The sequence below is a fragment of the Tachyglossus aculeatus genome, chromosome Y4, assembly GCF_015852505.1.
Source record: "Tachyglossus aculeatus isolate mTacAcu1 chromosome Y4, mTacAcu1.pri, whole genome shotgun sequence".
Lineage (NCBI taxonomy): Eukaryota > Metazoa > Chordata > Mammalia > Monotremata > Tachyglossidae > Tachyglossus > Tachyglossus aculeatus.
Genome location: NC_052096.1, coordinates 1,491,532 through 1,607,976, shown reverse-complemented (window position 1 = coordinate 1,607,976; position 116,445 = coordinate 1,491,532). Strand labels below are relative to the sequence as shown.

General features: G+C 57.6%; 10 protein-coding genes across 13 annotated transcripts; 5 read left to right on the top strand and 5 right to left on the bottom strand.

Moving 5' to 3' along the window:
* Positions 1-284: 284 nt before the first annotated feature.
* LY6G6C (lymphocyte antigen 6 family member G6C) lies at positions 285-5,116 on the top strand. The gene is made up of 3 exons (XM_038768937.1): positions 285-461; positions 3,817-3,927; positions 4,676-5,116. Exons 1-3 carry the CDS (start codon positions 410-412, stop codon positions 4,888-4,890), a joined length of 378 nt encoding a protein of 125 aa, XP_038624865.1. The 5' UTR covers positions 285-409; the 3' UTR covers positions 4,891-5,116.
* A 10,588-nt stretch (positions 5,117-15,704) lies between these two features.
* On the bottom strand, positions 15,705-23,998 carry LOC119946757 (lymphocyte antigen 6 complex locus protein G6f-like). The gene is made up of 6 exons (XM_038768205.1): positions 23,977-23,998; positions 22,005-22,328; positions 20,494-20,757; positions 17,225-17,383; positions 16,346-16,412; positions 15,705-15,736 (listed from the first exon to the last, which is right to left on the bottom strand). Exons 1-6 carry the CDS (start codon positions 23,996-23,998, stop codon positions 15,712-15,714), a joined length of 861 nt encoding a protein of 286 aa, XP_038624133.1. The 3' UTR covers positions 15,705-15,711.
* A 1,959-nt stretch (positions 23,999-25,957) lies between these two features.
* ABHD16A (abhydrolase domain containing 16A, phospholipase) lies at positions 25,958-41,225 on the top strand. Its single transcript, XM_038768532.1, has 20 exons — positions 25,958-26,106; positions 29,022-29,078; positions 30,375-30,441; positions 31,421-31,507; positions 31,925-32,010; positions 33,452-33,525; positions 33,641-33,763; positions 34,873-34,987; positions 35,115-35,216; positions 35,890-35,953; positions 36,468-36,517; positions 37,182-37,305; positions 37,742-37,846; positions 38,180-38,243; positions 38,339-38,395; positions 38,500-38,562; positions 38,669-38,745; positions 40,000-40,098; positions 40,240-40,286; positions 40,969-41,225. The coding sequence occupies exons 1-20, from the start codon at positions 25,975-25,977 to the stop codon at positions 41,050-41,052; spliced, it is 1,677 nt and encodes a 558-aa protein (XP_038624460.1). The 5' UTR covers positions 25,958-25,974; the 3' UTR covers positions 41,053-41,225.
* A 9,096-nt stretch (positions 41,226-50,321) lies between these two features.
* CSNK2B (casein kinase 2 beta) lies at positions 50,322-56,203 on the bottom strand. Of its 3 annotated transcripts, none has more exons than XM_038768606.1 (7): positions 55,983-56,203; positions 52,780-52,862; positions 51,451-51,553; positions 51,229-51,344; positions 51,040-51,115; positions 50,718-50,907; positions 50,322-50,564 (listed from the first exon to the last, which is right to left on the bottom strand). In XM_038768606.1, exons 1-7 carry the CDS (start codon positions 56,029-56,031, stop codon positions 50,474-50,476), a joined length of 708 nt encoding a protein of 235 aa, XP_038624534.1. In that variant the 5' UTR covers positions 56,032-56,203; the 3' UTR covers positions 50,322-50,473. The 3 variants fall into 3 exon arrangements, with proteins under 3 accessions (XP_038624534.1, XP_038624536.1, XP_038624535.1); XM_038768608.1 differs by having other exon boundaries at positions 56,078-56,203; XM_038768607.1 differs by lacking the exon at positions 55,983-56,203 and adding an exon at positions 53,019-53,052.
* A 178-nt stretch (positions 56,204-56,381) lies between these two features.
* GPANK1 (G-patch domain and ankyrin repeats 1) lies at positions 56,382-59,619 on the top strand. 2 transcript variants are annotated; one of them, XM_038768754.1, is made up of 3 exons: positions 56,382-56,442; positions 57,423-58,227; positions 58,989-59,619. In XM_038768754.1, the coding sequence occupies exons 2-3, from the start codon at positions 57,659-57,661 to the stop codon at positions 59,431-59,433; spliced, it is 1,014 nt and encodes a 337-aa protein (XP_038624682.1). In that variant the 5' UTR covers positions 56,382-56,442; positions 57,423-57,658; the 3' UTR covers positions 59,434-59,619. The 2 variants fall into 2 exon arrangements, with proteins under 2 accessions (XP_038624682.1, XP_038624683.1); XM_038768755.1 differs by having other exon boundaries at positions 56,416-56,445.
* Positions 59,620-62,217: 2,598 nt separating this feature from the next.
* CY4H6orf47 (chromosome Y4 C6orf47 homolog) lies at positions 62,218-63,540 on the top strand. The gene has a single exon (XM_038768859.1). The coding sequence runs from the start codon at positions 62,613-62,615 to the stop codon at positions 63,273-63,275; it is 663 nt and encodes a 220-aa protein (XP_038624787.1). The 5' UTR covers positions 62,218-62,612; the 3' UTR covers positions 63,276-63,540.
* A 605-nt stretch (positions 63,541-64,145) lies between these two features.
* Positions 64,146-67,959, bottom strand: APOM (apolipoprotein M). The gene is made up of 6 exons (XM_038768816.1): positions 67,764-67,959; positions 67,215-67,369; positions 66,176-66,249; positions 65,696-65,794; positions 64,436-64,531; positions 64,146-64,264 (listed from the first exon to the last, which is right to left on the bottom strand). Exons 1-6 carry the CDS (start codon positions 67,875-67,877, stop codon positions 64,239-64,241), a joined length of 564 nt encoding a protein of 187 aa, XP_038624744.1. The 5' UTR covers positions 67,878-67,959; the 3' UTR covers positions 64,146-64,238.
* Positions 67,960-72,479: 4,520 nt separating this feature from the next.
* Positions 72,480-85,427, top strand: BAG6 (BAG cochaperone 6). Its single transcript, XM_038768640.1, is given in 27 exon segments — positions 72,480-72,539; positions 74,305-74,443; positions 77,448-77,565; positions 77,715-77,914; positions 78,058-78,111; positions 78,239-78,313; positions 78,558-78,787; positions 79,128-79,257; positions 80,053-80,250; positions 80,677-80,914; positions 81,148-81,219; positions 81,315-81,425; positions 81,551-81,666; positions 81,777-81,861; positions 82,089-82,231; positions 82,233-82,397; positions 82,706-82,994; positions 83,144-83,313; positions 83,413-83,466; positions 83,614-83,716; positions 83,801-83,925; positions 84,090-84,236; positions 84,337-84,393; positions 84,467-84,616; positions 84,696-84,803; positions 84,906-85,052; positions 85,244-85,427. Coding segments are annotated over 26 exon segments (3,510 nt in total). The 5' UTR covers positions 72,480-72,539; positions 74,305-74,314; the 3' UTR covers positions 85,340-85,427.
* A 176-nt stretch (positions 85,428-85,603) lies between these two features.
* On the bottom strand, positions 85,604-97,948 carry PRRC2A (proline rich coiled-coil 2A). Its single transcript, XM_038768566.1, is given in 32 exon segments — positions 85,604-85,885; positions 85,969-86,059; positions 86,145-86,233; positions 86,921-87,145; positions 87,285-87,383; positions 87,494-87,704; positions 87,857-87,939; positions 88,053-88,232; positions 88,362-88,436; positions 88,554-88,685; positions 88,776-88,796; positions 88,798-89,010; positions 89,112-89,197; positions 89,309-89,438; positions 89,600-89,721; positions 89,830-89,905; positions 89,907-90,084; positions 90,183-92,042; positions 92,168-92,378; positions 92,524-92,833; positions 92,981-93,177; positions 93,495-94,005; positions 94,177-94,402; positions 94,869-94,959; positions 95,282-95,424; positions 95,511-95,590; positions 95,712-95,845; positions 96,334-96,477; positions 96,605-96,677; positions 96,765-96,864; positions 97,237-97,414; positions 97,837-97,948. Coding segments are annotated over 32 exon segments (6,525 nt in total). The 3' UTR covers positions 85,604-85,741.
* Positions 97,949-105,430: 7,482 nt separating this feature from the next.
* AIF1 (allograft inflammatory factor 1) lies at positions 105,431-108,777 on the bottom strand. The gene is given in 7 exon segments (XM_038768874.1): positions 105,431-105,598; positions 106,728-106,804; positions 106,806-106,891; positions 107,703-107,744; positions 107,880-107,946; positions 108,111-108,172; positions 108,662-108,777. Coding segments are annotated over 7 exon segments (444 nt in total). The 5' UTR covers positions 108,687-108,777; the 3' UTR covers positions 105,431-105,513.
* Positions 108,778-116,445: the final 7,668 nt, after the last annotated feature.

Below are 116,445 nucleotides of genomic sequence, written 5' to 3'. Positions count from 1 at the left end.
ACTTGATAAATAGCATTATGACTACTCCCTGGGCCAACCGGGTCACTCCCTGGACCCGGTTTGCCTCCGTCCCCACCCCAATTTTTCCGCTCCCAGCGCACGGAGGTCTTGGCCCTCAGCCCTCTCCGGTTCTTCCCACCCTTGGGACCCAGGAATCCGGCCCCCCCAGACAACCCACCTCTCCCCCACCCACCCACCTCAATGCTTCCCCTTTCCACCCTCCGAGGCCTCCGGGGACACCGGGGCCCCGGGTCTGCCCTCCCTCCCGCCCCGTTTACCTAAGGAGGGAGGTCCTCGGTCCCGGGTGGGTGGGGCGAGCGGGACTATAAATCCCAGATCTCAATTTCCCCTGCCCGAAGCAGATCCCACTCCTTCCTCCCGCGTATCCACCGCCAGCATCCCTGCAGCCATGAATCCCCTGATGCTTCTCGCCCTATCTGCTCTGGTCTTCGGGGTCTCAGGTCAGTAGTACTCCCCTCACCTCCCCTTAACTAGCCCTTCTGCCTCTCAGAGCCCAGGTCCTTTCGGGGACCCAGAAAGCCCTGATTTCCCCACCCTGACCCCTGATTCTAGACTGTGAGCCCACTGTTGGGTAGGGACCGTCTCTATATGTTGCCAACTTGGACTTCCTAAGCGCTTAGTCCAGTGCTCTGCACACAGTAAGCGCTCAATAAATACGATTGAATGAATGATTCTCTGTCCCGGTCCCCAGGCATCCTGCCTCCCTCAACTTCCATTCCAGCGCTCAGCCCCCCACAAACATGCACTACTTTCCTTTGTATCATTTACCTGTCCCTGCTTCTTTTTCCCCTCCCCAGTTCCCCTGATCCCCTTCCTTGGCTCTGCCTAGTCTGCACCTCCAGGTTTTCCCACACATCTCTCCCTCCAACCTGTTCTCGGTTTGCTTGTTCCCCTAACCCCCTTCTTTGGCTCCTTCTATTTTGTTGGTATGTTCGGTTTTGTTCTCTGTCTCCCCCTTTTAGACTGTGAGCCCACTGTTGGGTAGGGACTGTCTCTATGTGTTGCCAATTTGTACTTCCCAAGCGCTTAGTACAGTGCTCTGCACATAGTAAGCGCTCAATAAATACGATTGATGATGATGATGATGCCCACCCCGCTTTCCTACACACCTTACCCCCATCTGGCCTTAGTTCTCTGGTAAGTGAGGCACAGAAAAGTTAAGTGGCTTGCCCAAGGTCTCACAGCAGACCAGTGGCAGAGGCAGGATTAGAACCCATGTCCTCTGACTCCCAAGCCTATGCTCTTTCCACTGAGCCACGCTGCCTCTCAAAAATCCCCTTCAAACCTCCTCCTCCTTTCAAGGGCTGGCAGGAGCAGGTCTCTGGCCCCTCTCACAGTTCCTCTCAACCCTTCCTTGTCTCCCCCAACTTTCTTACACATCTTACCCCCTCCCTCATCCCCTTTCTTGGCTCCCCCTAATCTGCCCCCAGCCCTGGCTTTCCTACACAATTTATCTTCAGCCCCTTTCTCGGTTCCCCCCGGCTTTCCTGCCCTTCTTGTCCCCTCTCCCAACCTGCTCCTGCCAGCCCTTGAAAGGAGGAGGAGGTTTGAAGGGGATTTTTGAGAGGCAGCGTGGCTCAGTGGAAAGAATGTGGGCTTGGGAGTTGGAGGACACGGGTTCTAATCCTACCTCTGCCACTTTGCTGCGAGACTTTGAGCAAGCCACTTAACTTTTCTGTGCCTCAGTTACCTCATCTGTAAAATGAGGATTAAGATGTGAGTCCCGTGTGGGACAACCTGATTACCTTGTTTCTACCCCAGCACTTAGAACAGTGCTCAGCAGGTAGTAAGTTCTTAACAAATACCATTATTATTATATCATTATTGAAGTCAGTCCTGCCTTCCTGAGCCACCTTGTCGAAAGCCCGTCAGAATCAGGTGGGGATGTCCCTGAGCTGAGACCTGTTCTCTGGGCAGGATGGGTTTCGGAGGTTGGCCGCACCCAAAATCTTTTCCAAAGAGTCTCTCAGCCCTGCCTTCTCCACTCTGGCCAGCCTGGAACTCAGGTGATCTAATCCCCAGCACCTGACTCTCCCTCCCCACTCAAACCCCAGTCGCCTCCCAGGTGCTGGAAATTTTTTTCCCCCCTCTGCCCTATCCCAATTCTCCCTTCCCTGGAGCCAGGAACCTTGAGTCTTTGGAGAACTATGAGGAAGTGGGTAGAACACAGTCCTGGGAGGAAGAAGTTCGTGAGTTCTAATCCCACCTCTGCCACTCGTCTGCCGTTGTGACCTTGGGCAAGTCTCTTCACTTCTCTGTGCCTCAGTTACCTCGCCTGCAAAAAGGGGATTGAGACTGGGAGCCCTTTGAGGAACTGGGACTGTATCCAACCCCATTTGCTTGCATCCACCCCAGCACTTAGTACAGTGCCTGGCATACAGTAAGCGCTTAACAAATACTATTATTATTATTACTGTATTAAGCACTTACTATGTACTTATTTATAATAACAATAATTATTATTATTTATCTACTTATATTAATGTCTGTCTCCCCCTCTAAACCATGAGCTTGTTGGGGGCAGGAATGTGTCTGTTGTTGTACTGTACTCTCCCAAGCAGTAAGTACAGTGCTTTGCACACAGTAAGCACTTAATAAATATGATTGAATGAATGTGCCAGGCACCGTACTAAGCGCTGGGGTAGATACAAGCTAATCAGGTTAGGCATGGTGCCTGTCCTATGTGGGGCTCACAGTCTTAATCCCCACTTTACAGATGAGAGAACTGAGGCACAGAAAAGTGAAATGACTTGCTCAAGACCACAGTAGCAGACAAGTGGTAGAGCAGGGATTCAAATCCAGGTCCTTCTGAGGCCTGGGCTCTACCCACTAGGTCACACCGCTTCTCAGTACCCCAGCTTCTTCCCCTAGGGTCCCCCACAATTTCCATTCAGCTCTTGGATGAGTCCCTTAGCTAATTCTGTGCTCTACCCAACCGGTTTCTCCCACCCACTTCCACAAAGGGCTTGGAATCTCTCCCCCCTCACCCAATAGTCCTTCTCTCCCACCTCTTTCCCATCCCCTCTTCCCAGTTCACTACTCATTACCTCTACCTCAGTAGGGGGTGAAGGATTAGCTGGGAGAGGGGCAGGGGAAGGACACACACACCCCCCCCGCAAAGAAAAATTGAATCAATCATATTTATGAGCACTTACTATGTACAGAGTACTGTACTAAGCACTTGGGCGCGTACAATACAACAGTTTGTAGACATGTTCCCTGCTCACAACAACCTTACAGTCTGGAGCCCTTTTTCATTCTCTATACATCCTCCAAAATATTCTTCCTATTTCCCCGCTCCATGACTTCTCGCCTGCCCTCCTGCTGTTTCCATACACACCCCTCTCTCGGGTCTCAGCTAACCACTCCCCATTTTCTCCATGGTCTTTCCTGCTCTCTCCATCTCCCCTCCTGCTCTGTTTTCCCTGTCACGCTCTCCCCTTCCCCCATGCTTTCCTTGGCCATTCTTCTCTTCCCCTGAACCAGCTGCCCAGACTGCTGGGGGGAATGTCTGTCTCCCCGTTTAGACGGTAAACTCGTTATGGGCAGGGAATGTCTGCTAATTCTGGTGAACTCTCCCGAGCGCTCAATAAATCTGATTGCTTGGAAGGGAGGGGATGCAGTTGGCAGCACAGGGGATTAAGAGCAACGGCCCCCCACTCCACCCTGACCTGGGGCTTCCCTCTGAAAACTCACCTGAACAGGATCCAGGGATCCTGTCACACTTTTCTCCCCCACATGAGTTTCGTCTCTGTTTCTGTCTCTCCCTCCTGACCTTTCCTCCCTCCTCTGCAGCTGACATCCGCTGTAACTCATGCGACAAAGTGCCCGTGATCGGCTGCCTGCATTGGAAATCTTGCCTCCTGAAAAGTGGTCAACAGTGCCTGACAACTAACGTGTACTTGGGTAATGGGAAAAGCGGGCAGGGGTCGGGGGGTGGGGAGAGCCGGGGACACGTCTGGTTCAGTCCATCTGTTGTATTTCCTGAGCACTCACTGTGTGCAGAGCACCTGTCCTAAGCGATGGGGAGCGTATGATATAACGGAGCTGGTAGGCACGGTTCCTGCCTGCAATAGACTTACAGTCTTGGGGACGGGGGAGACAGACAATAATATAAATTTACGGATACGTACGTAAGTGCTGTGTGGCTGAGGATGGGGTAAATATCAATAGATGGTATTTACTGAGCGCTTACTGGGTACAGACCACCGTACTAAGCTCTTGGGAGAGTCTAAAACATCAGAGTTGGTAAACACTTTCCCTGATCACAAGGAGCTTCCAGTCTAGAAGGGAAGACAGACATTAATATACATCAATAAATTACAGATATGTACGTAAGAGCTGAGGGTAGGGCGGATAAAGCGTGCAAATCCAAGTGACGCAGAAGGGATTGGGAGGAGAGGAAATGAGGGTTGTAGATAGGAAACGTGTCTACCAACTCTGCCGTCCCGGGCTCTCCCAAGCTCTTAGTAGTGCTCTGCCCACTGTAAGTACTCAATAAATACCATTGAGTCAACTGAACTGAAGCAGAGGACGGAGGTTTAAAAAAATAAACAGGGAGGGAGAGAAAGGAGTGGGGGCCCCCAGGTTGGGGGAGGGGCCGGGCTGGGGATCCCTCCCTCCACCTCCTTCGCCCTCCCCACCCTCTTCCCAGGTAAAATGTGGCTGTACTCCAGACTGCGCTGTGGGACAGAGGAGGAGCCGTGTGTGACGGCCGTCAACAAGACTGACCGCACCCTGGGCCTCAACTACAACACAACCTGTTGCAACTCAGATTCCTGCAACAGTGCGGCCCCTCCCCTGCGTCAGCCCCTGCCCCTGGCCTGGCTAGCAGCCGTTGGGGCCTTGGGCTTGTGGCTATTCCACTGAGGGACTCTCCCACTGGTCCCTTCCTCCCCCTTCAGCCCTGCAGGTTCCCCCCACGTAAACCCCTATGCCACGCGGCGGGGTCTGGACCTGGGCCTAATAAATGAAGACCCCGGAAGGGAGGTGACGACCCCCGCCTAGAGCAGGATCCGAGTCCCTGCCCCTCTCTCCCACTCCTCGTCAGGAAGCCCCCTGTTTCTTGGTTTCAAAAATAAATGTCAGTCCCCCACCCTGTGGTGTTCTTTCGTGACAGCCAGAAGGAAGGGGAGTTTGGATACTCAGCCTCATCCCTGGCAACCCTCCCCTCCCTCCTCCCCCGATCACCCCAGGTTTCCGGCCCCCTCAAAGCCGAGGTTTGGGTGGGGCCTGGGGCAGCCCCCGGGTGGGGAGGTGTTGGCATTGCCCAGGCCTCAGTGGTCCAGAGAAGTCGTGCGAGGGAGAACCACCGGTCTGAGAGGATGCCGTGGCTGCCCCGGTTTTCTCTTCCTGCCAGGGTTTCCCTGTGGGCACAGTGCTGGTCAGGACGTGACGCAGACGGTGGGACTCTGCTGCCACGTTCAGCTCCGGACTGCGGTCGACTGCTCCCCTCCTCCAGCCGGGCCCCCAAGCCTCCCGTCCGCCCGAATCCTCCCATCGGCCAGTCTCCCTGCTCAGGGCAAGGGAGAGGGGAGAGGCTGGAGTAACAGGCCGGACGGGACTGCCACAGGTTGATACAAAAAGCCTCAGTATTTGGGGAGCAAGCTGTACCACTCCCGGTTTGGGGACCACACCCCGGCCCCTCCCCGTCCTCCCCAAAGCACTCTGGGCATGAGCAGAGGCAGGCCTGAGCTTGCGCCAGGCCCATGCGGGGGGGTGCTGGGGCAGTGAGAAGCAGTTGGGGTGGGAGAATGGGCTAGAAGCTGGCCAATGGGACAACTCCTCCCCTCAGTCAGCCACCTTCTCCTAATAATAAAAATAACTGTGGTATTTTTTGAGTGCAACTCATCAGGCATCGTGCCAAGCACAAGGGTAGATAATCAATCAATGGTATTCACTGAGCATTTACTGTGGGCAGGGTACTGTACTAAGCACTTGGGAAAGGACAACACAACAATACAACAGATACGTTCCCTGCCCACAATGAGTTTACAGTCTAGAGCGGGAGATGGACAGTAATATAAATAAATTGGGGATATGTACATAAGTGCTTCAGGGCTGGGTGACACAGAAGGGAGTGAGTAAAGAGGAATTGAGGGCTGAATCAGGGAAGGTCTCTTGGAGGAGATGTCTCTTTAATAAGGTTTTAAAGGAGGGGAGAGTAATTGTCTGTTGGATTTCAAAAAGGAGGGCGTTCCAGGCCGGATGGCAGGACGTGGGTGAGAGGTTGGTGGTGAGATAGACGAGCACGAGGTACAGTGAGTAGGTTGGGATTAGAGGAACTAAGTATACAGGCTGGGTTGTGGTAGAAAAATGATGCGGCAGCAGAGTGATGTATGGTCTGGAGTGCGGAGAAACAGGAGGCAGGGAGGTCAGCAAGGAGGCTGATGCTGTAATCTGGGCAGGATTAGGATAAATGCTTGGATTAACCTGGTAGCAGTTTGGATGGAGAGAAAAGGAGGGATTTTAGCAATGTGGTGAAGGATGAATTGACAAGATTTAGTGATAGATTGAATATGTAGATTGAATGAGAGAGAGGAGTCAAGGAGAACGCCAAGGTAACGGGTTTGTGAGACAGGAAGGATGGTGGTGCCATCTACAGGGATGGGAAAATCAAGGGAAGGACAGGGTTTTGATGAGAAGATAATAAGGAGTTCCGTTTTGGACATGTTAAGTATGAGGTGACGGCAGGATATCCAAGTAGAGATGTCTTGAAGGCAGGAGGAAATGTGAGACTCCGGAGAGGGAAAAAGATCAAGGCTGGAGATGTAGATTTGGGAATCGTCCACATAGAGGTGGAGCCATGGGAGTGAATGAGGTCTCCAAGGGAGTGGGTGTAGATGGATCTTAGAGGGGGACCCAGAACTGAACCTTGAGGGACCCCCACATTTAGGGGGTGGGAAGCACCCACAAAAGTGACGGAGAATGAGTGGCCAGAGAAATGGGAGGAGAACCTGGAGAGGATAAATTTCAGTGAAGCTGAGGTTAGATAATGTTTCTAGGAGAAGGGAGTGGTCGACAGTGTCAAAGGCAGCAATCCGATCAAGGAGGATTAGGGTGAGTAGAGGTCATTGGATTTTACAGGAAGGAGATCACTGATGACTTTTGAGAGGGTGGTTTCTGTGATGTGAAGGGGACAGAAGCCAGATTGGAAGGGGTCAAGGAGAGGAATTTGAGACAGCAGGCGTAGACAACTGGCTTCAGGAGTTTGGAGAAGAATGGCAGGAGGGAGACAGGGCGATAGCTGGAGGGAGCCGGTGGGAGGGTTTTTTTTAGGCTAGGGGAGACATGAGCATGTTTGAAAGCAGAGAGCGAACAGTTGAAGATGGTGGTCAGGGAGGGAAGAAGGAAGGGGGCAAGTGTTTTGATAAGTTATGAAGGGATGGGGTCGGATGTGCAGGTGGAGAGAGTAGATTTTTGAGAGAAGGCAGGAGATCTCCTCTAGAGATACTGCCGAGAAAGATGGGAGAATTGAAGAAGGGACAGAAGGAGGGAGAGGGACTGGAGAGGACCAGGAGAGATTTTAGGGAGATCACGCCTCATAGTTTCAAGTTTTTCAATAGAGCAGATAGCCAGGTCATTAGAGGTGAGGGATAGAGGAGGTGGGGGGCTTAGAGAGCCCCTATCAATCAATCAATCAATCAATCAAGCATTCCTATCCCCACCACATCCTGCCGTGTGACCTTGGGCAAGTCATTTTACTTCTCTGTATCTCAGTTTCCTCAACAGCAAAATGGGGATTCAATACTTGTTCTCCCTCCCACTTAGAAGGCGAGTCCCCATGGGCCAGGGACTGTATCCAATCTGCTTAACTCGCATCTACCCTAGTATTTAGAACAGTGCTCGGCACATAGTAAGCGCTTAATAAATACTTTAAGAAAAAAATGTATTTATTGACTTTATCGTGCGCAGAGCACTGAATTAAGCATCTCTGACAAGAACTCAGAGCTTCCTGTTGGGGCTGAAGCGATCCATGATGGTGACTTTCTGGCCCGTTAGCTCTATGCGGTTTGTTTCCTCCCGTACCCCACGTCTTCTAAATTTTTCCCCCTTTCCGCCCCACCCCTCAAAACACAAAACTGGAACTGACCCGAGGGACTGACATCTCGCCTCGAAAAATTCCAGATCCTTGACCATGAAGTCTCGTCACCCTCCCACTCCCAAGGCCTCAGTATCTGGAAGTCCTGCACACCTTAGTGTTAGGTGATGATAAATGTTAATTTCTGCTGTGGGAGGTGAGGAGTGGTCCAGTAGAAAGAGCCCCAGGGCTGAGAGTTGGAAGGCTTGGGTTCTTCTCCCACTTCTGCCATTAGCCTGCTGTGGGACCTTAGGTAAGTCCTTTCACTTCTCTGGGCCTCAGCTTCCTCATCTATGAAACGGGGATAAATTACCTGTTGTCCCTTCCCATTAGACTGGGACCAGGACCAAGTCTGGGATCATTATCCTTTGGCTCGGGATTTGGCACACGGTAAGTTCTTAATCAATACCCTTATTACTGTTACTATCAGAAGTAGAAGTAGAAATAATAGTAGTCGCAGTGATAGCAATAATAATAGTAGCTGTAGTAAATGTAATAGTAATAGAAGCAGTAGCTGAAGTAATAGTATCAGTAGTAGTAGTGATAAGCAGCAGTAGTAACTCTATTTTATTTGTGCATATTTATTCTATTTATTTTATTTGGTTAATATGTTTTGTTTTGTTCTCTGTCTCCCCCTTCTAGACTGTGAGCCCACTGTTGGGTAGGGACCGTCTCTATATGTTGCCAACTTGTACTTCCCAAGAGTTTAGTACAGTGCTCTGCACACAGTAAGCGCTCAATAAATACGATTTAATGAATGAATGAATAGTAACAGTAGCAGTAATAACAATCCTACTACAAGTAGTAATAATAATAATTATTATGATGATATTAAGCGTTTACAATGTGCCACGCACTGTTCTAAGGGCTAGAGTAGATACAAGATATTCAGGTCATCCCAGGTGGGGCTCACAGTCTAAATCCCCATTTCACAGATGAGGTAACTGAGGCCCGGAGAAGTGAAGCGACTTGCCCAAGGTCTCACAGCAGACAAGTGGCAGCTCAGGGATTAGAACCCATGACCTTCTGACTCTCAGCCCCAAGCTCCACCCACTACGCCATGCTGCTTCTCTAGTAACAGTAGTAATGATAGCAGTAGTGGTTGTAGAAATAGTAGTGGCAGTAGCTATGGCGGTAGTAGTAGTATTAGCTTTATAGGGAATGGAAATCCTGTGTTTACTCTTTTTCAGACTTTGTGCCATTAGGTTCCTTTCAGTCACCTTAAATTTTCCCTATTTTCTGGGCCTCGGTTTCCTCATCTGTAAAATAGACTATATTCTCTCTCCCCTTTGGACGATGAACCCCCTGTGGAGCAGGGTCTGTGGGACCCGATTACCTTGTATCTATCCCAGCACTCAGTACAGCGATTTGTACGTAGTAAGAACTTAACAAATACTACCATTATTATTCATCCTCCCAGTTATCCGCCCAAAAAAGGGAGAAAATAGGGGGGATTTCCAGCAATCTACCCTTGTTTCTTGCATCTTAAGGAAGGTTTTCTTTTTTGCAGCCCTGGAGGTTACCTCTTAATTTTTTTTTATGGTATTAAGTACTTTCTACGTGTCAGGAACTGTACTAAACTCTGGGTAGAGACAAGCTAATCAGCTAGGTCACAGTCCTTGTTCCACACAGGGCTCACGATTTAAGCTTTTCTTTTTTGCTGCCCTGGAGGTTACCTCTGAATTTTTAAGGTATTTGTTAAGTACTTTCTACGTGTCAGGCACTGTACTAAGCTCTGGGTAGAGACAAGCTAATCAGCTAGGTCACAGTCCCTGTTCCACACGGGGCTCACGATTTAAGGTTTTCCTTTTTGCGGCCCTGGAGGTTACCTCTGAATTTTTTTTTAAGGTATTTGTTAAGTATTTTCTACGTGTCAGGCTCTGTACTAAACTCTGGGTAGAGACAAGCTAATCAGGTAGGTCACAGTCCCTGTTCCACACGGGGCTCACGATCTTAATCCCCATTTTACAGATGGAGTAACTGAGGCCCAGAGAAGTGAAGCTACTTACCCAAGGTCACCCCACAGATGAGTGGTGGAGCCGGGATTAGAACCCAGGATTTTCTGATTCTCAGGTTCTATCCACTACACCACACTGCTTCCCTACAATCTTTCTGCCTCTGATCAATCAATCAATCGTATTTATTGAGCACTTACCGTGTGCAGAGCACTGTACTAAGCGCTTGGGAAGTACAAGTTGGCAACATAAAGAGACAGTCCCTACCCAAAAGTGGGCTCTGATGTAGGCATTTTGTACAGGCGTTTCCGCCGCTCCCTGTTACCCACGAGACTGGTCGGCCTTGTGGCTAGCCCTCTTGACTTGTCCTGTGCCTTCTCACTTTGGACCGTTTTGGCGTTTGCTCGTAGTATTAAAGATAGACAAGTGATTTCCCAGGAAATTAGTCATTTCCCTCAATTTACACCACCCCCCACCCCCAACGCTTAGTCCCTCTCTCGCTGCGAGCTCGTTGCGGCTGGGGAACATGTCTACCGACTCTGTTAGGTCATCCTCTCCCAAGCGCTTAACACAGTGCTCTGCAATCAGTAAGAGCTCGATAAATGCCATTCATGATGACGATGATAACGATGATGACGGTCCCCAGAAAAGTGGAACAGGGGGTGATTTGCCCCGGTTCCTCTCCCGCTTCCCAGACGGACCCTGTGCCTGGGGCGTGGAGGGGCTGGATGGTCCCAGCAGGGGAGAGAGGGGAGAGGAGAGGAGGAGGAGGAAGGGGAAATGAAAGCTGAAGAAAGGGAAGTCCTTGACCGTCTGGGCCAAAGGCTGGGGAGGTGGGGGGGGGGACGGGACACAGGACCCCCTCCCCCAGATCAGTAGATGGAGGTGGGGCTTGGACTATAAACCTTATAACTTCCTTCCCACTCCACCATCTACCCCTCCCACAGTCCCTTGAAGATCCAGGCCAGGGCTAAGGCCCCAGTCAAGATAGCGGAGGGGGTCGCAGCGGTGGAGCCATTGCAGAGATGGCCGTGGCAACATGTGCTGAAAGTGGTATAGACCACCCCTGCTACCAGCTCTGTCTCCTCCCGGTCACAGTGCTGAGCGGCCACGCAGGCGGGACGGTGCTGGGTCAAGGTCACCGTGGCTACGGGAGAGAGGGGCACCGGGGTCAGGTGGAGGAGGCCGGGACCCCCGATCTCACGGGACGGGGACAGGAGTTGGGGTAGGGATCACTGGAAGCAGGGGCTGGGGACAGGATGGAGGGGGGCTGTGGGAGAGCAGAGGGTGGGGAAAGTTGGGACCAGGGCTGGATAAATAATGATGGCATTTATTAAGCGCTTACTATGTCCAAAGCACTGTTCTAAGCACTGGAGAGCTTACAAGGTGATCATGTTGTCCCACGGGGGGCTCACAGTCTTCATCCCCATTTTACAGATGAGGTAACCGAGGCCCAGAGAAGTGAAGTGACTTGCCCAAAGTCACACAGCTGACAATTGGTGGAGCCGGGATTTGACCCCCTGACCTCTGACTCCAGAGCCCGGGCTCTTTGGTTCCCGACGCCGGAGCTGGGGGCTGGAGCTGTGGTCTTGGGGGATGGGAGATGAGGGCAGGTGGGACAGGGCAGTGGGGTAAGATGGGAACAGGGGTGGTTGGTGGGGGGCTCCAGAAGCAGGAGCTGGGGGCTGGAGCCATAGACTAGGGGAAAGGGGAGATGAGGGCAGGACAGGGGGCTGTGGGAGAATAAGGGGTGAGGGGAGGATGGTAGGGGGCTCCGAGAGCAGGGTCTGGGGTCCGGAGCGGGAGAGAGCGGGCCCGCAGATACTCACAGTGCTGGTAGTGTCCGGGGAAGCTGACCGGATCCTGGGGGTGGTCCGGGGGCCACCGGTCCACCAGGCCGCAGTACTCCCCTTCGTTGCACATCCTCTCCGACTGCAGGCAGGAGCCCTCCGGGCTGCAGTAGTAGCACCACACCTGGTGCCCTGCTGCCACAAAGACCCCGTCACTTGGGGTCCCCAGGACGGGGGACACTCCGGAGGGCCAGGGGCTCAGGGGCTCGAGAGTCCAGCAGCAACCGAGGGCCGAGCCGGAGGCAGGGTTGGGGTGAGGAGACCCCCAGAATTGGGGCTGAACACGGGCCGGAGGACGGAGGGAGGGATGCACGGGATCCTAGGAGGAAGAGGGATCTGGGGAGAGGGCAAGGGGCTGGGGACGGGACCCCCCGGGGGCTCTCCTCACCTGTGGCAGCATCCAGTAAGATGAAGAGTACAGTTGCGATGTGAAGAGGAGCCATGGCACCTCACTCCGGCTCTTCTTCTCTGACTGAAGCCCCCAAGGCAGGGCCCTGGCCCATCTTATATCCCCCACGCGCTGGACTTTATGGGGTTATTAACTAGGGTTGGGGTGGGGTGGGGGAGCCGTGTCTCACCCTCCAGGCGCCTGGGGTGGGAGGTGGGGCGGGGCGGCTACTGGAGCCATGCCACCCCCCAGCCCCGGGACTGATTCCTCTCACCCCTCAGGGTACTGGGTTCTGATGCTGGCTCCGCCGTTTGCCCTCTGTGTGATCTAGGGCAAGTCACTGAATAGCTCTGGGCCTCGGTTTCCCCAACCATAAAATGGGGATTCACTCCCCCTTAGACTGTTTGGGACAGGGGCTGTGTCAGACTTGATCATTCTTGATCTACTCCAGCACGTAGTACAGCGCTTGGCACATAGTAAGTGCTTAATAAATACCACAAATAGTGTTTATTATTATTATTATTATCACGGGCTGGGGTTTAGAGGCTCTTCTTCAGCTAACCCACTCACCCCCCTCCAGCCTCCCTGAAGCACAGTCCAGGAATCTACTTTCCTATTTCCCCCATCCCTATTCTATTTTCTTTTTATGGTATTTGATCAGTGCTTACTGTGTGCCCGACACTGTTCTAAGCACTGGGGTAGCTACAAGGTGATCAGATTGAATACAGTCCACATCTCACATGGGGCTCACAATCTTAATCTCCATTTTACAGATGAGGGAACCGAGGACCAGAGACGTGGAGTAACTTGCGAAGGTCACACAGCAGACAAATGGCAGAGCCGATATTAGAACCTAGATCCTTCTGACTCCCAAGCTGGTGATCTATCCACTAGGCCATGGTGCTTCTCTAATTTCTCTCTCCTACTTAGAATGTGAGCCCCACCTGGGACCTTATGATCTTTTATGTCATTCAATCATATTCATTGAGCGCTTACTGTGTGCAGAGCACTGTACTAAGCGCTTAATAGCGCTAGTATCCACCCCAACGCTTAGCACAGAGCTTGGCACTTAGTAAGTGCTTAACAAATACCACTTTAATGTCTGTCTTCCCCTGTAGACTCGTAGACAGGAATTGCATCTACCAATTCTGTTGGATTTTACTTGCCCAAGTGCTTAGTACAGTGCTCTGCATAAAGTAAGTGCTCAGTGCATACAGGTAATTGATTGATTGATTGATCTGTCCCTTCTCCTCTTAGCTTAATCAATCAATTGTATTTATTGGGTGCTTACTGTGTGCAGAGCACTGTATTAAGCATGTGGGAAAGTACAGAGTTGGGTGGCACATTCCCTGCCCACAGTAGGCTTACAGTCTAGACGGGGAGACAGGTAAATGAATTAATTAAATTACAGATATATACACAAGTGCTGTGGAGCTGAGGCGCTTTCTGACCAGGGGGGCCTAGTGAGCCTTTTTTTAAAAAATGGGTTTGTTAAGCGCTTATTATGTGCCAGGCACTGTATTAAGCACTGAGGTCAATAAAAGCAAATCAAGTTGGACTCAGTCCCTAACCCACAGTCTTAATCCCCATTTTATAGATGAGGAGATTGAGGCCCAGAGAAGTGAAGTGCCCAGGGCAAGTGACTCACCCAAGGTCACACAGCCGACAAGTGGCAGAGCCTGGCTGAGCCCCCAGGTCCTTCTGATTCCCAGGGTCGGACTGTATCCACTAGGCCACACTGCTTTAAGACAGGTCCTCCCTGTCCACCTGGTCCAGGGTCCCACCCCTTTATCTCCCGCCCCAGGCCTCCCCACCCTTCCTTGGGTGAGACCGGGTGCCTGTCTGGTGATGAGCCCCCCACACTCCATCTTTGGTGATGCTTTAAACATTTATTTAGGGCGCGGTGCGGGACCATAAACCCCAGAGCGATAATTACCTGGGGATGGATGACAATTATTGCTGGTGACTTGGTGGCTGCCCATGAATCAAAGGGAGCTTCAGGGAGGGTGGAGAGGGGGGCCGTGGCCCCCTCTGACCTCTGCCTGCCTCGGTTCCCCCAGCCCAGACAGCCTGGGTCTCAGCTTCAGCTCCCCGGGGCTGCAAGAGCCAAAAAGCGGCAGAGGAAGAACCACAGAAGAGGAGGTTTGAAGGGACAAAGAGTGATGGAGATTCTATTTATTTTATTTTGTTAGTATGTTTGGTTTTGTTTTCTGTCTCCCCCTTCTAGACTGTGAGCCTAGACAGTCCCTAGTTGGGTAGGGACTGTCTCTATATGTTGCCAGCTTGTACTTCCCAAGCGCTTAGTACAGTGCTCTGCACACAGTAAGCACTCAATAAATACGATTGATTGATTGATTGATTGATCAATCAATCATATTTATTGAGCGCTTACTGTGTGCAGAGCCCTGTACTAATCGCTTGGGAAAGTACAATGTAACCCAGTTAGTAGACACATTTCCTGCCCACGATAAGCTTACGGTTCAGAGGAGCGACGTGGCCTAGTGAAAAGAGCCTGGGTCTGGGACTTAGAGGACCTGGGTTCTAATCCTGGCTCCACCATTTGTCTGCAGGGTGACATGGGGCGTGTCACTTCACTTCTCTGAGCCTGTTTCCTCTTCTGTAAAATGGGAATTCAATATCTGTTCTCCCTCCCCCTTAGACTGGAAGCCCCTTGTGGGACAGGGATTGTGTCTTATACCACTTACCCAGATACTGTACTAAGCACTGGGGTAGATACAAGATCATCTTGTATCTTGTATGGTCAGACACAGGCCAGATCCAGTCCCTGTCCCACAAGGGGCTTCCAGTCTAAGGGGAGGGAGAACAGATATTGAATCCCCATTTTACAGATGAGGAGACTGTGGGCAGGAAACAGCCAACTCTTTTATTGTATTATTGTACTCTTCCAAGTGCTTAGCACAGTGCTCCACACACAGTTAGCGCTCAATAAATACGATTGATTGATTGAGGCCCAGAGAAGTGAAGTGATTTGCCCCAAGTCACAGAGCAGACAAGTGGTGGAGCCAGAACTAAAACGCAGGGCCTCTGATTCCCAGACCCGGGTTCTTTTCACTGGGGGGTATGAATGTGAGTGAGTGGGTGTGTACGTGCGTGCGTGTTTACCACCTGAAGTGGGGGGGTGTCAGGGAGAAGTGGACATTGCCAGGGGACCCTCACAATCGTCGCAGTGGCACCGGCCAGGGCAGGCCACCGCACATTGCTAGGAGGGGTGAAATCATTGATGCCATCACTGAATGGACAATTCCCCACCTCTACACACACATATACACACTGTTGCTAGGAGGCCAGGGGGCAACAACATCAATGAAGCTGGGCTCCCGATGGCATCACAGGACCTGAAACTGGCTTTGCCAGGAAACCGGAGCCCTTCAGTCCCTGCTGATGGCATCAGAGAGGTCACATGGCCTTGGCAGCTGAGGGGCTGTGGAGGACAAAGAGTACAAAAGACCCTCTAGACTAGAAGCGCCTGGTGGGCGGGGAACGAGTCTATCAACTCGGTTGTATTAGACTCCCTCAAGCGCTTAGTCCAGTGCTCTGCATCATCGTCATCAATCGTATTTATTGAGCACTTACTGTGTGCAGAGCACTGTATTAAGCGCTTGGGAAGTACAAATTGGCAACATATAGAGACAGTCCCTACCCAACATGCAGTAAGTGCTCAATAAACTTCGTGTGGTTACAGAACGTGTCCACCAACGCTGTTATACTGTCCTCTCCCAGTCCAGTGCTCTGCACACAGGAAGTACTCAATACATATATATGATTGATTGATTAATAAATACGATTCATTGATTCTGACCTCTGGGGAAGCAGCGGAGATGAAGGGTATCTTGACTTCCTCCCTTCCCGGTCTTCCCCCCCCCCCCCCCACCCCGCCTCTCTCCCTCTCTCTCTCTCTCCCTCTCCATTTGGGCTCTCCGTTGGAACCACTAAACCACTGTCCTCACTGGTACCCTGCCCCACCCAGCCCCAGCCCCCCTACCCCCACCCTCTCCCCACCTGGGACCCCAAAATCCCAGTCCCTCCTCACCAGGCCATAGAGGAATGGATGTTTTCATAGACCTGAATCTCGGGTTTGAATTCAGAAGTTGAGGTGCCTACAAGAAATATATCCAGAGAAGTGGGACGTGAGAAATCTGTCACGTCCCTCCCTTACCCTACTGTCTCCATCCCCCTGAAGGAGTTTAGGGTTCAAGGCAGATCAATTTGGGAGCTTCCTTCTTGTGGAAATGAAGTTCTGCCCTGACCCCTGAGTTCAAGAGCCTGTTTTTTTCTTAATAATGATAATAACGATGGTATTTGTTAAGTGCTTACTATGTGTCAAGTAGTGTTCATTCATTCATTCAATCGTATTTATTGAGCGCTTACTGTGTGCAGAGCACTGTACTAAGCGCTTGGGAAGTACAAGTTGGCAACATGTAGAGGATTCAAGGTAATTAGGTTGTCCCACGTGGGGCTCACAGTCTTCATCCCCATTTTACAGATGAGGGAACTGAGGCATAGAGAAGTTAAGTGACTTGCCCAATGTCACACAGCTGACAAGTGGCGGAGCCGGGATTAGAACCCATGACCTCTGGCTCCCAAGCCCTTGCTCTTTCCATTGATCCACGCTGTTCAGCGCTTACTATCTGCCGAGCATTGTAGTAAGCGCGGGGGTGGATCCAAGCTAATCAGGTTGGACACAGTCCATGTCCCACGTGGGGCTCGCCGTCTTTTAATCCCCGTTTTGCAGATGGGGCCCAGAGAAGTTAAGCGACTCACCCATGGTCACACAGAAAGACAAGCGGCGGAGGCGGAATTAGAACCCAGATCCTCTGGCTCCCAGGCTGGGGCTCTATCCACTAGAGAGCTCTGCTTCAGCAGAGGCTTCTCCACTGTTTGGTCCAAGCCTCCGGGGGTGGCACCTTACCTCCCCGCTGGGCCGCCCGGTCTCTGCGCTTCCAGACCATAACGCCCAGGACCAGGATGGCCAGGACTTGGCTCAGCACACACAACAGCAGCAGGATCCGGGTGAAATCCCAACCCTTGGTAGAGTCACAGTGGGTGAAACTGGAAACTCCAGAAGTGGCTGGAAGGGAGGATGGAGAGGAAGAAGGGTAGGCAGTGGGGTGGATTCTCCTCCCCTTGTTGGCTAATAATGATAAATAATGAGAATAAAAAATGGGATTGAGCACTTCCTAGGTGCCGAGAACTGGAGTAAGCATTTCATTCATTCATTCATTTGTATTTATTGAGCGCTTACTGGGTGCGAAGCACTGTGCTAAGCGCTTGGGAAGTACAAGTTGGCAACATCTAGAGACGGTCCCTACCCAACAGCGGGCTCACAGGCTAGGAGGGGGAGACAGACAATGAAACAAAACATATTAACTAAATAAAATAAATAGAATAAATATGTACAAGTAAAATAGATAGAGTAATAAATATGTACAAATATATATACATACATATATACACAGGTGCTGTGGGCAGGGGAAGGAGGTAAGGCGGGGGGACCAGCACTTAGAACAGTGCCCGGAGAGTCCACTACAACCGTGTTGGTAGGCACATTCCCTGCCCACAATGAGCTTACAGTCTAGAAGGGGAGATGGGCAATAATATGAATAATTTACAGATATGGACATAAGTGCTGTGGGGTTGAGGGTGGGATGAATACCAATCAATCAAAGGTATTTATTGAACGCTTACTGTGTGCAGAGCACTACACTAAGTCTTGGGAGAACCCAATACAACAGAGTTGGTAAACATGTCCCCTGCCCACAGCGAGTTTAGGGGGAGACTAACATTAGTATAAATAAATTACGGATATGGACATAAAAGTGTTGTGGGGCTGAGGATGGGACAAATACTAAGTGTCCAAAGGGAGCAGACTGTAGCAATAATAATAACGATAATTCTTGTTAAGCGCCTACTATGTGCCAAACATTGTACTAAGCACTGGGGTAGATACAAGATAATCACATGGGGCTCACAGTAGGAGGGAGCACAGGGACTGAATCCCCCATTTAGCAGATGAAGGAATTGAGGCACTGAGAACTTAAGTGACTTGCCCAAGGTCACACAGCAGACTCAGGTCCCCTGACTCCTAAACCCATACCATCCACTGGGCTTCAATGCTTAATCCAATGATCCCTCCCAAATCTGACAGAAGAATTCCAATTGCAGCCCAAATTCTCCCAACTTCTTCCTGCAGCTTCTAAAAATGGAATACCGTGATCTCACCACCGACCCCTCGCCCACGTCCTGCCTCTGGCCAGGAACACCCTCCCTCTTCATATCCAACAGATCACCCACGTTCATATCCATCCTAAAATCCCATCTCTTCCTAGAGGCCTTCCCCAGCTAAGCCCTCATCTCCCATTCTCCCATTCCCTTCTGTGTCACCCTTGCATTTGGATTCACACCCTTTATTCACCCCTCCCTAAGCCCCACAGCATTATGTCCGTACCCATCATTAGAGGGCTTAGTCAGGGAAAGCCTCTTGGAGGAGATGTGTCTTCAATAAGGCTTTGAACAGGGGATAGAATTTCCTGTCGGGTATTAAGAGGGAGGGCGAGAAGTCGGCGGAGAGATAGATGAGATCAAGGTATAATGAGTAGGTTGGCATTAGAAGAGCGAAGTGTGTGGGCTGGATTGTAGTAAAAAGTCAGAGACGTAAAGCAGGAGGGTGATGGAGTACTTTAAAGCTGATGGTAAGGAGTTTTTGTTTGAGGTGGAGGTGGATGAGCAAACCACTGAAGGTTCCTGAGGAGTGGAGAAATATGGCCTGAGTATTTTTGTAGAAGAATGATCCGGGCAGCAGAGTGAAATATGGACTGGAGTGAGGAGAGACAGGAGGCAGGGAGGTCAGCAAGGAGGCTGTAGCAGTAATCAAGGAGAGGATAAATGCTTGGATTAACGTGACAGCAGTTTGAATAGAGGGGAAAGGATAGATTTTAGCTATATTGCAAAGGTTGGACCGAGAGGATTTAGTGATAGGTTGAATATGTGGGTTGAATGAGAGAGAGGAGTCAAGGATAACGCCAAGGCTAGTGAGACAGGAAGGATGGTGCTGCCGTCTGCAGTGATGGGAAAGTCAGGGGAAAGACAGGGTTTGGGTGGGAAGATAAGGAGCTCTGTTTTTGGACATGTTAAGTCTGAGGTGACGCGCGGACATCCAAGTATAGATGTCTTGAAGGCAGGAGGAAATGCAAGACTCCAGAGGGGGAAAGAGATCAAGGTTGGAGGTGTAGATTTGGAAATCATCCGCATGGAGGTGGAGCCATGGGAGTGAATGAGTTCTCCAAGGGAGTGGGTGTAGATGGAGACTAAAAGGGGACCCAGAACTGAACCTTGAGGGACCCCCACAAACTGGGGGTGGGAGGCACCCACAAAAGTGACTGAGACTGAGCGGCCAGAAAGATAGGAGAAGAACCAGGAGAGGATAAATTTCAGTGAAGCTGAGAAGGAGAAGGGGGTGGTCGACAGGGTTGAAAGCAGCTGAGAGGTGGAGGAGGATTAGGATGGAGTAGAGGCCGTTGGATTTGGCAAGAAGGAGATCATTGGCGTCCTTTGAGAGGGCAGTTTCTGTGGAGTGAAAAGGACGGAAGCCAGTTTGAAGGGGGATCCAGGAGAGAATTGGAGGAGAGGAACTTGAGACACATTCCCTCCTACAACGAACTTACACTCTAGAGGAAAGTGCTTATTATGTGCCAGGCACTGTACTAAATGCTGGGGTAGATGCAAAATAATCAGATTGGACACAATCCCTGTCCCACGCGGGGCTCCGTGTCTCAATCTCCATTTTCAGATGAGGAAACTGAGGCCCAGGGATGTGAAATGACTTACCCAAGGTCCCACAACAGACAAGTGCCGGAGCTGGGAGTGGAACCCAGGCCTCCTGACCCCCAGGGCCGGCTATTTCCACTAACGGGTGCTGCTTTACCCTCTTTTCCTTGTCTTCCCCTCTCTTCTGCACCCCCTTGACTTGCTCCCTTTATTCATCCCCCCTCCCAGTCCCACAGCACTTATGTACATATCGGTCATTTCATTTATTTCTATTAATGTCTGCCTCTGCCCCACAGCGCTTACATGCATATCTGTCACTTATTTATTTATATTAATGTCTGTCTCCCCTTTGGAAAGAGCTACCCCACCCTCCTCTGTGCAGTCGCCGCCCCCCCCCGGGATACAGTCCCTCACCTGGCAGGGTGAAGTTGATCCCCTGGTCCTTATTCAGAGAGCATCGGATGTTCCTTGGCTTCTTGGATCGGCCTTCTCCGGGCCCCTCCCGGGGGCAGAGGAACAGCAGGGTGGCATTGACCTGGCTGAAGACCTGAGTCCGGCCCTTGACTCGGCCAGAACCCTCATGCCAGGACATGGAGTCCAGGGGCAGAGCCGAGGCCACCGAGCAGATAAAGATGGAGCAGGGGGCCCCGGCCCCGGTGTGGACCGTCATTTGGGTGCCTATGGGAGAATAAATCATAATAATAATTATGGTATTTGCGAAGCGCTTACTATGTGGCAGGCACGGTTCTAAGCACTGGGGTAGATACAGGGTAATCAGGTTGGGCCACATGGGGCTCACGCTTTTAATCCCCATTTTACGGATGAGGTAACTGAGGCACAGAGAAGGTCACACAGCAGACAAGGGGCAGAGTGGGGTTAGAACCCATGTCCTCTGACTCCCAAGCCCGTTTCCTGAGCGCTTAGCACAGTTCTCTAATGGTATTTGTTAAGCTCTTCCTATGTGCCAAGCATTGTTCTAAAGTCTGGGGTAGATGTTAGCTAAACAGATTGGACATGGTCCATGTCCCATGTGGGGCTCACGGTCAATCAATCCGTCATATTTATTGAGCACCGGCTGTGTGCAGAGCACTGTACTAAGAGTTCGGGAAAGAACAATTTCACAGAGTTGGTAGACACGTTCCCTGCCCTCAGTGAGCTTACAGTCCTCATTTTACAGATGAGGAGACTGAGGCCCAGAGAAGTGAAGTGGCTTGCCCAAGGTTGCACAGCCCTGGGAGCATGGGCCCAGGAGTCAGAAGATTGTGGGTTCTAATTCTGCCTCTGCACTTGTCTGCTTTGTGACCCTGGGCAAGTCACTTCTCTTCTCTGGGCCTCAGTTTCCTCATCTGTAAAACGGCGATTGAGAGCCCCACTGAGACCGGGACTGTGTCCAGCTCGATTTGTTTGTATCCACTCCAGCGTTTAGTACAGTGCCCGGCACATAGTAAGCGCTTAACAAATACCATCACCATCATCATCATCATAACGGTAATAATAGCATTTATTAAGCACTTACTACGTGCAAAGCACTGTTCTAAGCGCTGGGGAGGTTACAAGGTGATCAGGTTGTCCCACGTGGGGCTCAGAGTCTTAATCCCCATTTTACAGACGAGGTCAGTGAAGTGACTTGCCCAAAGTCGGGCAGCTGACAATTGGCAGAGCCGGGTTTTGAACCCATGACCTCTGACTCCAAAGCCCGGGCTCCTTCCACTGAGCCACGCTGCTTCTCTGTTGTTATCATTATTATTCAGGTCACCCAGAAGACGAGTGGCAGAGGCAGAATTAGAACCCGGGTCCTCTGGTTCCCAGACCCGGGATCTTTTCACGAGGCCACATTGCTTCCCTCCTACTGGGGGCACCTCCCCACCCTGAAATCTCCGGGATGACCTCTCCCCGTCGCGGCCCCCCGGGCCGCCCCCCGTCACCTTTCAGCACGGTGACGTCGTACATCTTCCAGTTCTGGTAGTCCCAGGCCGAGCCCCTCACGGAGCACCAGTATCGTCCGGCGTCTCCCTCCCGGACCCCGTCCAGCCTGAGCGAGTGGTTCCTCTGCAGCCTCAGCCTGGTGCCCACACCCTCGCCCATCACCGGGGCCCCCCCGGCCACGGGCACCCGGACCACCGTCCGCGTGGTGCGGTTGGCGAGGAGGTTGTGGAACCAGGACAGCTGCTCGTCTCCGTCCAGCGGGTCCGGCGCGGGGCAGGCCAGCTCGGCGGAGTCCCCCTGGATGATGTAAATCCTCTGGATTTCTTTTTTGGGGGGGTCGGAGGAGAGCGGATGCGGGGGAGAGATAGGTTATTTTAGGGGTTGGGCGGTGCGGGGTAAGACTTGTACTTAGTACGAGTCAGCGTAAGGCAGGTAAGACTTGTAAGACTTGAGAAGCAGCGTGGCTCAGCAGAAAGAGCACAGGTTTTGGAGTCAGAGGTCAAGGGTTCAAATCCCGGCTCCGCCAATTGTCAGCTGTGTGACTTTGGGCAAGTCACTTCACTTCTCTGGGCCTCAGTTCCCTCATCTGTAAAATGGGGATTAGGACTATGAGCCCTACGTGGGACAATCTGATCACCTTGTATCCCCCCAGTGCTTAGAACAGTGCTTTGCACATAGTAAGCGCTTAACAAATGCCAGCATTGTACTGCAGACTGTAAACTCATCCTCTGGTCTGTAAGCTCACTGTGGGCAGGGAGAGTGTCCATTATATTGTTGTATTGTACTCTCCCAAGCACTTAGTACAGTGCTCTGCGCACAGTAAGTGCTCAATAAATACGAGTGACTGACTGACTGACTCCCTCCCTACAGCCAGCTACACCGTTAAAAGAAAGGTGGAATGGTTAGGCATGTATCCCCTCTTTTCTGCAAAAGGAATCATTCATTCATTCATTCAGTCGTATTTACTGAGCGCTTACGGTGTGCAGAGCACTGTACTAAGCGCTTGGGAAGTCCAAGTTGGCAACATCTAGAGACGGTCCCCACCCAACGGTGGGCTCACAGTCTAGAAGGGGGAGACAGACAACAAGACAAAACATATTAACAAAATAAAATGAATAGAATAAATATGTACAAATAAAATAGAGTAATAAATACGTATAAACATATATACATATATATAGGTGCTGTGGGGAAGGGAAGGAGATAAGAATCCTTCCAAATGCTTCAAAGCGGCAACGGGAAGACGGCCAGATCCATTTCCAGAGAGGGAAAGGGGCGAAAAGGGAATCATTCATTCATTCAATCGTATTTATTGAGCGCTTACTGTGTGCAGAGCACTGTAGCGTGGCTCAGTGGAAAGAGCCCAGGCTTTGGAGTCAGAGGTCATGGGTTTGAATCCCGGCTCCGCCACATGTCTGCTGTGTGACCTTGGGCAAGCCACTTGGAGCCTCAGTTACCTCATCTGTAAAATGGGGATGATGACTGTGAGCCCCACGCGGGACAACCTAATCACCTCGTATCCCCGCCAGTGCTTAGAACAGTGCTTTGCAAATAGTAAACGCTTAAGAAATCATTATTATTATTATTACTAAGCGCTTGGGAAGTCCAAGTCGGCAACATATAGACAAGACGGTCCGTGTCTACCAACTCTTTTGTACTGTTCTCTTCCAAGTGCTTAGGGTTCAAATCCCGGCTCCACCAATTGTCAGCTGTGTGACTTTGGGCAAGTCACTTCACTTCTCTGGGCCTCAGTTCCCTCATCTGTAAAATGGGGATTAGGACTGTGAGCCCTACGTGGGACAATCTGATCACCTTGTATCCCCCCCGGTGCTTAGAACAGTGCTTTGCACATAGTAAGCACTTAACAAATACCAGCATTGTACTGCGGACTGTAAACTCTTTCAGATCACAGGAAGTGCTCAATAAATAGTACAGATGGAGTGACCAATAGATCCTGTCCCCCCAACCCACGGTCCGGCCCATTCACAGACATAGACAGGCTTACCTGATGCAAATCCCAGGGTTAGGAGAAGCAGGAAGATTTGGGAAGAGAGGAGCGGAGTTGCCATGGGGGGCCCCTGGGAGGGAGTGAAGCTAGACTGGGGACTGAATGACAGTGATGTGGGGGACAGTGCGCTGACAGATAAACCCCCCAGTGTCGTCTTTCACAACCCCAACGGGCCTGCTTTCCGGAGATAAGGAGGAAGCCGTCTCCTCTCTCCTAAAACTCGGAGGGCTCAAAGCCCAAATGCAGAAAATGTCAATCAGTGGTATTTATTGAGCGCTTCCTGTGGGCAGAGCGTTGTAGTGAGGGCTTAGGAGAGTAGTCATTCGATCGTATTTATTGAGTACTTACTGTGTGCCAAGAGTATGACATAATAAAGATGGTAGACGTGTTCCTTGACCTCAAGGAGCTTATCAATCAATGGTATTTATTGAATGCCTTCTATGTGCAGAGCACTGTACTAAGCACTTGGGAGAGTACAAAATGGGGATTAAGACTGTGAGCCCCCCGTGGGACAACCTAGTAACATAGTAACCCTTAATAAGTGCCATTATTATTATTATTATTATTATTAATAATAAATACGATTGAATGAATGAATGAATGAATGATGGAGGCATCCAACTCTCCCGATGTTGTCCAGGGCAACATCCTCCTTCCCCTCCCCACAGCACCTGTATATATGTATATACGTATTTATTACTCTATTTATTTATTTTAGTTGTACATATTTATTCTATTCATTTTATAAATATAATTAATTATATTTATTATTTAAATTGATTGATTACATTAATTAAATAATTAAATTAAATTAATTAAAAAACAAATTAATTAATTTGTTAATATGTCTTGTTTTGTTGTCTGTCTCCCCCTTCTAGACTGTGAGCCCGCTGTTGGGTAGGGACCGTCTCTATGTGTTGCCAACTTGGACCTTCCAAGCGCCTAGTCCAGTGCTTTGCACACAGTAAGCGCTCAATAAATACGATTGAATGAATGAATAATGGCATTTGTTAAGCGTTTACTATGTGTTAAGCACCGTTCTAAGGGTTGGATCGGGTAGAGACCGTCTCTATATGTTGCCGATTTGTAATTCCCAAGCGCTTAGCACAGTGCCGTGCACACAGAAAGCGCTCTATTTATTGATTGATTTTACTTGTACATATCTATTCTATTTATTTTATTTTGTTAATACGTTTTGTTTTGTTCTCTGTCTCCCCCTTCTAGACTGCGAGCCCACTGTTGGGTAGGGACCGTCTCTATGTGTTTCCAACTTGGACTTCCCAAGCGCTTAGCACAGTGCTCTGCACACAGTAAGCGCTCAATAAATACGATTGATTGATTGATTGATTGAATGAATGAATAATGGCATTTGTTAAGCGCTTACTATGCGTGAAGCACCGTTCTAAGCGCTGGATCATCATCATCAATCGTATTTATTGAGCGCTTACTATGTGCAGAGCACTGTACTAAGCGCTTGGGAAGTACAAATTGGCGACATATAGAGACAGTCCCTACCCAACAGTGGGCTCACAGTCTAAAAGGGGGAGACAGAGAACAAAACCAAACACACTAACAAAATAAAATAAATAGAATAGATATGTACAAGTAAAATAAATAAATAGAGTAATAAATATGTACAAACATATATACATATATACAGGTGCATCGGGTAGGGACCGTCTCTGTTGCCGATTTGTACTTCCCAAGCGCTTAGTACAGTGCCCCGCACACAGTAAGCGCTCAATAAACTGAACGAATGGATGGTCCCTCGGAACGCACTAATATTGACCTGTTAGGGAGCCCGTACCCAGCCGCGCTGGGACGTTTTTCCCGCCGCGGCCGAGGCGCCAAAGAAGTCGCGGGGGACGGGGCGTGCGCGGTGACGTCACGCGCCCCGCCCCTCCCAATCGGGAGGGAGGGAGGGAACGGCTGCCGGAGCCGCAGCAGCAGCAGCCGGGGAGATGGCCAAGCTGCTGAGCTGCGTCCTGGGGCCCCGGCTCTATCGGGTCTACCGGGAACGGGATCCCGCCAGGCCTCCCAACACCGGGCCCGGAGGCCCACCTCCCCTCCCCACCGCCCGGGCCGGCTCCTGGGTGAGTCTTTCCCCTTCCCTCCCCCCCCCCGGGCGAGTTACATGGTATGGCCCAGCCCCCTCTCTGCAGCCTCAGCCCACCCGTCCCGGGAAGAGTCCATTCCCGGAAAGGGGGGGGAGGCCAGCCCGGGCCGGCTCCTGGGTGAGTCTTTCCCCTTCCCTCCCCCCCCGGGCGAGTTACATGGTATGGCCCAGCCCCCTCTCCGCAGCCTCAGCCCACCCGTCCCCGGAAGAGTCCATTCCCGGAAAGGGGGGGGGGGAGGTCCTGGATAACTCCTCACCTGCTTCCTCCAAATACCGCTCTCTCTGCCCCGATTTAACAGAGTTTTGTCGTAACCTTTTTTTTTTTATTGGCTCCACGACTCGCCTGCTTGCCTCCGATATACCTGTATATCTGTTTGTATTTATTACCCTGTTTTATTTGTACAGATTTAGTCTATTCATTTTATTTTGTTAATATGCTTTGTTTTGTCGCCTGTCTCCTCCTCTTAGACTGTGAGCCCGCCGTTGGGTAGGGACCGTCTCTATGTGTTGCCGACTTGGACTTCCCAATGATAATGATGGCATTTATTAAGCGCTTACTATGTGCAAAGCACTGTTCTAAGCGCTGGGGAGTTTACAGGGTGATCAGGTTGTCCCACGGGGGGATCACAGTCTTAATCCCCATTTTACAGATGAGGGAACTGGGGCCCAGAGAATAATGATAATAATAATGATGGCATTTATTAAGCGCTTACTATGTGCAAAGCACTGTTCTAAGCGCTGGGGAGTTTTCAAGGTGATCAGGTTGTCCCACGGGGGGAGCACAGTCTTAATCCCCATTATATAGATGAGGTCACTGAGGCCCAGAGAATAATAATAATAATAACGATGGCATTTAGTAAACGCTTACTATGTGCAAAGCACTGTTCTAAGCGCTGGGGAAGTTACACGGTGATCAGGTTGTCCCACGGGGGGATCACAGTCTTAATCCCCATTTTATAGATGAGGTCACTGAGGCCCAGAGAGTAATAATAATAATAATGATGGCATTTATTAAGCGCTATGTGCAAAGCACTGTTCTTAGCGCTGGAGAGGTTACAAGGTGATCAGGTTGCCCCACGGAGGACTTACAATCTTAATCCCCATTTTTACAGGTGAGGGAACTGAGGCCCAGAGAAGTCAAGTGACTTGCCCAAAGTCACACAGCTGACAAGTGGCGGAGCTGGGATTTGAACCCATGACCTCTGACTCCAAAGCCCGGGCTCTTTCCACTGAGCCATGCTGTTTCCTTTCCAAGCGCTTAGTACAGTGCTCTGCACACAGTAAACGCTCAATAAATACAATTGAATGAATGAATGATTCCCTTTTCCCCCCTTCCCTCGCTGGAAATGGATTGGGCCGTCTTCCCGTTGCCGCTTTGAAGCGTTTGGAAGGATCCTTACCTCCTTCCCCTCCCCACAGCACCTGTATATATGTATATATGTTTATTCATGTTTATTACTCTATTTTATTTGTACATATTTATTCTATTTATTTTATTTTGTTAATATGTTTTGTTTTGTTGTCCGTCTCCCCCTTCTAGACTGTGAGCCCGCTGTTGGGTAGGGACCGTCTCTATACTTTGCCAACTTGGACTTCCCAAGCGCTTAGTACAGTGCTCTGCACACAGTAAGAGCTCAATAAATACGATTGAATGAATGAATGAATGATCCATTCGTGGAGCCGGTGTTCAATGAGTGACATTTCTGCCAAGGCCCGCTGTGGTCCCCTGCTTTTCCCGCGGCCTCTCCACCCTGGGCTTCACTTCCACCGCCCCTTTCCCCCCCAGTATCCAGTTCTGCTTCTCCCTTTCCCAGCCGTTTGTCGAGATCCCAGTTTGAGGCTCCAGGCCTTCGGGTGACCCCGTTCTTGGAAAGAGACGGGGAAAAACTTCCCCGTAAATGCCCTCTTCCTCCTCTAGCAACGCTTGCCCCGAGTCTGTTTGCCATGTCTTCCTGTCCAGGTTTATAATTCAACAGCAGCGTGGCCTAGTGACAAGGGTCCGGGCCTGGAATGAGGAAGGACCTGGGCTCCAATCCCGGCTCTGCCGCTTGTCTGCTCCGTGACCCAGGGCAAATCCCTGCTCTGGGCCTCAGTTAAAATGGGAACTAAATTCCTGTTCTCCCTCCTACTCAGGCTTTGAACCCTGTGTGGGAAAGGAACTGTAGCCTGCACCTACCCCAGCGCTTGGAACAGTGTTTGGCACATCGTAAGCGCTGAACAGATAGCATCAAAAGCAAAACCAAACTGCCGTCGTTTCCCAAAGCAAACCCTCCACCTCCCCCATCATATTCTCGTCCGATCCCCTTGTAGCCAGAATCCTCTGAGCGAGGCTATTCCGGGGGTGGAGGGGATGGAAGAGAAGCTAATAATATTGTTGGCCACTGTCTCACTACCAACGTACTCCGTAGGTTTCAACCAATCAATCGTATTTATTGAGCGCTTACTGTGTGCAGTGCACTGTACTAAGCGCTTGGGAAGTACAAGTTGGCAACATATAGAGACAGTCCCTACCCAACAGTGGGCTCACAGTCTATAAGGGGGAGACAGAGAACAAAACCAAACATACTAACAAAATAAAATAAATAGAATAGATATGTACAAGTAAAATAAATAAATAGAGTAATAAATATGTACAAACATATATACATATATTCAGGTGCTGTGGGGAAGGGATTTGAATGATTTGAATTTCCACTGGAGGATTTGAATGCTCAGGGCCTGGTCCTCTGGAGAAATACTGGGGGTGGGGGTCCCCATGAGGAGCTGCCCGAGGGTCAGGGAAGAGTTGGGAGGAAGGTGCTGTAGTCTGGTTCAGTGGGAACGGGTCGAGGGCAGACTTGGCTGGAAGCTGGGGGAGAGGGGACAGGGGTCTGATCTCTTGGCCTTTCCCAGGAATCCTACTACCAGCCCCGGGCCCTAGAGAAACATGCGGACAGTATCCTGGCACTGGTAAGCGCGTTGCCCGTGACGGGGATGCGACGCTCCACCCCAGACCCAGCTGCATGCTCTGCCCCACCCCGGGTCCCCCATCCCTCCAGCCACCACGGTTTGGGTTCCGGGGTGGGCTGGTGGCCCTACGGGGTCAGGAGGCAAACATGTTTACCTTCTGCCTGAGACCGGCACGTGGCCCTCCCCAGGGACCCTACCTCCCAGGCAGCCCGGCCCTGGTTGTCATGCCAACCGCCTGTCCCTCCAGCCGGCGGTCCACGTGTCAGCACTTGCGTCATCGCGGGGAGAGCGGCCCAGGACTGTGAGCCCCACATGGGACGTGGGCTGTGAACAACCTCATTAGCTTGACTGTAACCCGGGGCTTAGTACGATGCTTAGCACATAGTGAGCGCTTAACAAATACCATTTAAAAAACAAAAAAACCCCGGCTCCTTGAAGGAATCCAGGGGTCTGGGGTGGCAATGGGGCACTGACCCTTTGAAAGGTGAAGCTAAGCAGATGGCCAACTCACCTGCCAGTGCTTCCCCCCCCTTCAGGTGTTGGTCCCCAGGCCCATCTGTTCACTGCAGGGAAGACAGGGAGGTGATTAAGCGCTTAGTACAGTGCTCTGCACACAGTAAGCGCACAATAAATACGACCGAATGAATGACTCTGGAAGTAAACTTAAAGCCAGAGCAGCAGTGTGCCTAGTGGATAGAACACAGGGGCCTGGGAATCAGAAGGACCTGAGTTCTAATCCCCGCTCCACCACTCATCTGCCGTGTGACCTTGGGGAAGACACTTCACTTTTCTGTGTCTCAGTTACCTCATCTGCAAAATGGGGATTAAAACTGTGAGCCCCACATGGGACAGGGACTTTGTCCAACTTGATTAGCTTATATCTGCCCCGGTCCCCTTTGTGCCTGGCACACAGTAAGTGCTTAACAAATGCCATAAAATAAAAAATTTTTAAAAGCCTCCCCACTTCCCGATTCTGTTCCAACATGGGCCCTTCCAACCCTCCCTCTCTCCCGGCCACACCAAGATGATCGCTCATGGAAAAGCCCATTTGTGAGAATGTGGGCAAAGTTTCCATTACCTTTGTCCTGGCACCAGGGTGGGTCCTCTGGAACGTGCCTGATGTCAACATGGTCTTCCCTCCTCCTCCTCCTCCTCCTCCACGCACGTCTCTTGGATCGGCCCAATCCTGGGGGGCAGGGGTCACTTTGGGAAAAGGGAAATTGGCTTTGGACATCATCGGCGGCTCCCGGGGCTGGTGTGGATGGGCCCCTCACCGTCCGTGTCTCTCCTCCGCAGGCCTCGGTCCTCTGGTCCATCTCATATTACTCCTCGCCTTTGGCATTCTTCTATCTGTACCGAAAAGGTGGGTTTCGGTCGGGGTTGGTGGGCAGATGGGTAGGGAAGTGTCTGGTTCTTGGCGCTGTGGAAAGTAATGGGGGAAAGTAAGGAGCATGAATCCTGCCCTCAGGGAGCTGACAGTCCCTGTATATATGTATATATGTCTGTACATATGTATTACTCTATTTATTTATTTTACTTGTGCATATCTATTCTATTTATTTTATTTTGTTAGTATGTTTGGTTTTGTTCCCTGTCTCCCCATTTTAGACTGTGAGCCCACTGTTGGGTAGGGACCATCTCTATATGTTGCCAACTTGGACTTCCCAAGCGCTTAGTACAGTGCTCTGCACACAGTAAGCGCTCAATAAATACAATTGATTGATTGATTGACAGTCACCTAACTCAGGCCTATATTAAGTGCTATCCTTAGCGCATTGGAGCAAATGCTAGCAGTTTGGCCTAGCGGATTGAGCCCGGGCCCGGGAGTCAGAAGAACCTGGGTTCTAATCCCGGCTCCGTTACTTGTCTGCTGTGTGGCCTTGGGCAAGTCACTTCGCTTCTCTGGGCCTCAGTTCCCTCATTTATAAAATGGGGATTAAGACCGTGAGCCCCACGTGGGATGTGGACTGTGTCCAGCCAGACGATCTTGTATCTACCCCTGGCACAAAGTAAGCGTTTAGCAAGTGCCATTTAAAAAAAATCCCACAAGAAACGGCATGGGGGGGGTCTGGTGGCCCGGAGGCCGGAGCATCATGGAGGGAGGGGGGATGTTGAGCCAGTGAAAGGGCTCAGGCCTGGGATGTCGGGGGGCAAGGGCTGGTGGGTGAGGGGGCAGTTGGGTGGCTTGGATTCAGAGCCCATCTTCCAGTCCACCCCCCAACAGGTTAGGGGCGGTTGGGTAGCTTGGACACAGTTCCTGCCCTCTGTTTAGGTTGGGGCACATCTGGGCAGCTCGCACTCAGCACCCGCCCTTTGGACCCCGCCATCTCCTTCCCCCACAGGTTACCTGAGCATGTCGAAAGTGGTTCCGTTCTCCCACTATGCTGGGACGCTGCTGCTGCTGCTGGCGGGGGTGGCCTGCCTCCGGGGTGAGTCCGACCACCCGCATTCCGGGGCGCGCTATTCCTCGCTTCCCTGGAACTCCGTTCTAACCCGCCTCCTCAGCCCAGCTCCCCCCAGGTCCACAGCTGTGGGACCTCGTACAAGTCATTTCACTCCTCCGTCCCTCCATCCCTCATCTCTTAAATGGGGATTAAGACCGTGAGCCCCATGTGGGACACGGGCTGCGTCCAACCTGATTAGCTTGTACCTACCCCAGCGCTTGGCACCGTAAATGCTTGATAAACTCCATTACAAAATAAAAGCAAAATCGGGGACCCCATCTCTCCAGCTTGAGAGCCCTGCTCAGCCCTGGACCTCCCATTCCCCCGTCCCCGCAACACTCTTGCCCAGAATCTGCTCTTCCCCCCTTCCATCCGCAACCAAGCTTCCTCTCCCCTCCCCAGGCATCGGCCGTTGGACCAACCCCCATTATATCCAGTTCATCACAGTCCTAGAGGATGCCCACAGGACTGGCACCCCAGAAAGCAAGGTGAGGTCTCCGGGGAGATGCCAACTAAGAGCAGCGTGGGGTTGGCATGTGATCTTCCAGAGAGGGGGAAGCCTGAGGGTGGGGGCTCCCCCCAACCCAGTCAGGTCTGGTTTTCCTCCCCAACCCCAAAATACTGGGAATAGCCAATGACGGGATGCCCTGCCTCCTCCCCTCTTGCTCTGCCACCATCATCAGTGGTATTTATTGAGTGCTTCCTGTGTGTGGAGCACTGTATTAAGCGCTTGGGAGAGAACAATAAAACAGAGTTGGTAGGCACGTTCCATGCCCACAAAGAGCCACATCTCCCGAGAGAGAGAGAGAGAGAGAGAGAGAGAGAGAGAAAGAGAGAGTGTGAGTGTGTTTTCCTCCCCCAACCCATGACTTTAATGGGATTTGTACTTCCCAACCGCTTAATACAGTGCTCTGCACACAGTAAGCGCTCAATAAATACGATTGATTGATTGATTGATTTTTGATTTGGAAATTTCCCCTATTTTCTAACAGTGGAGTGGTCCACAGAGGCCCCGGCCACGGTCCAAGCTCACACTCCCTCCGTGGTCTGTTTGCGGTCTATTCCACCATGAGTTGCGGGCGTGGGGAGGGTTTCCATCCACGCCCTGCATCCCTTCCACCCTGTGCCCTCCTCCCACCCCTTCAGAAATAAAAATTATCCCCAAGGGGAAGGGAATTCCCTGGCATGTTCCATTCTGAATCGGGGTGGGGGCCATCTCTCCCCGTCTTGCTTTCCACTAGGCCAGAGGAAGCAGCGTGGCCGGAGAACCAGAGGCCCTGGGTTCTAATTCTGGCCCTGCCACTATTCTAGAGAAGCAGTGTGGCTTAGTGGGAAGAGCATGGGCTTGGGAGTGAGAGGACATGGGTTCTAATCCCAGCTCTGTCGCTTGTCTGCCGTGTGACCTCGGTCAAGTCACTTGACTTCTCTGTGCCTGAGTTATCTCATCTGTAAGTGGGGATTGACTCTAAGCCCCACGTGGGACAACCTGATTACCTTGTAACTGCCCCAGCACTTAGAACACTGCTTGACACAGAGTAAGTGCTTAACAAATACCGTAGTTATTATTAATTATTATTATTAGCCTGCTGGGCAAATCACTTCTTGATCGCAGTTTTCCCCTCTGCAAAATGGGGTTTAGTCCCTGTTGTCCCTTCTACTTGGACCGTGAGCCCTTTGAAGGACCTGGATTGTGTCCGACCTGATGATCTAGTCTCTCCCTCAGCTCTTAGTACAGTGCTTGTGGCACCCAGTAAGTGGTTAACAGATCTTAGTCCCTGTTGTCCCTTCTACGTGGACCGTGAGCCCTTTGAAGGACCTGGATTGTGTCTGACCTGATGATCTAGTCTCTCAGCGCTTAGTACAGTGCTGGTGGAACCCAGTAAGTGGTTAACAGATCACCCCCGTTATTATTCCTGTCTCTGTCACCAGAAGCGGCTCTCCAGCTACAACTTTGACTTCAGGAGCTGGCCCATTGACTTCCACTGGCAGGAGCCCGGCACCCGGTGAGGCCCCCCGCCTCCCGGGGTCTGCTCCATACAACCCCGGCCCCCTCCTTCTCTGAGACCTCTGGCCCCCGTTGCCCCGCCACCCCGGCTCACTCCACTCTCCCGCTCACAGGAAGGATGCACAAAGCGGCCCCTCCCGTCAAGGGGTGGCCCTCCTACGTCCTGAGCCCCTTCACCGGGGGGCAGCCGACGGAGTCCTGGACCGCATCAAGAAGCTGCCCTGCCAGGTGGCCAGGTGGGGAGGGGCCCGGGCCGGGTGAAAGGGGCAAGGCCAGAAGCCGGGCGGGGACCGGGCTGGGGGATGGCGGGAGCCGGGCCTTGACCGGGAGGGGGCTTGGCAGGGGGTAAGGGACGGGGGTAGAGACCGGACGGGGCCAGAGACCAGCTGGCGGGTCAGAGGAGGGGGTGGCAAGGCAGCAGCCGTTAGCTCTTCCACCTCCAGCCTTGCGGGAAGAGATACGTAGCCAACAAGTAGCTCCGGGCAAGGCCAGTAGACAGGCCCCGAGCGGCCAGGGCATCACTGGGGGCCGGACTTCTCACGGTGGAGGGACTAGAGGAAGGACACGCCGGTTGGTCAAAAGCAGGCAGGCCTGAAAATGCAGTGTGGCTCAGTGGTAAAGAGCACGGACTTCGGAGTCAGAGGTCATGGGTTCGAATCCCGGCTCCGCCGCACGTCTGCTGTGTGACCTTGGGCAAGTCACTTCACTTCTCTGAGCCTCAGTTACCTCATCTGTAAAAATGGGGATTAAGACTGTGAACCCCACATGGGACAACCTGATCACTTTGTAACCCCCCCCCCAGCGCTTAGAACAGTGCTTTGCACATAGTAAGCGCTTAACAAATGCCAACATTATTATTATTATTATTATTATTATTATTATTATTATTATTATTATTATTATTATTATTATTATTATTATTTAGTGGTAAGTGCTTATTATGTGCCAGGGGGTACTGAGCGCTGGGGTAGATAGAACATAATCCGATTGGACCCAATCCCTGTTCTACCTGGAGCTCCCAGTCTACCTGTATATATGGTTGTACATATTTATTACTCTATTTATTTATTTTACTTGTACATATCTATCCTATTTATTTTATTTTGTTAGTATGTTTGGTTTTGTTCTCTGTCTCCCCCTTTTAGACTGTGAGCCCACTGTTGGGTAGGGACTGTCTCTATATGTTGCCAATTTGTACTTCCCAAGTGCTTAGTACAGCGCTCTGCACATAGTAAGCGCTCAATAAATACGATTGATGATGATGATGATGATGGAGTGAGCCCCGGCAGCCTATTGGCCAGCGGCCAGGCGCCTCGACCCCGCTGACCAGGGTATCTCTGCGCAGTTACCTGGTGGCCCACTCCCTGGGGCGGAGGATGCTGTACCCCGGCTCCGTCTACCTGCTCCAGAAGGCCCTGATGCCCGCCCTGCTGCAAGGCCAGGCCCACCTGGTAGAGGAGGTGAGACCCCCACCCCCGGCCCGCCCCGGCTGCTCACCTTCCGGCTCGGTCCGCTCGCCCACCTACCTCCCAAGTCTGCAGGCTCCCGAGCTAACCCTCCCCACCCCTCCTCCTGCCCCCCTCCCAGTGTAACGGCCAACGGGCCAAGCTGGTGGCTTGCGACGGCAACGAGATCGACACCATGTTTGTGGACCGGAGAGGCCCCCTGGAAGCCCGAGGCCAGAAGCTGGTGAGCCGGACGGTGGGGCGGGGGCCCAGTGGGAGGGTCCCAGGTGCGACGGCCCGGGGAGGGCGGCCTGGGAGACGGTCAGGGCGATCATCATCATCAATCGTATTTATTGAGCGCTTACTATGTGCAGAGCGCTGTACCAACCGCTTGGGAAGTACAAATTGGCAACATATAGAGACAGTCCCTACCCAACAGTGGGCTCACAGTCTAAAAGGCCAGTGGAATCAGAACCCGGCCTCAGGGGGACGGGTCGCCCGGGAGGGTCACGGAGGAGGAGCCGGAAAGCGTTCCAGCCTGGGGGAAACCGTGCGCTTCCTCTAGACTGCAAGCTTTTTGTGGGCAGGGAGCGTGTCTCCCAACTCTGTTGGATTGTCCTCTCCCAGCGCTTAGCCCAGTGGTCTACACACAGTAAGCACCTTTGATTCGTGAATTAATGATTCACTGATTCATCCCTTCTAGACTGTAAGGTTCTTCCCCCTGAGCTGCAAACTCATTGTGGGCAGGGAATGTGACTGTTATATTTTTGTATGGTATTCTCCCAAATGCTTAGTACAGTGCTCTGCACGCAATAAGCACTCAATAAATACGATTGACTGACTGGCTCAATACAGTGCTGTGCATACAGTACGCCTTCAATAAATACCATTGATTGATGGATTGTCCCTCTCCTCAGGTGATATGCTGTGAAGGGAACGCCGGCTTCTACGAAGTGGGCTGTGTCTGTACTCCACTGGAAGGTATGCGCCCCGCCCCACCTCGGTCCCCCAGCTCCCCCGATAGCAACCTGGTCCCCCCCATCCTCCGTCAGTGGTAATTATTGAGTACTTACCACGGCCAGGTCACCACGCTAAGCACTTGGGAGAGGACAGTAGAGGTAATAGACACATACCCTGCCCCTCAATCATCAGCATCTGAGTGCCTCCTGAAGGCGAGGCACTGTGCTAAGCACCTGGGGGAGTGTGACAGATGCTCCCATGTTCGCCGCCCTCCTCCAACGGGGGAGACAAGCGGAGCCCGAGGGACCCGCCCGTTAGGCTAGCCCACCCGGGATCCCTCAGTGTGTCCCGGGGTCCGTTCCCCGCGCCCCAAGAGCTCGGAAGGTTCCAGCTCCCCTGGAGCGGCCGGGTGACCGGCTGGAAGTCTTCCCCGACCCTCGGGAAGTTCCATTCCTCCATCCCGGTACGGCGGGAGCGGGGCGGGGCGTGGTGGGAGCTAAAAGAGCTCAGCCATCTTGCGCCTCGTGTGTTGCAGCGGGTTACTCCGTCCTGGGCTGGAACCACCCCGGCTTCGCTGGCAGCACGGTGAGACCAACCACCTCCTCCCTGTGTGGGGCGAGACCTCTGGCCAGACTTAGCTGGGTGGGGAGCCATTTCTTCACCTCTTTCCTCCTCCCCGCTTCTTTCCTCCTTCCGCTGATGCCCATCCCTCTACTCTGTAGAGAGTTCCCGTCCTTGGAGAAGGAGGAAAGAGGGGCACTTAGTTCGCTTTCTGTCTCTTCCCCTGCATTTGGCCTCGGTTCAGTCCACGCTCTCTATGTGTCTCTCTCTGTCCGCCTGCATGAGGCCTTGGGTCAGCCCGCTCTCTGTGACGCTCTGTCTCTCTCACCCTCCCGCTGCCATTCTTGGCTCAGGCCACCTTTCTGACCGTGGGTCCTGGAAGAATCCGATCCCATGGGGGAGAAATCTCCTCCAAGAGCCGTCCCTCTCACCTCCCGGATTGGGCAGATCCGTCCGTCTTATGATGAAGGGGGTGAAGGGGAGGCAGGGAGCGTCAGGGCGGAAGGGAGGCCGGACAGTCCCCGCTGCCTGCCACCCCCGTTCCCAACCTCTCCTTCGATGATTTCAGCCTACCTCTGTCATTGTTCCGTTTGGTTCGGATGGGAGGGAAAGGATCCATCCGTGGGAGAGGGAGCGGGGCATCGAGGTGCCGACTGAACCCCCCGATTCCCTCCTGTTTCCCCTGCAGGGTGTCCCCTTCCCCCAGAATGAAGCCAACGCCATGGATGTGGTCCTGCAGTACGCCATCCATCGGCTTGGCTTCCAGCCCAAGGACATCATCCTGTATGCATGGTCTATCGGGGGCTTCACAGGTAGGGGAGGGTGAGCAAACAGCCCCTCCCGTCAATCTACACACACAGGTGCATGCGCACGCACCCCCCACCCCCAGATATTCTCATCCCTGCACGGGCTCCTCAGCCCAGCCCACCCTCTTTTGAGGCTGGGGCTCTTCTGCTCCTTGGACCCTCCCACCAAGGTGGGGTGGGGAAGACCCTTCCTGGACAGGGGGAGGGGGACCACCATCCCGGTGGTGCCGGGGGTCAGGATGTTGGGAAAGCCTCCCCTCGGTTCTAGGAAAATGAGTCGCTCCTCCGGTCTCCTGTCTAACACTGGGATGTCCTGGGACAGTTCCATTCTGAAGGAGGGGAGAGCGGGAGGGGTTAAGTGGCCAGAATCCCGGGGATAGGTGGGCTCGGCCTGGATGGGGATGGGGAACTCCGGTCTCCAATCGCCCCGTCTTCCCCGCAGCCACCTGGGCCTCCATGTCGTACCCGGAGCTCAGTGCCCTGGTCCTGGATGCCTCCTTTGATGACCTGGTGCCCCTCGCCCTCAAGGTCATGCCCAACAGCTGGAGTGAGTGAGGGCCCACGTACCCACCTGCCTGGGACGGGCCGTTCCATCCCCGAGGGGTGGGGGGAGGTGCTCGCCGATCAGTCCATTATCGTAGGTGAGGTGGAGGTGGGAAGAATGTGTTTTTCCGTTCTTGGGAGGAAGGTGGCCGGGATGATGCTCCCCCGTTGGGCGACGTCCTTAAGGAATGGACCTTTCCGTTACTCGTGTGAATGTGGAGGGGGACAGCGGGCTGCACCATTTCCCCTTTTGGGTGGGCAGTGGGGTGCCCCCATTTTGCCCACGGGATAGACGGCTTCTAACCCCTTCCTCCTTCCCGGACCATCTCCCCTTCAGGGGGCCTGGTGACGCGGACGGTGAGGCAGCACCTGAACCTGAACAACGCCGAGCAGCTCTGCAGGTTGTAGGAGGGGTGGGAGGACGGGGGCGGGGGCGACCCCCCGGGACGGACCGTCGGATTAACCTCTCCAGGTCTGAAAACCTCTTCTCCCCCAGGTACCAGGGGCCGGTGCTGTTGATCCGTAGGACCAAGGATGAGATCATCACCACCACGTGAGTCGTGCCGAACTCCCGCCTCCCCCTCCGCAGCCATCTCCTCTCCTGGGGTTCTGCTACCCCGGCTCACCCTACCTCCCCACCCCTCTGGTCGTTTCCAGGGTCCCCGACGATATCGCCTCCAATCGAGGCAACAATCTGCTGCTCAGACTCCTTCAGCACCGGTGAGAAGCGGGCGTAAGGAACGGGGTCGCTGAGCATTGGCGGGGAGGGGGCGGCGGGGTGGGCCAAGCAGCGGCCTCAATCTCCTCTCCCCCCCAACCTTTTCAGGTACCCCCGGGTGATGGGGGAGGACGGACTGCACGCCGTGCATCAGTGGCTGGATGCGGGGTCGGTCTTGGAGGAAGGTGAGAGGGTCTGCGAGGAGGCTTGGGCGGTCCGTTGGTGGCATGTACTGAGGACCCCCTGGGTGAAGAGCACCGTACTAAGCGCTGAGGGGGGGCACAGGAGAGCTACTGGCCCCGGTCCCCACCCTTGAGGAGCCTACAGTGTAGTAGTTGTTGATCTGTTTTACGGTCTTTAAGTGCTTACTATGTGCCAGGCACATACTAAGCCTCAGTTCCCTCGTCTGTAGATTTTGAGCCCCCTGTGGGACAACCTGATCACCTTGTAACCTCCCCTGCGCTTTAGAACAGTGCTTTGCACTTAGTAAGCGCTTAATAAATGCTGTTATTATTATCACTAAGCGCTGGGGTAGATGCAGGATTGTCAGGTTGGACACAGTCTCCCTGTCCCAGATAGGGCGCATTGTCTTAATCTCCATTTTACAGATGAGGTAACTGAAACACAAAGAAGTGAAGTTCGTTCTTTCATTCAGTCATATTTGAGTGCTTACTGTGTGCAGAGCGCTGTACTAAGCGTTTGGGAAAGTACAGTACAATAAACAGCGATATTTCCTGCCCACAATAAGCTTACAGTGTAGAGGCGGGGAAACAGACATGAATACAAATAAATCCAGTTTTAGATATGTACATAACTCTGGGGCTGGGACGGGGGAGAGAGCAAAGGAAGCAAGTCAGGGCGATGCAGAAGGGAGTGGGAAATGAGGGAAAGTGGGGCTTATTCGGGGAAGGCGTCCTGGAGGAGATGTCCCTTCAATAAGGCTTTGAAGGGGGGGAGAGTCATTGTCAGATTAGAGGAGGGAGGGCGGACCAGGCCAGAGGCAGGACGTGGGTTAGGGGTCGGCGGCAAGATGGAGGCCCAGTGAGAAGGTTAGCACTAGAGGAGTGAAGTGCATGGACTGGGTAGCAGTGACTTCCCCAAAGTCACCCAGCAGACCAGTGGCGGAGCTGTGTTTAGAACCCAGGTCCACAAGGCAGAGTTGGGCTGATGCATTTATAGCTATTGCGAACAGGAGGAAGAAGACGGGTATATTGAGCGTCCACTGGGTGAGGTGTAGTGTGCTAGGTGCTTGGGGGATGTACAGAATAAGGATGCGGCCCATGGCCCACCCACGAGGAGCTTCCACTCGAAGGTGGCAGCACGAAAATGACAGGATGAGAGAGAGCCGAATAGGTTATCGCCTGCCTGGGGATGTTGGGGGTGGGGGGGTGGTACCTGAATGGCCCCCTCCCTGCCCTCCTCTCCGTCCTCTCCTGCAGCCTCAGTGTACAGCCAGGCCGAGGTGGATGAGGAGTGGTGCCTGTCCGTACTTCGCTCCTACCAGGCCGAGCACGGCAGCGATTTCCCCTGGACCGTGGGTGAGGCTGGGGCTGGTGGTCCTCGGGGGGACGGTCCCCAGGGCCTGGTGACGGGCCTCTCGGGTCCTGGGAGGGGAGATGGATGGTGGTGGGGGTGGGGGGGGTTGCGGGCTTGTGACCTTGACACCACCCCATCCCCAGGAGATGACTTAAGTTCTGATGGGCGTCGGCAGCTGGCACTGTTCCTGGTGAGTGTCTGTCCCCGTCGGGGCACGGGGGGCCCACGGTGACCCGGGAAGGGCCGGAGGGGGACGCATCCATTCCCAGGCCATCACAGTTCATGGGGGTGAATGGGGTGTGGAGGAGACCCTCAGCTGGTCAGAGCCGCCGCCATCGACGGGCAGGGAAATTGGGAGCCGTGCCCAGGGGGGTGGAGTGGCAGGTCAGGTGTGGAGGTGACCCTCGCTGGGGCTGGACTCGATCGAGTTCCGACTCCTGCCCCGAGGGCAGAAGGGCACATCCCTCTGTCCCCCGGTCCCGCGTTTTCCTTTTCTGTGCCTCCAGTGGCCCGCCGTCGTCCCTGGGCCCTTCCTCTGACACCCAGGACGCGGCCGTCCCTGACCCCGGGCTCCAGAGAGGCCGCGCGGGGGGAGGAGGCCGGGCCAGCGTTGGTGCCCGGTCTCGGCAGACCTGGGGCACAGCGGGGCAGGCAGGTGGGCACGGCGGCAGGGGAGTCCCCAGGCTAACACCTGCCGCTCAGTCGGAGGATGAACCAGGCGGTGCCCTTCTGGGGGTTTAAGTCCGGGACAATCTTGTACTGTGTCCCACCCTTGGTCACCAAGGGCTAGATTTGGGGGGGCGGGGGGCGGTGCCCCCATGTTTACCTACTTCCCCATCCTCTCTCCCTCTCCCTGCCACCTCTCCCTGTAGGCCCGAAAGCATCTGCACAACTTTGAAGCCACACACTGCACCCCGCTGCCCTCCCATGAATTCCAACTCCCCTGGCACCTGTAGTCCCCGGTCGGGAGGGGAGCGGGCTGGGGGCCCAGTCCTACGGCTGCATCATTTCTCTGTGTGCGTGTTCCTGTTTGCTGTTCTCTCTCCCACACACCCGGCCCCTTGGAAACACTCCCGGGGCCCCTCGTCGAGTACCCACAGATTATTAATAAAATAATTAATAAAAGGTATTTTTTCTACTCGGCTGGCCGTGTTAATGAGCAACGGGCCAGGACGAGGTGTGGGTGGGAGTTGGGGGGTGTTGGTTCCATTGGGTCTTGGGTTGGGGGGCATCTGGGGCCTGGAGGAGAGGAGGCAGGCTGCCAGAGTCTGGTCAGTCCTATTTATTGAGCACGTGCTGTGTGCCAAGCACTGTGCTGAGTGCTTGGGAGAGTCCAGTAGAACAATAAACAGTAAACAGACCTATTCCCTGCCCACAATGAGCTTACAGCCTGGAGAGGAGAGAGGAGCTGAGGCTGAGCGGAGAGAAGGTTGGGGGGTGGGGGGGAGCAGGGCTGGGGGCACGAGAAGCAGCGTGGCTCGGTAGGAAAGAGCCCGGGCTTTGGAGTCAGAGGTCGTGGGTTCAAATCCCAGCTCCGCCAGTTGTCAGCTGTGTGACTTTGGGCAAGTCACTTCACTTCTCTGGGCCTCAGTTACCTCATCTGTAAAATGGGGATTAAGACTGGGAGCCCCACGAGGGACAACCTGATCACCTGGTAACCTCCCCAGTGCTTAGAACAGTGCTTTGCATGTAGTAAGCGCTTAATAAATGCCATTATTATTATTATTGATGCCCATTGCCCTCGCCTGTTGTTCCAGATCTTCCAAAAGTCACCCCTGCCCCCCCTCAGTCCCTTCCCCTTCTGGCCCCCTCTTCAACTTTTCCATAATTCCCAGCAGTATCCTTGGTGTTCTCCTTGACTTCTCTCTCTCATTCAACCTACATATCCCACCTTCACAACATCGCTAAAATCCGCCCTTTCCTCTCCATCCAACCTGCTACCACGTTAATACAACCCCTCATCCTTACCTGCCTAGATTACTGCACCGGCCTCCTTGCTGACCTCCCAACCTCCTGTCTCTCCCCACTCCAGTCCATACTTCCCGCCGCTGCCCGGATCATCTTTCTACAAAAACCTTCAGGACATGTCACCCCTCTCCTCAAAAATCTCCACCTCGGAATCAAACAAAAAGTCCTCACCAATGGCTTTAAGGCACTCCATCACCTTGCCCCCTCCTACCTCATCTCGTTTCTCTCTTTCGACACCCAGCCCACACATTTCGTTTAAATATATTGGTGTCTGTGTCCCCCACTAGACTGTGAGCTCTTCGTGGGCAGGGATTGTCACTGTTTATTGTTGTATTGTTCTTTCCCAAGCGCTTAATAAATATGATTGAATAATAATTATGGTATTTGTTGAGCGCTTACTATGTGCTAAGTACTGTACTAAGCGCTGGAGTGGATACAAGCAAATTGGGTTGACACAGTCCCCCCGTCCCATGTGGGGTTCCCAGTCTAAATCCCCATTTTCTAGATGAGGGAACCGAGGCCCAGAGAAGCAAAGTGACTTATCCAAGGTCACACAGCAAACAAGTGGTGAAGCCGGGAATGGAACCCATGACCTTCTGATTCCTAGGCTTGTGCTCTATCCAATACGTCATACTGCTTCTAAGTGACAGATATTCATTCAATCAGTCGTATTTATTAAGTGCTTACTGTATGCACAGCACTGCACTAAGCGCTTGGGAAAGTACAGTTGGGCGAGTAACAGCCTCAGTTACCTCATCTGTGAAATGGGGATTAAGACTGTGAGCCCCACGTGGGACAAGTTGATCACCTTGTATCCTCCCCAGCGCTTAGAACAGTGCTTTCGCACATAGTAAGCACTTAACAAATGCCATTATTATTATTATTATTATTATTATTATTATAGTACAACAATAACCAGTGACATTCCCTGCCCAGAATGAGCTCACCGTCTAGAAGGTGGGAGACAGAAGCAGCGTGGCTCTGTGGAAAGAGCACAGGCTTTGGAATCATCATCAATCGTATTTATTGAGTGCTTACTATGTGCAGAGCACTGTACTAAGCGCTTGGCACTGTACTAAGCGCTTAGGCATGGGTTCGAAGCCCGGCTCTGCCAATCGTGACTTTGGGCAAGTCACTTCTCTGTGCCTCAGTTCCCTCATCTGTAAAGTGGGGATTAAGACTGTGAGGCCCCCGTGGGACAACCTGATCTCCTTGTAACCTCCCCAGCGCTTAGAACAGTGCTTTGCACATAGTAAGCGCTTAACAAATGCCATCATTATTATTATTATACAAATCAAGTGACAGATATGGGGAGGGGGCTCACCTTGATGAGGGCGGCCTAGTCATAGCACGTCCGGGAGGCCCCGGCAGACCCCCTGGGCGTCCTGCAACCCCCAGCGCTGCACCTTGGAGCGGTGAAACATCTTGTGGGTCTCCACCTGCCCGCTTCTGAAGAGGGCTTGAGTGGATCAGCAGGAGTCAGGAGAAGGAATTGGAGGAGGAGGAAGAAGGGGAAAAGAGGGAGGAGGGAGAGGAGGAGGAGGGAAAGAAAAGGAAGGAGGGGGAGCTAGGGGAGGAGGAGAAAGGCGGAAGGAAAAAAGGAGGAGAAAGAGGGAGAGGAGGAAGGAAAGAAAAGGGAGGTGGGAGAAGAGGACATGGAGAAGGAGGAGCAGGTGGGAGGCCTGCTGGAGACAGCGCAGCCCTGCCTCCTCCGGGCCTGCTCCGAGCGGGACCCCCGGGTGGCCAAGCAATCAGTCAGTAAATCAATCAGTGGTATTTATTGAGCGCTTGCTATGTGCACAGGACTGTATTAGTCGCCTAGAAGGGAGGCAGACATTAAAATAAATTGTAGGTGAGAACCTAAGTGTAGTGGGGCTGAGGGAGGGGTGATAAAAAGTGAACAAGTGCGAGAAGGGAATGGGAGGAGAGGAAAGCAGGAGGGCTCAGTCAGGGAAGACCTCATGGAGGAGACGTGCCTTCATTAAGACTTTGAAAGGGGGGAGGATTGGTGGTCTGTCAGATGTGGAGAGGGAGGGCGTTCCAGGCCAGAGGCAGGATGTGGGCAAGACGGGCGAGAGTGATATCCAGGGAGTAGGTTGGCCTTGGAGGCTGGATCAGGGTGGGGGCTCGGGAGCGGGAACGGGCCCGGAGGTGCGGGAGGGGGGTCAGGCCTGGTCCACGCTGTAGGTGACGTTGAGGAGATGGAGGAGGCGGTGGAAGGCCGGGCCGGGGCCGGGGTCCCGGGGGCGGTGGGTCGCACGGAGCTGGGCGCTGGTCCACGAGTTGCAGTAGTCGTATCGGCAGCACTGGGCTTGGTACCAGTAGCCCGTGGCTTTGAGGGCGCGGGTCTCCCCGCAGCGGAAGCCGCTCTGCCGGCCGCAGCCCCGCACCAGGTACTGCAGCTCGTTTTCTGCGGGACCCGCCGGCGAGCCTCACTCCCTTGACCCCCCCCCCCCCCAACCCTCGCCTTCCCACGGAGGGAGAGGCTGGCCCAGGGAGGGGGTTTTGAGGGGGTTAATGGTATTTGTTAAGCGCTTACTATGGGCCAGACCCTGTACTAAGCGCTGGGGTGGAAACAAGCTAATCGGTTTGGACACCGGCCCTTGCCTTCGTAGGCCTCACAGTCTTAACTCCCATTCTTCAGTTGAGGCGACTGAGGCCCGGAGAAGTGACTTGCCCAAGGTCACACAACAGGCGGGATTAGAATCCAGTCGTATTTATTGAGCGTCTGCCATCATCATCATCATCAATCGTATTTATTGAGCGCTTACTGTGTGCAGAGCACTGTACTAAGCGCTTGGGAAGTACAAGTTGGCAACATATAGAGACAGTCCCTATCCAACAGTGGTACTAAACGTGTAATCCAGGTCTTTTTGACTCCCAGAGCAGGGCTGTATACTACTCTAGTAAGACTGTGAGCCCCATGTGGGAGCTGAACGCTTGGAACGGTGCTCAGCGCTTTTAGAACAGTGCTTGGCCCAAGTAAGCGGTTATCAAATACGATCATTATTATTATTATTATTATTATTATTATTATCTCATATTGAAAAAAATGGAGGGGGTCTCCAAGGCGGCGGGTGGGTGGGGGCAGTCCGAAGCCATAGTGGATGGGGTCGGCCGTGGAGGGGCTCACCGTGGTGGATGGAAAGGGTCACGCAGGCTCGCCCGATGTCCGCGTTGCAGAAATTGGAGCCGTCCAGGCAGCCCTGGTTGGGGGTTTCCAGCAGACAGTGGTTACAGCGCAGGGCGGGAGCTGCGGGGGGAAGAAGTGGGGCCAGGACGGAGCCTCGGTCTCCCCTAGGCTGCCCCGTGCCCAAGCACACTTACCCCCGGCCCAGCAGAGCAGGGCCCAGAGCCCCATCACAATCCGGGCCTTCATTTTGGGGGTCCAGTAATCCTGGATAGGGAATCCCCCCAAACAGAGGGTCCCGGAACTCGGGAGGGAGGATGGGGGGCTAGTGGGGCCAGGCCGCTAGGCGCTCCGGGGTTATAACCTCCCTCCCTGGGGTGGGGACCCTGCCCCACCTCTACCCCCGCTCGGAGCCCCAAGGCCGGATCCGAGGCAGGAAAAGACAGTGTGTTCCCACCCACGGGTGGCTGGGAAGTTCACATGGGGCGGGGGCCCTCCTGGGAATCCAATTTAGTGACTGGCCTACTCCGTGTCCATTCCCTGAGACCCAGGTGTCCCGGCCCCCAGCCCCCGCTGCATGAGTCATTTTCGATGTCCTGATTTCTCGCCCACAAGCAGCACAGCCTGTCCTGTCTCTAAACTCTCTCCCTCGCTTTACCTGCTCCAGAAGTTCCCTCACTTCAAAAAGGGCAGAAGGGAAACTCCTCCTGAGTCGCCCCCCACTTCGCCTTCTCTAAACGTCAGATTTGAACCCAAGCTGGGGCTAGGAGGGGTATATGTTTGTACGTATTTATTACTCTTCACTTGTACATATTTATTTTATTCTGTTAATACGGTTTGTTTTGTTCTCTGTCTCCCACTTCTAGACTGTGAGTCCACTGTTGGGTAGGGACCATCTCTATGGGTTGCCAACTTGGACTTCCCAAGCGCTTAGTACAGTGCTCTGCACCCAGTAAGCACTCAATAAATACAATTGAATGAGTGAATGAATATAGGGTGCAGGTATAGGGGAAGCAGCGTGGCTCAGTGGAAAAAGCACGGCATTTAGCAGAGTTTTGAAGCAGCGTGGCTCAGTGGAAAGAGCGCGGGCTTGGGAGTCGCAGGTCATGGGTTCGAATCCCGCCTCCCCCACATGTCTGCTGTGACCTTGGGCAAGTCACTTCACTTCTCCGTGCCTCAGTTCCCTCATCTGTAAAATGGGGATTAAGACTGTGATCCCCACATGGGACAACCTCATCTCCTTGCATTCCCCCCAGCGCTTAGAACAGTGCTTTGCACGTAGTAAGCGCTTGACAAATACCTGCTCTCCTCCTCCTCGATGGTATTTATTGAGCACTTACTGTGTGCAGAGCACTGTTGGGAGCGCTTGGGAGAGTCCAATGCAATCGAGGTGGTAGAGAGGTTCCCTGCTCAAAACAAATGTAGAGTGCCGTCCCTCCTCCCCGCAGGGACCCAGGCGTCCCTCCCCGTGTGGGCGGGAAGGCTCTGTCCGTCCCGTCCCGGGCCTCCGGAGCCGCCCCACGGCGGGGAGGCTATAAATCGGTAGCTCAAGGCTCTGCCCTGGCACGCTCCCCCCAATTCCTCCGGTTGGGGTCGGCTGCGTTTGGCACTTGGGGGCTCCCGGGCCCCTGCGATGGAGCCCTCGGGGCTGCTGGGTCTCTGGGCCCTGCTGTGCTGGTCGGTGGGTGAGTCGGGGGGACTGGAGGGACGTTGGTAGGGGGTGCAGGGAGAGCGGAGGTGGTCAGCGCTGCCCGGGGGTCCGTCACCCCCAGGCTCCGCTCTGACCTGTTACCAGTGCCTGCTGGAGTTGGCCAACAGCACCTGCCTGCTGGACGCCGGGACCTGCAGCCTAAGGGGCCGCGCTGCCTGCATCATTGTCAGCATCCATCGACGTGAGGGATCCCAACCCCAGAACCACCCCCCTCCCATCCCATCCCATCCCGTCACCTCCTCTCTCCTGGTCCCGTGCTTCCCCGCCGGCCTTAAACGGGGCCTCTCCAACCCCACAGCCCGGCGGGTCCGAAGGGAGGGGCCTTCGGGGCCTGTACGGACCCTCCGGTTGTTCTTGCCTCCCCACTGTGGGTGGGAAAGAAGGGGACTGGGAGGAGAGGAGGAAAGGGAGAGGAGGAGGGAGAGAAGAGGGGAAAACTGGGGGTGGGGGGACAGGGAGGATGAAGGAAGTTAAGGTGAAGGAAAAGCCGCCACCCGGGTCAAGGCCGAGAGCCGGGGGCAGAGGAAAACCGAGGTCCTGGTGCGGCCCAGTGCCGAAGGGTGAGGCCTGGCGGCGGTGGGGCTGGGCCGGAGGCTGAGGCGTCCCCCGCCCCACTTGCCTCTGCAGCCCAGGACCCCCCGCACCTCATCAGCGACTGCCGGGCCGGTAACCAGCTACTGGACTGCGCCCTGACCCAGGCCTCGCCCATCCCGGGCCACTGGGTGTCCAGCCGCTGCTGCCTGGAGAACATGTGCAACCACCCCGACCACCGTAACCTCACCCGCCCCCGCTACACCGTCCACCGCCCGGCTCTCACCGACCAGCTCATGTTCCCACCCACCGCCCCGCCCGCCACCTCCCCGCCGCCGCCCCCCCACCCACGCCAAGAAACCCCCACCCCGCAGGAGACCCCATCGCAGAAAGCCGCCACGGAGGCCCACGGCCGGCTTCAGCTTCTGGGAGGTGAGGGCAGACTGACCGCCCCCCACCCGCGGGCTTCCCCAGCCCCCCCTAACTGCCACCTGCACCCTCACCCACTCCTGGACCCCCCGCTCAATCAACGGATGGCATTTATTGAGCACTTACTAGGTGCAGAGCACTGCGCTAAGCACTCGGAAGAGCCCAATCCGATGCAGTCGAGACACGATCCCTGCCCTGGAGGAGTTTACAGTCTAGCGGATCCTACCCAGCTGCTGACCCTCTCCAGGCTGGCCTTCTCCGGGCCCTCTCCCCTTCCCACCCATTCCTGCCTCCTCTCTGTCCCTCTACCCGTCCACCCCACCCTTGAGGGTCTCACGGGGTGGGGTTGACCCCGCAATAAACCAGCAGTCCAAGGTGTCTCTTCCCAGGTGCGTTGTCTGGAGTGGGAATGGAGTCTGTCTCTGGGGATCCCCCTGTCCCCCACCCCCCGGATCCCCTTCTCCCAGATGGCCCACTTTCTCCTTGCCCCAGTCTGCGCCAGGGGTAACGAGGACCGGCCTTTCTTATTTGGATTAAATTTTTATTGAAAGGTCTAGGGATTTCAGTTTGGGCCATCAGGGGTGGTTGGGGTGAGGGGAAGGTGGGGTTTGGATCTGCTGGAGATCACACCACCAGCTGCTGAAATTATGGGGGCTCCAGGGTCTTGAACCTGGGGATGGGGGGAGAGAGGGAAAGGGGGAGAGACAGAGATACGGTGAGACAGAGACAAGAGAGACTCAGAGAATTTGGGAAGGGGAAGCCAAAATCCAGAAATAAGGAAACAAAACGAGCAGCAATGATCTCAGATGCCCGGGGCTCCCCAGTGGCCCCTTAGGGATCGAGTGTCCTCCGGAGCCATAAGATCCAGATTCTGATCCTGGCCCTGCTACTTGCCTGCAGTGTGACCTTGGGCAGGTCACTCCAGTTTTCTGCGCCGCAGGTATCTCATCTGTAAAACGGGGATTAAAAACCCATCCCCTCCGATTTAGACTGGGAGCCCAGTGTGGGACAGGGACCGTGCTTGATCTCATTACCTTGTACCTACCCCAGTGCTCGGCACAGCACTAGAGACAAAGGTTTGATAGATGCCCCAACGATTATGATTGTCATTAAGGACACTCCTGGGTATTGGTACTTAGAATCTCCCCGGGGAGCATGCTGAGCCCTCCCGGTAACCCCTGGTGACCATCCTGCCGTGGGTGAGGGGATGGGGATGTTGCAGGGCGCATCCTCCCTTCTGGACTAGGAGGGGTTGGCCATCCCCTTGGTGGTGGGCGTGAAAGGCTGGGGGCTGGTCCTGGGTGGTGACTCCACGGCTCCAGAGGAAGCAGGGGGCGAAGGGGGCCGGGGATCGGAACTGTAGATCCGTCATCGACTTTCAACTGCCCCCTCCTGAGCTCAACCTTCTGGGGAGAAGGGGGGCCGCCTACTGACTCCATAGGCTCCAGACTCACTCTTAATCTGGCCATTCCCACCCCCCAACCCGGGTCGGGGGTCTGAGCTCAGCCCTTGTCCCCTGCTACGTCCCCACAAAACGGAGGCCCGGGTGCTCATGAGCTACTGGCCTGCTGTGCTCTGGGGGAAGCCCAGGGGCCACAGCACAAGTCGTTCCCCCTGCACCCATTCTGTCTCAACCTCCTCCAGCCCACCCTGACCCCAATTCCTTCTCCGCCCCCTGACCTCGTGGCTCACCAACTGGCCCTTAGGAGCCCACCTGCTGCCTCTAGACTGTACGTTCGCTGTGGGCGGGAAATGCATCTGTTATACTGTCCTCTCCCCAGCATTTATTACAGCGGCCTGCACACAGTTAAGTGCTCGGTAAATGTGACCGACATACTGCTGCCATCCTCTACCACCACCCTTTGTGCCCGAACTCCCAATGGCGCATCACTGTCTAAGGCCCCCCTGAAGCCCCGCCACCTTGAGCCCCCTGAATCCGAGGGCCAGGACAGGGCTGAGGCCGGCTATCCATGTTACTGTCCAGCCACGGCCGCCAGATCGGACCTTCCCTCTCCCAGTGCCCCACAGGCCGGCCTGCCCCGGGCCCTCCACCTTGGGCAAGCTGCCCGGGACTCCGGGAGTTCCTGGGATGAGAACTTGGCCCCGGCCCACTCTGGTGCCGCCCCCAGAAGCGGGCGTAGATGGACCTGGCCAGGGCGGGAGCCTGGGGGTATCGTGGCACCTCGCTCCCCGGCCTGGGCCCGAGCTCAGGGCTTGGGCCAGGGAGAGCAGACCCGCCACTTCTGCTGCTGGGGTGAGTGACCGGGGATGGGGCACTGCAGACCCCAAGATCAGGGAGGGAGCCCGAGGCCAGGGCCCGGGAGAGGACGTTTCCCTTGCCCTTTTGTGGGGTGCGGTCCCCCCTCCCCCAGCTCACCTCCACATCCTCGTCTCCGGGATCAGAAGACTCGGGGCCCCTGGCTCTCTCCCCCATCAGCACCAGCCTGACGCTGGGGAACCTTTTTTGCCATTTTATTCCATAGTTTCTGGACACAATAATGACTTCTCTTTTAACTTAAACTAAAAACCAGGGCTGGGGGTGAGGGATGTGGGGAGAAAAGCACGCACAACCCAGGGTGGGGGCCGCGGGGGGAGGGGGCGGAAGGGCTCAGCGGATGGTCTTGACGGGGCTCTTGAAGTTGCTGGCGGCCTGGAGCTGAAGCTGATAGGCCATGGGGTGGATTTTGAACCCGTAGAGCCTGTGGGGGGAACACGGGGAAGGTGGGTGGAGGGGTTCGGGGGCCGGGGGAGCGGAACTGAGATCCGAGCCCTGGGGCGGACTCCCCCTCCTCCCCCGGCATCCTAAGGCCGGGCCCTCCTCCCCACTCCAAGCTCCCGGCCGCCGGGCGCACCTGGGCACGAACTGGTTGGCGGGCCGCTTGGGCCGGTATTCGGGGTGCACCATGAAGAGCATGTGGGGGAAACCTGTGCCGAAGTAGGCCCCGTCCGTGTGGTGGTGCCGGGAGGACTTGGGCGTGTACACGTCCATGCACTTGGGACAGTAGAGCTTCACCATGGCTTCGCCGGGAATGTCCGACAGGCCTGGGGGAAGCCAGGACGGGAGTTCAGGTCAGGCTTTGTGTGTGTGTGAGTCTTGGGGGTGGGGAGGGAGCCTGCCGCCGGCTCCCTCCCCACCCACCCCGGGGCTCCCCGCCCGCCTCTGCCAGCACTTACCGATGGGTAGCATGGGCTGGTTCTCGCAGTACACCCGGGGGCAGTACCCAAAATCTCCTTGTTGGTATTTCTCCAGCTGGCGGGGGGGTGGAGAGGGGAAGAGGGAAGAGGGTTGGGGGGCCGCCCGGCTCTCCCGGGGGCTGCCCAGTTTGGGGGACGGAGCCCGCCCCGCGCCCGCCCGCCTCTCACCATCTGGGCGATGCCGCGGTTTGTGAGGATGTAACGGGCGTGGATCAGGCCGTACAACATCTCGGCCGCCTGCTCGATCAGGTCGCTCTGGTTTGGATTGTCCTCCAGCTCCTCGTCTGGAACGCAGGCCCTGCCTGTGAGCGCCCGCCCCGGCCCCCCGGGCTCTCCCCCGCCAGCCCAGACCCCGGGGAGCGGAGAATGGGGACGGGGCTGGGGACTGACCGGGCTCCAGGTCCAGGATCATGTCCAGCGCCTGGCGATAGTGCGGCACCTGCTCGTTGAGGCCGGTCAGGTTGAACTTGTCTTGGATGTAATCTTCATCCACCTGCCGGGGGGTCGCTAGGGTCAGGGAGGAGATGGTGGGAAGCCCCTCCCCGCCACCTGATCCCCCTGAATCCACCCCCGTGGGCCCCTGCAGGCCAGGGCCCCCGGGCTCCGAGGGGTCTTTGGCGCACGAGATGCCAACCTCTCCCTGACCACGGCTGCTCAGCTCCTTTCTCCTGGGGGCACTCCCGCGGGTCACCCCCAGCCTGAAGCCCCGCTCCCCTCGCCCCGGGAAGAACCGTGCCACATCAGCTGGGGCTTCCAGTCGGGAGTCCCTACGGGCTCAGGTGTGGCCACCTCTGCCCAACTGCTCCATCCGGGGGTGGCCAGACCCTGAGTCCCAGCAGTCCTGGGGACGACCCCGATGCCCTGGAGTGACCCTGATGTCAGGGAAGGAGTGACCCCGATGCTTGGGAGGGCACGCTCCTTGGCCCAAGCCCCTTTCTGGTTTGATTCTGGGACCCACTCAGGCTGGTGGAAGACGTCCACCCCTCAGGGTTGCTAGCCCCCACACCTCTCTGAGCTCCTAAACAGTGGCTCTCTCATGGCCCACCATGCTCCTCGCAATGAGAAGCTGGCAAAGCCCAACTTTACCCTCAAAGCCCAAGGGCCCAAAGTGGCTCCCTGTAGCCTCCTGGGAGAGTCCCGCTGGGCCGGGCCGGGCCGGGCAAGGAGGAGCGGGGACCTGGCCAGGACCTCCTTCGGGGGGTGGAAAGTGGGGCTGAAAACACGACATGGAGAGTCCCGGGCCGGACAGGAGGAAGCCCGAGTCGGGGTGGGAGGGGCTAAATCAATCGTATTTACTGAGCGCTTACTGTGTGCAGGGCACTGTACAAAGGGCTTGGGAAGTCCAAGTTGGCAACATATAGAGACAGTCATCATCATCAGGAATCGTATTTACTGAGCGCTTACTATGTGCAGAGCACCGTACCAAGCGCTTGGGAAGTACAAATTGGCAACATATAGAAACAGTCCCTACCCAACAGTGGGCTCCCAGTCTAAAAGGGGCAGGATGCCAGGGTGCCCAAGGGGATCGGGGACAAGGGGGAGGAAAGTGTTCTGGGGCAGGGGTTCTGAACCTCCCGATAAGAAGTGTGTGTGTGGGGGCGGGGGGGGGGAGGAGTTAGAGGTCAGGGCGATGGTGAGCCAAGGCTGAAGTGGTGGCAGAGGAAGTGAGCGGGGGGTGGGGGGTGTCTGGAGAACAAGGGGGCTTTGGGGAGACCTCACCTCACAAAAGAACTCGTTGCCACGGAGACCACAGAACCAGGAAATCCAGGACACCTCCTCCGAGCTGCTCATCTTCCCGTCTCCTGGGGGCGGGGGCGGGGGTTTACGAGGGCAGCCCGGCCTCCCCCCACCAGCTTGTCCCCTTCCCCTCCTCCCCGGATCCCGACCCCTTCCCCCGGGGCCAGGGGACCCCGTGTCCCGCCCGGTCCTCGACTCTCGGCCCCCCTACCCTTACTCACCTCCCGGGGAAGGGGTGGGGAAGGGGAAGGGGAGGCTCTCGGCCCCGGCGGGCGGGCGGACGGGCGGGCGGACGGACCGACGGACCGACGGGCTCGGCGGGGGTGGGGGGGGGGAGAGGAGGGGGGAAGCGGCGGGAGTGGAAATGGGGTCCGGGCCGGGCCGGGTCGGGGGGCGGGGGCCGCAGCGCGCAGCCGCCGGGCGCCGCGGTGCACGGCGGGAGTTGTAGTCCGGGGCGCGGCGGGCGGGCCGGGAGCCCCCGGGGCCTCCGGGGCGCCGGGACTCGGACTCCCGGCGGCCCCCGCGCGCCCGGGCACCGGGGGACCAACGCCGGAAGGGAACGGCCGAGCGGGAAGGTCAGGGGTGGGGGGGAAACTGAGGCCGGACGGTGACACACGCAGTCCATAGGCGCCTGCCCTGGACGAGCTTGCGGGGTATAGAGACGTTGTTAGCCGTCAGTCGCTCCACCACTGCTGTTTACTGACTGATGATGATGATGGTGGCGTTTATTAAGCGCTTACTCTGTGCAAAGCGCTGGGGAGGTGACAAGGTGATCAGGTTGTCCCACAAAACAGCCTTCATCCCCGTTTTCCAGAGGAGGGAACTGAGGCCCACAGAGAAGGGAAGTCACTTGCCCAAAGTCACACGGCTGACAAGTGGTGGGGCCGGGATTTGAACCCGTGACCTCTGACTCCAAAGCCCCGGCTCTTTCCAGTGAGCCACGCTGCTTCCCACGCTGCTCACTAAGCGCTCAACAGAGTTGGGATCTGGGATCCCCTGCCCGCATGGACCTTACAGTCGACGCGGGGGGACTCGCCATTGCCTCCCATTCGGATTTGAGGCCCGCCCACGTGAAGACTCTGCACTTGGGAGAGCCCGACTTTTTTCTTTGTGGGGTCATTTAAGGGCTTACTATGTGCCAGACAATCAATTAATCAGTCAATCAGTCGTATTTATTGAGCGCTTACTGTGTGCAGAGCACTGGACTAAGCGCTTGGGAAGTCCAAGTTGGCAACATCTAGAGGCAGTCCCTACCCAACAGTGGGCTCACAGTCTAAAAGAGCACTGGGGAGGTTACAAGGGGCTCACGGTCTTCATCCCCATTTTCCAGATGAGATCACTGAGGCCCAGAGAAGCGAAATGACTTCCCCAAAGTCACACAGCTGACAAGCGGTGGAGCTGGGATTTGAACCCATGACCTCTCACTCCAAAGCCCGGGCTCTTTCCACTGAGCCACGCTGCTTCCACTGAGAAGTGAAATGACACTGTAGACACTGTACCTACCAAGCACTGGGGTAAATGCAGACGGATCGAGTTAGACACAGTCCCACGTGTCCCACGGGGGGCTCACAGTCTTAATCCCCGTTTTACAAACGAGGGAACTGAGGCCCAGAGGAGTGCAGGGACTTGCTCAAGGTCACGCAGCAGATGCGTGATGGAGCTGGGATTAAAACTCGGAGCCTTCTGATTCCCGGGCCCGTGACCTTTGCTGCTTCTCTTTATTGTGTACCGACTCTGTCCTGTGCCTGGGCGCACACAACAGTCAGTGGACACGATCCCTGCCCCCCAAGGGGTTTACAGTTCAGCGGGGGAGACAGACCCTAAAAGAAATTCAGCTCATGGCGGGCAGGGAACATGTCTCCCCAACTCTGTAACATTGTAGAGAAGCATAATGGCCTAGTGGAAAGAGCACGGGCCGGGGATCATTAGGTCATGGGTTCTAATCCCGATTCTGCCACTTTGCTGTGTGACCTTGAGCAAGTCAGTTCACTTCTCTGTGCTTTGGTTCCCTCATCTGCAAAATGGGGATTAAGACTGCGAGCCCTAGGTGGGACGGGGACTGTGTCCCACCCTATTATCCTGTATTTGCCCCAGCACTTAGAACAGTGCCTGGCACATAATAAATGCTTAACAAATACCACCATCATTATTATTATTATTATTACTCTCGTAAATGCTCACCCCTCTGCACACTGTAAGCACTCAATGAATACCACTGATTGATTGAGGCGGCAATAGAGTTTTTAAATTACAGATTTAAGTGTTATGATGCGGGGGGATGGGGATTAAGAGTATAAGACCGGGGAGGGGAACAAGTTTACCAACTCTCCCTAGTGCTTAGTACGTAGTAAGTACTCAATAAACCAATCAATCACATTTATTGTTTACTATGTGCTAAGCACTTGGGAGAGTACACTATAACAGCAGACATTCCTCCCCACAACGAGGACTAGAAGATGAGCATACCATTGACGGGTTAAATGCTTAAGTGGGGCATAAATTGGGTAGGGACCTTCTCTATATGTTGGCAACTTGTACTTCCCAAGCGCTTAGTCCAGTGCTCCGCACACAGTAAGCGCTCAATAAATCATCATCATCAATCGTATTTATTGAGCGCTTACTGTGTGCAGCGCACTGGACAGAGCGCTTGGGAAGTACAAGTTGGCAACATCTAGAGACAGTCCCTACCCAACAGTGGGCTCACAGTCTAAAAGGGGGAGACAGAGAACAAAACCAAACACACTAACACAATAAAATAAATAGAATAGATATGTACAAGTAAAATAGAGTAACAAATATGTACAATTTTGTATGTACAATAATGCATTTGTATGTACAAATAAAAAAATTTGTATTTTATATGTACCAAAATGTACAATAAATGCGATTGATTGATTGACCTCTGTTTTGTTCTGTCTCCCCCTTTTACACTGTGGGTAGGGCCTGTCTATGTTGCCAACTTGGACTTCCCAAGCGCTTAGTCCAGTGCTCTGCACCCAGTAAGCGCTCGATAAATACGATTGATTGATTGATTGATTGATCTCCACGGCCCCACCTGCTCCCCAAGATTTGCCACCCCGCCGTCCCCGGGCCCTCCCATCCTCTGCCCACCCCGCCGCCCCTCAGGCTGGGAGGGGGAGCGGTTAGGCCCGGATGCTCCCTGTTTGGCCCACGAGAGAGACTACCTGTCGACGGGCCAACTAGCCTGGTGCTTGCCCCTCTCCCCTTCTCCATCTCCCCGCGCTTGACGCCCCGGCCTTTTGCGGGGGTCTCTATGTACCCGATCGACGTCGATTACGGTGAAGGTGAGGGGTGGGCTCGCCTTCATTCGCTTAACTGAGGGGGACACTGGGCCGGGTTAGGGCCTTCCGTTGGCATGGAAACCCTGGTCCGGGGGGCGAAGGGCATTGTGGGAGTTCGGCCAACAACCCCGCGCAACGGCCAGGGCCCTCGCGCCATCGGGGCACGTGCCCCAGCCGCGCAGGCGCGCCGGGCCGCCGACTCCCGACGCGCTGACGTCACCGAGATGGCGCGCCCCTGGTGGGGGCCGTGCCCCTCGCCGCTTTGCCGTACGCTTGGGCCACTTCCGCTTCCGGTGGGCTTCGGGGCGCAGGCGCGTCGGGGCCAGCCCCGAGCTCCTCGGAGGTAGTAAGTGCTCCCCGCGCGCGGGGTCGGGGGATTTAAAGGGCCAGGCCGCCGCTGTATTTGCAGGCTCGCCTGGGGCAAGGGGAAAGGGGTGTTTTTGTTGTGAACGTGTGTGTGTGTGTGTCTGTACGTGTTGTGGTGGCTCTTCTTATAAAACCTTATTAAAATCCCCCCCCTCCACTGAGCTGTGGGGTCGGTACGAGCCAATCAGGTTCGTGGCCTATTTGGGGCTCACGGTCTTAATGCCCTACTGGGACAACCTGATAATAATCATGATAAATTCTTTTTTCTGATTTGTCCCTCACGAGCCCCAGTGTGTCATCTGCTCTCATGTTTTGATGCTATTGATGCCTGTCTACTTGTTTTGTTTTGTTGTCTGTCTGCTGTGAGCCCATTGTTGGGTAGGGATTGTCTCTGTTGCCAAATTGTACTTTCCAAGCGCTTAGTACAGTGCTTTGCACACAGTAAGCGCTCAATAAATACGACTGAATGAATGAATGAACAATATAATGTTAGACACATTTCTTGCCCACAACGATCTTAGGCCTTCCCTGACTAAGCCCTCCTTTCCTCTTCTCCCACTTTCTTCTGCGTTGCCCTGACTTACTCCCTTTATTCATCCCTCTTCCCAGCCTCACACCACTTACGTCCATAGCCCTCATTTATATATATATATATATTAATGTCTGTCTCCCCCTCCTCACTGTAAGGTCACTGTGGGCAGGGAACGTATGTCTGTTGTGTTGTTACTCTCCCAAGCACTTAGTACAGTGCTCTGCACGCAATTAATGCTCAGTAAATACGTTTGATTGATTGATGAGCATTTTAATAAGGCTTTGAAGGTGGGGAGGGAGGGGGTCTGTTGGAAGTGAAGGGGGAGGGGATTTGCAGGCAGAAGGGAAGATGGGAGCAAGAGGTCAGTGATGGGAGAGACGAGGCTATTTGGATACGAGGGAAATGAAGACTCTTTGTCCCGTTAGGCGATCTACCCAACGGAGCCCATTTCCCAAAGACAGCAGTCTGCCCCAAGGCTCAAATCTTCGGATCATCTGCGCAGGCTCCAGGACGGAGGTTCGCCGCTCATCGCCCAAAGGAGGCTTGGCCGTTTCCCCGAGGCTTCCCCGGGGTCCGGGGGGCAGGAGGCCATCCTCACGGCGTCTCCCAGAGGGGCGGCTGGGCCACTGAAGAGCCCGGCGCTTTCCTCTCCCCCACGGCCATGGCCCACCCCGCTCTGATCGCCTTCACCCCGGCGCAGGACCCCGGCGACCTGTGGAAAGACGGGGAGCAGCGGCCCCAGCAGCCCCCCGAGCAGAGCCGGGGGTCCCCCCTGGATGGGGAGGCGGTGCGCAGCTTCTACGAAGACCTGGTGGGCGCGGGGAGCCCCCGGCGGACCCCCGTGGGGCGGACCGATGAGCGGAAGGAGAGGAGGAGGGGTGGCGGACGGGACCGCGGGGGGCCAGGGACTCGGCCCCCCGTGGGCCGGACCATCCCGAGGCTCCTGAAGGCGGCCCAGGATGGGGACGTCGAGGCCCTGCGGGGGCTGCTAGGGCCGGGCGGGGACGGGGACGTGAACGCCCACGATGCCTTCTGGTGGACCCCGTTGATGTGTGCGGCCCGGGCGGGGAGGGCCGACGCCGTGCGCTTCCTGCTGAGCCGCGGGGCCGCCTGGGTGGGGGTCTGCGAGCCCGGCGGCCGGGACGCGGCCCAGCTGGCCGAGGAGGCGGGCTTCCCCGAGGTGGCCAGGCTGGTGAGGGACAGCGGCCGACCGCGGCCTCCGGAGACCAGGTGAGCCCCCGTCGTGACGCTCGCGGAATCCGCGGCGCGCCTACTATGAGCCAAGCGCTGGGGTGGGCAGGATGGTCTCCCGCCAGATCGGACTGATCTGATCTCTCCGATCTCTGGACTATAAGCTTGTCTCTAGACCGCAAGCTCATTGTGGGCAGGGAATATTTCTCCTTACTGTCATAATGTACTCTGTCGAGCGCATAGTACAGTGCCCTGCACGCAGTAAGCGCTCGATAAATACGATTGATTGAATGAAAGAATGAACTAATGTGTCGGACACAGTCCCAGTCCCACGAGGGGCTCGCGGGCTAAGAGGGAGGGAGAACACGTATTTGAGCCCGGACGCTTGGATGGGGAAACTGAGACACAGAGCCATTCAGTGCCCCAGGCCTCACAGCAGGCAGCTTTTTTTGTTTTTTGTTTTTAGTGGCATCTGTCAAGCGCTTACTAGGTGCCAGGCACTGTACCGAGGACTGGGGTAGATCCAACTTCTTCATCAGGTTGGTCACAGTCCCTGTCCCACAGGGACCTCCCAGTCTTAATCCCCATTTTACAGAGAAGGGAACTGAGGCCCAGAGAAATGAAGCGACTTGCCCGAGGGCTCACGGCAGACCCGTGGCGGAGCCGGCATTAGAACTCAGGTCCTCTTTCCATTAAGTTGTGCTGCTTCTCGATTGGAAGGTAGTCCTGCCTCTCCCATTCTCCACCGCCCCCCGTCCCCAGATTCCGGCCCCCGCTAACCCTGCCTCCTCTCCCTCCAGGTCGCCCTCGCCCGAACCCCGCTACTGTGACGTCTGCCAGACCTGCTACCGAGATGCCAACCACGCCAGCTCCACCGCCCACCTGCTGGCCCTGCCCCGCGGGCCCCGCACCCCGCACCCGCCGCCGGGGTTCCCCGCGTCCAGTCCGGGCTTCCGGCTGCTGCTGCGGGGGGGCTGGGAGCCGGGGACGGGGCTGGGGCCCCACGGCCAGGGCCGGGCGGAGCCCGTGGCCACCGTCCTCAAACGGGACCTGGAGGGGCTGGGCTACGGGCAGCCCCCCCGCCCCCGCGTCACCCACTTCCCCGCCGGGGACCCTCGGGCAGTGAGGGGGCCGGCTCGGGCCCCCAAGGCCGCCACGCTGGGCAAGAGGAAGGAGAAACAGCGGGAAGAGAAGAGTCGGGCCTGGGAGCGCAACCTGAGAACCTACATGAACCTCGATTTCTGATCTCTGGCCCCGTGGCCCTCAACCCTCAACTCCCCGAGGTTGAGGAAAGCTTTGATTTCCAGCTCCTGCCGACGTGGACCCTGCTCCCTCCGGCCTCCGCGGGCTGTGACCCCTGACTTTCTTAGGCCGGATTCTCACCTTTGAACTGTGGCCTAGGTGGAATAAACTCTTCCTCTTTCCTGTTTATTAGTGTGGGCTAGGGATGGTAGGCTGGGGAAGGATGAGAGCGGTTAGGGGGTGGTCAGCGGGGGACGGCCCCCTCCTCCCTGCCCAGCAGGAGAAGAGGGTGCAATTCTGGAGGGAGCAGAGCCCAGGGACTGGGCTCTGTACTGAACGTTGTCGCCTTCCTCCTGGAAGGACTGAGGGGTGGGCTGGGGAGAAATGGGAGAAGAGAAAGATATTATTATTATGCGCCAGGCACTGCATTAAATGCCGGGCTCATTACCAGTAATCATGTTGGACACAGTCACTTCTCTCCATGTCTCCCTTTCCCTCTGCTCTCTCCCCCTCCCTCTGCCTTTCCCCCTCTCTTCTCTCTGCCTTTCCCCATCTCTTTTTTCTTCTTCCCTCTCTCTGCTTACCTTTCTCTCTCCTTCCCCATGTCTCTCCTTTGTAGGCTGAGTTGCCAAACTTGCAAGTGATTTTTCTGTCTGGCCCAACCCCACCCTCCAGCTGCTCCAGAAGTGCCCTCCAAGGATTCTGTTGGATCAATCGATGATGTTTATTGGGCGCTTACTGTGTGCAGAGCTCTGTGCCGAGCGCTGGGGAGAGGACAATACAATAGTTGGAAGACACCATCACCGTCCCCCGAAGTCCCTCCCCAGGGGCTCTGGGCCAGTCTCCTTCCTCTTTGTTCACCTCTAGATGCTTTGGTGCTGCTGCTGTGGCAGTTTTTTTTTTTAAATAGCATTTATTAGGCGCTTACTATGTGCCAAGGTGAACAGGTTGTCCCACATAGGGCTCACAGTGTTAATCCACATAGGGCTCACAGTGTTAATCCCCATTTTACAGATGAGGTAACTGAAGCACAGAGAAGTTGTGACGTGCCCAAAATCACACAGCTGGCAAGTGGCGGGGGGATTTGAACCCATGACCTCTGACTCCAAAGCCCAGGCTCTTTCCACTGAGCCACGCTGCTTCTCTAGTTGAGACGCTGGCCAGGTCAGAGGCCTCCCCGCCTGTCTGGTTTGAAAAGAAGATCCTTAATAATGATAATTAATAATGGCATTTATTGAGCGCTTACTATGTGCAAAGCACTGGGGAGGTTACAAAGTGATCAGCTTGTCCCATGGTGGGGCTCACAGTCTTAACCCCCATTTTACAGATGAGGTAACTGAGGCCCAGAGAAGTTAAGTGACTTGCCCAAAGTCACACAGCTGGCAAGTGGCGGGGGGCATTTGAACCCATGATCTTTGACTCCAAAGCCCGGGCTCTTTCCACTGAGCCACACTGCTTCTCTAGTTGAGACACTGGCCAGATAAGAGGCCTTCCCTGCCCGTCTGGCTTGAAAAGATCTTTCTCATTCATTCAATCGTATTGAGTGCTTACTGCGTGTGGAGCACTGTACTAGGCGCTTGGAAAGTACAATTCGGCAACAGATGGAGACGGTCCCTACCCGATAACGGGCTCACCGTCTATAAGGGGGAGACGGGCAACACAACTCCACAGGCAGCCCGACTCCACCAATTGTCAGCTGTGTGACTTTGGGTAAGTGACTTCACTTCTCTGTGCCTCAGTTCCCTCATCTGTAAAATGGGGATTAAGACTGTGAGCCCCACGTGGGACAACCCGATCACCTTGTAACCTCCTCAGCACTTAGAACAGTGCTTTGCACATAGTAAGTGCTTAACAAATACCATTATTATTATTACTACGACAAGATAGGCGTCAAATATCGTCAGAATAAATAGAATTCTAGCCATATACCCAGACGGACCCTTGGCCTGGCCTCAGAGGTCCCCTGCCCGGCCCTTCTCGACTGTGAGCCCACTGTTAGGTAGGGACCGTCTCTCTATGTTGCCACTTGGACTTCCCAAGCGCTTAGTCCAGTGCTCTGCACACAGTAAGCGCTCAATAAATACGATTGAATGAGTGAGGGAAGCCCCCCTCTCACAGCTTGTTTGGGCCGAGGGAATCCCTGCCCACCCCACCCCGGTCTTTGGGCTGAGAGGCCTCCATTTTGGGCCGGGAAAAGCCCCCGCCCCGCCTTGGCTCTGGGGGCGGGCGGGGGCGTGGGGCTTGACTCCTCCGTTCCCCCGTCAAAGCATCCCAGTCCTGCCGACGCTTCCGGCCTAGGCGGGCCCGGCTCCCTGCAGGCCCCGGTCCCCGGTGGGCCCGGCTCCCCTCAGGCCGGGCTCCCCTCAGGCCGCGCTCCCCTCAGGCCGCGCTCCCCACAGGCCCGGCTTCCCTCAGGCCGCGATTCCCCTTAGACCCGACTCCCCTCAGGCCCGGCTCGCCACAGGCCGCGCCTCTCAGGCCGGGCTCCCCACAGGCCACGCCTCTCAGGCCGGGCTCCCCGCAGGCCCTGCTCCCCTCAGACCGCGCTCCCCACAGGCCCGTATCCCCTCAGGCCGCGCTCCCCACAGGCCCGTATCCCCTCAGGCCGCGATTCCTCATAGGCCTTGCTCCCCTCAGACCCGACTCCCCTCAGGCCCTGCTCCCCTCAGACCGCGCTCCCCTAAGGCCTTGCTCCCCTCAGGCCCTGCAGGCTCCCCTCAGGCCTTGTCTCCCCTCAGGCTTGTCTCCCCCCAGGCCTGGCTCCCCTCCTCAGCCCCGGCTCCCCTCAGGCCTTGCTCCCCTCAGGCCCGGCTCCCCTCCTCAGGCCCGGCCCTCCGGAGGAGGAGGAGGAGGAGGAGCCGCTCTTGGGTCCCTGCCTTGGCCTGCCCTGCCGGCTCGCCCCCGGGCCCCGGGGTTGACCTCGGGGTTCCCCTTCTGCTGCGGGCACAGGACCGGCCGCATCAGCGGAGGCGCGGGGATCGGGGGGGCCCGGCCCTGAGCCGCCCTCCCCCCCGTCCACCGTCGACGGGGGCGGAGGAGAATTCGGGGAGCCGCCACTCCAGCCCCGACCTTCGGAGCCGCCGACCGGACTGCCCGGGAAGGGGGAGCCGCCGCCGTCAACACCCTGACGCCCCCCGCGACCGGAGAGAAGGTCCCGGGGCGGGGCGGGCGGGCCTGCCCCCATGTTCCTGAGGCGCCTGCCCGCCTGGCCGTCCCGGCCCTGGGGCCGCCAGAGAGCGGGGCCCGGCCCCCCGAGCTCCCCGGAGAACTCCGGGAGCGAGTGGGACAGCGCCCCGGAGCCGCCGGGCGACGGGGAGGGCGGGCGGGCTGAGCCGCCCTCCCCGTCCCGGGCCGCCGAGGAGCCGGGCCGCCGGCGGGGCCTGCTGGGGTGGCTGCGGGCCCGCCGGGCCGGGGAGCTGGGGACCGGGCCGCAGTTCTCGGGGGGCCTGAGCCCCGCCGAGCGGCTCCGCATCTGCCCCAACCTGACCCGCCACCTCCTGGACCTGCTGCTGTCGGCCGTGCTGGCCCTCAGCTCGCCGCCCCTGCGGCTGCTGCTGGAGGCCCTGGGCTTGCGCGGGCCCGCCGGCCTCTGGCTGCACGGCCTGCTCTCCTTCCTGCTGGCCCTGCACGCCCTCCACGCCCTGCTGGCCCTGCTCACCGCCTACCCCCTCCACTTCGCCTGCCTCTTCGGACTCCTGCAGGGCCTGGTCCTGGCCGTCAGCCTCAGGGAGGAGGAGGAGGAGGAGGAGGAGGAGGAAGCTTGGAGGGAGGCCGGGGATGGGAGCCCAGAGGCCTGGCCCGATGGGCAGGACGAGGATGGGCGGGAGGGGACCCCGACCCTCTGACCCCAGAGACCCCGGAGTGGCCACGGTGGACGGGGACGGATGGAGACCCGAGCTCGACGGGGTGGGAGGGCTCGGCCCCCGAGTTCACCGGCCGCTGTTCCACCTTCGCTTTCCTTTTTCCTCTTTTGTAAAAACCAAAAAAGGCCCCCGTGAGGGAGGCGTCGGGGTGGGCCCCCGGGGAGGCCCTCCCGTTGTTGGCCCAGCACCAGCCGCGACGCCCCGCCGTCTCCCTCCCCGAGGAACCACTATAAAGGGAACTTGCCACCTCTCGGTCTCCTTCCTGCGGTCGCGGAGCTGCGGGGGGCGGGATGGGGAGAGGAGGTGAGACGCCCGGATACCCGGGGGACAGTGGGGAGTGGGATCAAGGTCAGGGGTGGGGTGGGAGGGAGAGCTGGGGGACCTGGGCCCGGTGGAGGAGGAGGTGGAGGCAGCCCCGAGGACTGGATGTTGGAGGTTAGGGGAACCGGAGGCCCAAGAGCCATCCAGATCCTTGCGTTGGAGGAAGGGGACAATGGGGACAGGCTTCGCTTTTGGCCCTCTCCTCCCTGTCCCTTGCCCTCAGTGCAGGTCCAGCGCTTAATACAGCGCCTGGCGCATAGCACTTAAAAATACTATTTTCTTAAAAAATGATCAGCGCGGTCCAGTGGAAAGAGCCCGGGTTACAGGACCCCGCTCACCTGCTGGGTATCTCGGGCGAATCACTTCTCTGTGCCTCAGTTTCCGCAACTGCAGAATGGGGGTCGGATACCTGTTCTTGACTGTGAGCCCCACGTGGGACGGGGACTGTGTGCGACCCGATGAACTTGTCATTACCACAGTGCTTGACACACAGTAAGCACTTAATACCAGAAAAAAGGAGGAAAAAAATGATCCAGAAAATCCTTTTTATTGTTCCTTGAGGGAAGTTAGGTCTTCTCGGGCCTGATGGATCACACCCCCGCCCCCCCATCCAGGAGAGGCTGCTCAACTGCTGGTCAACACGCAGGCACCTGCGGAGAAGAAAGGAGGTGTGCAAGACCAGTCCTCACCCTCTTCCTGGACTGGCCGAGACCCCCGAAGACCCACCCCTTGGTGATGCCACAGTTGGGTAAAGCCCCACCCCCTTTGCTGCCAATCCATGCCATCCTGAGTCCCCGCACAGCCGCCCCCCGCCACCTCACCTTGCTGGCGGGGGGTCTGCAGGAGGGTGAAGTTCCAGCAGGAGACTAGGGCCTGGAAATCATTCACGCAGCGGGCCGGGGGAGCCGGGGACCGGGCTGCGTGAGGCGAGAGGGCGGGCGGGTCCGCTGAACCTCATCCCCCCCCGGAAGGCCCGGCCCGCTCCCCGACTGGCATCACTCACCTCCCAAGACGATGTCATCTGGGTGATGTCATCCGGGTGACATCACAGCGGACCCCGGAGGGTCTTACCTTTATCCCCTCTACTTTCCCCCACACCCAGCCCTGCCTCCCCACGTCCCGCCCTTCCGGGAAGAGCCACAGAATTTATTTATTGAGCGTGTGCTGAGGGCACATGAGCAGTAGTTAATGCGGAGAGGGTAGAATAAGCCGTAATAATGGTGCCATTTGGAAAGCAGCGTGTCTGGGGGTCAGAGGACCTGGACCTGGGTTGATTTGGGTTTTTTTTTTTTAAGGTGTTAAGCGCCTAATATGTGCCAGGTATTAATCAGGTTGGACGCAGTCCAAGGGTTCTGATCCTGGCTCCACCACTGGCCTGCTGTGTGACCTTGGGCAAGTCACTTTTGCTTCTTTGTGCTAGTTACCTCATCTGGAAAATAGGGATTCAGATTGTGAGGACCATTTGGGATGGAGACTGTGTTGAACCTGATTATCTTGTTTCTACCCCGGTGCTTCGTACAGGGCCTGGCGCACAGTAAGCCCTTAACAAATCCCATTATAAAAGAAAAAAGTGTTCAGCGCTTGCTATGTGCCAAGCACCATATCTGACGAGCAGGTCCCACATGGAGCTCGCAGTCTAAATAGGAGGGAGAACAGGGGTCGAATCCCCATTTTGCAGATGAGGGAACTGAGGTCCAAGAGAAGTGAAGCGGCTTGCCTAATGTTACACAGCAGACAAGCGGCAGAGCCATTTGTTTCATTCATTCAGTTGTATTTATTGAGTGCTTACTGTGTGCACGGCACTGCTACTATGCGCTTGGGAGAGTACAATATAACAATAAACAGACACATTTCCTGCCGAAAATGAGTGTACAATGTACAGGGGGAGTCGGGATGAGAACCCAGGTCCTCTGACTCTTAGTAGTGCTCTATCCATTAGGCCGCACTATTTCTCACTGCTTTCCTCGTTGCCTTGCTGTTGTTTCTCCCCGGTTCTGCCTCCCTCCAGAAGCCCCCCGTACTTTCTTCCATCCCTCCCCAACCTCCCCTTTCCGACAGCCTCCCTTCCCTCTCCCACTCACAGTACATGAGGAACCGCTCGAAATCCTGCCCCGTCTCCTTCAGGATGATGCTCTCGGCACAGGGGGCGGAGAACAGCTCTGTCTTCATATCCGGACGGCCTGAAGAGGGTACACAGAGGTGTGAATTGGGGGCCCCGGGAGGGCCCAGGAATCAATCAATCCATCAGTCGTGTTTATTGAGCGCTTACTGTAGACCCCCTCTAGGTCATAAGCTCAGTGTGGGCAGGGAACGTTCGATCAACTCCGTCTCCCCCTCTCCCATTACGGGCAGGGAATGTGCCCGCTAATTCTGTTGTATTGTCCTCTCCCGAGTGCTTAGGACCGTGCTCTGCGCATAGTAAGCGCACACTAAATATCACTGATTGATATTGTCCTCTCCCGAGTGCTTAGGTCCAGTGCTCTGCACACAGTAAGCGCTCAATAAATACCATTGACTGATTGATTGATGGAGGTAGGGGCAGATGGAGGAAGGGAACTGACCTTGAATCCTGAGATTGGTGGTTCCCTTGGCCAGGAGGTAGGTCCACTCTCGGGGGACGCAGAGTCCACTCTTCCTGGAGAAATGTAGGACGGGGAGGGGGACGTTGGCTTCGGGCCCCCCTGACTGAAAGCTTGTAATGGGCAGGGATCGGGTCTCTTAACTTTGTCATGTCGGACTCTCCGAATCAGTACAATGTTCTGCACGCAGTTAAGTGCTCAATAATAATAAACGTGGTATGTTAAGGGCTTACTATGCGCTAAGCACTGTACTAAGATAATCAGGTTCCCTACTCAGAGTCTAAGTAGGAGATATTGAATGGGCACTGAAACCCCATTTTGCAGATGAGAGAACTCAGGCTCAGAGAAATGACTTTTTTTTTTTAAGTATTTGTTAAGCGCTTAACTAGGTGCCGGGTGCTGTACTAAGCGCTGGGGCAGATAAAAGCTGATCAGGTTGGACCAAATCCACGTCCCATACGGGGCTCACAGTCTCAGATGAGGGAACCGAGGCACAGAGAAGCGAAGTGACTAGGCCACGTTGCTTCTCGACTTGACCAAGGATCATATAATAAATAAAACTGATTGATTTGATCAATCACAACTGACCATACGGAGTGGTCTGTGGTCTTGACAGGAGTAGGCAGAGAAGCAGAGTGTCCTAGTGGAGAGAGCCCGGGCCTGGGAATCAGAAGGACCTGGGCTGTAATCCCCGCTCTGCCACTTGTCTGCTGTGTGACCTTGGGGAAGTCACTTCACTTCTCTGGGCCTCGGTTTGCTCTTCTCTAAAATGGGGATTAAGACTGTGAGCCCCATGTGGGACATGGACCGAGTCCAAACTGATTACCTTGTATCTACCCCAGTGCTTAGCACAGTTCCCGGCACAAAGTAAGTGCTTACTAGCACCAAAAAAAAGGGGGGCAGTCAGGACCCCGGTGGTTTCTGAGGCAGCCGACAGGCCAATTGACAGAGGGCTCTGCTGAAGGTTTTGGGAGGCAGAAAGCAGGAGGAGGAGGAGAGGTCGGGCGTGGTCCCCACTCACATGCGAATGGCGGCACGGAGGTACAGCTCTAGGGGTGTGGAGCCGGGGACCAGGTGGAAGAGGATATTGTCCACGGGGTCGAAGGTCGCCAGCTGGTCCGGGGTGGGCGCCGACCCGGCGATGAAGTGCCAGTATCCCAAATAGGTCCTTGGAAACTGGAAGGGCCGGAGTTGGGCGGGGCGGGCAGTCATCCACACACCCCTCCCGCTCCACTCACCGAGCCCTGGCCCCAAGAAACCCCAAACCTCTCACCTCCCCCTTATTCTCCCACCAACATCCCTTTCCCTTCTCCCCTTTTTAACTCCCTGAGAGAACTTCATCTCTGTCAATCAATCAATCGTATTTATTGAGCGCTTACTGTGTGCAGAGCACCGTTCTAAGGGCTTGGGAAGTACAAGTTGGCAACATATGTCCCTCAGGTCGGTCCCTTGGGCGCCCCATCAGTGAGGGCTAATTGGAGCATTCCCCGTGACCCTTCCCCAGCTTTCTTTCTCCGACTGTTGGGCCCTCATCCCCTTTTCTCCCTCCCCCCAACTCTCCCCGTCATACCTCTTCTCCATGTGGGCCAGGGATGACCAGCGGGGTGGGTCCCGGACACCTGGAAATGCTGTTTTGGAGGGTCCAGTACAGGTAAAGGAGATGGGCCCAGAACTGGTGGATCATCGCGGGGAATTGATGGGAGCCCAGAGCAAGATGTTATCCTGCCTCTTCTCTTGGGTCAGTTTCCACTCCCCTTGCCTTGACTCTTGACCCCGAGCCCACTAATGAGTAACTCCAATGGTGTTTTCCAACCTAACTCCTGATGTTTGCCGAGCCAAATCCATCCCCCTTCCCCTCCCAGTCTCCGCTCTACCTCTGCCCCCTCACCCCCTGGGCTGAGCAGTGTGGCCGTTTTCCCAGATTTAATCCGGACGGTCCAGTTCCAGCCGGTCCGTCCCATGTCTCGCACTGGTACGGCAGCAGATGCCCGCCTTCCGTGTCCGATGCCTTTAGCTTCATCCTCTGCTGTGGCCTCCGTGGCTTGGGAGTGGCATTCCTGTTCAGAGGGACCCGGGAAGGAAATCGGAAGGCTTTGGAGCGAGGGTTGGTGGGTCGGCGGCCCACCCCTGGAGAGACGGAGCACTCCAGGTCGAGGGGAACGTCACATACTTCCTCCAAATGGCGGTTGTGGCGTCATTACGTGACGCTCGTGTATGTCTGTGAACGGTAATCCTGTGTGGCGGCAGCAGCGGTCACCTCAGCCCCGGGACTGGAGGGATCCAAGCTAGCCCGGTTCGGTTATCATTTGGTTCCATACAGATATGGGGAAGGGGAAAATGAAGGCTCAGGAGTGTTTGGGAGGGAGGGTCAGGCAGGAGCCCAGAAAAGCAACATTTGGGTGGCGTCGTGCCACCCACGGTGTCCACAGAAGGCATGTGACATCAGGGGTGGAGTGTGGAGAATCGTTTGGGTGTGTGATTTGGCTCCACGGAACCAGCTAAGAGCAGCAGAAACGGTTCCGGCACTCGGACCCGATGTTCGCCCACCCTGAGGGAGGCTTTCCCCACCCAGTTCCTTGTTGATCTTCGTCCTCAACAGCGCGTTCTCATCTGTACCATTCCGACTTCACCGTTTGCCCGGTTCCTCCTTTCTGGAACGTGTCTACTGACTCTGTTGTTTAGGACTCTCCCAAGAGAAGCAGGGTGGTCTAATGGGTAGAGCACAGGCCTAAGAATCAGGAGGACCTAGGTTCTAATCCCCGCTCTGCCACTTGCATTCACTGATTCAATCGTACTTATTAGCAGTTTGTGCAAAGCACTGTACTAAGTGCTTGGGAGAGTAAACTATAACAACAGACAGATTCCCTGCCCACAACAAGCTCATAGTCTGGTGTGTGTGTGTGGGGGGACAGACATTAATATAAATAAAGATATACACATATATATACACAAACGTGCTGTGGGGATGCGAGGAATGAAGGAGCAAGTCAGAGCGACACAGAAGGCAGGGTGAGGAGAGGAGGGCTTAGTCAGGGAAGGCTTCTTGGAGGAGTCGAACGAGTGGAACGAGCCTGGGCTTTGGAGTCAGAAGTCATGGGTTCAAATCCCAGCTCTACCGATTGTCAGCTGTGTGACTTTGGGCAAGTCACTTAACTTCTCTGTGCCTCAGTTACCTCATCTGTAAAATGGGGATTGACTGTGATTCCCCCCCCCCCCCCCCCCGTGGGACAACCTGATCACCTTGTAACCGCCCCAGCGCTTAGTAAGTGCTTAATAAATGCTATCATTATTATGTGACTTGTCTGCCGTGTGACCTTGGGTGAGTCACTTCATTTTCTGGGCCTCAGTTACCTCACCTGTAAAACGGGGATTGACTGTGAGCTCTATTTAGGACGGGGACTGTATCCACCCTGATTAGCTTGTGTCCACTCCATTCATTAATTCATTCAATCATATTTATTGAGCGCTTACTGTGTGCAGAGAATAATGATAGTATTTAAGCGCTTACTATGTGCCAAGCACTGTTCCAAGCTCTATATAGGACGCGGACTGTATCCACCCTGATTAGCTTGTATCCACTCCATTCATTCATTCAATCATATTTATTGAGCGCTGTGTGCAGAGAATAATAATAATGATGGTATTTAAGCGCTTACTATGTGCCAAGCAGTGTTCTAAGCTCTATATAGGACGGGGACTGTATTCACCCTGATTAGCTTGTATCTACTCCATTCATTCAATCATATTTATTGAGCACTGTGTGCAGAGAATAATAATAATGATGGTATTTAAGCGCTTACTATGTGCCAAGCACTGTTCTAAGCGCTGGGGTAGATACAAGGTTATCAGACTGTCCCACGTGGGGCTCACAATCTTAGTATAGTGTCTGGTACACAGCGCTTAATAAATGCCGTTAAAGGCGCTTTAGTACAGTGCTTTTAACACAGTAAGGGCTCAGTCAATACTATCAATCAATCGATTGTTCATTCCTTCAATCGTATTTATTGAGTGTTTACTGTGTACAGAGCGCTTGGGAAGTCCAAGTTGGCAACATATAGAGACGGTCGATCGATTGTTCATTCCTTCGATCGTATTTATTGAGCACTTATTGTGTACAGAGCGCTTGGGAAGTCCAAGTTGGCAACATATAGAGACAGTTGATCGAGAGTTCATTCATTCACTCATATTTACTGAGCGCCTACTGTGTGCAAAGCGCTTGGGAAGTCCAGGTTGGCAACATATAGAGACGGTTGGTGGATTGTTCATTCCTCCAATCGTAGTTATTGGGCACTTATTGTGTACAGAGCGCTTGGGAAGTCCAAGTTGGCAACATATAGAGACGGTTGATCGATTGTTCATTCCTTCAATCATATTTATTGAGTGCTTATTGTGTACAGAGTGCTTGGGAAGTCCAAGCTGGCAACATATAGAGACGGTCGATCGATTGCTCATTCATTCAATCGTATTTATCGAGTGCCTACTGTATGCAGAGTGCTTGGGAAGTCCAAGTTGGCAGCCTAGAGAGACGGTCCCTACCCAACAGTGGGCTCACAGACTAGAATCAATCAATCAATCGTATTTATTGAGCGCTTACTGCGTGCAGAGCACTGGACTAAGCGCTTGGGGAGTCCAAACTGGCAACATATAGAGATGGTCCCGACCCAACAGTGGGCTCACAGTCTAGAAGGGGGAGACATTCATTCATTTATTCAATCGTATTTATTGAGTGCTTACTGCATTCATTCATTTATTCATTCAATCGTATTTATTGAGCGCTTACTGTGTGCAGAGCACTGGACTAAGCGCTTGGGGAGTCCAAACTGGCAACATATAGAGATGGTCCCGACCCAACAGTGGGCTCACAGTCTAGAAGGGGGAGACATTCATTCATTTATTCAATCGTATTTATTGAGTGCTTACTGCATTCATTCATTTATTCATTCAATCGTATTTATTGAGCGCTTACTGTGTGCAGAGCACTGGACTAAGCGCTTGGGGAGTACAAGCTGGCAACATATAGAGACGGTCCTGACCCAACAGTGGGCTCACAGTCTAGAAGGGGGAGACATTCATTCATTCATTCATATTTATTGAGTGCTTACTGCATTCATTCATTCAATCGTATTTATTGAGCGCTTACTGTGTGCAGAGCACTGGACTAAGAGCTTGGGGAGTACAAGTTGACAACATACGGAGACGGTCCCTACCCAACAGTGGGCTCACAGTCTAGAAGGGGGAGACATTCATTCATTCATTCATTCGTATTTATTGAGCGCTTACTGCATTCATTCATTCATCCGTATTTATTGAGCACTTACTGTGTGCAGAGCACTGCACTAAACGCTTGGGAAGTCCAAGTTGGCAACATCTAGAGACGGTCCCTACCCAACAGTGGGCTCACAGTCTAGAAGGGGGAGACACTCATTCGTTCATTCGCATTTATTGAGTGCTTCCTGCATTCATTCATTCATTCAATCGTATTGATTGAGCGCTTACTGTGTGCAGAGCACTGGACTAAGCGCTTGGGAAGTACAAGTTGGCAACATAGAGAGACGGTCCCTACCCAACGGCGGGCTCACAGTCTAGAAGGGGGGGGGGGAGACTAGATTGTTGACCCTCAGGGGGTCTCCATTTCGCCTCCCCTCCCCCCCCCCCCTTCCCCAAGCGCTACAAAATGGCCGCCCCCTCGCCCTCAACCCCGATGGCGCCGCCCCCTCCATTTCCCTGAGGCCCCGGGCCCGCCATCATTTCGACTTCAAGAAAGATGGCGGCGGCGGCGGCGGGGGCGCGCCTCCCCGCCCGCACCCAAGATGGCGGCCCCCCGGGCACCGCCTCGCCTCCCCGCCCGCACCCAAGATGGCGGCCCCCCGGGCACCGCCTCGCCTCCCCGCCCGCACCCAAGATGGCGGCCCCCCGGGCGCCGCCTCGCCCGCACCCAAGATGGCGCCGCCCCCCTCAGGCCGGCCCTTAGGTGTCCGCGTCACCGCCTGTCGGGGACGACGACGGGCGCGGCGGCGGCGGCGGCCCCAGAAGGGGGCGGGGCCCCGGCCGGCCGCGCGTGCGCAGAGGGGCCCCGGCGACGGCGGTGAGCGACGGCGGCGGCGCCTCCTCCTCCTCCTCCAGCTCCTCCAGCAGCTCCAGCGGGCCGGGCCGGGCCCCCGTCCTCCGCCCGCCGCCCTCCGCCCGCCGTCCTCCGCCCGCCGCCCGCCGCCCCGGGGAGTCCGGGAAGTCTCGCCTCGCGTCCCCGCCCGGCCCCCTCCGCCTCTCGGGGCGGGCCCGGGCGCGCCGGAAGTGAGGCGGCCGGGGGGCGGAGCCGCGGGCCCGGTGGGGGGCTGCCCGCCGCCCGGTGAGTGCCTCACACCGTCGGCATCATCATCGTCAATCGTATTTATCGAGCGCTTACTATGTGCAGAGCACTGCACTAAGCGCTTGGGAGGTACAAGCTGGGAGTACGATTACAAATTGCCTCACGACACCCGCCGAACCCCCGACCTCACCCGGGGCAACCGACGGGTCAGCTCCGAGCGGGGACGGGATTGGGGGGGGGGGAGCCCAATCAATCAATCAATCAATCAGATTTATTGAGCGCTTACTATGTGCAGAGCACTGTACTAAGCGCTTGGGAAGTACAAATTGGCAACATAGAGAGACAGTCCCTACCCAACAGTGGGCTCACAGTCCTCTCCCCCTCGTCCCCCTCTCCATCCCCCCCATCTCACCTCCTTCCCTTCCCCACAGCACCTGTATATATGTATGTACAGATTTATTACTCTGTTTTACTTGTACATATCTATTCTATTTATTTTGTTAGTATGTTTGGTTTTGTTCTCTGTCTCCCCCTTTTAGACTGTGAGCCCACCGCTGGGTAGGGACTGTCTCTATATGTTACCAACTTGTACTTCCCAAGCGCTTGGTACAGTGCTCTGCACACAGTAAGCGCTCAATAAATACGATTGATGATGATGATGATGATGATGGAACCGCCCTTCCTATTACCCCTCATGGGGCCGGCGCGGGGGAACCCCCTGCCCACCGCCCCTCTTCTCCAACAGCCCCAAAGATAGAGGCTCCATCTCCCCCACCAGCCCCCTCCTCCTCCTCTTCCCAACCTGTGCCCCCCCAGGGAGAGGGGCTGGGGGGCGGGCCTGGCTCCCCCGATGTCTGTCAATCAATCAATCAGTCAGTCGTATTTATTGAGCGCTTACTGTGTGCAGAGCGTCTGGGAAGTCCAAGTTGGCAACACGGAGAGACGGTCCCTACCCAACGACCGGCTCACAGCCTAGAAATCAATCAATCGTATTTATTGAGCGCTTGCTGTGTGCAGAGCGCCTGGGAAGGCCAAGTTGGCAACATGCGGAGACGGTCCCTGTCCAACAACGGGCTCACCGCCTAGAAATCAATCAATCAACCGGATTTATTGAGCGCTTACTGTGTGCAGAGCACTGTGCTAAGCGCTTGGGAAGGCCAAGTTGGCCACATGTAGAGACAGTCCCAACCCAACGACGGGCTCACCGCCTAGAAATCAATCAATCGTATTTAGTGAACGCTTACTGTGTGCAGAGCACTGGACTAAGCACTTGGGAAGTCCAAGTTGGCAACCTGTGGAGACGGCCCCTGTCCCTGAAATCAACCGTATTTATTGAGCGCTTACTGTGTGCAGAGCACTGGACTAAGCGCTTGGGAAGTCCAAGTTGGCAACCTGTAGAGAAGGTCCCTACCCACTGACGGGCTCACAGCCTAGAAATCAATCAATCAATCAATCGTATTTATCGAGCGCTAACTGTGTGCAGAGCACTGGACTAAGCGCTTGGGAAGTCCAAGTTGGCAACATCTAGAGACGGTCCCTACCCAACAGTGGGCTCACAGTCAAGAAGGAGACAGTGAAATCCCTCAGGGTCACAATTTTAGGGGTTGGTAAGTTTAAGATGGGGGAGAGGTCCCCAGCCCCTGAAACCAGGCAGCTCACCTCTCCAGCAACGCCAAGATGCTGGGCGACATTTCCTCATTCTGGGCTCCAAACTTGGCCAGAGCACTTACAGCACCTGCACGGACCTCCTCCCGGGTTGACAGGCCGGCCCGGGCCCCTCTCTCCTCCCGCCCCCCAACCCCAGACGGTCGGCTATGGACCCCGGCGACGGCGGCAGCGGCGGCGGCGGCGGCCACAGCAACGACATGGAAGAGCCAGCCGACCTGGAGGTCTTAGTGAAGACCCTGGATTCCCAGACCCGCACCTTCACCGTGGGGGCTGAGGTGAGAGCCCGGCACAGCCCCACACCTCACTTTTCTCTTATCAATAGGGTGCACTTCTGTGTTGACCCCCAACTCCTGTGTTGACCCCAACTCTTGACTCCGCGGCACTTCAGTCTATCGTGTGTAGTGAGCGTTTGCTATGTGCCGAACGCTGTAATGCTCCAGAAGGCCTCTCTAAGAAGGCTTCCCTCCTTTCCTCTTCTCCCACTCCCCTGTGTCACCTTGACTTGCTCCCTTTATTCAGCACTCCTCCAGCCCCACGACACTTCTGTACGTAACTGTCATTTTGCCTATTTCTATTTATGTCAGTTTCAGCCGTGTGACTTTGGGCAAGTCACTTCTCTGTGCCTCGGTTACTCAGCTGTAAAATGGAGATTGACTGTGAGCCCCACGTGGGACAACCTGATAACCTTGTATCTACCCCGGCGCTTGATACATAGACCGTAAGCTAGTTGTGGGCAGGGAGTGCGTCCATTATTTCTTGTCGTGCTCTCTCAAGTGCTTAGTACAGTGCTCTGCATATAGTAAGCGCGCTGTAAATATGACTGACTACTGAGTACTTGGGAAAGCACAGTATAACAGAGTTGGCAGATGTTCCCTGCCCACAATAAGATTACAGCCTAGAGAGGGGGAGGCAGACAGTAATATTTGAGTAAATAACCAGTCAGCCAAGTAGTGATATTGGGAGAAGCAGGGTGGCTCGGTGGAAAGAGCGTGGGCTTTGGAGTCAGAGGTCATGGGTTCGAATCCCAGATCTGCCACGTCTGCTGTGTGATCTTGGGCAAGTCACTTGACTTCTGTGAGCCCATCTGTAAAACTGGGGATTAAGACTGTGAGCCCCACGTGGGACAACCTGATCACCTTGTATCCCCCCCCCCCCCCAGCGCTTAGAACAGTGCTGTGCACATAGTGAGCGCTTAACAAATGCTATCATTATTCTTATTATTTATTGAGCGCCTGCTGTGTGCAGATCACCGTACTGGATGCATGGAAAGGGTTCAGTACAATGGAGTTATTAGCTGTGTTCCCTGCGCTTAATGAACGTAGTCTAGAGGAGGAGACAGTTGTTAATATAAATGAATGACAGACATGGACAAAGTTGTTATGGGGCCGAGTGTGGAGTGAATAAAGGGTGCAAATCCAAGTACAAGGACAGCGCAGAAGGGAGAGAGAAGAGGAAACAAGGTTCCAAGTGCCCGCAAAGATACAAGTTGTTCAGGTCGGGCAGAGTCCCTGTCCCCCAAAGGGCTCGCAGTCTGAGTAGGAGGAAGAAGGGTTATTGAATCCCCACTTTGCAGTTGAGGGAATTGAGGCCCAGGGAAGTGCAGCGACTTGCCCGAGGTCACCCAGCAGACAAGTTGGCGGAGCCGGGGTTAGAACTCAGGTCTCCTGGTTCCCAGGCCCAGGCTCCTTCCACTAGGCCACACTAGTGTTTCACCCCTGAGTGCTTGGGAGAGGACAGTAGAATGGGTAGGTACGGTTCCTGTCCCTCAGTAGTAGCGGTAGCAGAAGTGGTGGCGCTTGTTTAGCATTTAAGGGGACCAGAGCACCGTACTAAGCAGTGTACTATACTCAGGTGGAAGTTAGGCTGGATTAGAACCCAGGTCCAGACCCGGGCTTTGTCCACTAAGCCACACTGCTTCTCGGAGTGGGGGAGAGCGGCACTCGGAAATACAGAAAGGAGGAAGAACAGGGAACGGTGGCCAGGCGGAGGAGTGTGCGGTTCAGGAGCAGGGTGTTCGAGTCGGTCAGGACAACCGGGCGGCGGGAGGTTGGGGTGGGGGGAGCCTGAGGGCAGAGCCGGCACGGGAGGCCTCTGTGCTCACTGCCTGAACTTGAATAGCAGCGTGGTCTAGTTGAAAGAGCTTGGGCCCATGAGTCAGAGGACCTGGGTTCTAATCGAGCCTAACTTCCACCTGAGTGTAGCACAGTGCTTAATACGGTGCTCTGGTCCCCTTAAATGCTAAACAAACGCTACCGCTTCTGCCACCGCTACTACCGAGGGGCAGGATGGCAGCTCTGCCATTTGTCTGCTGGGTGACCTTGGGCAAGTCACTTCGCTTTTCCAGGCCTCAGTTCCCTCATCTGTAAAATGGGGATTAAGACTGGGAGCCCCATGTGGGTTAGGGACCGCGTCTCGCCGGATTAGTTTGGATCTGCCCCAGAGCTCAGTACCGGCCTGGCGCGTAGAAAGTACCTAACAAATACCTTGTTTAGAAAAGGAACGATGAAAGGGTCACTTAATTATAATAATAATGATAATGATAGTATTTGTTAAGCGCTTCCTATGTGCAAAGCACTGTTTTAAGCTCTGGGGAGGTTACAAGGTAATCAGGTTGTCCCACGGGGGGCTCACAGTTTTAATCCCCATTTTACAGATGAGGGAACTGAGGCCGAGAGAAGTTAAGCGACTTGCCCAAAGTCACACAGCTGACAGTTGGCGGAGCCAGAATTTGAACCCCTGACTTGATTTCTCTGTACCTTTTTCTTTATCTGGGAAATGGGAGTGGTGATACCTGTTCTCCCTCCTGCTTGGACCGTGAGTCCCATGTGGGAAGGGGACCGTGTCCCACCTGATCATCTCGTATCTACCTCGGCGCTTATTACATATGTGCTTAACAGACACCGCTTGAAAAATATATAAATAAAAAGACTTGAGGCGGGAGCTGGCAGGAAATGACCTGGGGAGAAGAAAACTTAATCAGGGCAGGCCTCCTGGAGGAGGTGGGGCTTCAGGAGGGTCTAGAAAGCGGGAAGGGCTGGGGGGTGGCCACCTGAAATCTTGGTGGCCCAGGACTGGGCCCATCCGCGGGAGACGGGAGGGTCTCAGTCGATTCCGACCCAATCCCCCCCAAGCCGGCTCCTCATCCGTCCCAGGCCTCCCCTCGCCGCCCCGTGGGGATGGAGCTGAGGCCGTTTTGGTCCCGAGGCCCGTGAGCGGGAGCCCCTCCTTCCCCCCCGGGCCAGCCCCCGCATCCCCGGCCTCCGCTCCCGCCCGCCACAGATGACGGTGAAAGAGTTCAAAGAGCACATCGCCGCCGCGGTCAGCATCCCACCTGACAAGCAGCGGCTCATCTACCAGGGCCGCGTCCTGCAGGACGACAAGAAGCTGCAAGAATACAGTGAGGCCGGGTGGGATCGCCGGTGGGGACCGGAGGGCTTGTCGGGGGCCGGGGGCGGGGGCTGGCTGTCCCTTATGGCCCCAAGGGCGGGACTGGGGTTCGATCCTCCCTGCTTTCTCCATCTCCCCCAACGCACCTCCTCCTTGCAGACGTCGGGGGGAAGGTGATCCATCTGGTCGAGCGGGCCCCGCCGCAGACCCAGGGCCCGTCCTCGGGAGGTGCCTCCCGGGCGGGGTCCCCCTCGGCTCCCCACGCCGGGGCTCCCCCCGCCGGCCCCCGGGGCCCCGGTGCTCCCGTGCACGACCGGAACGCCAACAGCTACGTCATGGTCGGCACCTTCAACCTCCCGGTGAGAGGGCGGTCCCCTCGGGGTCCGGCTGGTGGGGGCGGGGAGGAGAGAGGGGCCCCTCACCCTTGTGTTTGCGGTGAGCCGCCCCTCCCCTCCCACCCCCCCTGTGCTCACTCCTCCTCCGCCTTCTCCCCTCTTCCCAGAGCGATGGCTCAGCCGTGGACGTCCACATTAACATGGAGCAAGCCCCGATTCAGGTGTGGGGGGAGATGGGGTGGGGCTGGAGAGGGGCCGGACCCCATCAGGGCCGGTGGGGCGTTGGGGACCGGGGCGGGGTGGGGGCTGGCGGCGGTCAGCCAGTCCCACCGTCCTCCTTTTCCGCAGAGCGAACCCCGCGTGCGGCTGGTCATGGCTCAGCACATGCTGCGGGACATCCAGGCCCTGCTTGCCCGGCTCGAGGTGAGCGTGAGTCCCAGGGCAGCGGGGCGGGGGGCATCCAGCCCATTCCCCGGTGCTCCCCACCCACCCCCTGCCTCCGGCCCGAGCCCCGCCTCAGCCAGTCCAGCCGGGCCCGAAGTCTGCCGGTGGCGGGGATCCCGTCCCGCGTGTCCCCCCACTCCCTTCGCCCTGCCTCTGGGGCCGGAGGGGCCTCGACTGAGCTTGGCCTCCTGGCTCTTCCTGCCCCCGCCCCAATCACCCCCAGGGCCGAGCCAACGGGCAGCCGCAGCCGGGGCAGCCGGGGCAGCCGGGGCAGCTGGGGCAGGCGCAGGCGCTGCCGGCCGAGTCGGGTCCCCCGCGCCCCGGGCCAAGCGGCCCGACGGACGGGGACACCTCGCCGCGGGAGCCCACGGAGACGCGCGAGCCCGAGGACAGCATGGCCCCCCGGGGCACCGGCCCGGCCCCCGCCCCGGCCCCCGAAGGGAACGCCCCCAAGTGAGTGCCGCCCGGAGGCCAGGAGCAGGGTGGGGAAGGAGCTGCTCTTGGCCGGGCCCCAGTGCAAGCAGGTGCTTGGCTGGGGGAGGGAGTGGTTAATCCGGGAGGGGATGGTACCTGGGGTGGCGGGGCAGGGGGAGCGCAGAGCCAGTTCTGGAGGACCACCTGTAGCTCCTGAGCCTCGGGGGCTCGCCCACGGCTTTTTGCAGCCCCCTGTGAGGGGCAGACGCAGAGGGGTCAGCAGGCATCACCTGGGTGGGAGTCACGGGCCGGGGGTGGGGACCCCGTGAAGTTCTCGCGGGGCCACAGGTGGCACGTCGATCCTCCGTATGCCCGGCAGCCACCCGTCGCCGGCGGAGTACGCGGAGGTGCTGCAGGAGTTGCAGCGGGTGGAGAGCCGCCTCCAGCCCTTCCTCCAGCGCTACCGAGCCATCCTGGGGGCCGCCGCCACCACCGACTACAACAACAACGTGAGTCGCTCCCCACTGAGGACCGCTCCCCCCCCAGTACCACACACGCTCGCACGTCGTATAAGCGGGAACGTTGCTGCATTTGGGCAGCGAGGTCGACAGTTTTCCCACAAGGGCCACGGTCCATGTCATCCGTTGACGTCCTTCTGTGAGGGGCGACGGTTTCAGTCCCGTGATGTCCTCCTCCATTAGTCCAATAACGTATCCCCTCTTTGTGGGCAGGGGTTCAGTACAATACTGTCTCTTCTCCCGCCCGCAAGGCGTGTGATGGTTCAGCCCATCATCATCCCATCTCCTCCCCTCCAGTGAGCCATGGCTCCAGTAATATCCCCTTACGCCTCGCCCTCCTCCGTGTTTAGTAGAACAACTCAAGGCCTTACCTGTGGGCAACTGAAACTCCTTATTTTTCTCCCTGCTGTCAGTCAATTAGCGGTATTTATTGAGCACTTCGTGCCAAGCACTGTACTAAGCCCTTGGGAGAGTACCACAGAATGGAGTTGGTAGAACGCGATCCTTGCCAACAGGGAGCTTCCAGTCATTCATTCATTCAATCGTATTTATTGAGCGCTTACTGTGTGCAGAGCACTGTACTAAACGCTCAAGAAGTACAAGTAGGCAACATGTAGAGACGATCCCTACCCAATAGCGGGCTCTTCCAGCGGGCATTTGAAGGGTATGGGTGACCCCGCTTAGGCGTGTTCCCCCCTACCAGCCAGTGGGTGCGACCACTGTGGGAGGGCGGGGATGGGCAGCGCGGGCGCTCAGCTCGGGCCTCGTCCCCCTGCGGCGGGGCAGACGGAGGGCCGGGAGGAGGACCAGCGGGTGATCAACCTGGTCGGGGAGAGCCTGCGCCTGCTGGGCAACACCTTCGTGGCCCTGTCCGACCTGCGCTGCAACCTGTCCGCGACGGCCCCCCGCCACCTGCACGTGGTGCGCCCCATGTCCCACTACACGGCGCCCATGGTGCTGCAGCAGGCGGCCATCCCCATCCAGGTCAGCCCCGCCGCCCGGGAGCTAGGGGAGTGTCGGGGGGGGGAGGGGGCGCGGCCCATTCCTCCCAGTCTCCATTTCATCCTGCTTTCGTTTCCACCAAGAAACCCTCTCCCCCCAAGTCTCCCCCTTTCCTCCTCTTCATCTGTGTGGGACCCCCGCTCCCCCCGTGCATTCCTCCCTTCCCTGCTTCTTCCATCCTTTCCGCGTGTGTGTCCTCAAACCCAGGCCCTTCCCTAGGTCCAGCCCCCTTCAGTGAGGGGGATGGAGGGATGGAACGTGCCCCCATCCCGCGCCTGGCTCACACTCGGGTCTTGTGGCTCTGACCCCCCTGGAGTCAAAGGACGCCCCTCTCCGTGGCACCTGCCGGTCTGATGGCTTTTCTTTCCTCCCCTGTCCCCCGTCCCCCGTCCCCCCGCCCTCCTGCAGATCAACGTGGGAACCACGGTGACGATGACGGGGAGCGGGGCCCGCCCCGGCCCGACCGACACCACCCCGGCGCCTGGCCAGACCTCGTCCCCCACCCCGTCCCCGACCTCGGGGGAGCCCGGCACGGACGGGGCCCCCTCGGGCCCGGCCCCACCTCAGGCCGCCGGCCCCCCGCGCCTGATCCGCATCTCCCACCAGAGCGTGGAGCCCGTGGTCATGATGCACATGAACATCCCGGGTGAGCCAGGGCCACCGGGGCCGCCCCGCGGGGCAGGGGGAAGGCAGTGGGTGGGCGAAGCCTCCTGTGCCTGGAAACGGGAGCGAAGCAGACGTCAGAAAGGGGATGTTGGCTGCTGGCCGGACGTGCCCTGGCACGGTCGTCCCTCCAAGCCCTTGCCTGTGGGCCAGAACTGGTTGCCCTGGAAGCAAGGGCGTGGAAGGAATGACCCCTCTTCCCTACTTCATCTCCAGATTCGGGCTCTCAGACGGGCGGGGCCTCCAGCGCTTCCACGGGTCCCTCCGGCCCGCCCGGGCAGGGCCTGGGTAAGAGCCAGGGGAACGGGGCGGGGGGCCGGCGGGGTCGCAGTCCCGGTGGCCGGGCCCCACTCCCTCACTCGGCTCCCTCCTCGTCCCCCCAGGCGGCCCCACCCACATCCAACTGCCCTCCCTGCCCCCAGAGTTCATGCAGGCGGTGGCCCACCAGATCACCCAGCAGGCCATGGCCGCCGCCGCCGCCTCCGCGGCCACAGGTACCGCCGCGGCCCCGGGGGGGGGGGTGAGCGGGGCGACTGGGCTTCCCTCGGAGTGCGGGCCGGGATTGGGGGGGGGGTCCGGGCCCCCAGCCAGCTTCTCCGTTCTCTCCCGGCCCCGGCAGGGCAGCAGGTGTCCGGCTTCCCGGCGGCCCCGACCCGGGTGGTGATCGCCCGGCCCACGCCCCCCCAGGCCCGGCCCCCCCATCCCGGAGGGCCTCCCCCCGCTCCCGGGGCTACGGTGAGTCACGTGCGGGAGGGGAGAGGGGAGAACGGGGCTGGGATCCGTGAGAAGGGGGAGAGGCGGCCCGGCGGCCGGTCTGAGTTGCCCCCCACGCTCCCCTTTCCCAGATCCCTGTTCCGGGTTCCAATGCTTCACTGGCTCAGATGGTGAGCGGGCTGGTGGGGCAGCTTCTGATGCAGCCAGTGCTCGTGGGTGAGACACCGCTCCCTCCCGGTCCCCCTCTTCAACCCCTTCCTCCTTTCATCCCTTCCCAGGCATTCTTTCTGTCCCTTCCCTTCCTCTGTTGCTTTTTGATCCCGCTTCCCCCGAGTTCCCTGTCTCCTACCCCGTCTCTCTTCCGGCTGCCGTTCTCCCCCATCCCTTGCCCCCCTGCCCGCCCCCCTCTTCGATCCTCCCGACTCCCGTCTCTTCCTCTGCAGCCCAGGGCGCCTCGGGGCTGGGCGCCCCCCAGGCCCCGGCCACGGCCTCGGCCAGCGCGGGCACCACCAACACGGCCACGACGGCCGGCCCGGCCCCCGGGGGCCCCACCCAGCCGCCCCCGCCCCCGCCGCCGGGCCCCCCCCCAGGCTGAGGTCCAGTTCTCGCAGCTCCTGGGCAGCCTGCTGGGGCCGGGGGGCCCCGGGGGCCCGGGGGCCGGCGGCGGGGCCACCGGCGTGGGCTCCCCCACCATCACGGTGGCCATGCCGGGCGTCCCCGCCTTCCTCCAGGGTATGACGGACTTCCTGCAGGTGAGTCCGTGCCGGCCCGGGGCCCCCCTTCCCCCATTCCCTAGTCGGTCGTCGGCGTCGAGTGCCGGGTGCCCACCGTGGGACTCTACAGTGGGGGTGGGGGTGCGGTGGTCGTTCCCCTCCGCCCCTCCCCAAGTGGGGTGGTTCATCCCCTTTCCCGCGGACGCCTTTGGCCAGCCCCGTGCCCGTGTCGTGGGGCCGCCCCCCACCCGCACCCCCCCGCGGGGTTAGACCGCCCCGGAGCCTCCCGCCACTCCCGGTCTCTCACTTGTCTCTTCTTCCCCGTCCCCTTCCCGCTTCGGACCCAGGCGACGCAGACGGCCCCTCCGCCGCCGCCGCCGCCCCCGCCCCCCCAGGCCCCCGAGCAGGCCCCCGCCGCGGCGCCCCCCGGCTCGCCCCCTGCGGGGCCGGGCGGGGCCGGGGGGGGCCCCGAGGCGCTGCCCCCCGAGTTCTTCACCTCGGTGGTGCAGGGAGTGCTGAGCTCCCTCCTGGGGTCCCTGGGGGCCCGGGCCGGCAGCAGCGAGAGCATCGCCGGCTTCATCCAGCGCCTCAGCGGCTCCAGCAACATCTTCGAGCCCGGGGCCGACGGGGCCCTCGGTGAGCGCTTGTCGGGGGACGCGGACGCCATCTGCCCTGACGCCGACCCCCCGACCGTCCCCATCCTGTTCCCGGCCCCGTCCCTGACTGACCTCGGCCCCGGCCCAGACGTCTCCATCCCGCCCCGTGACCGCAGCCGTCCCCGGCAGGTTTCTTCGGCGCCCTGCTGTCCGTCATCTGCCAGAACCTGTCGATGGTGGACGTGGTGATGCTCCTGCACGGCCACTCCCAGCCCCTGCAGCGGCTGCAGCCACAACTGCGCAGTTTCTTCCACCAGCACTACCTGGGGGGCCGCGAGCCCACCGGCCCCGCCATCCGGGTCAGTTGGGCCTGGGGGCGGAGGCGGGGCGGGGCGAGAAGCCACCGCTGGTGATTTCTGACCCTCCTCTCTCCCTCCCTTTTCCCTCCTTCTCTCCAGAGGGCCACACACACGCTCATCACGGGGCTGGAGGAGTACGTACGCGACAGCTTTGTGAGTGGCCTGGAGCTCCTAGCGGCCGTTTTCCTACCGCCCCCGCTGCCCCTTGACCGCCTTTCCCGGACCCTCATGGTGCCCTCCGGCTTCCTGGCTGTGCCCAGCTCTCCCCCCTCCCCCAACTCCTCTCTTTCGGCACTTCAGGCCTCGGTCCAGGTCCAGCCAGGGGTGGACATCACCAGGACCAACCTGGATTTCCTCCAGGAGCAGTTCAACGGCATCGCCGCCCACGTGCTGCACTGCACAGGTCCGCTGAACGGCGAGCGGGCCGGGGTGGGGAAGGGGCGGCCGGGGAGAGGCTGACGCCCGGGCGGGTCCTCCCCCCATCCAGACAGCAGCTTTGGGGGGCGTCTGCTGGAGCTGTGTAACCAGGGCCTGTTCGAGTGTCTGGCCCTGAACCTGCACTGCCTTGGGGGACAGCAGAGCGCGCTGACCAACGTCATCAACGGCCGCATCGTGAGCCACCGCCGCCCCCGGGATTCACCGAGTCGAGGCTGCTGGACGTGGGAGGGCAGGGTCCTTCCTCCCGACGTCCCCGGGGGGTGACCACACAAGGGAGGGCAGGGCTGAGACGAGGGGAACCCAGGGTGGGGGGTGACCCCTTGTGCCTCTCTCCGCAGCGGCGCCTGTCCGGCGGGGTGAATCCGTCCCTGGTCAGCTGGTTGACTACCATGATGGGGCTGCGGCTGCAGGTGCTGCTGGAGCACATGCCCGTGGGCCCCGACCAAGTGCTGCGCTACGTGCGCCGCCTCGGCGAGCCCCCGCAGGTCCGAGCCCCTGCCCCCCGGGCCTGGGGGCGGGGGGCGGGCCCGGCCCCAGGTGCCCCACCTCACGCCCCCACGGTGCCCCTCTCCTTTGGCTTCTCAGCCCCCGCCGGAGGAGGAGCCGATGGAAATCCAAGGAGCGGAGAGGCCCGAGCCCGAGGTAGGGGGAGCCGGGAGGGGTCCGGGAGGGAAGGGGCGCCGGGCCGCGGGAGGCTGACGCCGCTCCCCCGCAGCGGGAGAACGCCTCGCCGGCCCCCGGCACCACGGCGGAGGAGGCCATGTCCCGGGGCCCCCCGCCGGCCCCCGAGGGACCGCCCCCGCACGAGGAGCAGGACGGAGCCGCCGCGGCCGAGTCGGAGCCCTGGGCGGCGGCCGTGCCCCCGGTGAGCCGCGGGACGGGACGGGGGGGCGGGGAGGGGCGGAGGGCTCCCCGGTGGTGACAGCCCCTCCGCCCCCTTCCAGGAGTGGGTCCCCATCATCCGCCAGGACCTCCAGACCCAGCGCAAGGTGAAGCCGCAGCCTCCCCTGAGTGACGCCTACCTCAGCGGCATGCCCGCCAAGCGACGCAAGGTCAGGGAATAGACGCCCCCCACCCACCCACCCACACTCACCACCCCCCTCGGGGCCCTCCCTCTGACCCCTCCCTCTGACCCTCCCTCTGACTCTCCCCAGACCATGCAGGGAGAGGGGCCCCAGCTGCTCCTGTCGGAGGCCGTGAGCCGGGCGGCCAAGGCCAGCGGGGCGCGGCCCGTGACCAGCCCCGACAGCCTGAGGCGGGACTTGGAGGCCCCCGAAGTGCAGGACAGCTACCGCCAACAGGTAGGGAGCCCAGCCCCGCCTGACCCCTGGGATGCCGGTGGTTTGGGGGGAGTGGAGGAATAAGAAGGATGACGCTATTTATTAAGCGCTTACTACGTGCAAAACACCGTTGCTAGCACGTAGGGGAAGGACGGGTGGGGCAGCGCGAGGGTGAAGTCACAGGCCCTTTCTCTCCGCCCTTTTCCCCCCAGCTCCGGTCCGACCTTCAGCAGAGGCTGCGGGCCGACCCCAACTACAGCCCTCAGCACTTCCCCAACGCCCAGCGCGCCTTCATGGACGAGCCCTAGCCGCCTGCCCGCTTGGCTCCATCGACGCCGTCCTCCCCCCCAACCCCTCTGGTATTTAAGAAATAAAAGTCGGATTTTCCTGGCCGTTCCCGAGGCGCTGTTTGGGTCCTTGACCCACCCACCTGAGGGAGGGGCGGGATGAGGGGTGGGAGCCCCTCTCTCACCTCTCACCCACCATCTCTCACACGTGACTTTTTTTTTTAAAGCCTTTTATTCTTTTTTAAACAAACGGCCCCACCCCCAGGAGGGGTGAGGGGAGGGAGCGCACGGAAGGGGAGGGAAAGGTCCCTCCGCCCCCCTCCTGCCCCGTCCCGTCCCCCCCTTATATATTTATATCTATGTACAGGCCCCCGGGGAGGGACGAGGGCTGGGTGGTGGTGGGGGGGGGTGGCGGCGGTGGCCTCAGCGGGGAGGGGGCAGGCCGGGGTCCTTGTCCCCCGGTCGGGGCTGCGTCTCCTCCGGCCTCCGTGGGGGCCCGTCGCGGGGAGGAGGGCCCGCTCGGTCCCAGGGCTTCGGCGTCCAGCGCACGGCATCCGGCGGGGAGGCCTGGGGCAGACGGTAGGACGGATGGGGTGGTGAGGGTTGGCCTCGGGCTGGGGAGGGGAGGGGAGAGGAGGGGACGGGCTCACCTGCTGGTAGAGGTCGAAGCGCTGGGTGCGAAAGATGCCGCTGTAGCCGTTGGGCGGGGCCTTGAGCCTGGAGCCGAGGCCGGAGAAGGGCCTGAGGGAGAAGATGGGGCGGTTGAGGGGGCGGTGGGCCCCAAGGAAGCGGCGGCGGCGGGGTGGGGGTCCCGGCCCGGGCTCACCTTGCGGCTGTGGGGGTGCGGGCCCCGGCCCCCCCGAGGGTGCCCATCTTCCGATAGTCCTGGAATGGCTTCAGCTCCACCGGATGCAGCTGAGGGCGGGAAGGAGGGAAGGAGGGTGAGGCCGAGATCCGGTCCCCTCTGTTTTGGAGGGGCAGGGAGGCAGGGGCTTGGGGGCCGGTCCCCTGACCTCTCTGGGCTTCAGTCATTCATTCACTCAATCGTATTTATTGAGCGCTTCCTGTGTGCGGAGCACTGGACTAAGCGCTTGGGAAGGACAAGTTGGCAACATCTAGAGATGATCCCTACCCAACAGCGGGCTCACAGTCTAGAAGGGGGAGACGGACGACAAAACATACTAAAGTAAAATAAATACAATAATTAGGTACAAATAAAATATATGCTTAGAATATATGCTTAGAACAGTGCTTTGCACATAGTAAGCGCTTAATAAATGCCATTTTTATATGCATAATAAATACATACAAGCATACATACAGGTGCTGTGAGGAGGGGAAGGAGGGGGCTCAGTGTGGGAAGGCCTCCTGGAGGAGGTGAGCTCTCAGTAAGGCTTTGAAGGGAAGTCTGCTGGTCGGTTATGATGGGATGGAAGCTGCTGCTCTTGCCCCACACCCAAGGGCCCCTGCCTGCGGTGGGCAGACTGAGGCCGGCACTCCTCACAGGGCGCGACCCCCTCAACGAGCGCTTGCCCCACGCCCTCTCAACCCCCCCAGCCCGAGATCCCGACCCTTCCTCGCCCCCCGACCGGGCCCTCTCACCTCTGCCCGCCCCAGGCTGGGGGGGAAAGGCCGGGCGGAAGACGGCAGCACCCGGGCCGGGGGCACGGGCGGAGGGCGGACCGCCAGGCTGGGGGGCTGGAGGGCGGGGCCCACGGGCAGCAGGGACAGTGGAGGAGGAGGGGGAGGAGGAGCTGGGGGCGGGGCGGGGGGCAGGGAGCTGAAGTTGACCACCGGCAGCTGGGACTCCACCACGGGAAGCAGCATCTGGGAAGGGGGGGTTACCAAGTGAGACCCCGTGCAGCCGCAGGGGGACAGCGGGGGCACGCGGGGAGCTTGGCCAGGATCATACCCTCCCGCCTCCACACCCCGCGGGCTCCCCCGGGGCCGAGGGGACACCGAGCACCTGCTGGGCAGGGGCGGCCGGGGGCAGGAAGCCATTCTGGCCGCCGGGCTGCAGAGGGGCCGAGTAGAAGTCTGAGGGGGACGGTAGGTCCTGACGAACCTGGGGGGACGGCAGGGTGGGGTGGGGGGTGCGGGTGGAGGCTCAGCCCGCCATCCCGAGCGCTCCCGGCCCCCCTCGGTGTTCACCCGCCCCCGGGCCGGCCTGCTCACCTGCAGCAGGGCGGGGTCGGGCAGGGGGCTGGGGCAGAAGGCCGGCGGGTAGAGGAAGGACGGCGGCGGGTAGAGGACGCCCCCGCCAGGCAGTTTGCCCAGCTCGGCCGCCTGCAGGGCCGACAGCTCCAGGAACTGGCCCTTGAGGGCCACCCCCGACAGCAGCGCCGAGCCCGGGGCCGGGCCGGGCGGCAGGTAGAGCGGCTGCGACCTGGTGGACGGACGGACGGACGGACGGACGGACGGAGGGAGGGAGGGAGGGATGGAGGGAGGGATGGAGGGAGGGAGGGAGGGAGGGATGAGCGAGGGCCGGGCCCTGGAGGGTCTCCCCGGGGTCCCCGCCTCCCCCAGCAGCCCCCTCACCTGAAAGGGTGCAGCGAAGGTGTGCTGGGGCGGAAGGCGCCCGTGTTGGGGTGTAGCGTGGAGTCCACGGCGGCCCCCGGGACCTAGGGGTGGGGCAGGAGTGGCTCAGTCGGGGGACGGGGACGGGGGGGCCGGCCGAGGCAGGACACGGAGCGTGGGTGGGGAGGCGGGGCCGAGGGCCGGCCACGGGTGCTACCTGAGAGCCGGGGGGCCCGGCGCCGCCGTAGAAGAGCTCGGGGTAGAGCCGAGGCCCCGAGGGTCCGGGCGAGGGTCCGGGCTCGGGCCCGCAGGGCGGGGGGCCCAGGCTTTTGGGCCGCGGCTCTGCCGGCTGGGACCTGGGAGGGAGCAACTCCCAGTCCCGAGGGCCCGGAGCAGGCTGGGGCCGGGACGGGAGGGGACAGGGCCCGTCAGGCCACGGAGAAACTAGGCACCGACCCCGCCTCACCCCTCCCCATCCCAACCCCGGACCGCCATCCCCCCCTGCGGTCCCCGCCTCCCAACTCACCCCCTCGCCCCCGGCTGGGGTCAGATCCTCCTCGGGCTTCACGCCCTCTGCCAGGGAGAGCCGCAGGTCCGAGTCCTGGGGTGGCGTAGGTGGGGGGGATGGGGGCAAAGAGTCAGAGCGCGGGGCAGCAGGGCGGTGGGGGGGTGCGGCCCTCAGCTGGGGGAGAGAGTCCCGCTCCTCAGGAATCCCCACCTTATCACTGGCTCCAAACTGGATGGGGGGCCCGGGCCGGTGGGGGTCCCTGGGGACCCCGGCGGTCTCCTGGCCCCGGTCGGCGCGCTGGCCCCGCTCGGTGCCGATGGGGCCGGGGGGTGGGGGCGGCTCCTGGAGGGGAAGGCGGAGGGTCAGCCCCCGGGGCCGGCGGGGGAGGGGGCTGGAGCGGGGAGGGGGGGAACGGCGCCGGACGCCCGCTACCTTCTTATCCCCGTCACGGGGGGGCGGGCGGCCGTCTGCGAGAGGGGTCCGGGGGCTCTGGGCCCGGTGGCCCTTCGGCGGAAGTGGCGCTCAGGGGGGAGGGGCCCCCCGGCCTTTTGGGGGCTCCCTCCCCCACCGCCTTGAGGCCCCCATCGGGAGAGCTGCGCTGGCTGCAGGGCCCCGAAGATACCTGGGAGCTGCCGCTCAGGTCCACCCCGCTGTCGGACTGGCTCATCTGGGGGGGGAGAGGGGGGCAGAGGAGACGGGGGAAGGGGTCAGCTGGAGGGGGCGGGGCGGCCGGCGGGGACCGTCTGCGGGACCCCGGCCCCTTCTCACCTCCGTGCCGGGCCCGTCCTCCAGCGGGGTGAGGGGCTCCATCCAGGGCTCGGCGGCCCCGGGCCGGTAGCTCTTGCGGCTGGCTGCTGCGGGGGGGAGGGGGGCCGACGGACCGGGGGGCCGAGGTCAGAGGGGAGGGGGCGGGCCGTGACCCCCCTCTCCCGGCCCATCCCCGACGCCCCCCAACCCCCACTCACTGCCGTGCAGACGGTTCCAGATGTGGGGGGCCAGGGTCTCCGTGCCTGGATCCCGAGGCTCCCCCCGGGGCCCCGGCCCCTCCGGCTTGGGACCCAGGAACGCGGGGCCGTGGGGAGGGGGCAGGGCCTCCTGGACGGCGGGGAGGAGAGACAGATCGGAAGAGGGAGGTCAGGGGGAGGGGAGGCGGCCCGGGCCGGCGAGGAGAGGGCGGGAGGGCCGGGGGGCCGACGCGGACGGCCGAGTCTGGGATCCGGGGCCCGGAGCGGGCAGGGGCCCCGGGCCCCGCTCACCTCTGGCGGCAGCAGCTCTGGCTTGCGGGGGGTCCCCCGCTCCCGCCGTTTGGGGGGGAAGGGGCTAGCCCCGGCGGAGTCCACCCCCCTCGCCGCCGGCCCCGGCTCCACGAAATGGGGGTCTGGGAGGAGAACGAAAAGGAGGGTGATGAAGCGGAGGAGGAGGAGGCAGGGTGAGCGCCCCTGGCCGCCCCCGCCCCGCCCCGCCCCGCCCCGCCCCCGGCCCTCACCGGTACTGGCGGTGCCCTGGCTGCCGGCCCGGGGCAGCTCGTAGTGGGCCGGGGCCCGGGGCGCGGCGGGGGGGCCCCGGCTTGGGGCGCGGGGGCGCCGCCTCCGGTGCCGCCTGGCGGCCGCTGAGCTGAGCCAAAGCCTGCTGGATGCCGGCTGGGTCGCTGTGGATGACCCGGTCCAGGCGGAAGACGGCCGAGCTGCTGGGGGGCGGGGGAGGCAGGGGGAGCCCCATGGGCTGCTCCTCTGGGGGCCGGCTGACGGGCGAGCGGGGGACGGGGACCAGGGTTCAGCCTTCGCCCGCCCCCCGCCCCCGCCCCGCCCCCACGGCCGGCCCCGGGCCCCGCCGCCTCACCTGCGGTTCTTGGGAGAGGGCCAGTTCCTCTTGTCGCCACGGCCGGGCCCGGCCCGGCCCCCCGGCCCTCCCCCGGCGCCGCCCCCGGCCTTGCCCGTGGGCCCCGGGCGCCGGTTCTGCCGCTCCATGCCGGGCCGCTGGCTGGAGAAGCTGCGCTTGCTCAGGTCGCGGGCCCGGTGGCTGGGCTCCGGGCGGGGCCCCGGCCCCCCGGTCGGCCCCCCGCCGCCGGACTTGGGGGTCAGCAGGGCGGCCGGGGGAGCCTCCTTGTCCCCGCGCCGCTCGCCGGCGAAGTCGCTGCTCTCCGAGGCCGTCTCCCACTCCTCGTTGGCCTGGTCCGAGTTCTGGTTGGAGAGGTCCGGGGACTTGGCCGCCACCCGGCGCGGGGGCGGCTGGGCGGGCTGCGAGGAGACCGGGGCCGGGGCCGGGGCCGGGGCCGGCGGGGCGGGGGCGGAGCCCGGGGCCGCGTCGGGGGGCTCGTCGGGGGCCGGCGCCGGGGCGGGGGGCGGCGGGGGGCCGTCCGCCCCGCGGGCCGCGTTGTCCCGCTCCTGCTTGAGCCTGCGGAAGCGGGGCGGCTTGTCCTGCTGCTGGGCCCGGCCGTGCCGTCTGCGCCGCGGCCGCTCGCCGTCCTCTAGGCCGGCCCGCTGCGGCGGGCCCAGGATGGGGCCGCCGCCCGGGGTCTTCTCCTTGGCCCCGATGACGACGACGACGGCTTCCTTGTTCGGCGGCGGCAGCGGCGGCGGCGGCCCCCCCAGGGGCTTCTTGGGGCCCAGGGCCTTGACCGGGGGACTCCAAGCGGCCATGCCCGGGGGCCGCCCGCCCCCGCGGCCCCGGCGGGAGGGCACCCCGCGGGGGGTGAAGACGCGCCCTCCCCGGGCGGCCGGGAAGCGGGCTCCGGGGGCCGGCGAGGGGTGCGCGGGGAGGGGCGGCGGGGCGGCCGGGGGCACGGCCACCTCCTTGTCGGAGGGCGCCAAGTCGCTCTCGTGGGTCTCGCTGCCCGTCTCGGAGCCCCGCTGGCGGCGCCGCTTGGGTACCTCCTCGTACTCGGAGCCCTCGCTCCGCGTCTCGCTGGCCGTGCGACCCCGCGGCGGGAGGGGGTGGGGCCCGGGCCCTCCTACCCCGTGCCCGTCCTCCGCCCGGAACTCCCGGGAGCTGCGGAACTCGCGGCCTCCGCGGCCCCCGCGGCCCCGGCCCCCGTAGGTGCCCCGGAAGCCGCGGCCCCGAGCGAAGTACTCCCCCCGGCCCCGCCCCCGGCAGGGCCCGGGGCCCTCGGAGGAGTAATCGCGGCGGGGCCGGGGGCTGGGGGCCGGGGGCCCGCCCCCTCCCAACGGGGGCTCCTTCCCCACCGCCGCCGCCACCATCCCCGCTTTGACTTTGGGTGGCTTGAGGGGGTCCGGCCTGGGGGTCTCCTCCGCCGCTTCGGGGGCCTTGGCGGGCGACTCCTCCGCCTTGGGGAGGCCCAGGGGCTTCTTGATGGGTCCGGCCCGGCGCGGGGGCGGAGGGGCCCCCATGCCCCCGGCCTCTTCGGGGGGGCCGCGGCGGCTGCTCCCGGGCCTCGGGCCCCAGCGGGTCTCGGTTCGGCTCTCGCGGCGCAGGGGCGGGCCTCCGTTGGCCCCGCGGGGCGGCTTGCGCCCGGCTTCCGGGACGCCGGGGGGGGCCTCCTCTTTTGGGGGCTCCTTCTTGGGGGGAGCCGGCAGCTTCGGAGTCTCGTCGCCGGGGGCCCAGGGTGCCGGGCGCGTCCCGGGGGGCGCGGGCTCCTCCAGAGGAAAGCGGGACAGAGGGGGGCCGGGGGCTCCGTTCTCGGGGAAGCCCGGGTAGGTGGCTAGGTAAGGGGGCGGGGGTGGAGCCGGGGGCGTCTCGCTCCTGGGCGGGAGACAGAGACAAGTGGGAGACGAGGAAGGCAGAGATGAGTCCTCGAGGGCCGCCGGACCCCCGGTCCGACCCCCGCGCCCCCTCCGGCCCCCGTCCGCCCGCCCGCCGCGCCTCACCTCATCCCCTTGTCGTCTTCGTCGGCCGCCTGACGCAGGGGCGAGGGCAGGGGCCGGGGGTCGGCGTTCCCGGCGGCGAACACGTCTCCGGCCCAGGCCAGCTTGGCGTCCACCGGCGGGGTGCCCCGCTCCCGCAGGAGGGGCGTCGGGTGCCGGTCGAAGGGCTCCGAGCTGGACCCCCCGCTGTCCGAACGCTCCCGGGGAACCAGGCCTGGCGGGGCAAGGCCGGCTCGGGTCACCGCGGCTCTGGGGACCCGGGGCCCGCCCGCGGCCTGCCCTCGGGGGTCGCCGCCGCCGCCGCCGCCTTCGCCCCGTCCCCGGTCCCGCCGGGCGATCCCTCCGCTGCCCTTCCTCACCGGAAGGGTGCACTCCCGGCGGGTAGAAGTCCAGCGGGGCCCGCCCCTGGATCAGCCGGGGGTCCATGTAGGGCGGGATCATCATCCAGCGGGGGTCGAAGTTCAGGGGGGGCATGGGCGGGGGCCGCCCCAGCGAGCCTGGGTACAGGGCCTTGGGCGGCTGGGGCGGGGCCGGCGGGGCCGGCACGGGGCCCAGGGCCACGGGCTGAGGGGGCGAGGGCGGCACCGGGGTGGGCGGAGCTGAGCTCTGCTGCTGCTGCTGCTGCTGCTGCTGCCACTGCTGCTGCTGTTGCTGTTTCAGGAGCTGCTCCTGGGGGAAGGACGGGCAGGGGTGTGTGTGTGTGTGAAAGAGAGATGAAGGGGGCACAGGTGCCTGGCGGGCGGCTGGTGGGGGTGAGGCCCGGAGCGGGCCAGCCGGGGGGGGAGAAGCAGGGAGCCGGGGGCTCGGCAGTCTCACCTGCTGCTGCCGCTGGAAGCGCGGAGGCAGCGACTTCTGGTACTTGGGGTAGCCCAGGCCCTGGCTGGGGGGCGGCCGGGCCGGCCCCGTCCCCGTCCCATCCACTTTGGGCTCCACCTTAGGTGTTGGGGGAGTGGCCGGCTGGGGGGCCTCTTCCGACGGCTCGGGCCCATCCTTTGTGGGCAGCAGGGGCTCCGCTGTAGGGGAGAAAGCAGATTTGGGGGCGGGGGGGGAGTGAGAGAAGGGGTTAAGGCCTCCCCCTCCATAACGGGCCAGCGGGGGCCCGATGCCCACCTCCACCAAGCCAGGATCACTCATCCACCAGTCCATCCGTCCATGCCTGGCATTTCCAGCACCATGGGCTCCATCCCACCTTCCCTGGAGAGCCCACAGCTGAGGGAGGTCGCCCCTTCCCTCTCTTGGGCTCCCTCCCCTCCGGCACCCGCCCATCCAGCGGCAAGAACCCAGCCCAGCCCGGGTCCCGGGCCTGGTGCCGCTTAGCCGTGTGGCCTACCTGGGCCGGTATCAAAGCCGCCGGGGCCGTTGCCGCCTGCTGGGGCCGGGGCCGGGCCGGGCGGCGGCGCCGAGGCGGGGGCCGGGGCCGGGGGCAGGGGCGGGATCGGGGTCACGGCCGGCTCCCGGGGCTCCTTCTCCGGGGATGGGGCAGGTGCAGGCGGAGCGGTGGGGGGGCCCGGCGGGAGCGGGGCGGCGGCGACGACGGCGGGGGCCGGGACGGCGGCCACGGTGGCGGGGGCCGCGGCCGGGGCAGGGGGGGCGGCGGCAGCGGCGGGGGCCTCGGCCTTGAGCCGCTTGTCGGGGGCCCCAAACTTCTCGTCCAGTCGCTTGAGCTTCTCGGCGCAGGCGGCCCGGCGCTCCTCCTGCATGCGCCGCTCCTCCTCCTCGCGCCGGCGCCGGGCCCGCTCTACGGCCAGCGAGATCTCGGACGACGACTGTTTGCGCCGCTGCCGCCAGGCCTCGTCCTCGTCCTCCGGGGCCGGGGGCTTGCAGGGGGGTCCCCCACGGTCCTGCGGGACGGAGGGAGCGGGGAAAGGGAGAGAAGGGACCTGGTCCTTCAGCTCTACCTCCTCCCTTCCGGAGCCGCCCCGGGCCCCGGTTGCTCCAGAACCGCTCATCTGCCCCGTTCACCGGGCTCCCCAACACCACTCCTGCTGCCGCCCCCTGCCCAGTGTCCTTACCGGATAGTCCCCAGGGGGTCCCCAGTTGCCAGCTGGGCCTCGGTGAGGCGGAGGCGGCGGCGGCGGCGGCTTGGGGGGCGGGGGCCCGGGCTCCCCCTCAGGGGGGCGAGAGTTCTCGGCCCAGGCGGTCTTGGGGGGAGGCGGCTCCGCCGGAGGGGAGCCCCCCTTTTGGCCGTCGGCCTCCAATCCAGGAGGCCGCTCTTCGCCGGCAGGGCGGGGCTCCTTGCTGCGGAGGGGGCGGGGGGCAGGTGAGAGGATGCCAACGGATCCATCGCCAGGCTCCCCCAACCACCTACAGTCTTCTCCCATCCTGAACAGACCAATAGGAGCTCGCCCACTCTCTTGGGACAGCCCCTTCGCGAGATCCCCCGACTACAAACCCCATCCCGACAGCCACCGGGCACACCTCCCCCGTCCGCCAGCCAGAGCGAGAGCGGTGGGGGTAGGGGCAGCGGCATGTACCGAGGTCCCAACAGCGCACCAAGGGCTGGGGAAGTACAGAATAAACAAGCCCGTTCCCTGCCCACAAGGGGTTTTCCACTCTACCTACAAGGATCGACCCATCCAAAGAAACGAGCGGGCCGTCGCGTGGCCCACACGCGTGCCAAGGTGGCCGGCGAGAGGGTCATGTAGTGGAAGAGGAGCAACCTCTCCCCAACGGCCCCAGCCCTCCGCCCCGGCCCCCTCCTCACCGGCCCTCAGCCCCTTCCTCGTCAGAGTCGCGCCCGTCCTCCTCGTCGCTGAACTTGAGCTTCTCGGTGTAGTCGACCTCCTCGTGGGCCCCTGCGGCGGGTGAAGGGCGTCACGGGGAGGGTCACGGGCCGACCCGCACAAGGGGTCCCCTCTCTCAGAGCCCCACGGGGCCGCGGCCAGGCCAACACTTGGCCTCGCTTTGTGGGGAGGGAGAAGGGAAGGGGCGCCAAAGGACAGAGGATAAGGGAAGGGCAGGGCCACCTCCCCCGGGGCCTGCTGGCACACGTCGTCCCATCGGGCTCGGTGTCAGGACACGCTGCGCACATAGGACGGACAAAAGGTCCCTCCTTCCCGGGCTCCGGGGACCGCCCCCCAGCCCCCCGCCGACGTGGCATCGCGTCTCCACTCTCACCGGCCCAGCCATCGTCGTTCTCCTGGTCCAACTGATCGAACTCTTTGAGGTTGTCCTCCTTGAGGATGGCCGGGCGGCTGACGGGCTCGGCCAGGCGCAGCTGGGGGCCCGCACCCCGGGGCCCCGCCAGGCGGGGGAAGCGGCTGCCGGGACGGGGGAGACGCTGTCAGATCCCAAGAGGACTCCGGGCGCCCCTCTCCGCCCCTCCCCTCCGCTTCCCTCGGCTCACCTGGGCCCATCAGGCGTGGGGTAGCGGTAAGGCCCCTGCGGTCCGTAAGGGGGAGGGAAGGGTAGGTACGGGGGGTACATCTGCAACGGACCCCGACGACAGAGGCTCAGTGGGGGGCCGGGGCCACCCTGCCCAGCCCCACCTTCTCGCTCCAGCCCCGGCACTCCCCGCCCCGAGAACCAGCCCCCGGCCCCGACTCACGAAAGGCGGCATCATTCCGCGATAGGGAGGGAACTGGGGTGGGCCGGCAGGCTGGAGCCCTGCGTGGAGCCTGGAGTCCGGACCCTCCAGCTCCTCGGGGCCCCGCCCACCTCCGTCCCTCCAGGTGGTCGCATCTGCGGAGGGCAGAGGAGGGGGGTTAGCCAAGTCGGCCCGCAGGGAGCGGAGCCCCAGCGGCCCGGGAGTCAGAGAACCCGGGCTCGACTCCCGGCTCCGCCACTTGTCCGCTGGGTGGCTGCCCCGGGCCTCGGCGATCTCATCTGTAAAATGGGGATTCGATCCCCGTTCCCCCTCCTTATTAGACCGGGAGCCCCCATGCGGGATGAGGACAGGGTCCGACCCGACGATCCTGGATCTAACCAGCGCTTAGCACGGAGCTCGGCCCACAGTAAACGCTGAGCAAACGCGGCAGCTATCGTTCACTCCTCGAGCCTGGAAGCTCCCTGTGGGCGGGGTCCGCGTCCACCAACTCTGCCGTATCGTCCTCTCCCACTCAGTCCAGGACTCCCCACCCAACGAGGGCCTTCTCAACGACCACCCGTGACTGACGGACGGAAGGATGGACTGACGGACTGAGGGGCCGGGCCGGAAGGGGGGGACTCACTCTGGGGGCGGAGGCTTGGTCCGGGCCCAGACGACGGTTCGGCAGACTCCCTTTCCTTGGCAGCTTTGTCCTGGTCGCCAGCCGCCTGCAGGGTCGGAAATTCCTCTCGAGAGAATCGCGACAGTAGGCTTGATGCCCTTCCACCTGCAGCAGCCAAGAGGGAGAGACGGAGGGGATGGGGACACGTGGGGGGGAGGGAGGGGGACCAACTCCTAAAGGCAGCAGGCTCGGGGTGGGACGTGAACCCCCAGGCCCTCCCCGGCTCACTCACCATCCCCGTGTGCTCCGTGGGTGACGCTGGCCTGCGCCCAAGACTTTGCCGCGCTTGGAGCCGAAGGGGCATTCTGCGGAGGGAGAGGTGGTTGGGGTAAGGTTGGGGGGTCTCCCTCCCTCCCTCCCTGGCACCCCCCCCGCCCAGGCCCGGCCCCCACCTCGGGTCCCGCTGGGGGTCGCTTCGGCTGGCTGGAGGCAGGCGTCTGCGAAGCCGGCGGTGGCTGCGATTCCGGCGGCTGAGCGGTCGAGGCATCGGAACTGGTGGAGGGCAGGGACACGGGGGGGTGGGGGGGAACGGGGGAGGATGAACCAGGCTGGGCTGCCCTGGGCATCAGAGCCCAGAAACTCGCCCCCACCCCGAACCCCCCGAACCCCCGTCAACAACTCGGAGGTTTTGTCACCGCCCCCCACGACAGCCCGGAGACCCCAGGCTGGGTCTCGGTGTGGGGCGGGGGCCCCTCGGAGCCCGCAGGGGGGAGCCGGCTGAGGGGCCCCTCGGCCCATCTCTCTACCTCCGGTTCTTACGCGTCTGAGCACGGGAGTCCCAGACGCGCCTTTGTGGGAGGGGCCGGACCAGAGCGCCCACCCGCCACCGCCCCTCCCCGGTCCCCCACGCCTTCCCCGGGTTACCTCTTGGGGTCGGTCTGCTCCTGTTTGCTTGCCCATCCTGTTCCGTCTTTGGGCACTAGCGAGACGTTGGGGTCATTGCCTTTGTTCTCGGCTTTCAGGCTTGGCAGGTTGGCTGGGGGCGGCATGCGCCGGGCGATGGCGACTTTGCCGAGACTCTGCAGGCCATGGCGGGGGGCGACTGGGTCATCGAGAGAGGAGAGTAGGCGTAAGTGGGCCGCCCCCCTCCCACTGTCCCCAGTCCAGCATCCCCTCCAGACCCCCTCCAGGCTCTCCCTCTCTGTCATCAGGGCAGCTCAGAGCCCGCTCAGGGCAGAAGTGGGGGGCGGCCCGGGCACGGAGCCCCCTCGGCCCCGCCCACCCTGGACCAGGATCCAGAGGCTCCATCCCCCTGGCTCCTCCGTGGGGGCTTCCTGTAGGACTGGGGGGTCCCGGGGCCCACGAGGGGGCCAGTCGCCCCCGGGACACTCCCATTCCCGCTTCTCTGCCTCCGGTTCTTACGTGCCAGCGCACGGAGCCGCAGACACGCCTTTGTGGGAGGGGGTGCGCTTCTACTCCCCCCCCCCCTTACCCCCACTCCCCCACCTCCCCCGGTGCCCTCACCAGCGGGTTTCTGGATCTCTAAGGACTTGCCCTTGTAGGTATCAAACAGGTTGAGCGAGGAATACTTTTTTCCATCCTTCCCCTTGGCAGTCGGCCCCGAGCGATCGGACATCGCGCTGGAAGCTCATTGAGTACGATGGGTCCTGCAGGCGCCTCCCCCGAAACCTGCCGGAGCCTGTGGGCGGAGGCCGGGCTGCCTCACTCCGGGCCCCGCTGGCCCACTCCTCCCCACCTCCAACCCCCGCCCCGGTTTTCGGGCTTCCCTTTCCCGGCCTGAACTCGCCTCCCGGGACTTTAGGGCCTCCGTTTCCAACCGCTGGCTCTGGCTCCCTTCCTCGTCCTCGGCTCCACCCCTCCTGTCCCCGAGAAGCCCAAGGGGCGGCTGCTGACCTGCCGCACCTGCTTCCTCCTGGGACCCTGGGGAGGTGTTGGGGGTGGGGGGCCTGCCTCCCCCCACCAGGCTCGAGGGCTCAGAGGGACAAGACCCTTCAACTCCTCCACGACATCTGGCCCATCTCGCTCCAACCCCATCGGGCATAAGGTCCCCAGGCCACCCCACTGCCTCCGGGACCCTTGGTCACTGAGGGGGGGGGGCACCACATTCCAGCTCCTTGGCCTCCACGGGAGCCTTTGAACCAACTGGGGGGCGGGGGGGGGCGACCCCCTGCTTCCAAACGGACCCCACCCACGGGGAGGGAAGTCATCAGCTCCAAGCTGACCCTGGATCCCCCCCAAACACCTGGGGGGAGGGAGGAGAAGGATGATGGGCAATCCCATCATCCCCCTTTTAGACTGTGAGCCCGCTGTTGGGTAGGGACCGTCTCTAGATGTTGCCAACTTGTCCTTAGAGCGCTTAGTCCAGTGCTCTGCACACAGTAAGCGCTCAATAAATACGATTGATGATGATGATGATGATGAATCCGGCTCGCAGGGCCTCCCCCTTCCCCCTTCCCCAAGGATGGGTGGCATCCCTTTCACCTAGGCCCCGGCCTTCCCGGCGTGCTTCAGGATCCCTAGCAGGGAGAGAGGGCGGGAGGATGGCCGGGAATTGGGCGATTTTATGAGCTCCTCCGACTAGACTTGGGGGTAGGGGGGGAAGCCTGGGCCCCCCCAAATCCCACCTCGCCACCACCTATAGCCCTTGTGAGCCCACGGTTGGGTAGGGACTGTCTCTATGTGTTGTCAACTTGTACTTCCCAAGCGCTTAGCACAGTGCTCTGCACACAGTAAGCGCTCAGTAAATACGATTGATTGATTGATTGACTCTCTCAGACCTCCCCTCCTCCCCGCTCCACAGTGCCGGAGAAAGGGACCATATGGAGGAATCTGAGGGAGCCCCCCCCCCCAATTCGGGTCCCCCTCACTCAGCCACCTCCTCCTCCATGGAGGAAGATGATGGTGGTGGTGGGTGGGGGGGGGGGCGACCCCAGCCTTAAACGGGGTGCAGGGAGGAGTTGGGGGGCGGGACGTGAATGAACCCCGAGGCCGGGGGGCAATCGGGAATGGGGAGGCCCGGGACCATCCTTTTATCCCGGGAGGGGGGCTCCAGGGGATTCCTGTTATGTGGCCAACCTGGACTTCCCAAGCGCTTAGTCCAGTGCTCTGCACACAGTAAGCGCTCAATAAATACGATTGATTGATTGATTGATTTCTGGGGCGGAGGGCGCTAAGGGAGATGAGGGGGGAGGCCGGGCTGGTGAGGACCAGTGGGGGGGCTCACCCTGGATTGATTTCGCCCCCCAATAAAAAAAGGGAAGGAGGAGATGGGTGAGGGGAGGGACCCCGAAATAGAGGCAGTGGTTTTGGGGTGATGGGGAGGCAGTCGGGGGGTCTGGGTGGAGGGAATCCCCCCCCCCATCATCCGACCCGGAGACGGTGGACGGGAAAGGGGGGAGGGGGGTCCGGCCGGGCCCCCGCAGCGGCAGGAGGAGGAGGACAAAATGGCGGCGGCGGCTGATGGCTGCTCCTCTCCCCTCCCCCGCCGCCCCGCCGCGGGGGGCCGTCGGTCCCCCCCCTCCCCCCCGCCACCGGTCCGCCCGGGACTGACCTGGCCGGGTGCGCGGGTGCCCGGAGCCGGGGTCCGGGCTGTCCCCGGGCCGGGATGGGGGCGGATGGCGGCGGATGGCGCCGGCTCGGCCTCCTCCCGTCTCCCTCCCTGGTTCGCCGGGCGGCCGGGCGCCGACTAACGGCCCATCCGGGCAACCGCCGCCCCCGGGACGCCCCCCCTCCCCTTCCCTCCTCCCTCCGCGGCGGGGACACGCCCCCTAGTTTGCATAATGGGGGAGGCCGGCGCGCGGGGGGGGGCGTGGTCTGCGGGGCGTGGAGGGAGGGGGGCTCGGCGGTCGGGCGCTGATTGGCTGAGGCGGGGGGACGCCCGCCCCCTGCGGCCGGCTCAGTCGCCCGATGGGCAGGAAAGGGGGCCCAGCCGGCGGGAAGAGGGGGCGGGGCTCGAAAAGGCGCATGCGCGTTGGCGGGCCTGCCGGCGGCAAGACAGAGTGGCCGTCGCGGGCCGGACAGCGGGGCTCAGGCGCCCCGGGAATCCAGCTCCCATCGCCCTTCTCCCTTTTCCTGTCTTTCCCCCTTTTCCCTTTTCATTCATTCAGTCTTATTTACTGAGCGCTTACTGTGTGCAGAGCACTGGACTAAGCGCTTGGGAAGGACAAGTTGGCAACATATAGAGACGGTTCCTACCCAAAAGTGGGCTCACTCTTCTTCTGTCTCTCCCGCCTCCTTTTTCTTCCTTCCTTCCTTCCCCCTCCCTCCCTCTCTCTCTCTTATATTCATTCAATCGTATTTATTGAGCGCTTACTGTGTGCAGAGCACTATACTAAGCACTCGGGAAGTACAAATTGGCAACATATAGAAACGGTCCCTACCCAACAGTGGGCTCACCCTTCTTCTATCTCTCCCACCTCCTTTTTCCTCCTTCCCCCTCCCCCCCCTCAGTCATATTTATTGAGCGCTTACTGTGTGCAGAGCACTGTACTAAGCGCTCGGGAAGTACAAATTGGCAACATATAGAAACGGTCCCTACCCAACGGTGGGCTCACCCTTCTTCTATCTCTCCCACCTCCTTTTTCTTCCTTCCCCCTCCCTCTCTCTCTCTCTCTCTGTCAATCATATTTATTGAGCGCTTACTGTGTGCAGAGCACTGTACTAAGCGCTTGGGAAGTACAAGTTGGCAACATATAGAGACGGTCCCTACCCAACAGTGGGCTCACCCTTCTTCTATCTCTCCTGCCTCCCCCCCCCCCCGCCTCTCTCTCTCTCGTTCATTCAGTCGTATTTATTGAGCACTTACTGTGTGCAGAGCACTGGACTAAGCCCTTGGGAAGTACAAGTTGGCAACATATAGAGACGGTCCCTACCCAACAGCGGGCTCACAGTCTCTCCTTCTTCCCCTCTCCTCCTGGCTCAGTGGAAAGAGCCCGGGCTTGGGAGTCAGGGGTCATGGGTTCTAATCCCGACTCAGCCACTTGTCAGCTGTGTGACTATGGGCAAGTCACTGCACTTCTCGGTGCCTGTTACCTCATCTGTAAAATGGGGATTGAGACTGTGAGCCCCACGTGGGACAATCTGATAACCTTGTATCTACCACAAAGTAGATCTTCTACCTTCTTGTATTTTCTTGTATCTTCTAGACTGTGAGCCCGCTGTTGGGTAGGCACCGTCTCTATATGTTGCAAACTTGTACTTCCCAAGCCCTTAGTACAGTGCTCTGCACAGAGTAAGCACTCAATAAATACGATTGAATGAATGAATACCACAGTGCTTGGCACATAGTAAGTGCTTAACAAATAACCATTATTATTATTATCCCTTCTCCTCTCCCTTCCCTCGCCCTCCCTTCCTCACGTCTTTCCCTTCCTTCCTTCTCCCCTCCTCCTCTCCCTCTCTTCCTTACCCCCTTTCCTCTTCCCTTCCTTCTCCTCTCCCTTTTTTCCCTCCCTATTCCTCTCTCTCTCCCTCCCCCCCCCCCCCCCCCCAGTTGTAGAAACAAAGAAGAGGAGAGTTAAATGCTTACTGTGTGCGGAGCACTGTACTGAGCCTTGGGAAAGTTCAATACAATAGCATTGGCAGACATGATCCCTGCCCTCAAGGAGCTTACAGTTTCCAGTCGAACAGCGGATCGGATGGATCCTCCCGGCCTCGTTAGCACATGGTTTGCAAGTGAAGTGGGAAGAGCCGGCCGACTCTTCCTCAGCATAATCTATTCAAAAAAACAACTTGGAGGCACCAAATGAGTGGATGCATCTGAAGAGGTGAAACTTTTTTATTTATTTTTCATGGTATACGTTTTTTTAAAAAAAGATATTTGTTAAGGGCTTACCGTGTGCCAAGCACTGTTCTAAGCGTTGGGAGAGCTACAAGGTTAATAAAGGAGATTGGGGTCATTAGCAGATGTATGCAAATGAGCATTCTGGTTAGACTGCTCCTTAGTTTATTCACAAATGGGTGAGGCAGCGTGTGGCAGACACATGAATAATTTATGCAGACTCTTAATAATGGTATTTATTCATCGATCAATGGTATTTATTAAGCGCTTACCGTACGCAGAGCACTGTACTAAGCTTTTGGGGAAGTACCATACAACAGAGTTGGTAGACGCGGCCTTGCCTGCTCAAAACAATCTTATAGTCTACAGGGGGTGGCGGGCATTACTATTTCCCCTATATCTAATCTAATTTCGAGTGTGAGGATATGGACATCAGTGCTTTAGGGCTGGGGGGAGTGTTAAAGTGCTTAAGGGAGACACTGCCAAGAGCATAGTTGAGGGGAAATAAAGGGCTTTTATTATTTATTTATTATTATCCGCACTGCTGGAGGGCAAATACAATCAGACATCGTCCCTGTCCCACACGGGCTCACGGTCTAAGAGGAAGGGAGTACAGATATTTAACCCCCATTTTGTAGATGAGGAAACTGAGGCCCAGAGAAATCAGGTCAATCAATCAATCAATCAATCAATTGTATTTATTGAGCAATTACTATGTGCAGAGCACTGTACTAAGCGCTTGGGAAGTACAAATTGGCAACACATAGAGACAGTCCCTACCCAACAGTGGGCTCACAGTCTAAAAGGGGGAGACAGAGAACAGAACCAAACATACCAACAAAATAAAATAAATAGGATAGAAATGTACAAGCAAAATAAATAAATAAATAAATAGAGTAATAAATATGTACAACCATATATACATATATACAGGTGCTGTGGGGAAGGGAAGGAGGTAAGATGGGGGGGATGGAGGGGGGACGAGGGGGAGAGGAGGGAAGGGGCTCAGTCTGGGAAGGCCTCCTGGAGGAGGTGAGCTCTCAGCAGGGCCTTGAAGGGAAGAAGAGAGCTAGCTTGGTGGAGGGGCAGAGGGAGGGCATTCCAGGCCCGGGGGATGACGTGGGCCGGGGGTCGATGGTGGGAGAGGCGAGAACGAGGTACCGTGAGGAGATTAGCGGTGGAGGAGCGGAGGTTGCGGGCTGGGCTGGAGAAGGAGAGAAGGGAGGTGAGGTAGGAGGGGGCGAGGTGATGGAGAGCCTTGAAGCCCAGGGTGAGGAGTTTCTGCCTGATGCGCAGATTGATTGGTAGCCACTGGAGATTTTTGAGGAGGGGAGTAATATGCCCAGAGCGTTTCTGGACAAAGATAATCCGGGCAGCAGCATGAAGTATGGATTGAAGTGGAGAGAGACACGAGGATGGGAGATCAGAGAGAAGGCTGGTGCAGTAGTCCAGACGGGATAGGATGAGAGCTTGAATGAGCAGGGTAGCAGTTTGGATAGAGAGGAAAGGGCGGATCTTGGCAATGTTGCGGGGCTGAGACCGGCAGGTTTTGGTGACGGCTTGGATGTGAGGGGTGAATGAGAGAGCGGAGTCGAGGATGACACCAAGGTTGCGGGCTTGTGAGACGGGAAGGATGGTAGTGCCGTCAACAGAGATGGGAAAGTCAGGGAGAGGACAAGGTTTGGGAGGGAAGACAAGGAGCTCAGTCTTCGACATGTTGAGCTTTAGGTGGCGGGCGGACATCCAGATGGAGATGTCCTGAAGGCAGGAGGAGATGCGAGCCTGGAGGGAGGGGGAGAGAGCAGGGGTAGAGATGTAGATCTGGGTGTCATCAGCGTAGAGATGATAGTTGAAGCCGTGGGAGCGAATGAGGTCACCAAGGGAGTGCGTGTAGATTGAGAACAGAAGGGGACCAAGCACTGAAACTTGGGGAACCCCCACAGTAAGAGGATGGGAGGGGGAGGAGGAGCCTGCAAAAGAGACTGAGAAAGAACGACCGGAGAGATAAGAGGAGAACGAGGAGAGGACGGAGTCTGTGAAGCCAAGGTCAGATAGCGTGTTGAGGAGAAGGGGGTGGTCCACAGTGTCAAAGGCAGCTGAGAGGTCGAGGAGGATTAGGACAGAATATGAGCCGTTGGATTTGGCAAGCAGGAGGTCATTGGTGACCTTTGAGAGGGCAGTTTCCGTGGAATGAAGGGGACGGAAGCCAGACTGGAGGGGGTTGAGGAGCGAGTTGTTGTTGAGGAATTCTAGGCAGCGCGTGTAGACAACTCGTTCAAGGAGTTTGGAAAGGAATGGTAGGAGGGATATGGGACGATAACTAGAAGGTGAGGTGGGGTCAAGAGAGGGTTTTTTTAGGATGGGAGAGACATGGGCATGTTTGAAGGCAGAGGGGAAGGAACCAGTGGAGAGTGAGCGGTTGAAGATGGAAGTTAAGGAGGGGAGAAGGGATGGAGTGAGAGATTTCATAAGATGAGAGGGAATGGGGTCAGAAGCACAGGTGGCCGGAGTAGCACTTGAGAGGAGGGAGGAGAGTTCCTCTGAGGATACCGCTGGGAAGGATGGGAGAGTAGCAGAGAGTGTTGAGAGCCGGGGGGATGGAGAAAGGGGGGAAGAGACTTTGGGGAGGTCGGACCTGATGGATTTAATTTTGTTAATGAAGTAGGAGGCCAGATCGTTGGGGGTGAGGGAAGGAGGAGGGGGAGGAACCGGGGGCCTGAGAAGGGAGTTGAATGTACGGAAGAGCTGGCGGGGGTGATGGGCATGGGTGTCAATAAGGGAGGAGAAATAGTTTTGTCTGGCAGAAGAGAGGGCTGAGTTAAGGCAGGAAAGGATAAACTTGAAGTGAACGAGGTTGGCATGGTGTTTAGACTTTCGCCAGCAGCGTTCGGCAGCTCGAGCATAAGAGCGAAGGAGGCGGACAGTGGCAGTGATCCAGGGCTGTGGGTTAGTGGTGCGAGAGCGGCGAAGGAAACCAGGTGACTTACCCAAGGCCACACAACAGGCAAGTTTATTAGAGCCTAGGTCTCCTCACTCACAGTCCCGGGCTCTTTCCACCACGTCATGCCGCTTCTCAGGAGGGATAACCAATCAGTGAGATTTATTGAGCACCTACTATGTGCGGGGCACTGAACTAAGCACTGGGGAGAGAATATAATATAACAGACTTGGTAGACATGTGCCCCGCCCACAATGAGCTTACAGTTTAGAGGGGGATAGGGCCTCTCTTTCAAAGTCGACCTCAAACACAGTCAGAGTCTTCTCTTTAAGCCACCCCTTGCCCTTCCCCACCTAAAATATTCCAAGGAGACTGAGACAGAAGGGTAAATGGATTTTATTTCTGGTCCCCTCAGAGGGTGAGACAAGGACAGCTGGGGCTGGGGGCCTGGGCCCAGCCTCCCTCAGGGCAACTCTGAGATGGTCTTCTTAGCGGGCGGCCCTGTGGGCTTCTCCTGCTGCCTGCCTTTCTCCTCGTACATCAGGATTCTGTGTGGGGAGAGAGACATAGAGAGACATATACATACAGAGAGACAAATAGATGTCATCTGTCTTCCAGAAGACCCCTTGTCACATCTTTCCCCCATCCCCTTCATATATGACAGACCACCACTCTTCCCCCCTCTTCAAGTCATGTCCTCCAAGAGGCCTTCCCTAATTTAGCCCTCATTTTCCCCATCCTCCCTCCCTCCCACGTGGCTCACCCCTGTACCCCTAATCACTAATGTGCTTTGCACATAGCAAGCGCTTAATAAATGCTATCATTATTATTAATGTTCATCCCACCCCCAGTACCCACAGCACTTTTGTACTGATGTAGCGTGGCCTAGCGAATAGAGCCTGGCCCTGGGAGTCAGGGGACCTGGGTCCTAATCCCACTCCGCCACTTGTCTGCTGTGTGACCTTGGGCAAGTCACTTCACTGCGCCTCAGTTTCCTCATCTGTAAAATGGGGGTTCAAGGCCTGTTCTCTCTCCCCCTTAGACTGGGAACCCCGGGCGGGACCGGATCCAACCTGATAACCTTGTCATCTAAGCCAGCGCTCAGAACGGTGCTCGCCACAGAGCAGGTGCTTAACAAATGCCATAATTATTGTATGCTCTGCCGCTTCTCCAATCTGTAAAATCTTTCAGTGCCTGCCTCCCCCCGTAGACCGTAAGCTCCTTGTGGGAAGGAATCGTGTCTACCAACTGGGTTGCTTTGGACCCTTCCCACCTCGACCACGTACTGAGTGCTCAATGAATATCTTTGCTTGACTGATTGAGAGGAAGGCATTGAGGGCAAGGGGGTGGGGGTGAAGAAGCAATAGTAGGAAGAGCACGACTCAATGGATAGAGCCCAGGCGTGGGAGTCTCATCCCGGCTCCGCCACTTGCCTGCTATGGGTCCTTGGGTAAGTCACTTTACTTCTCTGTGCCTCAGCTCTCTCTTCTGTATAATGGGGATTAAGACTGTGAGCCCCATGTGCGATGGGGACTGCGTCCCACCTGATTACCTTGTATCCACCCCAGGGCTGATATGTAGTAAGCGCTGAACAAGTACCATAAAAAAAAACCAAAGTAGTAAAATGGGGGGACCCCTTAGGAGCAGACTGTGAGGGCACAGAAGAAGAGTCCCCACATTTTAAAGATGGCCGATTTCTTCCCCAACATCATGCGGACGAAATCCTGGTAAGAGATGGTCTCTCTTTGGCCCCCCCGCCACCTCCCCGATCATCTTCTTCAGCTCCAGGTGGGTTTTGGGGGTCCCCAGCTTCTCCAGCATCCTCTTCAGGGACATGATGTCTGAGGGGAACAGCAGAAAACGGGGTCGGGGGGTAAGAGGGTCAGACTCAACCAGCACGGCCCAGAAAAAAGAGCCCGGGTGTCGGGGGACCCTGCTTCTCACCCTGCCTCCATCACCCATCTGCTGGGTGACCTTGGGCAAGTCACTTCACTTCTCTGTGCCTCAGTTTCCTCAACTCTAAGATAGGAATTAAGACCTTGAGCCCCGTGTGGGACACGGGCTGCGTCCATCCTATCTTGTGTCCACCCCAGCTCTTAGTAGAGTGCCTGGCGTGATAGTAAATGCTGAACAAATGCCATTAGAAACCAGACAGTAGAACTTAGCTTCTCTGCTGGGTGACCTCAGGCAAATCACTTCACTTCTCTGTGCCCCCCATTTCCTCATCTGTAAAATGGGGATTCAATACCTGTGTCCCACTTGGACTGAGCGCCTCATGTGGGGCAGGGACACTGACCGATTTAATCTTATCGTAGCTACCCCAGTACAGTGCTTGGCACAGAGTAAAGCACTTAACAAATACCACAGTTATTCTTCTAGACCTTGCGGGCAGAGAACGTGTCTCCCAACCCTGTTATATTGCACCCTCCCAAGCGCTTAGTACAGTGCTCTGCACACAGTAAGTGCTCAATAAATACTGATGATTAGTAACCACCTACTGAGTGAGACCCCGTCCCCCCTCAACAAAGGGGCCCGTGACTGAAGTGCAGACCCACTCCCACCCAACAGAAGAGCCCCCACCCCGGACCCGTTCTAGGGGAGACCTGACTCCCTGCCACCCTCCCGACCAGTCAATCCCAAACTCAAGCTCACCAATGTCCCCTTCTCCATTTAGGTCGAATTCCATGTATTTCTCTGCGGGGAGGAGAGAGAGAGAACTCTGAGGGTGGACCGAGGTGAAACCAGATTTGGGATGGAAACAGGTCCCCCCTCCCGAATCCAAGTTTTAAGGCTCCCGCTCCCGCCTGCCGGGTTTCGGGGCTCACTCACTGGAGAAAGCCTGCAGCTTCTGCGGCAGCTCCTCATCACTGCAGTACTTGGGGTCGTCTAGGAACTGCTGTTGGTGGGGGGACCCACGGGAAGGAGGGGCAGGTCAAGGCCCAAACTGGACCCCCGGGTCGCCCACACCCTCTTCCGTAGCTTGGGCTGCCCTCCTCCCCTCCCCCGTTATTACTCCCCACCCCCGTCCAGCTCGCACCCTTTCGCCATCTCCCTTGTTACCTGATTGATCCCATCCAGTCTCTGTTCCTGCTGAACCAGGAACTCCCCATAAGCCTTGCCACCTGGGAAGAGAGGAGGAGGACGACATACACACCGCAGAGACCGCTGCCGTGCCGAGACCACTGCCGCAGAGACCACCGGAGGCTCTGCCCTCCTCCCCCCTCTCCGTCCTGACCCCTACGCCCCTGGTTCCGCCCCTTCGGTCCCACGTCTTGCGCTCCTCCTGCTCCCGGCTCCATCCCAGCTTCCCCGACCCCATCGACACCCCATTGGTTTTCCTCAGTCTCCCCATCTCCTGCCCCCCGACCCTCCGCTCACCCAACCCCATGGTTCTGCCCATCAACACTCCATTGGATTTCCTGTCTCCCCATTTCCTGCCCCTCTCCGCTCTCCCGGCCCACAGTTTTGCCCATCGACACCACTTGGGACTTCCGTAGTCTTCCTTTTTCCTCCCCGTCCCCGCCAGGGCCACAGTTCTGTCCTCGACGACCCCTTAGGATTTCCTCAGTTCCCCCATTTCCTCCTCCCCACAACCCCATCCCCGCCTTTACCCTGCAGATTTTGGCCTTGGCTCATGCCTCTGCCTTCGGGTTTCGGTCGGTAGGGACTCAAGCCCCCCTGACGGTCCTTCCCGATGCAACTCCTTGTCTCTCCTCCTCGGCCTTCAGCTCTGTTCCCCCAAAGACTTCCCCTTTCTCAGGGTTTGGTCCCCCTCCTCTCCTTCTCACTTCCTGTTTCCTTCTGCTGACCCAGCTTCCCACCGCCCCCCCCCCCACCTTCCCCACTCCCCCCCAAATGCCTCCCACCTCAGAGGGGTTGGGGCTAGAGAGACGGGACACTTCACAAGTCTAGCCTCACTCCCTGCTGCTGCAGACTGTGGAGAGATGAATCCAGCCCCTGCTGCCCTCCCTTAGCTCAGTATTCCCACCCCTACCTCCAAGATAAACTCCTCCTCCTCCTAACCTCCGGCTTGCACCCCTCCCCCCAAACTTTCCAAACTATCGTTTGCTCCCCCATCCAGAGAGAGAGTAGGACTGCTCCTCCTCCTCCACCCTGTTCTTCCCTTCTTCCCTTTCCTCCTCTGGACTCCCTGTCTCCTCTCTCCCATCCTCCTTTCTGCCCAGGATCCCTCCCCACAGGTTCCCCCATCACCCCTCCTCCCATCCCCATCTCCGCCCCCTAATAATGGTATTTGTTAAGGGCTTACTATGTGCAAAGCACTGTTCTAAGCGCTGGGGGGATACAAGGTGATCAGGTTGCCCCACGGGGGGCTCACAGTCTTAATCCCCATTTTACAGATGAGGGAACTGAGGCTCGGAGAAGTGAAGTGACTTGCCCAAGGTCACACAGCAGACGTGTGGCGGAGTCGGGATTCGAACCCATGACCTCTGACTCTGACTCCCAAGCCCGGGCTCTTTCCACTGAGCCGCACTGATAGAGAAGCAGTGTGGCCTAATGGAAAGCGCTTAACCAGTGCTATTATTACGACTATCTTACCCCCATCTTACCTCCTTCCCTTTCCCACAGCACCTGTATATATGGATATATATTTGTACATATTTGTTGCTCTATTTATTTATTTATTTTACTTGTACATATCTATTCTATTTATTTTATTTTGTTAGTGTGTTTGGTTTTGTCTCCCCCTTTTAGACTGTGAGCCCACTGTTGGGTAGGGACTGTCTCTATATGTTGCCAATTTGTACTTCCCAAGCGCTTAGTACAGTGCTCTGCACACAGTAAGCGCTCAATAAATACTATTGGTGATGATGATGATGACTACCCTGAGCCTGGAATCAGAGGACCTAAATTCTAACCTCAGCTCCTCCAGTTGTCTGCTCTGTGAACTTGGTAAAGTCACTTCACTGCCCTTTTTTTTTTGCGTGTGTGATATTTGCTAAGCGCTTTCTGTGTGCCGGGCACTGTACTAAGCCCCGGGGTAGATACAAGGTAATCAGGTTGGACACACTCCCTCTCCCACGTAGGCAGTTTTAATCCCCATTTTACGGATGAGGTAACCAAGGCACGGAGCAGTTAATTGACGTGCCCAAGCTCACACAGCAGACCAGTGGTGGGGAGCCGGGATTAGAAACCAGGTCGTTCTGACTCCCGGGCCTATGCTTTAACCATTAGGCCACACTGCTTTGACTTCATCTGTAAAATGGGGATTAAGACTGTGAGCCCCATTTGGGACCAGGACTGTGGCCAGTTCTGTTCAGTGCCTGACACATAGAAAGCGCTGAACAAGAGAAGCAGAGTGGCCCATCAATCAATCAGTCGTATTTATTGAGCGCTTACTGTGTGCAGAGCACTGTACTAAGCGCTTGGGAAGTACAAGTTGGCAACATGTAGAGACAGTCCCTACCCAACAGTGGGCTCACAGTCTGAAAGGGGGAGACATCCAATATATCTGAGGAATCAGACCTTAGGGCTGGACCCTCTGGAGGGGCCCAGGAAAAACACAGTTTTTCCTTCAGGGCTTTGGGACAAAGCCATAAAAGCTTGGACATAAGGGATTTCTGACCATTTTTCTAACCGCCTGCAATATAAGTCCAGCTGGAAAATGGTATTATAACTTACGGACCCATATTCGGGCCAGACCTCCTGATCCTCTAATTTATACTGGGGCCATTTCGTGGTGCACAAGAAAATCAGTTGCTGGCATTTTAAATCAGCCAAACCAAATTTGTCCTTATTCTTGGTGTTCAGCAGGCAACCCAATGGGGAGTCGCCTGGAATTGAGGAAACTTGTCCCATAACGGGTGAAAAACGTTCCTCTTTTGGGGTGCTGGAAAAAAGTTGTCCCATATTGGGTGGAAAACGTTCCTTTTTTTGAGGTTCTGTGTCTGTTTCGGGTTAAGACCGACCCGGCCGTCCTTTCTTCCCCCCTAGTGAGCCTGGGGACTAGAGGGGCCCGGAAAGCAACGGGGAGGCCGCACCTCAAAAATAAAATAGCATGTGGATACGGATACAGGTTCTCTCTGAATTAATCATGCCGATCGTCAGTGGTGTTTATTGTACTGAGTGCCTGGGGGAGGACAGTACAACAGAGTTGGCAGACACGTTCCCTGCCCAGCTTCCAGTCTAGACGAGCTTTCAGTCTAATGGGTCATAACAACGATGGCCTTGTATGCAACAGTCTGAAGCCATATGAACTGGGAAATCTTAGTGCACCCCATGTAATTCTTCCAGGAAACAACAGCCTGACTTCAGTCTTTTTCATCATCAATCGTATTTATTGAGCGCTTACTATGTGCAGAGCACTGTACTAAGCGCTTGGGAAGTACAAATTTTCAGGCGGAGGCAGGGGGCTGGTTGAAATGACCTCAGGGCTATTGCCTCCACCCGTCTAGATTGTAAACTCGTTGTGGACAGGGAGTGTGTCTGTTTATTGTTATATCGTACTCTTCCAAGGGCTCGGTACAGTGCTCAGCACACAGTAAGCGCTCAATAAATACGATTGAATGAGTCACTGCACCTCGATCTCGCTGCCCACCTCTCGCCTGCATCCTGCCTCTAGCCTGGATCGCCCTCATGTCGGACAGACCACCACTCTCCCCACCTTCAAAGCCTTATTGAAGGCACATCTCCTCCAAGAAGCCTTTTCTAAACCCTCCTCTCCTCTTCTCCTACTCTCTTCTGCATCACCCTGACTTGCTCCCATCATTCATCCCCCACTTCCAGCCCGGTGGCACTTATGTAAAATTCTGCAATTTATTTAGTTATATTTGTCTCCCCGTCTAGGCTCTGAGCTCGCTGTGGGCAGGGAATGTGTCTATTGTTATAGTGTACTCTCCTGAGCGCTTTGCACAGTGCTTTGCCCACAGTAAGCGGAAAGAGCCCGGGCTTTGGAGTCAGAGGTCATGGGTTCGAATTCCGGCTCTGCCAATTGTCAGCTGTGTGACTTTGGGCAAGTCACTTAACTTCTCGGTGCCTCAGTTCCCTCATCTCTAAAATGAGGATTAAGACTGTGAGCCCCCTGACAACCTGATCGCGTTGTAACCTCCCCAGCGCTTAGAACAGTGCTTTGCACATAGTAAGCGAAGCAGCGTGGCTCAGTGGAAAGAGCATGGGCTTTGGAGTCAGAGGTTACAGGTTCGAATCCCGCCCCACCACTTGCTGTGTGACCTTGGGCAAGTCACTTAACTTCTCTGAGCCTCAGTTACCTCATCTGTAAAATGGGGATGAAGACTGTGAGCCCCACGTGGGACAACTTGATCACCTTGTATTCATTCATTCAATCGTATTTATTGAGCACTTACTGTTTGCAGAGCACTGTACTAAGCGCTTGGGAAGTACAAGTTGGCAACATATAGAGACAGTCCCTACGCAACAGCGGGCTCACAGTCCAGAAGGGGGAGACAGACAACAAAGCAAAACATATTAACAAAATAAAATAAATAGAATAAATATGTACAAATAAAATAAATAAATAGAGTAATAAATACGTACAAACATATATACATATATACAGGTGCTGTGGGGAGGGTCCTACTGAGAGCTCACCTTCTCCAGGAGGCCTTCCCAGACTGAGCCCTCTCCTTCCTCTCCCCCTCCTCCCCCTCTCCATCCCCCCCACCTTACCTCCTTCCCTTCCCCACAGCACCTGTATATATGTATATATGTTTGTACGTATTCATTACTGCATTTATTTATTTTACCTGTACATATCTATTCTATTTATTTTATTTTGTTAATATGTTTTGTTTTGTCCTCTGTCTCCCCCTTCTAGACTGTGAGCCCACTGTTGGGTAGGGACCGTCTCTATATGTTGCCAACTTGTACTTCCCAAGCGCTTAGTACAGTGCTCTGCACACAGTAAGCGCTCAATAAATACGATTGATTGATTGATTGAAGGAGGTAAGGCGGGGGGATCCCCCCCAGCGCTTAGAACAGTGCTCTGCACGTAGTAAGCGCTTAACAAATGCCATTATTATTATTATTATAAATGCCATTAAAAAAATACGAATGAATGAATGAAGTGAGTGAATGGTCCTTCGACGAGGTGCAGTCCCCGCGTGTGGCCACCAGGTGGTGTCGTCCAGCTACGGTAACTGACCATGCCCTTATATGGTATAAAGGGGAGCCGGAAGGGGGCGGGGCCTAGGCGGGCAGGGGGCGGGGCCTACAGATTCATTCATTCAATCGTATTTATTGAGCGCTTACCGTGTGCAGAGCACTGTACTAAAAGTTTGGGAAGTCCAAGTTGGCAACATATAGAGACGGTCCCTACCCAACAGCGGGCTCACAGTCTAGAAGGGGGAGACAGGCAACAAAACAAAACATATTAAATTAACAAAAAATAAATAGAATAAATATGTACAAATAAAATAGATAAATAAATAGAGTAATAAATCCGTACAAACATATATACATGTATACCGGTGCTGTGGGGAGGGGAAGGAGAAGCAGCGTGGCTCAGTGGAAAGAACCCGGGCTTTGGAGTCAGAGGTCACGGGTTCAAATCCCTGCTCCACCAAGTGCCTGCTGTGTGACCTTGGGCAAGTCACTTAACTTCTCTGGGCCTCTTCATCTGTAAAATGGGGGTTAAGACTGTGAGCCCCCCGTGGGATAACCTGATCACCTTGTAACCTCCCCAGCACTTAGAACAGTGCTTCGCATATAGTAAGCTCTTAATAAATGCCATTATTATTATTATTATTATTATTAAGGCATGGGGGATGGGGAGGGGGCTTAGTCTAGAGATCAGTGGGCGGTGTTTGAGGGAGGGGCGGAGCCTCTGCAACATGACCTCTTGGAAGGCATTGGAAACAACATCCTTCTCTGGTGCGCATCAAGCAGAAACTCCTCACCCTGGGCTTCAAGGCTGTCCATCACCTCGCCCCCTCCTACCTCACCTCCCTTCTCTCCTTCTACTGCCCAGCCCGCACCCTCCGCTCCTCCACCACTAATCTCCTCACTGTACCTCGCTCTCGCCTGTCCCGCCATCGACCCCCCGGCCCACGTCATCCCCCGGGCCTGGAATGCCCTCCCTCTGCCCATCCGCCAAGCTAGCTCTCTTCCTCCCTTCAAGGCCCTGCTGAGAGCTCACCTCCTCCAGGAGGCCTTCCCAGACTGAGCCCCTTCTTTCCTCTCCCCTCGTCCCCCTCTCCATCCCCCCGTCTTACCTCCTTCCCTTCCCCACAGCACCTGTATATATGTATATATGGTTGTACATATTTATTACTCTGTTTATTTATTTATTTATTTATTTTGCTTGTACATTTCTATCCTACTTATTTTATTTTGTTGGTATGTTCGGTTCTGTTCTCTGTCTCCCCCTTTTAGACTGTGAGCCCACTGTTGGGTAGGGACTGTCTCTATGTGATGCCAATTTGTACTTCCCAAGCGCTTAGTACAGTGCTCTACACATAGTAAGCGCTCAATAAATACGATTGATTGATTGATTGATTGATTGGTGTGTGAGGTGAGTCAAAAAAAAGCTTACTGAGGGCCTGGAGCATCTCTGCAGTTTCTTTGGGAGCTTAGAGGAGGGAAGAGGGTTTTTTTTTTTCATTTTTTCCTTTGAAATGGTATTTGTTAAGCGCTTACTATGTGCCAGGCACTGTACCAACCACTGGAAGTAGATCCAAGACAGGCAGAACGGACACAGTCCATTAGAGAAGCGGCATGGCTCAGTGGAAAGAGCCCGGGCTGGGGAGCCAGAGATCATTCATTCATTCAATCGTATTTGTTGAGCGCTTACTGTGTGCAGAGCACTGTACTAAGCGCTTGGGAAGTACAAGGTGGCAGCATATAGAGACGGTCCCTACCCAACAGTGGGCTCACAGTCTAGAAGGAGGAGACAGACAACAAAGCAAAACATATTAACAAAATAAAATAAATAGAATAAATATGTACAAATAAAATAAATAAATAAATAAATAAATAGAGTAATAAATACATACAAACATATATACAGGTGCCTGGGCTTGGGAGCCAGAGGTCATGGGTTCTAATCCCGGCTCCGCCATTTGTCAGCTGTGTGACTTTGGGCAAGACACTTCAATTCTCTAGGCCTCAGTTACCTCATTTGTAAAGTGAGGATTAAAACTGAGCCCCACATGGGACAACATGATCACCTTGTACCCCCCCAGCGCTTATAACAGTGCTTCGCACATAGTAAGCGATTTCCCCAAGGTCACACAGCAAACAAGTGGCGGAGCTGGAATCAGAACCCATGACCTTCTGGTTCCCAGGCCTGTGTTTTATCCACTAGGCCTACATATTTACTATTCTATTTATTTTATTTTGTTAATATGTTTTGTTTTGTTGTCTGTCTCCCCCTTCTAGACTGTGAGCCTGCTGTTGGGTAGGGACCGCCTCTATATGTTGCCAACTTGTACTTCCCAAGCGCTTAGTACAGTGCTCTGCACACAGTAAGCACTCAATAAATATGATTGAATGAATGAATGAATAGTAAGCACCTAACAAATGCCATCGTCATTATTATTATTATTATTACACAGTCCATGTCCAACAAAGGGCTTAATACCCTTGTTAGAGAAGAGGAAACTGAGGCACAGAGAAGTGAAGTGACTTGCCCAAGGTATTTATTTTATTTGTACATATTTATTCTGTTTATTTTATTTTGTTAATGTGTTTTGTTTTGTTTTCTGTCTCCCCCTTCTAGACTGTGAGCCCACTGTTGGGTAGGGACTGTCTCTATATATTGCCAACTTGTACTTCCCAAGCGCTTAGTACAGTGCTCTGCACACAGTAAGCGCTCAATAAATACGATTGAATGAATGAATGAATTTGATTTTTTAAAATAATATTTGTTAAGCACATAGTATGCGCCAGGCACTGTACTAAATGCTGGGAATAGATAGAAAACTATTAGATTGGATAAAAGTCCCTGTCCCACATAGGGCTCACAATACTAACCCCCATTTTACAGATGAGGCAACTGAGGCCCAGAGACGTGAAGTGACTTGCCCAAGGTCACACAACAGACAAGTGGCAGAGCTGGGATTAGAACCCAGATCCTCCTGACTGTCAGTCCCGGTCTCTATCCACTGGGTTATGCTCTGTTGGGTGGACGGGACCTGAGCCCACTGTTGGGTAGGGACCGTCTCTATATGTTGCCAACTTGTACTTCCCAAGCGGTTAGTACAGTGCTCTGCACACAGTAAGTGCTCAATAAATACGATTGATTGATTGATTGATTGGAAGGGTGGAGGGCAGAGGCCTTAGAGGCCTATTCCCTGCCCACAGGAGTTTATGGTGAGAAGCGGGGAGAGGGAGAAGGAGGAAGGGAGAAGAGATGGACAGGGAAGGGAGAAGAGATGGCTGGGCAAGGAAAAAGGCCAAGCTGATGGTGATGGAGGAGAAG

What these genes read in the sequence shown, in the direction of transcription:
- CY4H6orf47 (XM_038768859.1), top strand. Translation starts at nt 62,613, where the DNA reads ATGTTCCTGAGGCGCCTGCCCGCCTGGCCGTCCCGGCCCTGGGGCCGC.
- GPANK1 (XM_038768754.1), top strand. Translation starts at nt 57,659, where the DNA reads ATGGCCCACCCCGCTCTGATCGCCTTCACCCCGGCGCAGGACCCCGGC. An exon ending in CCGCGGCCTCCGGAGACCAG is followed by an intron (nt 58,228 to 58,988) that starts GTGAGCCCCCGT and finishes CTCTCCCTCCAG; the next exon opens with GTCGCCCTCGCCCGAACCCC.
- LY6G6C (XM_038768937.1), top strand. Translation starts at nt 410, where the DNA reads ATGAATCCCCTGATGCTTCTCGCCCTATCTGCTCTGGTCTTCGGGGTC. An exon ending in TCTGGTCTTCGGGGTCTCAG is followed by an intron (nt 462 to 3,816) that starts GTCAGTAGTACT and finishes CCTCCTCTGCAG; the next exon opens with CTGACATCCGCTGTAACTCA. An exon ending in GACAACTAACGTGTACTTGG is followed by an intron (nt 3,928 to 4,675) that starts GTAATGGGAAAA and finishes CCCTCTTCCCAG; the next exon opens with GTAAAATGTGGCTGTACTCC.
- APOM (XM_038768816.1), bottom strand. Translation starts at nt 67,877, where the DNA reads ATGATCCACCAGTTCTGGGCCCATCTCCTTTACCTGTACTGGACCCTC. An exon ending in CTGGCCCACATGGAGAAGAG is followed by an intron (nt 67,370 to 67,763) that starts GTATGACGGGGA and finishes CGGCCCTTCCAG; the next exon opens with TTTCCAAGGACCTATTTGGG. An exon ending in GCAGACCCCCCGCCAGCAAG is followed by an intron (nt 64,265 to 64,435) that starts GTGAGGTGGCGG and finishes TCTTCTCCGCAG; the next exon opens with GTGCCTGCGTGTTGACCAGC.
- LOC119946757 (XM_038768205.1), bottom strand. Translation starts at nt 23,998, where the DNA reads ATGTCTGTGAATGGGCCGGACC. An exon ending in GATCAACTTCACCCTGCCAG is followed by an intron (nt 17,384 to 20,493) that starts GTGAGGGACTGT and finishes CCTCCCTTCCAG; the next exon opens with CCACTTCTGGAGTTTCCAGT. An exon ending in ATCCATTCCTCTATGGCCTG is followed by an intron (nt 15,737 to 16,345) that starts GTGAGGAGGGAC and finishes TGTCCTCCACAG; the next exon opens with CCCCTCAGCTGCCAAGGCCA.
- ABHD16A (XM_038768532.1), top strand. Translation starts at nt 25,975, where the DNA reads ATGGCCAAGCTGCTGAGCTGCGTCCTGGGGCCCCGGCTCTATCGGGTC. An exon ending in CGGACAGTATCCTGGCACTG is followed by an intron (nt 29,079 to 30,374) that starts GTAAGCGCGTTG and finishes TCTCCTCCGCAG; the next exon opens with GCCTCGGTCCTCTGGTCCAT. An exon ending in GGGGTCGGTCTTGGAGGAAG is followed by an intron (nt 38,746 to 39,999) that starts GTGAGAGGGTCT and finishes CCTCTCCTGCAG; the next exon opens with CCTCAGTGTACAGCCAGGCC.
- CSNK2B (XM_038768606.1), bottom strand. Translation starts at nt 56,031, where the DNA reads ATGGAGAAGGGGAGAGGGGCAAGCACCAGGCTAGTTGGCCCGTCGACA. An exon ending in GATCCTGGACCTGGAGCCCG is followed by an intron (nt 51,345 to 51,450) that starts GTCAGTCCCCAG and finishes CCTGCGTTCCAG; the next exon opens with ACGAGGAGCTGGAGGACAAT. An exon ending in ACCGCGGCATCGCCCAGATG is followed by an intron (nt 51,116 to 51,228) that starts GTGAGAGGCGGG and finishes CCCCCCCGCCAG; the next exon opens with CTGGAGAAATACCAACAAGG.